The sequence below is a fragment of the Manacus candei genome, unplaced genomic scaffold (assembly GCF_025592945.1).
Source record: "Manacus candei isolate 608988 ecotype Guabito, Panama unplaced genomic scaffold, ASM2559294v1 h1tg000159l, whole genome shotgun sequence".
NCBI lineage: Eukaryota > Metazoa > Chordata > Aves > Passeriformes > Pipridae > Manacus > Manacus candei.
Window position 1 is genome coordinate 365,554 of NW_026138207.1, and position 144,179 is coordinate 509,732.

Here is a 144,179-nt window from a genome sequence, read left to right on the forward strand (position 1 = left end):
GAAGTAGGCTTTCAGGTAGACAAACGCAAACCTGCTCAGACCACAGGAAAGACTCTTTTGTCTGCAGTCATGGAGACATTTAAATGACTGATTCTTTTCCCAGAGAGTTGGGTGCTTTAATCACATTCCATTTGCACGGTATGTGTACCACAGTGTCCCCTCAAAATTACAGAGAAATGATCTGTTATACCAATTCATTGAAAGGTAAAATGTTTGTAATCCTTTCCATTAGTTTACTAAAGGTTTCTTGAGAGGAAATAAAAAACCAACAAACCAACAAAAAGGAAGGAATGGAAGGAAGGTTAGCAATTTAGGACCTAAATAATCATTGAACTATTGGTGTGGCTACACATGCTGAAGTTTGGCAAACCTACACACATAAAAGGCAGCAGGAAGTAACCAAATTGACACCTGGGACCCTTTTGGATCCTCAAAATTCTGAGCTTATAAAGGAATATAAGTACACTGAATATTTTTTGCAGATGAAATGTAAGAATAAACCCTCATCTAAAGTCATGACTACTGAGAAAACGATTTAAACTACTGTTCTCTGGATTTTTGTTTTTTATTTAGAAAGGCATTTGCTGTCTTTGGAAAGGATCATCTGTAACATCTGATACTTTTGAGGGAAAATGAAAATAGAGTTAACCTTTGGTGTAAGCACCTGTAAGGGAAAGGAATGGAAACATAAGGCAGTAACCTCTAAGATACAGGAACCTAGCTGTAGGTACCTAATGCATGTGAGGAAAAAGTGAAAAAATTGAGAACTATGAATTATCAAGAGCAAGGGAAAGGCTAAGATTATTCAAAAAGTACCTGTGACCAAAAGTTCACATTTTAAGTTAGAATAGTGGGAAAACTGAAAGAAAAAAGGAGCACAGGGCTGCAGACTTGCTTATGAATTATGTCCAAATTGGGCAAGAAACTATGTTTCATATCCACTATTGCAACCCAGTGGTCATCTCTACTTTCACTTGCAATTTCTGAAGTTAGGAGCTTTGATTCTCAATCTTGCTGTATGTAGAAAGAATGGTATTTTCTTTCCCTGAAGTACTGTGAATTATAATCAGTATCTGCAAGATAAATTCTAAGTAGGTTATACAGAGGTGGCAAAGCACACTAATAGTATGTTGACATTCTAAATATAAACATTGCAATTATATTGCTACAACTACAACTAGCGAATGCTTTGGATGCCAAGGAAGTAAGCTAATTTTAATCTTAAAACACTGCATCAAATGGAACTAATCCTGTGCTTAGCAACCTTACTGAATCATAGTATTTTTGAATATGTGTTGTTGTACAGGCCACCAAGTGTTGAAGCATGGCAGTAGGAGGCTCCTGAAAAAAAAAAAAAGTTTTAAGTTCCTGAATGGAAGTAATTTAATCATCAAGTAAAGTTTGTAGTTTGATAAATGGAAATATAAGTTGAAAGTAATTTACCTTCTGTAAAGTACTTTATGTCCTTTTTAACATCTGAGCAGTGAATGATTTCTTAGTTTTTAATTAAAAAAAAATGTTTCAGGAAGATTAAATATCAATTTTCTTGGATAGACTGAAGTTAAGGTACTTTCTCTTGGAAATAATGATCGCAATCAGTTTACACCTTTTTTCTCAATTGGCTAAAAAAACCAAAGTTACATTTTTATATACAGTGAGATTTCTTCAATGTATAAATGTTTATTTTTCAAATTGTTATCTTAAACAAATTTTCTGTTATTGTTAAGAGAGCTTTGTTGGCTTGCTCATCTTTTGACCAAACAGGAATTAAATTTATAGCTTAACAGAACATTTACAGTTTCCATTTAAGGAATCTTTAAAATACTCCATTCAAGGCCTGAATCATGGTAGTTCTCGCATACAATGTACAAAACACAGTCAAAGAATGGAATCACAGGTTGGAAAGGACCACAGTAGGTCATCTGGTCCAGCCTCCCTGCTTTAGCAGGGTCATCCTAATGCACATTGCACAGAATTGCATACAGGTGGTTCTTGAATATCTCCAGGGAGGGAGGCTCCACAACCTCCCTGAGTAATCTGTTCCAGTGCTTAGTCACCCTCACAGCACAAAAAGAAGCACAAAAAGAAATTAAGTGAAGTAGTCAAGCAAAATAGAAGTGCAAAACTTGCATTCCAGAGAGTTCACAAATGAAATTTGAAATTCTGTAGCAAAAGTGATGTCATCCTCCTTGACTGGTGACTCTTCACAGGCTGACAGGAAACAGAGATGACCTAACGTTTTTCCAAATTACTCATAACCCTTCATGTAAACAAGCTACAAGATAAAAATGCATGTTATATCCTCTAAGTATCATGACTACAAATGACACTGTAAGAATGTCTTAAAATTCATGATAGATGTGCATGAATTTGCAATTCTTAAAAATAACATATATTTGTATTCATTTTTTGCATACACACAATTATTTCCCCATATTATTGAACCTACTCCACATAGAAACTAATAGGCATTATATTCCCATGTTGTCACATTTAATAAAAAGGAGATGCCAAAAGCCAGCCGTGTGACTTGATTTACACATCAGCTATGCAGATATCCTGCTTACTGGAGCATAGGGTGGGAGTTATGAACGGGGTAAAACTGAGGCAGAATAAGGCGTGGAAAAAATTAGGATTTCCTTCCCAATTTTGACACCTACGCTTCGCAGTGACTTGGCTCACACACCAATTTTCCCTGTCTTCCAGCGTAATCGTCAACAGCTTCTTGGCCGCTGAGGAAGGAGCTAAATTCGGTACTCGGCGGCTGCTGCTGCTACATGCGGTGGGCGCCTCCTCGGCTCAGCCGAGCAGCTCAGCACACCCGCCAGCCATCCCCAGCCACAGGGATATCCCGCAGGATGGGGCGGGGGGCGGGTGTGGGCTGCGGTCGGTGCAGTATGAACACCTGCGAGAAAACGGAGAGTTAAACAAGGCGTGAGAAGCCCTATTAGAAGACGTGCGGGTGAGGGACACTCGCTGACACCCGAACAGCCGCGTTACTCAGCTCCCACGCGTGGGGAACGACCGGCCCTTCCCAGAGGTGTTACTGTGCAGCCGGGTGGCCCCAGAGGTCGCTTCGTAGGGGCTCCATCGTTCATTTTTAACTTTCTGCGGGAAGCGGACGGGATCCTCCCCTTCACTTGGGAGCAATGAGGGAGCGCGGGGGCACGCTCGCCTCCACCCCCTTCCCTCGCAGCCCCGCCGCGCCGCCCCTCGGGCGGGACGCAGGGGTGTGGAAGGACGAGCGGAGAGCACCGGCGCTGCCGCCTATCCAGGGGCCGCGCCCGCGGCGAGGGGCGATCACCGCTCTCCCGCTGTGCGCTGCGGCCGCGCTTCGCCGCGGCCCCTCCCCGCTCCACCAGCCCTCAGCGGGACGGAGCGGCAGCGGCAAACCCCGCCCCCCCGCCCCGCGTGTGGCGCGGCTCGCCTGGGCTCGGCTCGGCACAGCGCGGCGCGGCACAGCTGGGCGCACCCTCGCCATTGTCTGCGCGGCGGTCCCTGCTGCGGGCACCGGCGGGCGGCGCGGCGGCTGCGACCGCGATGCTGAAGGGCTCCGTGCCCCCTCAGAGGCGGCAGCGGGCTCCAGCCCCCGGGAGCAGCCACCCCTTCTGCTGAAGACAGAAACTTTGCGTGTCCGCCGCTCCCTCTCCTCCCCCTTCCTTTCGCCCTCCTCCATGCGCTGAGCGGCCGCGGGGCGCCCGCCCGGCCCCATGGACGCCTTCAGCGCCGCCAAGGCCAAAATGGGGGCGAAGAGCGGCGGCGAGGCGGCGGCGGGGGTGGCCGCGCCCCCGCCCGCCGCGCCGGCCCCCAGCCCCGCCGGTCCCGGCTCGCCCGCCGCGCTCGAGCCCGCCGCTTACAAGCTGGAGGACCTGGAGACCCTGGCCACCGTGGGTGAGTAGGAGAAGGGGTGGAACAAAGGAGCTGCTGAGGTGCCTGTTTGCGGCCGTGCCCGGAGGGAGGAGGTGCCCCAACAGCCGGCTGCCTCCTTTCCCAGCGCCTCTTTTTAGGCTTTTTTGTTTTTCCCCTGTGTGCCCCACTCCCCGGTCCGCGCCCTTCTCTGCCGCCCGCCCCCCGCCGGCCGCTGTCGGGCAGCTCGGGTGCCTGCGGTGGCTGTGGGCGGCCGAGGGGGACGCGCCGCAGCCTCCGCGCAGATCGGGAGCCGCGCTGCGGGTCTGCGGGAGGCTCTTGGCATTGTCTGCTCCAGGTACTGTGCCCGTGCCATCGGCTCCGGGATCGCGGCTTTGATCTGCAGCACAGCGAGCCTGTAGCCGGGTTTGGCCTGTCTAAGGCGGGGGCAGCCACTGCTGAAGCGGAAAGACCTTTTGGTGTAAAACCTGGTTTATCTGGTTTAACTTCATTTACCTACATCATGATAAAAAATTCATCATTTAAATGTAGTTGTCGGGCCAGTGAAGAGATCAAACAGGTTAACTGAATACGGCTGAGTGTATGTCAAACACCCAACACGCTGTTGCCTGGAATATTGATGCAAAGATGCTTTGCGTGTGTAGAATTTTGGTAGAAGGTAAGGTCGCATCTGACATGTACTACGCTTATTGAAAACTACATGTAGTCAGTGGCATTGTGGAGTAAATGCGTGTGTGTAATAAATTGGCATTTCAGACATCAGTGATGATGTTCATTGTGTTCGTATATCTGTGCATTGCATTTGAATGTACATTCGTGTACTTACAGGCGTTTTTCCTCCTGGTTTGAAAGCTTGCATGCTCAACCACATGGAAGTTTTGTTCACTTTTTTCTTTATAGGACTGTGAAATTATTTTGGGTAGATTTATTTCAGTAAGTACTGTAAATCTGAACTTCCCGTAAGCTCTCTTTAGCCAAAAACGTGCGATACAAACCCTTTCTTAGTGAAGTTGATGGTTTTAATAGGTCTTGAATAATGGAGTTGGAAAGGCCCAAGAGCGTAGTTATCGATGAAGAACATGTTATTTTCTCTTCAAGTGTGTTGTTTTTTGATATATTTTTCCCCTTTGAAACATGGACGGGCATTTTATTGAGAAGTTATTTGAGATTATTAAGAGACTTCTTGAAAGCTTTGTGATATGTTTTTTCTCCAGAAGTGGTTGATCTCGTTCCTTACATCATGACCAGTTGCTGGTGATACAACTGTCATCACAGATGATTAAGACTTCAAGTGAAACATGGATTGCAGAAAAATAGTAATTTTTAAAGAAAGCATAGTAGTCATGGAAATATTCCTGAGGCCAGTGAAGAAATGTGGAAACAGTGCACCTTTTTTAGAGTGTTCTTTAAGGTGTTTCTTCAAGGTTAAGGAAGGAAGCAGAAAGCTGTGATTCCACAAGGTATAAAGAGAAACTTTAAGTGAGACTGCTTGATATGAAGAAAGAGAGAAGAGAATAAAATGTGAAAGGAGCAATAGCTGCCTGTCAGGACACTGACAGAATACTCAGTCTCCCTTTTCTGTCTTCTCCAGCTTGATTGTTTTTTCTTTTCTTCTTTTCTCAAATAGCTCTGTCTGAGAAGATGACCATTCTTTGCATCTCTTTTGAACTGTGACATTGGTGGTTTTGCAGGGAGAAGGAAGACAAAATGCAAAACTGGAAGGGTATAAAAATGTGCACAAATAAATACATAAGGCCTCACCTTGTCAAAGAAACTGATCTGTCTTACTGTAAGTTGGTTTAAAAATGAATTTATGACATGCCTGTGCATCTCAGTAGAAGGCTGTGACAGGGACAGGATCTCACTCCTGACCAGGAAGCAATATTGCAGCCTCAAAGTGATACTGAAACTGAACACATTTGTACCTACCTCTGAGTGGCTGAGTTTATGAGATGCACTACAGAGACTAATGTCCCTGTAGTGCATCTGAGATCTGAGGTTGGGCTGCTCCGTGTGCACCTACTAACACGCTACATTGCATTCCTGAGTTAAATGGGCTGCAAGTTAAACCAGTGCAGAATAGTGCAGGGTAATATGTAGATGTGTAGTTTACCTTGAAAAACTCTTTTTTGCTTGGTTTATACCTTTTTGAATTTAGTTAAGTACACTGTAGGTTTATATCACAGGTACTGAAAGAGTATATCTATAATTCTTTTTAGCAGTGGTTTAAGTCAGTATTATCCTGTCTTCCATTTTGATCTCCCTGCACAAATAGATGAGATTAATGTCATCAGTTTCACTAAAGTAATTTAGAGTTGTCTGCAGTTTGACTGCTCTGATAAGAAAAATCATTTTCTTTCTGCTGATGTTCTCGAAAGCTGTGTGCTCTGAGATATTTGTGGAGGGGAGGAGGAGTGCTCAGAAATTACATAACAGGAAGTTCTGATATCTTCTTTGCTAGAATCGTTGTTGCTTATAGATATACCCAAACTTAGAAATAGTTAGGGCCTTGGAAACAGTCAACTTCAGAAAGAGTCAAAATAGGGCAGTGAGCTCCTTGCTCTTACAGCTGTTTATGAGTAGTATTTAAGGTAAAAAAATTATGTTGGTGTCTGTGAGGTTATGATCATCTATGACTTTAGGGAACTTCTCTTGGAGGACAGAATAAAGGCCATGTAAAAAAAAAAAGTTGAATGCAATATCTACTTTGGGTATAGTAACTACTGTTTTAAGTATCCTTCATAGTCTAAGAGGATTAAATGCTCTCTGTTAACCCGATCACCATAATGCAGGCTGAATTGCATGTGTTCTCTGTGATTTCTGCTGGGATACTGTGCCTGGTTTAGCAAAGAACTTGCTATGAAGGAAGGAAGAGCAAAAGGGAAGTACAATTTAGCATAATGATTCAGAGGACATTTATCTCCCCCAGATATCCCAGAGCTCAACCTTTGGTTTGGTGTTTGTGGGCCCTTTGTTAAAAGGCAGAGTCCAGAGTACGGGTATGCTTTTGGGGGAAGTGCCCTAATATTTAGTTGATAAAGGGAAGTTATGCGTTTGGGGAGGGTGTAGGACTGGGGTGCATAGTGGTTTCTGGCACTAGTGGAAGTTGAACAAGAAAAATATTTCTTTAAGGATACTATCTGAGGGGTTGAAGATGTGTTTTTGAACCTTTGAATTGTATGGAGTTTTTAACTAGTCTTATATGAAAGGTGAACACTCCTGCTCTGGAGCTATTGAAGGTGCCTGGTCATGCCCATCTTGTTTTGAATTAATTTTCCTTTCAAAGGAGATTGAAATACAGATGTTTGCTCAGCACACGCAGAAACTGTTGCTCAGGCCAGACTGAAATACTGTATGCATCTTAGTGAATTTACATACTCAGCTGTGCCAAGATTGATTTAGTTCTATACTGCACAGAAACAGAAATTAATATGCCATGACCACCATGTTCATTGAAATTTAACTGCTGAAAGTTCGTGGACCACTTCTGCTTATCTGAACTAATTTCAAACTTCTTGTAGGTCCGGTCAGTGGTAGAGGGAGACTATGAACAGTAGTGGCATAATTTCTGAATCACGCTTGGTTTTAGTGAGCATTTAGCATGAGCAACCTTCCTATTCCAGTAACCAGAACACCTGACACGTATCCTGAAATGGAGATATTAAATTTTTAATTATACCACAATGAAAAAGTAATTCAGGTAAACTAGAATAAGTAGTACAGGAAAACCAGAAGGTACTTCTTCACTTTTGTGTAGGTGAAGTTGGCAGAAGGAATGTTATGTTCCCAATTGAAATGTATGGTAATAGGAAAGGGAGAAAGAAGAGAACACCAGGAGGAGAAAGATGACGAACTTATTCTTGCCCTCTGTTCTGTGAGATCTGTTTCTTGCCCATTTTTCAAAGTGCAGTGAATTCCATAGTAGTCTTTATAAATGTAAATTTGGTTTTGTAAATCTACTCAATTGATTGAAATATTTTAATAACAGTATTTTCATGCAAAAAGATTCCTTTAAACTAGTGTTCCCATGACGTGCTTTACACTAAACAAATGCAGAATAAAAAGTTGGGCAAACCAGTATTTTCATTTCTATGAGCATGGGAAAATTTAAAAAAGTTCATGGGAAAGATGAGGTGCAGCGTATTTTCAAGTACTTAATTTCTCTATGTTCACACACAAAAGTTGCTAGTCAAATAAATTTCAAATGACATTGTGTCAGCAGGACAGTAGGTACAGAACTGTAGTCTAATGCCATAGGTTGACTCCTGTATAGGACACTGCAGTACTATTTTCCCAGTGTATTGTTTAGGTAAGAAATTCTGCTACAGAGTAGCCAGTTCTTTACACCAAAGAATGCTGGTGGCTTTTCCCCCCCCCCCCCGGGGGTGGGGCCAGGGGAATTTTAGATGGCAGTTCTCATATTACTCCAGTTTCTTACCAAGTGTTATTTTTTGTTTCACTATCGAGGTCTTCCCCTATTTTAAAATATTCTAAGGGATGTATGAGCATTTTTTTCCTCTTTTGTCACCTTTTCTTGATACTAAAATGATAAATAATAATCCATGATTTTACTTGGCAGTGTTTTTAAATACCACAAGTTTTGAAAGAAAACATGGTCTGAATGTTGTGACTGTAATGGTGACCTGAATTCACCATTACGTTTGTACATCTTTGAGGCTTTAGTCATAAAGCTAAATGACTTGGACTTTGTTTTCAGTCTCTATATTTCTTACTTCATTTTTCACTCCCACAAAATGACACTTGTCCCAAAATAAATCCTTGTTATTGTTATAGCTGGTGTTCTAGAGAGAAAATGACCAGGTGTGACTCAGCTTTCTTCTCTTGCTTTTCCTGTTATCCACTGCTGAGGTGAATTTCAGTAGCATAATGTTTATTGTGGATTAAGCAGCAACAGGTTCTTTCCCATAAGGTTCTTTTTCTCACTAGGCTAGAAAAAATGGATTGAAACAAGTATTTTCTTTTATCTTTCAGAGAGGTCAGGAAAGTGAGAGTGTATTGAAGAAGTCTGAACACGTGAAAATTGAAAGTTCACATTTCTGCTTTTCTATCTTCAGTATTTAAAATCAGTCTTGAGGTAAATGGTCAGTGTTTACCTGTCACTTGTTTCTTTTGTCTGAGTCTAATTTAGATATTTAACTAGTTGCAGAAAGAAATTCATTATTCTTTGTCTGATGTCGTGAATTTAACACAGAATTATAGAGTTAGGTATTATAGATGTTATAGAGTAGGCTTTGACACTCACATATACTTCTGGAGATAAGTAATTTGTTAAGTCCTATAAATAGCCCAGAGATGCCCAGAAGTGCCTTTTGCAATGCAAATAATCAAATAGTCTGGAACCCAACTAGTGCTAACATTTCAGGAATAAGAATCGTGAAAAACTCTCCCACAAAATGAGGCAACTAACACCATGCCTTTCTTTCCTCTGCCAAGTTTATGCTTAAATAAAAGTAATGTTCCAGGTGAAAATACTTTTGAGAAATTTCTCTGTCGAGTGTTGTGTGTCAGCCCAAACTGAAGAAGATATGAAACCTGAAGAGAAATACCAATTTGAACTAATTTTTTTTTTCTTTCAAAGGGAAGAAGCAGGAACTTAAAGTACTGGTGGTTGAGAGCATGGAGTCTCTTAGGGCTTGACTCACCTTTTTCTATATTTAAGTTCCTGAGTTTGCATGTCTGGACTGTTTGTAGTGGACAGGGAGAGCAACCTTTTGGAGATGGATACCTTGATATTTTGGCTTTTATATCATGAAAACTTAAGGAGGCAAATTCCTACCTAAAGTGTGTTTAATCCTAGTTTGGTCCACTTTTAAGGATGATATGCAGTATAATTAGAAAAAAGACAAATGTGGTGGAATTTGTTTGTTATGAGCGGCATAGATGTGTATACAGTGATGAAAAGTGAATTTTTGTGAAGTAAAAGATGGGAACTTGTGTTTACCTTTCAAGGTCTTGTCTGAGTGTAAGCTGTTCTTAACCAAATTTAGATTAAACAATATAATTCCCTTACTGTTGATACTTAGCAATGTAAAACATTTTCAAAATTAGCTTGTTCTACTCGAGTAGTTTAATATGTTATCTTTACTTGGGAGGGCACCCTTCCATCTCTGCAATGTTTTGGAGGGTTTTTTAGTAGCTTCAAAGAAGTTGGTCAGTAAAATTCTGGTGAGTACAGTGTGTTGGTGTGCACCTGGGAAATTCAGGTGTTAGGGAAGAGCAGTTCTCAAAATTAGGCTATTTCTGCTTTCCCATAAGATTATCTTTCAAATGAATGAACAAGTGTGTTTGTTTGGGTTTCTTTAAATGAAGAAGGGAGACATATAAGATACAACATTGTTTGTGAAGCTTGTTTACCTTGTTAGATGCACAGTTTGAACTTCACATTAGAGCAGTGGTTCAGTTTTTTATATGAAATACATTTTTTTTAATCCTTGTTTTAAATACTGAAGATGGATCAGTGATGGTGATCTGTAGGATTCGGTGGTGCAAACTTTCCACTTGGCAGCCCTTTTTCTTCTGCCCACTTTGTTTGCTCCCGTCCCAGTTTGGACTAGTTGCTAGCTGGTCTGTTATTTGGTTGGCAGTAACTTTTTGTAAATGTGTTGTTGTTTTTCTCCAGGGAATCAATTGGTCTGCTTCGATACATTTCATGTCAGACAAAGCTAGTTTGTGTGTGTTATTTATTTATGTATAACTGAAGCACATTAAATACAATGAGGGAAGTATCCTTTCTATGTGACTAAACTGTATGGTGTGCCACCAGTGGTAGGGGAATGTTAGACTTGTCTGTTGAGTTGATCTGGTAGTGGAACCATTCCTGCAGTATCTGATTTTCTAGTCTTGTGCCTCTCGTTTGTTGGAGATTGTTTATTTACTACCAAAGTAAAAGTAGATTGGTTATATAGTTCTGGTTTGCAGTGTATTTCATAGCCCTTATACCAACAAGCTGTGGTGTCTAAAATAGACTCATTTTTATGTGAAATCTTTTCTTCTGTTTCTTTTCTGGATATTCAGTTTGAATATCACCTTCAGATTTCCCTATTGGATTTTACATTTTATATGTAAATATGCATATATATTTAAATTTATACAAACTCATAAACCCTAAGTTTTACTGTTCCACAGCTTGATGTAGGAAGAGTGACAATATGTAAGTCTTCTGCTCATTTTCTGTCAACATATATGGACTTCTTTATGGCTATCACACTTATCAGACCTTTGTTCATGTAGTACCTACAGCATGCAGCAATTTTTTTTTTAAAGTTTTAAGCCAGGATTTTTTTACTTCCTTAAAGTATTGGTTCTGAGCTAATTTTTCAGGAAAGATCATGTACCTGATACTTCTTACTTTAATTGTAATATGCAGTTTGCATATTCAGGTGTAATGATTTATATTTTGTATTTATTGGAGTACTTGAGAAAAGGAACTCAGAAGAGCTATATAGTATAAACTGTTATTAGAAGTTGTACCCTTGGACATGCATTATTTTTTGTGTGTACACTTGACATTGTCTTATGCATGTTTGTTAAAAGCACTAAGCTATGAAAGCAGTACATTATTTTACCTGGAAAGTGAGATTTTAGAACCACTGACATTGTCTACTACAAGAGGAAAGCATATGAAGGTTCCAAGGTTTGGGATTTTTTTTTGTTTTGGTTTGGTTTGGTTGTTTTTCTTGTTAGTTTCTTCTTTACATAATTCTTACAAAGGAGGTAATGATTTGTTACCAAAAACACATAAAATGACCGTTTAAGGTGTCCACTATGCAGTATTTTTTATGAGTTTTGGTATGGTTCTTTGCTAAAATGCAATTTCTTACACAGTGTCCCAGACATTTGCCTAAGTGTTGTTCTGTTTGTGTTGGGGAATATAGGGAGACTGAGCAATCTGAAATATTTATGGTAATGGCACTGCCATTATTGTTGAAGGTGCAGAGTGCTTTCTGGATGGAAATGTCTAGTTATTACTGCTTTTTATGCCTCTCAGGTATTGCTCCAGTCAGTAAATTAAATACTCTGAAGTGATTTTGGTAGATGTTCAGAGAGCTATCCCTCCACAGACTCTTCAAAAACAGGCTAAACTGGGTGTAAGATTTTTACTTTGCTGCTCTACTCATAAGGGTGCACTGTAATAGCTGTATGGATGGCGAGTATAAAAATTAAGAAGCTGGTGGTTGTCTGTTTATAGTAAACTTCTGAGTGCTGTAATAGCAGACTCCTCTAAGCACCTGCCCCCAAACTGATGACAGACTTCCAGCCTCAGACCTCTTCCCCCCCCTCCAGCTTGACACTGACTTCCTACAGCTCTTGGGTGCAGGAGATGATAGCTTGTACAGTTTTAATTTGCATGGCCTGTCAAAAATAACTTCAGAGTATGCATTGTAAATTTCAGTTTGTTTTCAGGAAGATTAGTGGGTAACTCGTTGTCTGTCTCTGGAGAACAAACAATGAGGGCAGCTGCTGGTCAGTCTGTTTCTAAATTGGGATTCCTGTTCCCTCTTTCATTAAAACGTTTCACATTGCCTGTTTGTATGTTGAATTTGTGTTCTGAGGCCACTAACCTCTCCCTGACTTTTGTGACTTTCAGAGGCCTATAAAAACTTTGATAGTATGTCTTTGTTTAAGCCACCCAGCTGTCACACTCAAAAGTGGTGAATTTGGAATTTATGCTGAATCAGCAACATTATTCTTCCTCCTTTTTTAGTGACGGCATAGTTCAATTAATTTAAAATAAATTTATATTAGCAACAATATGTGTAGAAATTGCTCATTCATTAATATATTTGGAAATAATGTAATTTGGGTTATAATAAATTTAAGAACCTTTCTAAAATTTTCCCAGTATTACACCTTAATTCAAAATATTCTGTTTGAAAGCTTTCTACATCTCTTCTAGTATTTTTACAGTGAGTAGCAGTGGTTCTGTTAATGGAAAATTGTTCATGATTAAAATTGATTTCGATACTTTTTTTTTTTCTACTGCCAATGACAGCTGGGAAGAACGTGTGAGAAAGACAGTGTGTCCTACAAGACAGAACCATTAGAAAGAAAACAAAAGTAACTGAGAAGAGAATTGGAAAGAATCTGAAAAAAAGTAGTAACATCAAAGTTAATGCAAAATATTTTCAAAGACAGGAAAATATATTTCTTCTGGGGTAAAAAAAAATGGTGGGTTTTTAATTTTTTTTTTAATTTCAGTTTTGTACATTTCATCCTTCATCATTTTAAAAGTAGATACAAATTGGGGCACATCTGTTCCTGATGCTGTAAAGCCTATGACAGCTATCCAGTTTTAGAATTCATTAAAATAAACTATATTCTCTAAACTGTATTTCATCTGTCTTCAGGGCAGAAGTATGCCTTTTGTTTTTGCTACTGAAAACTTCACATGCTTCACCTCCTGTAAAAGTGTTAATGGATGATAAACTATTAACCAGCAGATACCAGTAGCTTTCAGTTACAACTGACTTGAGTTAGATATGAACCAATGAGCCAGCCCGGACAGATTCGTTTTGTGTTTATTTCTGATCCTTACATCTGTCTCTGCATTCTAATTTTAGCATCTTTGAACTTGTTTACTGTTTCTTTAAGCATAAATCCTAAATTATTTTGAAATGTTTGTTCTTTAAATTGAATACAATTTAAAATTATATTTCTGTTGATCTGTGTGCTGTGTTAGCTGTAATAGCAAGTGACCCTCATCAGTGATGTTTCAGTTTTGGAGAAAGAAAGTCTGCAAAAGGCATGTCAAGTACTCTCGGCATGTGAACTATAGCTCATGAATTCAATTAGCTGTAGTTTAATCTATCCTGTCAAAGTAGTGTTGGATTTGCCATTCATTACTCCCTTTACTGCAGACTGTGATCCTGTTTTTAAATATGTCAAAGTTCAGATAATTCAGAGATTGTATGGCGTGAGAGAATTGAAGGGAGTAGAAGTGAGAAGCAACTATGGCAGCAAACAACAAAATAAATAAACGTGAGTTTGGGTAAATGGGTGCATGCTTATACATGTATACTCATCTATCTACTTATATGGATATGTTATCTACATATAGGTACGTGTATGTTGCTAAGAAGGTTGATGTATGATGAAGACATACATAGGATAGAGTGAAATAAAATCTAGAAGAAAATGTTGATTCTGATGAAAAAAGAGAACTTGGTTTTATTTTCAAGTTTTGAGTATGTATAGAATCATAGAATGCTTTTGGTTAAAAGTGACCTTAAAGACCATCTCGTTCCACCTCTCTGCCGTGGGCAGGGACACTAGACCAGGTTACTCAAAGCCCCAACCAGCCTGGCGTTGAATACTTCAGGAACCAGGCATCCACAACTTCTCTGAGTAATCTAACCTAGCATCTGACCTAAACCTCTTTCAGTTTGAGGCTGTTCCCCCTTGTCTGTTGCTATCTGCCCACATTTGAAGTAGGTTTTTTTCTGTAAGCCCCCTTTAAGTACTGGAAAGCCACAATGAAGTGTGCCTGGAGCCTTGCCTTCTCCAGGTTGAGCAACCCCTGCTCTCTCAGCCTGTCTTCATATGAAAGGTGTTCTAGGCCTCTGATGAACTTTTTGTCCCTCCTTTGGACCCATTTTAACAGTTCCACATCTTTTTTATGTTGAAGACCCCACTGCTGGATGCAGCACTCCAGGTGGGGTCTCACCAGAGCACAGGTGCAGCAATCCAGGCAGGGTCTCACCTGCCTTGACCTGTTGGCTTTTGATGCAGCTCAGGATGCGATTGACCTTCTGGGCTGCAAGCATGCATTTATGGGTCATGTCCAGCTTTTTCATCCATGAAAATCCCCAAGAACTGGTGACTAGCTAACTACTTTCAGTGACTGGAAGGTGAGAATACTGTGGGCATAAAAAAGGCTCTGTGTGGCTGACTAGATTGTAATTGTGATATGATGAGTTGAAGATTTTGTTTCTATTAGTAAGGTTTGTCTGCTAGTCTTCGCTATTATTACTACTGTATAATATACTTGATACTCTTTATGACCATACAGAGCATTATGAGTTAAGAACTGAGAAATCGCCTGTGGAACAGAGCAATCAGTAAGTGCTTAATGCTGATAGTTGATTTCTGTCAGTATTTTAAATACGGTATATGTAAAAGTTAAACTACTGTGTCTAGAGTAGAAGTTTGTGAGAAAGGGTGTAATAAGGATAACACTAATTATGGACTAATCAAATTTAGATCTGTAGATTCTGATCTCCTGATGGTTTCAACTGTCACAGGTAACTGATGGGATTTTGGGGGAGTTTTGTGTTGTTTTATGTTTAAAACTTTATTTTCGATTTGAGACCTTCCTTAAATTAGCCAGTCCACTGAGAATGGAGAGCTGTCCATGTGCATTGAGTCAGTGTGTTGTCCAAACAGTTGTGCTGAAATGCACTTTTTAACATCTCAGTTGACTTCTCTTATGTACACATCTTAAGTGATTTGCCACTGTGCTACCCTGTGCTTAGTCACCACCAGGTTAATGTGTGAATCCAGTTAATTGTTAGTATGAGATTCTGCAATTTGAGGGGAGTCTTGAACACTGGGTCATTAGTAGGGATGAGATTTTGTCAGCCCAAACTCAATATATGTGAAGAGTTACATCGTCCTCTCTCAGTGGATTTAAAAACTGAACAAAATTTTTTTGACATATGAAAGAAAGATTGTCAGATGTTAGGGCAAGTTGTCAGGTCTTATGGAAAGATTTGTGTAGGGTACATGCTCATGTATGTACCTAGTTTTCCTCCCTGATTGATATGATATTGTTCAAATCCTACAGCATGAGGATGAGGTGATGTTTTATTTTAGTTTATTGAAACCACTCCTTGAATTGACAGATAATATTTAAGAAAGAACTACTCATAAACAATTGAGAAATAATAAATTTGAACACAAATGCCATCAGAAATGGCACTGGAGATCTGTATTTTGAAAGATTGTATGCAATTTAAAGTCACATATACTGTGCCTTTAATGAAAGGGACTTAGTGTTCTGCAGTGCAGGTTTTGATTTTCTTAGATTTAGGCCTTCTCACAGTACACATATTGTTTAAAATAACTAGCTATCAAATAGTGTAAAATGAGTGTGAAATCAGCTACCTGCATTTTGTCATGAATAGTCCAAGAAGTAACAAGCTTACCTTTTCTACAGTGTTTAGCTTGGAAATTTAGAGTGAACTCTGCAGCTTGCTAAGCTTTCCTTGGTCTGTGTGTGATTGGACATAAGTAGTGCACGATATTTTACTTTCTGTGGCATTGGTATTGAATTTTGAACCTTATCCTTCTCTTTGCTCTTCATGTGACTATATGGAGGATTGTCGGTTTCATAATGTGACTCATGAATAATTTCAGATCTGATTAATTCTTTATTATACGTATATATTTATTCTTTAAATATATTTGTTCAGGAGCAGCTACTAGTCATTTTAAATGAGATTTATTTCTATAATCTTGTATGTCAATCTTGCTTTTGCATGGGAAAAAAAGTATTGTGTAGGGAGTTCATCTACATCCTTGCCTGTTTGTGACATATTGCATCTTTCCATCTGTGTTTTCAGATGTATGAGATTTGCAAACTATGTTTAATACAAATTTTGTTAAAGAAATTGAACCTCAGATGACTTTATGCTTAAGGAAAAACAAAAAGATTGTATTGAAACGTCTACCGCAGAAATGCCATCAAGTATCTGTCAAAAAGTCTATCCTTACTGTTGCAAAATTAATGACATTGTTATGATAGATACTGCAGCCTCTGAAACTTACTTTAGTATTGACTGTAGTGACCTGTTCACCTCTTGATTTCTGTTTTCCTGTACATTTAGTTTCCTGAGAGTCACTTTGAAAATCAGAGTTGTTTCATGGAAGTTTGGGTGTAGTTTTTCATAAATTCTCAAATGTTCTTGTCTTGGTTCATTTTTGTTCATTTAAATAATGTCAATTATGTCCGACATTCTATTTAAAGTCTTTATTTGTTGACTTGGATGGGTTTCTTGGGCATGATATTCAGAGGTATAATAGTGGAGAAAGAGATTGGATCCCAGTTTTGAGATGGGAGGGAAAGTGTGTGCATAAAAACTGAGAAGGGCAGTTGAAACTGTTGGAAAATTGGTAGAGTGGCTTTTTTTTCCTATTAAGAAACTCTATAGTGACAGTAGAAAAAAACTAATGTGTTTTAGTTGCATACTAGGCTGAACTGAAGTTAGAACAGAATTTAAGTTTAGACTTACTTTTCTGCATTGTAGAGAAAAAGCAATGAGTGGTCCATACAATCCTGAGTAGCATGAAAAATTCAGACCGTGGTCCTTTTCTGATAGACAATTTAAGTGTTTACACAAGACAAAACTGTCAAATTACCATTGGCATGTCTTCAGTAAAATCAGGTATTAATACAAATAATATTTTTAGTCTTCTATTACTGATGTAATTCTTGGGCACTGTAGAGATTTTTTTCTAAAACGTTTAATGTTCGAGAATGGAATTTAGTGGAGACTGGGATTTTGAAACTTACTGTGTTTGTTCCAGTTCCATATCAGATATAACTTTATTTGAATATTGTAGACTTACTTGCACTTTCTTGCATAATAGTTCTTTATATGGAGAATATTATAATGTCCATACTAGTGCCAAACAATTGTGATTTCATCACCTTGTCTGGTACAGAGTTATACTAATTTTTGTAAGGTATACTATGTGAGAATTTGGAAAGGTAATGAACACGTGAAGTAAATTCTGTATACCTAATGCATCATTATTCTGTAGTCTCTCAGGAATATCAGTTGATGCTGCATTATAAATATAAACAAAGCCTTCCCTTTGAGGAATACTTTGTTCCAATCATGAATTCTCTGTGTATTGACCCGTAACGAAAAATAAATAAATTTGCAGTGCGTTTTCCAGGTTGAGATAGAATTTTGGGAGATTCTTACTGGCTTGTAGCTTGATTTTGTTTTGTAAAACTTTGTTTACAGAAGATAGAATACAGAGTTGTAGTTGCACAGTGCACTACTTGTAACTTAGAGATGCAAAGTTATTATTTGAGTCTTTCGTGAAGGTATTCATTTTGCTGTAGTTACAACACTTAAGTCCTTTGTACATATTATAATAAAATCTCTAGTACTCAGTACAACCCATTCAAAATGAAGATCAAACTAAATAGAAATTTTAGAAAAGGTCTTAATTATATCAGAAATATTTTTCTCTTTTTGCCAGCATAACAGCTGAAGTGTGAGTAACATAACAATAGTTTTAAGTACCTTCTAAGACTATTGTGCTGTATAAACTTGAATAACATGTAAAATTACAGACTATGGATAAATTCAAGCTTCCAAATTGGATATGGTTTGAGCTGTGATTATTTGTACAAACTGTGTCCTTTCTTGTGTGTAATGTTTAACTGTTATCAGGATTTAAAAAGAAAATACTAGATGAATGAGCTGGCATTTTAATAGCATATTTGTGACACTGTGTCAGTAAGTTATATTTAGATAACAGTGCTGAAGATTGTAAAGTCATATAGGTATCATTGGGCATAGTTTTCATGATGTAGGAAGAATTCAGTGAGTTGCTAACAATTCTTTTTTGAACCTCACAAATGTGTACTTCCTTAACAAATTAACACATTCTGTGTCAATAGTTTCCATGTCATGAAATCCTGCATGCACTTATCAGTCTGTATAACTTTGACGTTGGTTTCTTCTGTCTTAATATAGACCTATGCAGTGTAAATGACTATCAAACCTACATGTGTAGAATCAACAGAGGTGAATAGGTACTTCTGTGTTCATAAATTGGATTTGTAAAACCACTCTGAATATAGAAGTGCCTTTTTTCTCCTCTGTTGACTTGCAGGGGATTCCACCTATCTGGTCCAAAGGTAAGCTGTGTAATAAGTGAGGATGTTCCAATTCAAAGTGTCTAGGGAGACTGTTGGTCGTTTGCCTAAAAGATGGGAGAAATTCTGTCTCTCACCTTGTGTTTGGGGTACTGCCTTAACCTGCAACATTACTACTTTGACTTTTTTGTATTGTGAAAGACTTTCTTTAAGTTTCCATCATAAGTTGAAACAGGCCAAGAACAGTGGCAGCTTTTCAGAACATACATGGATTGTATCTTTTAATGTCCAACCATAAAGAGATGATATGGAGCTACGTGGTGCTTTGTGGTAGTCTTTTATCTTTGAAAGTAGAAAGAACTCCAGTATGACATTTTACAAAAATACCAGTCCTAAGATTTTAAGATATATTGTGAACAGTGAACTTTCTGATGCTTTGAGGTCTTTAACTACTACTCAGTGGTCAGGCTTTGTCTTCATTGGAATGTCCAGAGGTTTGTTGTTTGGTGGTTGGTTTTTTTTTTTTTCCTATAACCTGAATTAGCTCTAGGTCAGTTTAAAATTTTAAAATGGAGGTCAAAAGTATGATTGGAAAAAAGAATGGAAAAGTAGGTATTGAGTACTACTGAGCTTTAGTTTCATTTTGCTTTCTGAATATTAGTGTATCTGGTTTTGAACCCGGCCTTTCAAGCTGAGTCTCAATTTTGGTGGTACACGTGTATGTAAATATGCAAGTATGTTTCTGGACCAGGGCCTTCTGTGTTGAATTATGTGGTAACACACAAAATAGCAGGGAATAGGTAATCTTGGAATATCTTTCTATTAGTTGCCTATTTAGCTATTTCCTGAAATGCATGAGAGAACTAAAATGTGCTGAGTGGATTTAAATTAAATCTAAGTCTTAGATCTGTCTTCATCCAGGAGCTCTTCAGCATAATCTACTCTTCAGTCTTATACTTTATCTGTTCACCACTTAATATGGTATTTCTACAATGCTTTTAATCTGTTCGAAAAGTATTTAAAAAGACAGTTTTTATGCACTGTGTGAAGTGTCTCTTTCAATTTGTTTCTCCTTTAACACTGCTTTAGATGAAGATGGAAGTGAAATGTAATTGAAAGGGATGTATTATAAGAGGTACTAGTCCCTCAAAGGCTTCTGTCCAGCACTGGTGAAGGAGGAAATTGGTCAAGTACCAACAATGTGGCTTTTATTACATTTAGTCAGCAATAATAAACCTTTGTACTTCAACAAGATTTTTTTTGTTTGCTTTTTAAAGGACACAGGGATATTAAGCCTCATGCTTTCTTTGCATTAATATGGGACTGATTTGCAGCAAGTAGTTCTTTCTGAAAAGCTGAGTTTTAGGACAGGCAAAAAGATGCTGATTATGGAAAAATCCAACAAGTGTGTAGAGACATTTCTGGGTTGAAAAGAAAGGTTGCTAATCAGGTCTTGGATACCTACTAAGTACCCCCATTTAGGCTTACCTAGTTCAGAGGAGGCTGCTGGTAAAGTTTTGATCCATGCTGCTACATGGATCTGATTTTTATCAGACTCCATGTAGCATTAACTTCTATGGAACTAAGTTCCATAATCCTTCACAGATTATTGCATTTGTGTTTTTTTTCTTAATCATCAAAATTTTATTTCTATTTATTTTTCTCAGATGAAAACGTGAGTTTTGGGCACAGACATGTTTTGTAGTTGTTTGGCTGGCCAGCTTTATTTTAAGGTTTTCTGTTTTCTGTGTGTATAATTGTGAGTTTTGTGCATATAATAGTTTCATGGCAACATATGTTCAGCTGTAGCAACTGACAGCAAAAGCTGCTGGAACAATATTTCAAGTACCTGAACCGTAGTGTGTTTTCTATAGAGGTGCTGTTTCAAATTTTTAAGACCAAAATGACTGTTTCTTTTAGTTGAAGTTACCTAAAAAGGGTTTCAGTCTGCTCTTGACTGTGACATGGCAATTTATTTAGTTTTGAGGGGTTTATTTTGTTTTGGAGGGGTTTTTTTGGTGAAAAATCAACTAAATATCTCCATGCTGAATTTGAGTAAAGCAACAAGCCAAAACAGTTCTGTAAATGCTTCCAGTAAAGAGGGAAACTGAAGGTGAAGATAAAAGTGCTGATAAATGGAGAGAGAAAGCCTTACTGTTTGTTCTCTTGGGTAAAAACTTGATTGTGGGAATGAAACTTAGCAACTGATCTGTTTTTTGTTTGGTTGGTTTTATTCCGATGTAAGATGTCCCTGCATATGTTCTACTTTTTCTTCTTACCTTCATTGAGAGGGGAAAAAAAAATCACTGGGAAACACTTCTATCGCATGAACTGAATAGAATAAGTGAAAAATTATGTATTAATGATTTACTGGAATTGATTATTTATATACTACTAGAGGTAAACTGCAAGGTGTTCATCCTCATAGAAAATTAGTCAGTCCCTTTTGGCTTAGACTGCTTCTGGGACATCAAATTCAAAATATTGAGAGTAGTACTAATCCCAGCTCAAGAAGCAGGAGCTATATATATGCAACTCACACCCATTCACAGACACAAAATCAAACAGTATCTGAAGAGAGATCAGGATTCATCACTTTGGGTTGTATTGAAAAATGTTTCTGTCGTAGCATTTTTATTACATTTTTTAAACAATCAAAAGGAGTCTTGGATTTTTATGATTTTTTAATGATTTTTATTTGGGATTTTTATGATACCTAGAGTACTACTTTATTCATCTTGTTGGTTTTCCTTCTCTTTGCCTGAGTCTGGTTTACTTTGTGACACATTTTGTTTGTGGTAAGTAGAAGTGTAACACCCTTGAATAAAAATAGTTACTTTTAGCCTAAATGTCCATCAATTTGTCTGAAGTTTCATTTTAAGGAAGCTGTTTCATAGTGGTTTTAAACACTTAAAAATAATTAAAGCAATTATAAAAGATTAACTTAGAGCACAAATTGATTTAGAAAGAATACTGAATTAATCTAAACTTGATGGGAATTTTGAACACCAGTTAATGGAGAGAAGTTGGCTAGATGTGGGGTTTGCATGTCTGGCTTTTGTTGTTTGAGGAATTATTTAGAAAGAAACCAACAGGTTAAAAATCCTTCTCTTTAATATTTGCATTCCACTCAGTTAATGTGTTTATTTTAACCTCTCCCTACCTGAAAGAAGCAATTCTCTGAATAGGATTTGAATGAAATAACCTTTTAAAGTCCAGAGATGGTCTATCTTGCTAGTATAATTTCCAATTTACAGATTCTTTTCCAACTATTAAAACCTGACACTTTTTGATAATGCTTTGATTACCTGAAATTCTCATCAGTTGAAAGAGAGAATTTAATACTTTCTAGTGTTCTAACTTGGCATGTGTTGCTAGTCAGACAGGTACTTGATTCTTAGCTTAACTATGTTTGTCTTTTAAAACATAATAGACTAAGAGTTTTTAAAATCAGGTCAAGACAGACTGATAAACTTAATTTCTGGCAGGTGTTTGGTATCATTTAAAATATGCAATTTCAATAGGCTTTAATTTAGTTCAGCAAATAGTGTGAAGCTTAGTTTCTAGGTGAAAAGGAATTTCATCTTTAAAGGTTTCTGTTTGAACTGTTTTTATAAAAAAACAGTTTTGCAGTTGTGGCCTATCTATACGTCAAGTGCAATATTTAAATAGGTAAAAGTAGAAGTAATAATGACTTTGCAATGTCCTATTTGGAAAAGCTTTTCATCTGCTCATTTATTCATCTTCTTTCTATCAGTGTCTCAGGAGTCATAGGTAGAGGAAGGCATGGGAAGAGTTGCAAAGGTACCATTCAAGTAGGGAAATACAAGTTTTATGAGAATTGTTCTGAAGATTGTAGATGTTAAAGTTTTGTGAAGGGACATGCATGTAAATTCAGTGTTCTAAGAGCTGTTTAGAAATTGAATGGATTTAAGGTTACCATCACCAGCAGCATTTATTTATTGGTCCCTGGTATTTCAAAATAAGTAAATAAAGAATAGAGAGAGGAGAAATTTCCAAGGATTCTACTTGTTTTGTTTAAAGACACCTTGATATTTAAAGTATTTTTACAGAGAGACAATAATTTGTGAGCCAAAAAATAGATAAATCTGGGATTATAAAGGAACTTGCATTATCAATGTTCAGTTGATTGGCACATTTTGGAAATCAGAAACCTGTTTCTGAACTATGTGAAAAACAGGAAACTTGACTGATGGCTATTAATTAGCCTAGTGTTTCCTGTGTCCTTAGTTCATTAGGATTGTAGTTCAGAAAGATTTAAATGGGTGGGTCAACAATGAGAGTTGTTGACACAATTCCTTGGTATTCTCTGGCATATTAAATTTTGTGCAAAGTTGAAAAGAGCCTATAACGAATTGCAGGTTGTTAAATGCAGTTTTAATGGTGTGTTGTTATAGACTCCTTGTATACCGAGTAAGAAGGAACATGAAAATATGCTAAGTCTTTGGAATCTTTGGAAATTTCTTACAGCAGCCCCTTTGAGTCAGAAGCTAGGCTGTACTTTGAACATGTATTGCTAGTTTCTTTTTGACTTCAGCTGAGCTGGTATAAAGAATTAATGATACTGAACTTCCAATTTAAAAATGGTTTGACAAGGGATGAGTCTATAATCTAAAACAGAAGTAAGGGAAAACCACTGATATGCCACTGGCAAAACCATATTTGGGACAGGTAGTCTGAACAGTGATGATCTTGCCTGGAATGTGGTGGTCATAGTTCTTGCTGTGTTCTTGTTATCTCACATGCTTGCTAAGTAGAAAGGCGTTTTCTCTATCCAAGGGGTACTTGGTGTAAACTGAATCATTGCACAATGCATGAATGAAAAGCATCATAGAAGCAAGCTGCTCTGGCAGAGCTGCACAGGGTGAACACTACACATGCATCTCTATTTTCTGTGCTTTTAATCAGACTGTCTCTTGTTTCGCTGCATATCATTGAAGGATATGCAAAAGCTTTACAAAAATTGTGGGTTGGCATTTCCTTCTTATATTCAGGAGTATGAGATGAGCAATTCTAGACAGAAAAAAGGCCTCCTATAGAACCTCTTTTAAATTTCATTATTTCTCTGACATGTTTTTCAGTTGTAGATATGAACCCTCTAGAGTGATGCAGAGCTATAAAAGCAGTGGTCTAAGAGTTACAGTGAGCAATCTACAGCTGACTTGCAGAACAGCAAAGACACTGAATTTGGCATTTTCAGTTGACTCTGGTTTATGGGTTGAAACATTAATAAAAATGTGAACTTGGCTACTATGATGTCCAAAATCATCATCCTCATTTTGAGTTGTCCTTTGATGTGCCATCTGCATCATTTGTTGTAGAAGCCCACAGTTACTTGTGCCTTGTGGTTTCCCCATATCTTTCTCCCAAGTGTTAGTCTTCTGATTACCGGTCTGTTAGGGCAGGCTCATTTCCTTTGCTGTGCCACTTCCTTGTCAGGAATTAGTAACAGCCTCCATTTCCCAGGCTAGGCTGTTCAAGTTCCATCCCAAAATGAGACAAAGTTTAAATGAAAGATGAATTTGACACTCAGTAGTGAATTTGTAATGTGATACAATTTGCTTAGTTCATCTCTGATAGTCAACAGAATTAAGTCTGTTGTGCTTGTGGCTATCAATAAAGACTAATATGTGTCACAGTAGGAAATGTTTCTTCTAACTGTAAATAAAAGTGAATGCATCTGATGGTTTTTGTAGGCATCTGTTGAAGTCAGGACCAAACCCTTTGGGACTCAGAAAGCAGCCCTCAGGGTGGTAGATCTCACATGACCTAGTTTATTCTTCATTAAAACAGATGGTATCTATCTAAGCAAGGCAAACTTGGTTTTAAGAAAGAGCTGGGGATTAAAAGGATGGGAAGCTGGAACAGCCGGGCCTAATTAATGGGAGCAAATAAAGAGGCAAACTGAGCATTAAATTAGTCACCTACATCAATAGCAAAATAGTCACTACATGACTACTCACCACTTGTTTTAGCTAAACAAAAGTTGCAGGATTGGTTTTCCTAGCATCAAAAGTATCTAAAATTGCATCAGAAATGTTCCCACATTCTTTATTCTTTTCTACCAGGCTTCAAAGAGAGTAAAATCCTGGAAACTGGCTGTGGTATTTTGGCATGGCATTAGGGAATCCAGCTTTTGTAAGACTGAAAATGCCTTTCTTGCATTTGATATTTAGGCCAAGCTGGTCCTCAGCAGGTTTTGGCCCTTTGTGTGTGTTTAACATGAGAAGGTTACCTAATGGAGAAGATTGCTGGCATTCCTTCAAGCTCTACAACCACATAAAATATGCAATGGGATCAAAAAAATTTGTTGTTTCTGTTGTAAACAGATTGTACTGGATTAGTGGTTAGCATTTTGCATATTTTTATTCTGTTTGCCCATTTAGTCCTGAAAATCCTGAATTATGTTGTAAATAGCACAGGCACTCTTCGCTTTCTTTTGTGGGCAGAAACCTTCACCTGCCATATGCCTTATCAGGGAGAAGGGGCCTGCACAAATAAACTAAACTGCACAAATCTACCTTCGACCTTCTAGTAATAGCTGAAGTATAATTTTCTGAGGTGCTTTTTTTGCTCTAAAACTCTAATAATATGTGCTATAAAGACAGGTGGGGATATGCATGTGTGTATGTAGCCATTGCTCTTCCTTCAGCAGGATAGTACTTGGTAATTCTCAGAACTCATCCAGAATGGTACAAGGTCCCTGAAGTTCCCTTGGTTTGAACCAAGTATGAAATAAATGTCAGTAGAATAAAGTACAGGTTTTTATATACTGAATTTCCTTTCGTTCATAGCGTGCAAGTATAAAATATTTCTATTTTAAGGTAATCCTAAGGAATGTTTACTTATCTGTCACAAAAGGTTGAATTCATTTAGTTCATTCAACTAAGCTCTGAGGTAATCAGGGAAAAAGGTTGAACAGTCCTTTCACAGGGATTAACAGAAACTTCTGTGAGTTTAGTGTCTGTTTGGTGGAGGGCAAAAGGCAGTGGTGCTTTGATGGAAGACTGGTAACCCTGCCTTTCTTTGCTTCCAAAAACTTTCCCTCAAATTTATGGAGTTGGGCCTTTGTATTACACACTGCCACTTCACTGCTTCAGTTTTTTAGTTTTTTTATTGTGAATCTGAGGAACAGAATTTACATCTAGTCACAAGAAGACCTGTTTATATAAAAGAGTTAGGTTTTCTTGACTATGCTAAACAACCATAACATCATCTTGTCTCAGCCTTCCACTTTGACTGTCATCCTGTTCCTTCCCCCAACCCCCCTAGTTACAAGGAAGAAAATTTAAAAAATGTTTGCAGAAATGGCTCAAAGTATGAACAGGGGACCCAGACCAAAAGTTTGAAGTGAGGTATTTAAATTATAGTCGGTTTTGTATGCAAACTTTATCTGGTTATTTGAAGACTGGCTGAGCATAAAAAAAAAAAAGGTTAACAATTAGTCCCATGGAAGGGTGGTGAGTGTGTGTCTGGGTACTGCCAGCTAATGCAGGCCTAGTGGCTGCATTAGCTATAAATGCAGGTGATGGCTAGAAAATTCATATTATGAGAGATGTCTGAAAACAAATATTAGATGTCTTCTTAGTCTATACAGTCTTGTTGATTTCCATCGTTGCTTGAAATTGGGTTAAAGATGTTTGAAAAAAGACTGCCTGCGATCAGTTCAGAAATAAAACTGGTTAGGGAAGTTCTGTGTTCTCTCCTGTCTGTGTGGTCTTCTGGTTTTCCCGGAGGCGCTCTAGATTAGGTGCTTGCCACTGTTCTGGAATAGCTTGCCAAGCTTTGCTGTTCCTGGCAAAGACGTTTTTAAGGAGGCCATGTTTTCAAACTTAGGAGTGTTGCTAAATAAGTCCCTGACAGGTTCTTTGAAAATGGATGGAACTTGTGATTTTTTATTTCTGCGCAGCAGTTTGTACAGTTAGACCAATAGCGTAAGGAAAAGTAAAGCATTCTAAAAGAAAAGTTTCTAGGACAAGTAGAACAAGTCATGAAACATGCAATCACTAGAGACCTAGGAGCAATTAGGTATGTATTCACTTCTGACTTTCCTGTTGCATATGTCTGTGGAAGCACTTTGTTCATACAGGTATCAAAATGCCTGTAAAACCCACATTTGCTGATGGGGTTAGTACTGTTAATTTCCCTGAGTCCACATTTGGAAGTTGCAAAAGCGAAGGGTGATTTTTAGTTTCAGTTTGCAGTATGACTAGTTATCCCTCACAGTGTTTTTACTTAGAATTAAAATTTCAACTCCTAATTTTGAAATAACTTGTTACTTTTTTTATTCTGTTTATTCAACATAGATGTAAATAATCAGTGTTTAAAGCAGCTTGAACAGATGTCTCTGCTTGGAAGCTTTTGGTCCTTAATTTTTTTGTATGGGAGTTTTTTTACTGCAAAAGCTCATCCCTGAGCAAATAAAGTTGTTTACAGGTATAGTCATGTAATGTGACTACATTGTTAAAGGATTTAATTGCATGATAAATTTTCCAGGGTAACCTGATGGCTTACTTTGTTATAACAGCAGGCTTTTTCTGAGACCTCTGTACAGTTTTCATGGTTAAAGAACTGTAACTTGGGACAGGTGGGAACGTAAAACTTCTTTGATAGAATCTTTTGTGCTTGGACAATGGTAATCATTGATGTGTTTGTGTAGTGAGAAGTTTTATCTCAAAAGGTGGCTTTGAAAACTGTATTGTTAGGGGAGCTGCGAGTTCCATAAAACTGGACTGCTGGAGTTGGTAGTTTCTAGTTTGTAAAATGAGTACTTTGTTTTGTTTTGAAGTAAATGCAATGGTCTTAAACAATATTACAGATGACTGGAAAGAAAAACTGTTAAATAAAATGTAAATGTTTTAGGTGAGAATAGACATACAGAAAACAAACATTTTAAAAATAAATTCTCAAGTTTCTTGAATTTACCAGAGGCAAAAATTCCCTTTTCTTTTCTCCTCAAATAGTGCAGTTTTAGAAGTTCATTTGTTGATCTCTTTCCCCTTTCCTTTCACATACATACTCATCTCCTTGCACATGTTACACATCTTAGAAAATTAAAATTGTCTGGTAGTATAGATTGATGGTAACTGATTAACACAATCTGAAATCAATTGACATACTAATTAATAATCCTGTAATGCATCTGTGGGTTGCCTTTCTAGGGTATCTGCAGGGAAAGGGAAGATTGTGAGCTCAAGTACAGGATTTTGACTTTTTTTGGAGAGAGTGACCTTTTACAAGTTAGGCACTTGGTTTGAATGCCAAGTGTCCTTTATAGCAGCACATATTTCTGTCAGAATGGGATTAAAAGTATCTGGTGTAGTTCTGTAATGGAATCTACATGGCATTGTTTAATGAGCTGAAAAATAATAAGCAACCATCCAACGAGCCGAAATGTCTGTTCAAACGTGTAACACTGTGCTGCACTACAAATAGTAATGTGGCTAAATGTACTAGTTTTAACTTTCATTTCAAACTAAAAGAAATAGTTCAGTTATGTATGATTGTCGTGAGCTCAGTGCACTGAAAAGGAACTTTAATGACTACTGTATGATGATGATGATTGAATAGACAAATGCTAATAGGTTATTTAAAAGTCAATATGTTTTTTATTTTCCTTTTATATTTTTATTAGTGAATTGAAAAAGGAATGCATTAACTGCAAAAAAAGGGTGCCAGAGAGCTACTGTTTCCAAGTGATAAAATGCTGCAGCACTATAAGCAGATTTTTTTTTTAATTTCTTTGTAGAAAGGTCAGCAACTTTTAAGTATTTTTTTTCCATCACTTCCTTATCCTACTGAATCACTTCACCTCTCTGTGAGTGTTTAAGGGAATAATTCCCTACCCTGAATAATTGGAGACTGGAGCTGTTCTCAGTCACCAAACCTTGGGAGATGAATCTTTTAAATTTTTTTTGTTGTCATCATGATTCTGTATTTTGTATTCTTTGCGTTATGAGTTCTTATGTTTTAAGCCTTGATTGATTTTGAACTACCTAGTTTTAATAATTAATAAATGGAAATAATGAAATTGAAGAGAATGTTTCCCAGCTTTTCTTCTGCATTTGGCAACAGTTTGCTTCTTCCATTTAAATTGGTTACATTTGAAACTTACATATTACATACTTATTTTTTGTGTGCATCTCCATTACCCTTTCTCAGGACCATTTTTCTTCTTTGCGAGAAATGCTTCCAGTATCTATCCAAAGAGTTGCAGTATCACAATACCATTATTTTTTATCAAATCACTATTGACAAAATCAAGAAATCCCAAGAAAAAGAATTCTGCGAAAACAGGTAGAATATGTGGAAATATGAGGAAAACCAAAACAAACTAACCTGGAGTTGAGTTCCTGTAGATTTTGATTTAGCAAGTTATCACTGGTTTTTTTTCTCCTTTTACAATAAATTTATGTTTCTACTTCAACTTTTCAGGCACGGGTACCTTTGGACGTGTTCATCTGGTGAAGGAAAAAATGGGCAAACGTTACTTTGCACTGAAAGTAATGAGCATTCCTGATGTCATTCGACTGAAGCAAGAGCAACATGTGCACAACGAAAAGTCTGTCTTAAAAGAAGTCAACCACCCCTTTTTGATCAGATTGTAAGTTCTTGTGTTTTTTTAATTCATTTAACTCATGCATTAAGTGCAGTTAAAATATTCCAGGGTCTCATTGCAACTTCTTACGTAAATTAACCAATGCTGAGCATTTAATTTCTGTTACATAATCCAGACTAAAATAGACTTTGGACTAAAATATTTATTATAGAAGAATGAAGAATTTAAAATCAAGATGCATAATTTAAACATTTAAACAATAATTTATGATAAGAATTTTTCTGTCTCTTATTTTCATTCTGCAGAAGAGAAATCTTCTTAAGTGAGGGGAAAATGCTAATGAAGAATTGTTAGGATTTGCTCATCAAAATGACTTCTAGAATGATCCTTGATGTTAGAAATGTGATAAAAGTATTTTTACATGTATGTCTTGTAGGTATCTAGCTAAAGATATTATTAAATTTAAATATCTGCTTTTTAAAAACTTATGTGAACTCTTGGAAACTTTATTTTTAAGGAGTTTAAATAACTGCATCACTTCTTGGACTTTGATATTCCCATATTTAAGGTTGTTAAGTGATGGAACCTATTCAGAAACATGTTTTAAACACAATTCATAAAGAACACTTTTTTTTTTCCATGGAATTATGGTAATTCTAATGATCCCAATAATCCCATTGTTAAAGATAGAAGTTATCATACTTTTCTGTTCACAGCACCACAGCATTTCTTGTGTATCTGAGTCCAGATCTGTTAATTGGATAACTAAAACTCTGGGTAATTGCAGAGTTAATTTCCATTTATATTTTCTCATGCATGGATACAGGGCTATTGACCAAGATTTGTTTTGCATTTACCTGCCTTAATCAGTTTTACATAAAAGTAGACAAAATTAACCTTAGTTAGTCTCTAGCTGCCAGGAGTGCAGTCTCCTCCCAGGGCTCAGAAAGTATCAGAGAGAAAGAAGAAGGAACAGCATTATAGTCATCCAGAAGATGGAATGAACCCTACAGGAGGAGGCTTTTTCTCTGGTGTGTTGTTGCTTTTTCCAGCATCATGATGCAATTAGTTTCCAGCTAGTGTTCAGAAATCCTGTGTATGGCACAGTATCAGTAAGATGAGTTCTATGGTGTGTGTGTGGAGTTTGAGATGCTTGGAGGAAAGCAAGATGAAGAGGCTGAGTGCATCTGGTTAGACTGGCTGGAATACGGACGGAACAGGGGGAACAGGATTTTATGTGTATGTCTATGTACATAAGTAAATTCTTTAAAGAAAACCCTACCAAACCCAGCAAAAAAACCCAGCTAAATAGGTCTGAGTGTCAGGAAGAGTGAGAATAGAGAAACCTGTGTGACATGTCAGAGATAGGGATGCAGGGATTCATGTCCATACTGAAGTGATCAAAAATCCAAACTGATAAGTTTTCTTGAATTTCATTCATACCTTATTTCCAAAATACCAGATTTTTAAAGTTACCAAAGGACACAATTCAAATGGAAGTTTACTTGTGTGCAAGGCAAACATTTTTGACGTCTTCTAGAGCTCTACCTTTTCTGTTGAAATGTCCAATGAGACGTTGCATCAGCTGTGCTCATGTAATTGTCCATGTGATGCCTTTGTCCCTTGGCAAAGGAGACTCAAAGCAACCTAGCTGAAATGAGGTAGTTAAAATTTAAGTCACAATAATATTTGTGTGCTTTAGGTTAAACAAGTTTTCATGGGTGATTATCACTGACTGTATGACAAATAACACTTTCTATAGCTTTTTATGTGGGTAACAGTTTTTTTCAGCTGCCCAATAGATGTGGATTTTTCTATGAATTCTTTAAAGTGTTTTACTAAGTGTTTAACAAAAAGGGAAAAAAATTGATATAGTTCTGCTTCAGTGCCTTTAAACTGTGTTATCTGCCTTCCGGGTTTTATATTTTCAGTTAACTTCACCATCTTAAACATGGATGGTATTTTCCTCAAGGAATCTGTGTCAGTGAAGCACAATACTTCAGCATTTTATGATGGAAAATAATAAGTAATGCTGCACATAATTGATTTTCGGTGTTCGTCCTTCCTATGTCTTCCTTTATATAAAGAGTTTATATAACTTTTTTTCATTTTCCTGTTGCTTGTGAGAAATGTCTTGTCTGCATTTAGGGAGGTCCAGTTTTTCTGTAGACATTGTTATTTATCTACATATTTTTTTAAACAATTTTTTGTAAATGCTTGTTTGGTGCTCTTGCAATCTTTACTGCATGTTTGAGTGATATCTCATACCTCTGTGTGCAACACTTCATAGTGAGCTGTAATGTTGACATGTATTTTTTGATTTTTTTTCAAGAGAACAAGATTTAATAAAAGTCCACTATGTCTTGTAGACCTATAAGCTAAAACACGTTGTTTGTAAGAGTTCACAATGGCATTGAAAGTTCATGTAGTAAAGCTGAATTGTAGAGTTAACATCACCATGCATATTATTCTGATCACAGCTTCTGAGATTTTTTTTCTTCTTTTTTGTATTGGAATTACCATTTAAAGCAATTTAAAGCAGGTATCGAAGTTCTTAATTTTGCTCTTTCTCATGTATATCAAATAACATATCCATTTTTTCTGTGGAAACTACTGTAAAGCTACTTTGTTTTAATGGTCTAGATCTTCCACTTTTTCCCCTCTGTATTCTTTGTCAGATTTTGCTCTTTCTTTCCACGTACATATTCTTTTAAATATGTGGTTTGCTTTGTTTTGCCCACTCCTGTTCTTCTTTCATTGTTTATTATTTATTAACTACCTAAAGTTCATCTCCAGAGTGTTTTTACAAACAGTCAATAAAGATACTGTGGACATCATCAATAGTCAATTCATTATGTTGATGGCTGTCATAGGGAAGAAGTTCCATAAAAGCAAAGACAAGCCTGGACTCTGCTTTCTTCATCACTTTGAAGGAATGGAGGAGCTGTTAGTGATGTCTGGTAGTCCATCTCATTTTCTTGGTTGCCTCAGTGCTGGTATTAAAAAATAAAACCTTGCTGAGTAAAAGTCATTCAGGTGTTTGGGACCTCAGCTTACTCTCCCTGTCTTTGCTGAGGCTCTCTGCCTTGATTAAGTGCCAGATGATACTGCAGAAGTACTTGTGATACTGCAGAGGCAGTTACTAGAAGCTAAAGTAGCCTCACTTCTTGTATCAATAAAGTAGGTAGGGATACAATGTTCTCTATCTTTTATTAAAAAATTGGAGCTATCTCTTTTTATTGAATGATGGTGTTCTTCAAGGTGTTGTTACAGATAATTTCTTCTTAACAGTTGAGTTACATTTGGGTGTGTGGTATGTGAGTTGTTTAGTGTGGATAGAAAGAAAACCAGCTTAGTTTAGGGAAATGTGGGAAGGAAGATTACTGTATTCTGTAATGAAGCATTTTAAAGCCGCATGGAATTATTTTCTTTCTTCTTTACCTGTTCTTTACTGTTCTTTACTGCATACTAATAATGACTGTACCACAATAATAGTTCTTAAATTGAAGGTGGCAGTCGCAGTCTGAGGAATGGAAGGTACTTATCATTGGGTTAATTCTGAGGTACTGAAATGAATCCTGTTTTGGTGTCATTTTTGCTTTCCTATTGCTTTTTGTTAAAAGATACCATAGAAGAGCAAGGATTGTGATCTGATTGTTTAGCTGGGGTTGTGTATTTCCAGGGAAGAAGAGATAGAAGGACAATTCTGTGATGTCTTATTTTGAACCTATTGTCATGAAAGTCTTTACAAAAGCAGATTCTGCTCACCCCCATCACTTTGACAGTGTTTCATTACATAAAATGTAAGGTGTGTAAGAAATGTCTGGTCTTTACATCAAGTCAGTTATTTAATGCTTAGCAGATACCTATTTTGTACAATGCAACAGAGTCTATCAGTTAATTTACTTCCTTGGCTTGTGCTGTACTCATCCTCAACTATCTGTTTTATGTTGCAGGTTAAATCAGCTACCTTGAATGTCTGTTACATAATCTTGCTGGATTCTTGGGGCTTTAATATTTGCAGACTAGACATCAGAAATTAGTTACATACATTTTACGGAAATTTTCTTCTAAAGCAAATTGGAGACATAATTTCTTTATTCAGTAAAATGATGCTTTTATTACAGATTTTGGACCAACCACGATGAACGTTTTTTATATATGTTAATGGAATATGTACCAGGAGGAGAACTTTTTAGTTACCTGCGCAACATGGGGCGTTTCAACAACAGCACAGGACTGTTTTACTCTGCGGAAATTATTTGTGCAATAGAATACCTGCACTCCAAAGAAATAGTTTATAGAGACTTAAAACCTGAAAATATATTACTGGACAAAGAAGGACATATCAAGCTTACTGACTTTGGATTTGCTAAAAAGCTGGTGGATAGGTAAGTGGGGTTTTCTTATGGTAATTACATTTTGCTTGCTAAACAGTTATGAACAAAAAGGTTTGATTTCAGCACTTCATCTGACACCCCATGTGATTCATACATGTCAAGTCATTTAATATGAAGGAAGTGATCATCTTGAAATGGCTACATGGAAACCCGTATTACCCCTTAAGTATAACTAGGAGCAATATCACACATAAGCAACAGTAGAAAAATATTTTTAGATGAGTGATTTTGTATATTGAAGTTTTCAGCAGTCATCTTTTATAAAGGGAGTTCAGTAAAGTAATATGAGCAAATATTAAAATCTGTACATTAATCCTCCATACATATTGAATGGCTAAATGTTTTGTAACTCGTGTTTCCTTCTGCTTTCCTTTTAGAGACTTTTGAAGTGTGAGAATAACATTTTAAAACTGCATACTGTGTTAACCTGTTGCTAAAATGAAACTGAAAAAATCTAGACAAAACCAATGAAACCAGCTTTAGCAGAATTGGTTTATTTAACTGTTAACTTTTACATTACTCTAAGCTTTAATAGTATATATAAACTTTTTGATAATGCAGAGGGTTTTTTCTCTCTGTTTGAACTACTCTTCCAAGATGACATGCATGTTCTTAAAAGGAAGCAAGAGCTTTGAGATTCAAGAAAACGGAGGAAAATCTAGCCTGTCATATCAGAAAAGCAACGTGACAAAGTTTGATATTATGCCCTTGAGCCATCTCTTGAGGGGAACAGTATTATATTGTTCTAGTTGAGGCAGCTAGTTAGGTGTTATATAGGTGCTTATTCTCTTCACTCATCTGTGTACCTGTTTGATGCTGCTTTTGCAACAGATGGTTCGGTGGGTGAGGATAATTCTACAACATCAATTTGAAAGGCGAGTGGATCTGAGGGAGCTACTTAATGGATCCCTTACAAAGTAAAAGTCAGATAAGAAATCAAGTCATGTTATGGAGGTCATAATATCTGCTTCCCCACGGGTTACATGCACACAGTGCTGGGTTGCCTTGGCACAGAAAAATGGTAGACAACTAATAACTAATAAACTGGTTCTATTCACCTTTAAGGTCTACAAGTATGTTTGAAAACCGTAGAATTTTAATATCAACACATTTGATTGAATTCAGTTTCCATTGGGCAAGCAAATAGGCATCCAAATGCTGACCTTTTCTTTTAATACTTTGTTTTTAGATCAAAATAACTTCTTGCAGAAAGAGGTAATGCTACTTACACGTAAGAAAGTGGGACAATCTCTTTATAAGACATTTTCATGCAAATTCTTATGACTTTCTCTTGACATGTAGATACTGCCACTTAGTGGTTATTCTTGATTTGGATTTCTGTGGCTTTAAGGCACAACAGAAGTAACCCATAGTTAAATAAGGTGATAGTTCACATCAGAATATATTTTTCAACTTGGAAGATAAATCTCTATGAGTGGACTGGTTCAAATGCATTTTAGGACATCAAAACAAGTTATCACTACTGGTTTTAATTGGTTTTTTTGTTTCCCATGTTTCCTGGAGGGGAATTGAAATCGATTAGCTTGTGTTAAATTGAATGATAGAAGACTTATAGTAGTTTTATATTCCTAGCTGATTTACCTGTAAATGTACGACAGGTAATACAAATACAGAACATAACATTGGAAGGAGCAAGAACATTATCAGTTAGAGCAAAGACTTGCACCTGTGCAAGTCTGGTTTAGTTTTTTGTGTTATTGGTTTTATTGGAACTACACGATAGTTCCAGCAGTACACTCACTAGTATATTAGCTAAAGTCATTTTTACGAAGCTGGTTTTGTCACTGTAAAAATACACAATTGTCACCATTAATCCACAAATGCACTCCAGTAAGTTCTTTTGTTTACGGCATAGGCTATTTAATGAAAATTATGGGATACGTTTTGTCATTTTTATGTTGGCAAACATCTGTACATATGAATCTTACATGTCCATGTACACGTGTGTAGATGTGTATATACACAGTGTATATGAATTGCGAAAATAAGACAAGAAGCATTTATGTTTCTCAAACATTGTGAGGTAACCTGCCACTCAGGATCAGCAGATATATTCCTAGAGAGAAGAAGACACGTATGGAAATTAGAGCATCATCTCCAGGAGACCTTTGATACAATTACACATTCTTGACACATAATACTTCACATGAAAGATTCTGTAGCTGCCTAATTGAGGTTTTGCTGTACACATTTTCCTTCCTTCCCATTACGCTATGTGAAAACACAAAGTGTTCACCATGTCCATCTCCAATTAAGCTGCTCTTTAGAAGAAGTGTCTGGCTCATAGCTCATGTTCCCACTCTGGGAAGCAACCTACATGTTAATCTTCTTATTAGTACAATTTCTGAAGGGCTAGATTCTTAATATTTTCTTTATATAGACAGAGGAAGGAGAGGAGGTTTCTTTTCTCCTTCTGTTCCGTGTTGGTATGTCCTGTTTATCCTTGTTCCTCCTTTTGCAGTCATAGTGTACGTTTAAAAATTCTAAATTTTTCTCCAAAACAGTGTGTCTTTGCCTCAGCTGCTGTTTATTTCTTCTCTTTTCCACTTTGATGTTGCTTAACTGAAGACTTAATAACCTTTTCAGTTTCTTGTAAGTACATTTATACTTTAAAAAAGGGGCAATGTCAAGAAGAGCGATGGGGAGGGGATTTTTATAAATTATTGTTACGTGAAGGTTCTAGAAAGGATTTGCTTTGAACTTTACAGCCATTACATTTGTAGACCTTTCTTTTTCTGAAAAGTATATACCATGTTTTGTGTGTAGTATTTTCATTACAAATTTTTTCTAATCTGGTCTTTTTTTTGTATATACTTTTGGGGTTTTTTTTTAATTCCTGTGTTCTTTCAGAGAAGCTCAGAACTAATCTGCATGGAATTTTATATTTTTTATGCTCAGATTTCACTCAGAAAGTTATAAAAGTTTTAGGTAAAGTTAAAACTTTTTTTTTTTGAATGTTAATTTTAATTTCTTCAGTTTATATTCCTAAAAAAAAAATTACCTGTGAAAGTCTTTTAGAAACTTGAAGTGATTAATCCTAAATATATTCAGGATAGTTCTGCACTGTTGCTTAAGCTGAATGTGCCTCATGTTTTTTCTACAGAGTGGATATTGCAGAGAAAAAAACTAAGTAAGACACACAGTAAGTCTGGTTTATGAAGTGTATTGTTTGTCACTGTAGAAACAAGCAAGAATATCTTGCAGAACAAATTTTTGTGGGCTGGAAACAAAGCAATCTTTATTAATAGTATTACAAACAAATAGCTAGAATACCAAAAAGAACATTTTTGGTAATCTCTGGCTCATATGCTAGAAGCCTGACAATTACTACAGAGATGCATACTGAATGGTGTAGAATGCTAAAATACATTAACTTCTTCAAATAGTACTCTTAATAAGTCCCACAAATATTATTTTATAGCTTACCTTTGTAACCACAGTAGATTCTTTGTTTTATTTCCACATTTTAAAATTCAATGTTCAACCTTATCAACTATTGCTTACCTGCATTTCAGCTTTTTTCCTGAAAATGCAGAGCAGTGGATATTTTCTAGCAGTTTCAAGGGAACAGTCTATTCTTATTTTTCTGCATTGTAATTTATCTTCAAAAGGATGATCTGGAGTTTCAGATGAGTATAAAATAGTAATAATAAAAAAATAATTTAGGCATGTTATCTATTTGTAGCTCTTACTTGATGTGTTTTCCAAAATATTAAGTAGTTTGTTTCTTGACCAACAAAAGGGGAAACACAAGTCTTACACATCTTACAGCAAAATACATAGTTTGGAAAAGAACACGAGCTTCTTCCCTGGTTTTGTTTAGTCAATGAGAATAAATTTCTTGTTGGTAATAAATTTTATTTCCTAGTGCAGCTAGGAGACTTGAAGTTATGTTAGCCTTTGCTTAATTCGCAGTTTTCCTCTTGCTTCCATAAAAAGATCTTGTTAATAACCTGTATGGTAACTGAGTCATTTTAATTACATTGTCCTCAGCAAATTGTGTAGGTCCTGGAAGTCATGGTCAAATGATTTATTTTTTTCTTGTATGTAAATGACCTTGATAAGGGATGAAAACCTTCTTCTTCCCAAGTACAATAAAACTGTCAGCTGCTTCACTTGCAGAGCTGGCTAAATCAGTGTGATTAACAATGCATACAATGCTGTTTTGCATATAGCTTTTTAAATTTGGGAGAGAATTTTTGTTTTAAAAGACAACTTTGCTGTTTTTTCTGAATTCCGTAGTGCTGATCCATGCAACTGCTAGATGGCAGTAGTGTCAAGCAGTGCTGAAAGTAAGAGATTTCTTCAGTATGCTTGATCTGGAAAATGAGAGTTTAAACTTTTTTAGATAAATTTATGATAAAAATTAAAAATGCATTGTTTACACTAGTGAAGGTAGTTTCAAGAGCCATGAAGCGCATTGGATGCACAGCGTGTCTTACGCAGTCTGACAGTTTAGCTGGAGTAATTTAGCTTTCACCACAGGAAAATCAAGCTTGAAGAAATTCAAGTCATAATTTTTCATTTAAAGCCTTGGCTGACTGTACAGCTCCTCTTCCTTTATCTTAAATATTTTTATGAATATAAGCTAAGGCTTAAAAAAAAACAACAAACAAAAGGAAAACAAGGGAAAAACACCTCGCAAAAGCTCTCTTTAAAATAATTCATAGAGTCGTAGAATATGCCGAGTTGGGAGGAACCCATCAGAATCATTGAGTCCAACTCCTGGCCCTGTGCAGGACGCCCCAAGAGTAACACCATGCACCTTACAATGTTGTCCAAATGCTTCTGGAACTCTGAGGCTTGGTGCTGTAACCTCTTCCCTGAGGAGCCTGTTCCAGTGCTCAGCCACTCTCAGGGTGTAAAACCTTTCCCTGATATCTAACCTAAACCTCCCCTGACTCAGTTTCATGTGGTTTCTTCAAGTCCTGTCACTGATCACCAAAGTGAAGAGACAGGAACTTACCCCTCTGCTTTCCCTCATGAGGACCACAATGAGGTCTCCCTTCAGTCTCATCTTCTCCAGGCTGAATAAACTAAGTGACCTCATCTGTTCCTCATAAAGCTTCCCCTCCAGACCCTTCACCATCGTAGTTGCCCTCCTTTGGATGCTCTCTAATAGCTTAATGTCTTTTCTATATTGAGGTACCCAGATCTGCACACAGTATTCAAGGTGATGCTGTACCAGTGCAGAGTAGGATGGGACAATTACCTCCCTGCAGTCTCAGAAAAGTTGTTGAATTAGTATTACTTCTAAAAGTGATTGCTACTCATCTTAATGCATTTGTTCAGGAGCATGTTACCAGTTTGCTTGGAAAAGATTCTTCCTACTCTCACAAATATTCAATAAGAGGTTTTCTTGGTGCAAGGTAGAAATCATGTGCAGTGACCATTTGTGACTTTATTCTTTGTCATATCTAGCTAGAACTGTTTTTAAAATGTGATACACTTTTTTCTTTCTTATTCTGTGCTGTTATTTCATTTTATCTGAATTGGTGAGCACTTTTTCATCTTTTGACTTGGTATTGAGTAAGTGCAATTTATTCAGAATGAAAGCACATTTTTTCTCAAATGTATACTTAAATCAGGGGAGTGAAGCCAGGCAAATTCTACTTGGGCATTTTTACAAAGAAGAGCAATATATTTCTGGAAGAATTGGTTTCAGAATATTCTTTTCAAATTGTAATTTGATCTTTGTAAACATACCTGCTTAATTTCAATTTATTTCATGTCTTTACAGAACTCAAAATGTACATTTCAATTAGTTAGCAGTATAACACTGTTTTATCCTTACCTTATCAAAGAAAACTGTGACTAAAAATGACATGAAAATATATCAAAAATAGTGCTGCTTACATATCTCACATTTGCATAACTACACCTTGTAAATATTTTAAATAACTAAAAATACAAAGTGTTTTAATGGATATTGTGGAAGTGATAACAGGTTTCATTTCAATACTATTTGAAAAACTTTACTTAGATTGTAAAATGAATCTATCTTGTATGTGTGACTATTTACTGATTTAAACTACTACTTTTTTAACTCCCTTCTTCCCTTTGTTTTTATAAACAAAACTTCTTCCTTCTTCTGGAAAAGGCCAATAAGCTTGTCTTCTGCTGTGCCTGTCAGTAGTAGTCCATGAACTCCCAAAGTCTGCAGCTCACAGGGTGAAAACCACTGTTAGTACTTTCAAAGAAACATGCAGGCTAATAGATAGAGTACCATACCATCAGTCAGCCAACTCAGTCCACAGACATTTTCTGCAGCCAAGAAGTTTATTCATTTCCATGTATCTCTGTTACAGAAGTGGAGAGCATCATCAAAGCAGTCTGTTTAGATCTTGTAGAGGCCTTTCTTATTTCTGTTACTATATACAGTAAATACATAGGTATATGTGTGTGTTTGTTTTTTCCTATTACTGTGTTTCAGTTTAACTTCAGTCTGGTTTTGTTGTTTGTTTTGTGGGGTTTTTTTCTTCTTTTACTTCCAGAACGTGGACTCTCTGTGGCACTCCTGAGTACCTTGCACCAGAAGTTATACAAAGTAAAGGCCATGGAAGAGCTGTGGATTGGTGGGCCTTAGGAATTCTTATATTTGAGATGTTGTCAGGGTAAGTGATAATTACTATATCACAGCAATATTATGTTATACAGTAATACAGGATTCTTTACAAGTTCTGTTTACAATATTTGGATTAGCAAATTTGGGCTAAATTTATTATTGATATACTAGTTGAATTTTTACCTCTGAAGCAAGGAATTGGGAAGCTGTACAAAACAACAGATATTACTGTTCTTACAAGAATGCTTTAGGTTTTTGAATTTGTTGGTTTTGTTTGTTGTTTTGGTTTGGGGGTTTTTTTTGTTTTACTTAAGACTTTTATAACAGCTGCTCTTTTCCCCATCTGTTTTGGAAATTCAGGCTTTGTCAAAGTTTAGATTTTTTTTCATAAAATCCTTTAAAGGCTAAAGAAGAGGATTACTTCTGTAATTAATTTCTAGCATAGCGATATAGTACTTGCAGTGGGAGCTTTAGTCTGTAAAAATGCATAATGGCAAGTAGGAAGTATTAATACTTTGTATTACTACTGAGCACTGATGTTTTAATTTATTTTTTTTTTTAAACCAAAGGAAGAACAGGGAAAAGCTTTAAAGGTGTATTTAAAATCTATTTGTTCAAATGCTACATTTGATGTTTTGGAATTTGTTTGCTAAGCAATGTTTCCTAAAGATACAAATTTAAACTAAATTAACTGGCATTACTATAATTAACCGTTTATGACTTTCTAGTATTAGTTATATAAAAGTAATTGCCTTAGTTTGCTCTGATTTCAAAAAAGAAATACTGGTTTTAGTACAATAAATAACTGATTTAGGGAGAATGTGAAATTCTGCTTATGTACTAAACAAGGCCATCTGCATGTTTTTCCTTGGCTTTTTTTTGTCGTGGCTGCATTGCGTGAAGGTACTTGCAGAAAAGAGAGAGATTTTGAAAGCAATTGGCTTTGCCATGGTGTAGAACAAATCCAGGCGAAAGCAAGGCCTTCATAGTTTCTGAAGAAACATAGTATATTTCATCAGTTTGGTTTCTTAGACCTTCTTTTTGGTACCTGACTGAGTGTGCTCTATGCCTTCTCAGTCTCCACATGTGTGTCAGGGTGCCTCTGTGGCCTTTCATTGTAGATCTGCAACCCTACAGAGTGATCGGAACAAAATGTCCTTGCTTGGATTTATTCATCCTTTTCTCTAGTTAGCACTGTCGCTCTCACTCAGAGTAACTTTGGTGACTCTTCCAGTGTTTGGACAAGCTCATCAGATTGCCTGATCAAGCAGATTCCCTGGTGGATGGATAATTACTTCAGAGCTCTAATTCATTGTGTGTATTACTGTGAAGAAGTCCACCCAATAGCATTAAAACTTTATCCCAGGACAGTATTGCTGCCTGCTGCTTGCTTTCTTAATATCCTGGAGGCTTGCATATGCATTGACTTTGAATCTCAAGGCAATTTGTAGACAGAAAAGCATAAAAATGTGTAATAGTTCTTACTGACCCAGGCAGCTTTTGCTGACTGGTCTGATACAAAGTCGTCATTTATGTAGGCTAATCTGTGCAGAGACCAGGCTTCACCTTTCTTCTATCGCTCCCTGTAAGGTGAGCAGCCCAAGCTGGTCAAGAGGAATCCTTCTCAGAGGGATGAAAGCAATTCCCAGCAGTCTTGTTGGGAATTGCTAATCTTAGTCCTAGACAGCAGGAAACTGTAGGTGAAAGCGTCTGGTACTGTAACATGAGCACAGGTGCTGCAGTCACCCAGCTGTAGTCTGAGTGATTTACCTTCCTGCCACAGGCTTCACTGGGACCACTCACTGGTCTATGTGGTCTCAATGTAAGTGGATATCAGACCTTTTTTCTTTGTGTCCCTTACAGAGATGTTGATGGGATTCTTTCTACTAGAGCAATAAGAGAAGCAAAGTTTCTGTTTTACTAAGTTAACATGCTACCTACAGGTGATAATCGAGCAAGATCTCATTTCTGGACTGGAGGGTGCTGAAGTATGACTGCTATATATTCTACTGAAATATGACTGGCATATCTTCTTCATGAAAAAAGGGAGCAGCTGCAGTCATTTCTATGTAGGGCCTTCTGTGTCATGACACCATCTGGCTCAAGGGATGAAATCTGGATTCTGGGGGAGTGGGAGGGGTGGCTTAATTTGAACACTTTGGCTTTAGAGACCTTTAACCAATAGACGTAAATTACACTTTTCTAAAAAGCAGTTGAGGCCTTACATAGGCTGATTGACAGAGCAGCTGTCAGCTGCGTGCGAGTTTTTCATGGCCTTTGCTACAGTATTTGTGTAGACGTGCTCTTCATAATTGAATGCTGTTTTGAATAGGGACTCCATCCAAAACTAAAAAATAAAAAACAGCTTTCAGTCATTATCAAAACTGGGATAAGGTTTGGTTTGGAGTTTTTGGGGGGGGGAGTTTTGATTGTTTGTTTTGGTTTTTGTTTGGTTTGGGTTCTTTTTTTGTTTGGTTTGGTTTTTTGGGGGGCAGTTGTTGTTTGGGTTTTTGGTTTTTTGAGGTGGGGAATGTAACTTTATACTACTTAGGTCTGTGTTGTTTTTTTTTTTTTAGGAGGGATAGAGGGAGGCAGAGATTATGGCTTGTATGTGTTCCCTTTAGGTGGGCAGGTTGTCACATAGGGCGGATGCTTTTAGTGTTTTATCAACTTTTAACTGTTGTTGACAGTAGTCTTTTTAAATGCTTTTCCTCACCAACTGAAGATGTGGCTTGATAATTATGCTATCGAGGCTTTTAAAGCATAAACAGTCCTAGGTAACTTTATCCTTTGAAACCCAAAGAAGTTTTAAGAAATACAGAAATTTTTTTAAGGTGAACAAAACCTGACTTCAAGACTAAATTATTGTCTGCAAGTAAATTAACTTAAGACATTTGGTAGTTATTTCCTGAAGTTAGTCTCTCTGAAACCCAAAAGCAATTGAAAAGAATTGGTAGATGTGTATGTAAGGAAATCATCTTTCTAAAAACAAACAAACAAACCCACACTTTCCTGTTCTGTGGTGTCTTATTTCCCTGTCTTAATATCTCTCGAGGCCCATGGAATTCTAGTTCTGCACATACTAGATTTAAGGCAAGGTCCCATATAGGTTTAAGATAGTAGGATATAGGAAAGGGAAAAAACAGGGAGAACCAAAGTTGAGAAGAAATCTTTACAGAACACAGAGTAGAGTTAATCTAAACAAACTGTCAATACAAAAAGCTGGAAGATCTGTTTGAGTAAAAGAGTTGTGTTACAATTTACCATAGAGGAAAATATATTTGTTATTTAACATTAAATATGTTAAATCATAATTGTACTGTCATCAGATACGTAGCTGAGTTTTGCCTATTAATGAGGGCTTTGTGGGTTTTTTTGCATTGGTGGTCATACGTGATGTGCTGTTCTGTCATTTTAGGTGGTAATGGTTCTTGTCTGCAGATTCATATTCTCAGACTTGGGTGTTTTCACCTGAGGTTTTACAACTTCTGTTCTTCAGACTATCTGTTATCTTTGAGACTAATGTCAGTGCTATTGTTGTGCATAAGTTAGCAAAAGGAATGGTTTGAAGCTGTTGTCCCATTTACAGAGATATTACTGTTTATAATATAGCTTGTTTTCAGTTGATGGAAAAAAGGCAGCTGTTTGTTTTTGTGTTATGGTGTGAAGACAGTCTGAAGCTCTGGGGGTTTTTTGATGATTTATTAGGTAGCTTCCAGCACAATACTTGTGTTGTTTTGTCTAAAAACTGTGCTGTGTTGAAGACAGACATTTACAAGAACCATCAAAATCAAGTTATTTGGTTTGTCCATAAGAAAACTATGTAATCTTTGAAAGCAGTTCTCATTTTGTATATAGTTCAAATACACTTTAAGCAGCATTGCCATAAACTTATTATATAGCCAAGTGTGATTTAAATTTCTCTTAAGAGCTCTAGACATTCTAATTATGAATTTTCAAAGTGGGAAAGCCAAGAGCAATTTAAACATGTAAATATGTAAAAAAATCACACTTTTTATTCTTCTTGATTTCATACCTCAGTGTACAGTAATGTGTTTACTGCAGCTGACACTTTTGTAATACATATTCACAAAGTTTCATTGTGATAGCTTTATGCATTTATAGATGCTAATATGTAATAACAAATAGAAAATTGAGTGTACTGTTTGTCAACTTGCTGTGGAGAATGTGAAGAACATTAATATTACCTGACTAAAAAAAAACTTTGTGCGGGAAAATTTTGTGCATGTTAAATACTTATAGTGTTTTCCTTGTTCTTTAGTGTCAAAGCAGAAATTTTTGATAACCAAAGTACTCTTCGTGAGATTCTTCTATTTTCCAGTTACTTGGAAAGTAGATTTTCATAATGAAACTACTCTGGCCTTCTGAACACCACCAAGAAATGTTCTTTAGTCTTTCCTTAACCATATAGTTTTGTTGTGCATTTCAGTGCTTTGAACTATTACTTGTTTTTTTACCATGTGCCTACAGACACGTTTACTTAACTATTCTGATGGAATTTGATTTTACCCATGGCCAAATTTTACAGTATTTCAAAGGAAATGCTAATCCACTTGACCATCAGCTGAAAAATGAAGAAATTAGTACTGCTGAAAACAGAATAGAAATGATGTATAGTACTTCTTGAGGAATAAGCTAGTTCAAGTACCATAAAATTAAAGAAAGAGCATGAAATGAAGATGCTTTGGTTTTATCCTTGTTTGTGCTCTCAGTGATTTCTAAAGTCACCAACATTGTATTTGTGTGTGTATACACACAGTTAAGTTGTCTTAGAAAGTAATTATAAAATGTTAGGGTCATGTGAAAATGTTTTAAACATTGAACTGTAATAGTATTTGGATGTTGTGAATATGGTTGACACTCAAAATAATTTTTTTTTATTTTTATTCTGTAGGCATTTTGAGACAGAAACATAGTAAGAGAGATGCTTCAGTCATTTACGGAAGGCAAAGCAGGACTGAGATTAGTGAATAGTAGTTCTTTATTCCATTCCCTTAGAAGGTTTCCTGTGGTAACTTTTAAAAACATGACTGACACTTGGAAATTTCTTGGCACTTGGACTCAGCTGCCTATACTGGCTGTACTGATGCACCCTGATGTACTCTGAGGCTCTCGCAGTACTCAGGGTAATATATTGTGCTGGTAAAGGAAGCACAAGAGAAAACTCTTAAGTTCTTACTGTAGCTGTACAACAAGAAGCAGTCTCTGTTAGCTCATAAATTCATTAAGAACTTTGTAGAAAATATAAGTGTAGAATTTTAACTGCATCTTGATTTACTGATCATCGTAGGAAGGTTATGAAATAAGTACTTAATCTGTCCCACACAGAAAGACAGCTACATTTTGAGAGTTCTGAACAGTGTACCTGCAGTTACAGGACAAGGTCAAAAATGGTAATTCTCTTTTGGTAACTATACCCATGGGTTTTACAGATAAAGGCAAAGTATTTTTTACTTCTAATACTGAAAATTTGTTTGATGAATTATATTTTTACTGTATTAATGTAACACTTTTATATTTTTCTATTCTGTTGTAATACTTAAATTTTAATTCTACATTCAGCGTGTTGTGTACAGAAATGTTTGCAGTTTTTCAATGAGAGCCTTAAGTTATTCTTCAAGTTAGGATTTGGTTCATGGTGCCCTACCAAAAAGAATAACGTAGTCAGCTATTTCCGAGGGGAATTGCTATAACCTAATACTGCTTATAAGATTTTTAGAACTTCTTTTTCTAACCTCTAAAAATTTTCTGTATTAAAATAGGTTTCCTCCATTTTTTGATGACAATCCATTTGGTATATATCAGAAGATTCTTGCTGGCAAAATAGATTTCCCAAGGCATTTGGATTTATATGTAAAGTAAGTCCGTGACTCCAACACTATATTTTACTTTCTAAACATCTCCCGAGCACTGTTTCTGAAGGATCTTCTAAGAAGACAAGATACAAGATTCTGATTTTCTGAAACACCATGTTGGAAAATATTTTATGTTGCATTTACACTTGCAGTCCAAATAAACTTATATATCTGGTAGACTTCAAGCTGATGATATGGTTGTAAGATAGTATCTGACTCTCTTACTTTTCTGCATATTCTAGGATATTAAATGCTTTTTCACCTTGTACAAGGCACATTGGTAGCAGGTCCCTGAAAAAAGTAAAGAGGAGAAAGAGAATGAGATAATGTAATACAAGTAAAAATTAGGAGAGCAGGAAGCAAACACTGAATTGTTGTTTTGTATACATACGTACCACTTAAATCTCTCTCAGTATAACTACTTGAGTGAACTCTGGTACTTCAGAAGTTCTAGTGTAAAATCAACTTAAATTTGTGATAGCAGGGGCCTAGTTCAATATGCAGTATTATATATGCATGTGTGGGTTTTATAGTATTTTGCAGTCATTAAAGGTATATTGCAGGTGTAATGGGTTTTCCTAATTAAAAATTCTATAACTGACTCTTCCGTAAGGAGAGGTCTTGTCTGTGAAGAACTGTGAAGGTGACTGTAAAAGGAGTTGGTCACATGATTTAATCTAGTCCAAACATTGATTGTCTGGAATGATCATGAGAGTTTTAAAAATTGCTTTCAACATGGACTTTTTTATTCTTTTATCTGGCAATTGAATATTTTTCCAGTTGAATTTTAAAATTGTATTCCTGCCAAATACAACAGCTTTTCAAACAATCCAGCACATTCACTCTCAGTTCATATATTCTTTATGCATAGGCTTTTGTGATTTCAAGGATAGGTGACTCAATACTCTTTTGATTTTTGGGTAGTAGGTGTTACAGATAGGGATAGAGAGAGGCAGACGTATCATTAATATGTTTGCGTTCTTTTCTGTAAATAAGGCTGTTGACACTTTTTTAAATTTTTTGTAAACTTAAAAATTAGAAATAGCCATGCTCTGTAGATCCCCAGCATTTTGTACAGTATGTCATCTCTCAGGTCTATTCGAGATTGTAGAAATGAGGATGGTTAAACTTTTGTTCTTTGCTGCCATTGTACTTTATGCAAAAAATAGCAAAATCTTAGAGATAAAAAGTAACTGCTTGCAGAAATACAAAGCTATATTTTTTCCTCAACTCATAAGTAATAAAGGTAATTCAATAGATTATGATATGATACTTTTGATTTATGTTGTAGTTGTTTGGTGCTTAATATTCAAAGTATTTTGCTATTAAAATGGAAGAGTTTTATGTCTCTATACTATTAAAATGTTGATTTAACTTTCTGAAAAACTGTTCAATGAATCTCAGGGGATAATTTTTATTTTCAGTGAAATGAAGCTTACAGATGTTGCTAGCTTTAAGCAGATGACTAGCTCTTTCATGGTTTCTCTGGATATTTAGCATAAAGTTAAAGGTGCAGCGTTATCTGCTTTATATATATTAGGACTGTGTTCTGACTAAGAGGTTTGAGATCCATTTTGAGATTTGGAATGCCCAGCAAAATAGAAAAATACAAAGAAAGAAATAGTGCTACTTGGCAAGGGACAGAGGAGGGAGAAAGTTTCTTTCCTTTGTTTCTTGAAAGAGCAAGAATTCTGCAAGTTCCTTTTGAAACAGGTTATTCTTTTTTATCATTTCCTCTAAAATGTTCTCAAATATGAGGAAATGAATGGGTCAAAGGGAAATAGGTCTGTATTTGTGTGACAGTCAAATATAAATAACTTTTGTTTAACAGAGAACGTATTTTCTTTACTTCAGAGACCTTATTAAGAAGCTGCTTGTGGTTGACAGAACAAGACGACTAGGAAATATGAAGGTCAGTGTAAAATGTTAGGTGTAACACGGAACACAGCACGAGGTCGAAAGAATTCTGTAGGAAAGATGTAGAACAGCTCTTCTGTAGCTTTTGTTATTATAAGCATGAAAGTTACAGTTTCCCATGTTACTTTGGTTATGCAATCCCAAATGCAAAGTTTAGTCTGTGTATTCCTGTTTTTCTGAAGATCATACTCCTATATGGGTTAATGCTATCCTTCATAATAGTTTCCCTCCCTACTCACCACTACCACCCCCCTTCATTAATTTGAAAACTTAGATTAGACCAGGAATTTGGGATTAAGTCCTGTAGTACACAGGGCCAGCTCATTTGGTTCTTTCTTTAGAGTTGTTAATCCTGGAAGGAGCACTAATCATATTTGAAGCTTAAAAATTATTTTCAAGAGTATAAGGGTTGTTGTAATATCATAATGTTTGGTCATTGTCTTGGTGGGGCTGATTAAGCACAGCCAAATAGTCTTCCACCAGGAAGAATTAGGCATCCTAATCTGAAGAGACTTCTGAAAGTAATAACTTACTAGAGACTCTACTCACATGTCCTGGGTAGCATTTCAGAAATAGACCTGTATTTGTGGTATGTCAAGGAGAAACACAAAGCAGTCCTGAATTCTCTTGAGCTGTCCTTGTGTAGTACAGTATGATGTCAAGATGATGAGAGCTGTATGACAAACTTATTTGATTCTACAGCTGTGATTGGTAGTTCAGTGAGAAGTCAGCGGCATGTGAATTAGCTCAAGTACTTTAACAGGCTAGCCAGAACACAACACAAACTCAGTATAGGTTATTTTACCCTTCTGGCAAAGTAAATTAATCCTTTTTTGTTGACTTGCTCTTGTTCTTACAGTGTGGCAGATACCGAAATTAGCTTGGGTAGTCTTTTATTTCTTTAGGGGCAGCTAACATCTTTATTTCTTTGGGCAAGGGAGGTTAGTGGTTTACTTTTTGCCCAAAGCACATTGAATGGTGCACATAGGTGAAGAAATTAGAAGATGCACAGTCATACAGGTGTCTTTAAAATATTTTTGGTATAAGTGTAAATGCTGTAACCAGCTGTCCGGGGTTTTCTTTTGGAGTCTTTTATGGCACGAAGTCAGACTGGCAGGAAAAGCCAGGAAATAATGTTTTTCTTATCCTTCAGAATGGTTTGCAGTGTTTTTCAGGGGTGGAAGCAGGAGGATTTCATAAGCTGAAAATTCAAAACTGATTGATCAGTGAAAATTTTTATATCTTTTGACAGTTTTGAAGGAAAACAAAAACAAAAGCAAACCTTGATTTATTCAAACATAGGTTTTAGAAAATGTGTTTGGCTGGCTTTTGTGTTGGTTTTGGTCGTTTTTAGTCTGTGGTTGCTTAGGTTTGTTTTGGGGTTTTTCCCTGCAATTGACTAAAATGTCAAAATCAAAACCAGTTCTAATGAAAAGCAGGCTTTGGGGTGGGAGCAGTAGGTCAGACTTGTATCTGATCCTTTTCCATGATTGTAATTGGTTTAAAATAAGGTAAATTCCACTGGACCCTTTCTGGTGAAGCATTGAGACAGATCTGCTTTTGAGGGAACTAGGTGATATACTGTTCTTCTTGATGCCTCATAGGATATGAGGCAATGGATAGTCTCATTCCACATAAATCTGAAAATGTGTGATATGCTTCATTTTGTGGAGTTTTATGTGGTATGATCTTGAGTGCTATGCTGTGATCAGGCCTGAAACAGAGAACCAGCTGTTTTCCCCCAGTGCTTAATCCCTTGAGAATGAGTCTGTGCTTGAAACAAGTTTCATCATGAAAAAGGAAAAAGACATTTTTGTTCCTTATGTACATAATCAAAACAGGCACCTTTAACTGTATATCTAAAATAAAAACAAATGTTCTAATATATTTACTTCTGTAACAGTACTGAGAATCTCTTGCTGTCGGCACTAAACTTCTGTAATATTTGAGAAAACTTTGTGCTTCCCAGACGTTATTTTATTTAAGACACCAACAACTCTCAGTTATTTTTTTATTAGTGTAAGAATTAGAAAGTATATCTGAATAAATATGTCAGGAAATACAAAAGTGAATAGAACTGTAGTGAATGGTTTTGAGGGTACTTTAAAGCCTGTTCTTGATCTGCATTGTGTCAGAAGAATGCAAAAAACCCCCAAAACATAATAAAACAAAAAAAAACTAAACAAGCAACAAAAAGAAAACCAACAAATAACAAAAACAAAAAAACCCAAGCCAAACAAACAACAGCAACAACAAACAAACAAAAAAACCAAACATTTGGGTCTTATTGCTGGAACTCAGGATCTACTAGGGAATTAACACTATGAATTTATACTGTAGAATTTTTAATGATTATCACCCGAAAAAAGAAAAAAGGAAAGACTGTTAGTCTGCTTTGATACCGCAGGTCTTATGCTGAAATACATAGTTTGGAATACATATAACTAACAAATTAGTTATTTTGATTTTTTTTTTTCTTTAAAGAATGGCGCCGATGATGTGAAGAGGCATCGATGGTTCAGGTCTATAGATTGGGACGCTGTACCTCAAAGGAGACTAAAGGTATATTCCACGAAATACTGTGTAGGACATCACAAGGAGAACTCATTGTTCATTTAAGCTGATCTGTTGAAGGTTTGTTGGCTGTTGCATCTGTGTGTTTGTGTGTGTATGACTAAATGTCTATATGCACACTTCAGTAATTAAATGCATATTTGCCCTTTTACAATGCAGAATTAATTGTATGACTGTCTGTTTGCATTTTTGTCTACTTACAAAATGTCTAAAAAAAAAGCCTGCTTTCCTTATGTTGATTAATTAATACAACATTTAGGTTTCAGTTTTAGGGGTTTATAAATATTTACTTGTATGTGGCTTTTATTTAGGGGAGTGGAGGGGATTGGTAGTCTGTTGGTTTGATTATTCTTTTTCTTTTTTTCCTTGCCCTTACATTTATGGAAGTATTTTACTCTGGGCTTTAAATTTTTGTGCCAAGTTCAATTCAGGTAAATACTTTAACAAAATGTAAAGCATATGGGAGTAGGAGGAATAGGGAAGGTGAAAGAGAAGGATTTATGAATGTAATTCTAACACACTTTTTAACAGCACTGAATTCTAGTATTGTATGAGGGCAGATGTTTGCTAAAGCTATCAACATTACAAAATGCTTTTTCAAGTCCTTTGGAACTAAAACTGCCTTCTTTCTTCCCTTTCCCAGAGTTCTAACTCATATGATTTCTTACAGCAGTGATTTTCTGTAACAGAGGTTGCCATATGCAGTCAATCAAGTACCAATTAAATGTTTGTTTTTCTTTTTTTTGCATTAGTTTCTTACACCTAATTTCTAGCTAGTTATCTTAAATTGAGTTCTTGCAAAAAACTAGAAGAGAAGACTAAAATGTTGTTGATGCATTCTTGTAAACAACATCCTAATACAAAGCTGTAGATGACTTTTTTCTTTACCGGAAATAAGTTCATACATTTTTAAGTTTGTGGATTTGTTTTATTTTTAATCATTACTACACACGTTTTTATGTAATGTATTGTAATGAAGTCACATTTTGCAAGTTATTTACTGTAAATTCTGTTCATGAAAATCTGCAAAAAACCACAATCTGCATGATAACCTGTTTTATAAGTATTTAAATTCTGAAGTTTTTGAAAACCTTCTCTATTGCCAAATCAATAACAAATAAATTAAACAAATTAAAACCTGATTGTTAGATGTACAGTCAAACGTCTCAGGTCCAAACCTCCTTTGTGTGGCATTTTTATTTTAAAAAAATTAATTTTTTTTTTAAATTAAAAAAATTTAAAAAGTCATTGTCACACTTGTGAATCTAAAACTTGTTTCTTAATCTTTGTGATGATTACATTAAGTTCTTAGAAGACAAGTCACTGCTTAACTAAACTTCAGAGCAGGGATGTGAATTGGGTCAGAATTTTGCTTGGTGATTTCTGGAGGCAGCTTTATTCTTCAGAATTTGTTTTTACAATCTCACTGTATTTCATACTGATGAAGAGATTGAAAATATGAAATAATGCACACAATGCTCCCTTTTCCCTGTAAAAAGTGTGAATTTCTCTAGTGTACAAATGACTCATTGATTCATCATCCTAATAAGGTCTTAAGTATCAGTATTATATAAATAATACTAATGACTGAAAGAGAGAAAATAATTTCATTAATCATCCTTTCTCTCTTTCTTTTCTTTTGTTGTCTCTTTTTGTGTGTCACTTCACAAAACTATTTTTTCCTGCCAAAATGCCTACAGGGAGGTGGGGGTATGGACATTGCCCACAGTGGAGCAGACAGTTCTCTGGAACAGAACAGATTCTACACATTTTTTAAGCATCTGGGGAGTGTAGTGAGACTGCTGGGTGCAAAAGTAGGACGCTGCTTTTGGCTGAAGGTTAGAAGTATCACCTCTTGGGGGCCCTTGGTTTCCCATTTAAAAGCTACTGATGATATTGATTTGAAAAGCCCAGAAAATCAGATAAGGTCTCACAGGCAGTGGAAGGCAAACCTTCATCTTTTTGAGGAGATGCAGAGTAACATTTTGCTATACTTTATAGTTCTGTCTGTGGTATAACTTGTATTAGCCAGTTCATGGATCATCTGTAAGATTTTCTCATTCTAAAGTGTTCTGTTGGACTCACATGATAGTTCAGCTCTCAGTTGCTGAGAAGGGGTTAGAGAGATGAATGTCCCTTGAGAAACAGAAAAGGGGTTTGTCTTACATTAACCTCTGCCATTAATGAAATATTTCAGAAAGGAGGTTTATCTCATAGCCTGTGGGCAGAAGGGTAAAGTAATATGAATGCTAAATATAAAACAAGGAAAAACTACAGGTACTGTGAAGTTGGTGGGCAGTACTAGAAATTGAAAGGATCCTCTGAGGAGAGAAAGAGAAAACAGATAATTCTCATAGCACCTTCAGGTTCCATAAAAAAGATCCATTTGAATTAAGTTGCTTTTACAGCCATCCTTGTGAAATGACTTACGGTGCAGCAATTTCTTTATCTGTTTGAATTTATTGCTAGGTTAGGAAAAAGCACTACCTACTAGGTAGTGTGAGAAATAGAGAAGTTAGTCATTTCAGCCACCTTAAAACTGATCAATCTATTCAAAACCAAAGAGAAGAGGAGGCTTTTCTCCTTCAATTAGAAAGCCATCTCCCACACTGCTATGATGACTTTTTCTTAGTTGAAAGGAACCTAATATGATTACATTCCTTTCTGTTCATAGGCCACAGATGATGGGAAGAGTGAGGAAGAAGAGTGGCAGATTATGCTATGATGGCATGTACCTGGAAGCCTAGTTGTAGTAATGTTTTGCAGTAGTTATCTTCAGTCTGCAAAGCAACTAGAGAGGTGGTGTTAATAACATAGGTCTCTATATTTTAAGTGTGTTTTAACCACATTATTTAACTGCAAAATAGACAAGGTGTGGGAGTGTGTATGTGTTTCTGCAGGCTTCTCTCTCTCATGCCGTTCATTATTAGGTGAACTGTAAATCTGTGAACTGCAAATCTGTACCCCGTTTGTTTAATTGGACTTTTACAGAATTTTTGCTTTAATATGATGGGGAAAGATCACTGAGGAAACTACTGACATTTTTGTTGTGCTTTTTCTGACTAGCCTCCTATAGTACCCAAAGTGTCCAATGATGGAGATACTTCCAATTTTGAAGCTTATCCTGAAGATGACTGGAATAAGACACCTCCAGTACCTCCTAAAGATCTAGAAATTTTCAAGAACTTCTGAAAGCAACATCTACAATGGATGAGGTATGTCCAAATGTCAGGAGCCATCTTGAAAACATTGCAGACTGAGAACCATATTCAGAAATTACATCTTCTCATTCATAATGCCTTATGGAATGATAAAGATCATTTATCTCACAGGCTTTGGTTTTCTACAGTGATGAAGAATTATTTGCATAGAGATATTTAAGTCCTGTCCTTAAATCTTTTAAAATAATGTGTTAAGAAGAAATATCTAGATTTATTTGACAGATAAGGTAATGCGATTGTTCTTAATTGCAAGGTTTTTCTATTAAGAATTTTCAGATTAATTCTGTACCCTGGATTCTGTCTTTTAACTGTGATAGTTTGATACTTGTTATTCAGTTCACATACTCCACCTTGTGTTTTGTGTTCCTTTTTTTGTCTTAGAAGCTGGAAGAAAATTGAAGTCCTAAGAGCAAGTCTGAAGAATGATGGAGTTCATATGTAAATGAAAATTTTCGTTGTAGCTAAGAATGATACTGAATTCACATGTGTGTATTAGTATATAGTAAATACCTAAAGAGGTGGAGGCTGGCAAGAATGATTTTTTGCTGTAAACATTTAACATTAGTTTAGTTAATTGTAATAATGATAGTCTGCTCTGAAGTAGACTCACTAAAATAGTATTTTTAGGATTTATTTTTTTTAACTTATGGTTAAGTTTCCTACTATTCTCAGATCTTTTTTGCATAGTTAACTCATAGACTTAATTTTATAAGTTTATACTAAACTTGTGTAATTAAAAGCACAAATTAGTATATATGTATATAATGAATACAAAACAACTAAAGCACAGGAATTGTGCAAAGATGTAAATTTTTGTACTTTGCAGAGTCTATGATTTTTATTTTTCAAATAATGTTTTTCAAGAAGTTCTTTAGGAATAAAAATCTTAAAAAGGATAAATGAGTTTTTCATCATCTTATATACATTTTATAATTCTTTGTAAAAAATAAAAATAATTACGTTTTAAAAAAGATTTGTACCTAAAATTTCCAATGCCTCACACTTGCAACCAGAGTACTTGAAAGCAGAAAGACAAGGGCATGTTTTATTGTTGTTTAAGGTGCATCTTAATGGCTAATTCAAGAAGTTCTGTTAAAATTACGTCTCTTTGCAAACCGGGATTTTGAATGATTTTACACTGTCTGAAATGAGATTCCTCACATGAAGACTCACTGTAAACATCCAGTTCAGTGCATACTGAAAAAGGGCTCTAGCTAGCTCTTACAGGAGTTGTTCTGTCTCAAGCTTGCTGTCTTCTCCAAGCATGAGCCGTAACAGACTTTTCATTAGTGAAATAGTTGTTGTTGAATGCTGGGTGCTTCAGAATATCAGAGGGAAGACTGAATATATAGTAAAGCCTGATTTTTCTGCTCCTGCTTTTTAAAAAATGTCCCGAAGTCTCTGCTGCCAGGAATTTCGTATGTATAGGGTTCAAACCCTAGATGTAAGGAGTCTTTTTTCATCCTGCTCTAACATCTTTCTAGCAGCTTGAGTACACTGTATTTTGGAAGTATTTGCAATATTGCTTCATTTTAAGTAGCAGCAAATATCATCATGTGCGTATGGATCTGTGTATATGAATGCACATGAACGTGAAGGTAGATTGTATACAAGTTAGAATTTTTTTTAATTTTTTTTTGAGGTTACATATTGTGATGCTTGTGTTAATATAGAGGAATTGATTTTGAAGTGCTTCAGTTGCAAAAAGTTATTACATTGACTTTACATTGTTTCCAGAGCCATGTGTACATACTCCTGTAACTACTGACCTCGTCAAATGCTTTCTAGGACAAAACTGCTTTCAAATTTTTTTTAATTCAAATCCTGAATTAAAAACTACAACCAAACTGTTTTTTAAGCATTATTTGAAGTGATCAGTTATTTTTTTCTACAGTCTTGGACTTAATGAACTATTACCAACCCATTTAATTTATTTGCACAAGTGAGCCTGTTTTATTTTAAGTCTTTGCTGGGACTTCATGGCCCACTAATGTAGTTCTGTCTGAGAGTTCATGCAGTTAGACACTGCACTAAGATCTCTGGATTTATGGATTTTTTTTTTTTTTTTAAGAAGACTGGAACACTTTTTTTTTTCTATTCATGTAGGGTATTCTCTGAAGTTCATTTTACTTTGATTACTTCTGTTAACACGTGTTTTTGCATATAGACTGTTGCGTAAGGACTGTTGTCTTGCAAAAGAGCCCTTAGGCCTTTGGTATTCCACGTCAGTGAACAAGAATGTTAAACATTAAAAAACCAACCTTTATTTTTGAGTTATATATATATATTTTTAATTGCCCAGTTTGAGGTTTTAAGTGATTAACTTCCATTGTAAACTCAATTGCCTTGTAACCAAATTATATAAATGCTTCATGATTTCAATGAAGAACATGCTGTAAATTTTCCTGTAAATTAGCTTGATCAATGAATATGTGTGCTACTGAGCTTTAACTAGTGTGATCTTCCCTGTAGAAAGTCATTGTCAATGGGTCAAATATAGGTACTAAACTATGTTTAAATGGATGAACAGGGATTTTGCAGTTTTGAAAGCAATTAAGCTATGGCTGTTTCTCAGCCCATCTGCTTGCCATTCAGAAGAGTTGTGATGCAGTGCTTCCTATGCTATAGAATTGTTTTTCAGCTTTCAATGACTGTAGCATGATTCCTTTTTGTACTGTACTGTGTACAGACTTTCTATGTTTTGCACTTTTCTATGGCAAACTTTGACTGCTCTATAAATACTCTGTTGTGTAGTATGTAGTGATAGTGGTAGCAGGCATTTGTGTGCTGCATAATCAGTTTGAACTGCTAGACTTGCGAGGTTAACTTGAACTAACGTTGTATGTTGCTGGTTGCTTGTTGTAGCTCACATGTATAAGTACTGTTCAAAGTTACAAAGTCAGCCCTCATTGCACAATGAAAATCACTGTGATCTGTACATAAACCCTAGTAAAACTTTATTGCTGTTAATTTATGTAATATCTGTCAAATCTGGATTCATTTAATAAACCTTTATATCTTTTTAAATGTTTTAATCTAGTTTGCTTCCATTTGTGTTGGGAGGAGGTTGAGGTTCTTCATCCAAGAAAATTATGAAGGGGAGAGGAGACGGAGTAGAAAAACAACTGTTCCTTGTTTCTAGGAGTTAAGTCTTTCCAGAACAAGACAGGAGTGCTGGAACATACTTCAGATGGTGTGGAAGAAGCACCAAAAAGTATATTTTCAAAATCATTTCAGGTAGCACATCAATAATGAAAAGTGTTAAGTCAGACTTCTCATTTAACTTTGATTATATGACCCTAATTGCTTTGACATTTTCATAGCTTAATGACCTGAACACTGTCCAGAACACTCATTTCAATTTGTTTCTTTAAACATCAAAATATTCTTACAATGTTAAGCACACCTAACTAAACCTTTATTTCATCTTCCATTAAGAACTTGAAAAGTCCATTTTCAACAAAATTTGTTTAGCTGTTGATGTTAAATTACTTTTCGTGGGTCAAATGTGTTTTATTTCTTGCCCACTAGATATCTTAATCTCGCAGAGATAATTACATAGTCACAGAGCCAACTGGATGCAGTTTGTACTAGTTAAACGTTCATTTTTGTAACACAGTTTTTCTTTCTGCCTTGCTTCATTCTAAATTTTGTGCATTGATGTTTTTCCTCTTGTAATAAACCACTATGTTATGTGCTTCAAGAAACTGCTAATGGAAAGTGAAGGAACACTGCAATGAGCCCTGGAAAGCTTTTGGTCATATCTTTGACATGAATCAAAAGAACTGCTCAGTTAAAACATACAAAATTTTTGAATAGTACCAAGAATCCAGGATGTTTGTAAAAAATTTGGTTTAGCATCTTGTTCTTACCCAACCATGTGGTAGAGTTTTTGTTCATTTGTTCTGAGTACTGTATCTTTTTTGCCTGCATGTGTAACTCTGTCTTACCCAGTAAAGGCCATTAAAATAAGCTTTTTCACTTGTGCAGGGCCGATAAGTCTTGCTAATGGTTGAAAGCCACTGGCACTGTTACAATGGGATCCTGCCCTGCACTTCGTGAATTCCTACATAATGCACATATCAAGCTCTTGTGCAAACTCCTGCTAGCTGCTACAGTCTCAGCTTCAGAATTAAGACTGCTTTTCACAGAGAAAGTAAAAGGATCTTCTGCTGTCCTCAGTATCAGACTAGCTTTCCATTCTGTCTTCCACACACGCTTTCCATCTACCCTTCAAAATCTACCACACATGAATATATGTCAAGCATCGTATTTATCCTTGAAACCAGGAATATTGTAAACTTATAGCAAGCTGATTTGTAGGAATTTATTTCTATGTATCCAAATATTTTCCTGGTTTTGTGCAGTAATATTCCTAACTATTATTTTGTGACAATTGCAGCAGTATGTAGGGCTAATATACAAGCTTTGACTTAAGGCAGTTTTATCTGATTTGCTGCATTTGTTTCAATGCCAATAAGAATGGGGGCAGTTGAGAGTTGAACACGTCTTACTGTGTCTGTAATTCAGGCCACTGAAGTCTCTGAGAGACATCCCAAAACTGATATGTAACCCAAAACACCAAAAATGCAGGCCTGCCTTCTAGTAGATGAAGCTCTGAGGTTCTATGCAGGTGCTGTCTCTACTGCATTGGTTTTTACTTAATCAGAGTATGTATCATAAATACCTTGAAAAGTGTAATGTGTGTCATCTTAAACAACTAACTAACTAGAGATTATTATTTTGTGGTTTTTTATTCTTGCCTCCAGCATATTGTCCCTATTCTGGACTCTGGTAATAAAGAAGGCAAATGAATGGGATAAAACTATTTTGGGAAAACAAATAAGCTTGAATTGCACTTTAATTCAAGAAATAACTTGATATGCCTCACCAGTGCATACTTGCACATGTACTTGTTCTACCACTAACCACAGAAAAAATCGTGCCAGTTCTAGGTTTATGCTGACTGTCAAGCTGTAATTGTGTTCTTCTCAATATTGTATACTAAAAGACAGTTGTAAGACCCAGAGTTTATTTCAACTTTAGTCAGTAATTGGTTTAGTTTAGAGAGTCCTTAATACTAAAATCTCTTGGTTGGAGAAGGAGGGTGCTTTACAGTCATCTTCTTAATTTTCCATCCTGTCCAAGTGTAAGCTGTGCAGAGGAGGTGGTTGTGCTTTGAGTACTGTTGCAGTTCACTTGAAGAAAACAGCAGCTTGCTCAAGCCTACAGTGTGTCAGGCTTACTTCAGAGCCTGAACTTAAGTCTTCTCACCCTGAAGGCCCAAGTCTCTTTTCTTTCAGAAGCTTTGTGAGAGTGTGACTGAGCAGCTTAGGAAATATTAGGACTGAGCCTTAGGAAAACTCTGAGCTTTACAATGGCAGCTTTCTCTGAGTCCACATTTCTTCAGAAGTTAATAACATTAGCTCATTTTTTGATTTAGGATACAAAACTAAAAGATTCTGAGCTGCTTGGTGCTTCTGAAGTTTGGTGAACAAATGCCAGAAATATGGAGTGTTTCAAATTGTGTGTATAATATCTAGTAGCTTCTTTGGCCTGATTTTAATTTCTCTGTTACAAAGAAATTGTAATTGAATTTAGGACCCTCTTCTAATCAAGGTGCTTGTAAAACCATTTAACTGAAGTAGGGCTGCTGGGCTGTGTTAATACCGTAAATAAAACATTCACAGATGGCATGTCTTTCATTTGTACTGATAAACAGTTTCCTTTGATGCATGCTAGCTATAAATGGCTTAACATTCTGCTCTTAGTTTTTTGTCAAGCCCATTTTAATAAGAGGTTTTGCAAACAAAATAAGCACAGGTAAGTATTATTATTATTATTATTTACCTAAAAAGTAGGTAAATTATTTTGTGTTTGTATGAATAAAGCTGATCTGGGAGTTGATATTGAAATGCATTATCAAGGAACAGCATTTTATTCTGGATTAATAACTTTGTGTTTTGAATGTAATCAGATTTAGGATTTTCCTTACTAGCCTGTGACTTGCAGCAGCACTGCAGTCCTTTGCCATGACACTTGCTCCTTCTAGCACTGCTGTCACCACTGTAGCAGCAGTGAGTCCGCTACCCCAGCTGATCAGGGAGAAAATGTGTCCCTGCTGTGACCTGAACTTTGGATCAAAAGTGCTACTTCTACTAGTTTATCTGAAAAGGAATTTTCAATAGCTGAGTGTAGCTGAAGTCCTTCTATTCTCTGCAGGTATTTGCCACCAAGGAGCAAGACTACCACAATATGCTGTAAAATAACATTCAAATGGCGCATTTTTAATCCATTTTAAAATATTTACATAAAGCTCCTGTGACTCATGTAATCCCCAGCAAAATATTGGTGATGCAAGAAGGAAAGTGTGGTGGTGGATCACTTAGGCAAGTGTTGCTAGGGACTGGACTGAATCTGTTCTTTAATATCACTGTCTGGCCATTGAATAAAGGGAGTTGGTTTTTTTTTATTATTTTATAAATAAATTTTCTAGGCAGGCTATCAGAACGTGAGTGACCATTACTCTTGAGTCAGTTTTTCTTGCTGACCCTTGGTTTTGAGGTAACTTCTGGATTGTGAAAATATCTGAAGTCTGTTTGGAAACTAGATTCTGTCAGTAATTTGCTATTTTAATATTTTTTTCTATACAGCTGATGATTATTTACATGCAAAATATAGCAAGTTTAAAATTAATATGTTAATTTGTTTAAAATTTTAATTATTTAATACACTGAACTGGTAATCAAATAAAGGAAATCTCTGCATTCAGTTCAAAAACAATGAAAGCTTTGGATGTAAAATATTTTCAGGTTGGAAGTAGAGTATTATTTTCTGAATAAGCAGGTATCATGAAGGTAAGCTGATTTCAGTTCTTCAGCTGGGTATTAACACTGGAAGCTGTTGAATGAGGAATGAAAAGAGGAAGATTTCTTTCCATTTCTCTCTTCCGCCCACATGTCAATAATTCTCATGGCTTCGCTTTGCTAACGAAGATTTGGGATGTCAGTAATTATGTAGTAGAAAAAGTGTAGCTACAGCTGTAGCTCAGAGTGAAGGTGAGATATCTACAGGGCATTTCTCAAAACTGCCTAGGTTGCGTTGAATACCTCACAGCTTTCCCTCCATTTTGTATCAAACTTTTCTTGGATGCTTTCATTAAAAAATTGATGAGGTGGGACATGTTAGGAGTCATCTTCTGAAAACAGATTGTTGATTGTTGCCATTAACTTATACTCTAAATGCCTTTTGTATCACTTTGAAGTGTAAGTCTTTGATAGAAGTATAAAATCTGGCCTATTACCCTTAAAAGAAGTGTTCACCTGGATGGAAAAGAAGTTAACCGTATCTTTTTTGTATTCTTTTTGGTCACAGTGTTTATATGAAATATTAAATGGTTTGAAGTTTGACGTGTGACATGTTACATTTCTTAAGCAAAGGAGGCTTTTCAGCTTTAAAAGAAAGCTTTTTTACTGGTTTTGTTCTGTATGTGTGACACGTGGATGTCAAAGGAAGTTGCCAGTACAAAACAGTTTTCAGCTTCTGGGTTTTATGCAGAGGAAAAAAACCTTTTCATAGGTAATGCTTACCGAAGGATGGGATTCCTGGAGTGAAATAGCCTTCATTAAAAAGACAGATCAGCCAAGGAAGTAAACTTCCATTGGGCTTCCTGTGACAGACAAGATTTACAAAAGATTTTTCAGATTTCCAAATACAAAATACCATTCAATGATCAAACAATGAAGTGATTATTTCTGTCATTGTAATTAAAAAAGAAAACCAAATCGGCTTTCTTAACATGCCAGTGCCAAAATCATGAACAGTACTAAAACTTACTTAGCTTTGTTATGAGCCTTTGTGCTGGATTTTTTTTCTGTTTTCAAACTGTCAGCAGTAGTAGTAGTTAATACAATAAAAAATGCAACTGAGTCATTTACCTTGTAATGTCTAAGTTTCTAGTGTATTCTGTACACTAAGTGGAGAGTTCATCCTACTTGAAATAATTCATTCCATAACTTTTTTCTCTCTAAATCTCTTTAATTGATCTGAGATTGGCATAACTTCAAGCAATGAAAAAGAGAAAAGCTTCAATAAGAGTATAGAAGCAGTCAATGGCTTTAAGAACATATGTTGTCCAAAAGTGTGGGGGTTTTGTTGTTTGGGTGGGTTTTTTTTCTCTGCATAGGACCATATAGCATATGATGTATTGGAAGGAAAAATACAAGCTACCTTGAAAACCAGGTTTGAGTTACAGTATAGTTTCATATGTTGCCAAAAAAGTTGTTGCATTTACTGGCTTTTTTTAGCTAGTTCCCTTTAAAGACATCCATAGCTGCATTTTCCTGTATTGTTTTGAAAGTGCTTGCTTAATGTTCAAACTTGTTTCCCTGTTGCCCCAAGGGTGACATTAGTGGAGTTCACTCCTGTTTCTCCTGTTGAAAGAATCTCTGATCCTGTTTCTTCTCAAGGTGTTATGGGAGATAGCAGCAATAAATTACAGATTGAAACAATGCATTATTGTAAGACTCATGAAAGACTATGAATGAGAAATAGACAAACAAAAGAGAAAAAAATCCTATCATGCTAGAGTCTTTCAAAGGGGTTCCAGTAATATGATTAAATTAAACTCTTTAAAACAGTGTCTTAAGATACAAAGTTTAAGAATCAGTTTCTCCTATTAATTGCATTTGTTCCATCTACCCAATTTATCTCCTTTTGCATGTTTTGAATAGTGGGAAGTCAGTAGGGGTTATGTAACTGGCTGGAAAAAGAGGGTCTCTGGGTAAGGTGAAAAAATTATTTTCTACAAAATGCTCTAACAGAGATGTAACACTGCAGAACAAATGTTTACCTGTGGCAACAAGGGGGAAAAATATATGCATTGCATTTGTTGCCTGGGGGTCACCATAGTGCATTTAGGCAGTGTGCCTTTCTTTGCTTGGGGTTTTAATTTTTTTCAAATTGGAAGAGGAGCTGTGTGAAATAAAAATCTTCAATGCTTATTTCTGTTGATACTGTATCCTTTTCTATAAGAATAAAACCAAAACCAACTAAAAAAAAAAAAAATTCCACCACCCATAAAGTGGTTGATTTAATGCAGATGCAGCTTCTAGGGATGGAGAGAGTACTTGAAACTAAAGAACAGCAGTATCTCAGGAATGAGAGAAGTGTTTATATCCTTGGTTTTGAAAGTTTTCTGTCAGAATCTCGTACGCAGTGCCTTATATTACACCAGAGTGACTCACGACTTCATTGATCAGATTAGGTAGACTAATTTGAAGTGGGGGAAGGAAATATCTAGGAATAAGTTTTGACTTTCACTTGACGATTTCACAGAAGCACAGGGTCATTGAGGTTGGAAGGGATCTCCAGCTGTCATCTGGCCCAGCTCTCCTGCTCACACAAACCAACAAAAGAGGATTTTGCATTCGTCTCAAATGACATTTTTAGAATTGTCCTCAAAAGCTGAGAAAATAAAATGTACACTGCTCTTCGTTTTGTTTTTGTATTTCACTGAAAAATAGAGCATTTATTTTTCTATTAAACCTTTTTCATTTTAAAGTTTTCCAAACAACCATTAATAATAATAAATAATTTCTTATTTATTATTAATATAATTCATCGTTCTCATAATTTTAACTTCAACAGAGTTGAAAGGCTGAGGAATTTGCTCATGAAATGGACTATGATGTCAGCTGCTGCACACTGATTGCTCGTGACAAGCAAGTCTTGTTTGAAGGTGGTGCTGGATTTGCTGTCTCTATAGACAGCTTTGGATTTTCATTTGGAAGAAAACTGATTTTGTGTGTCAACCAGCTCATGGTAGAAAGAATGTTACCTCAGTGACTTCCATGCATAGAACCACAGTTTCCAGTAGTTCATAAATCTTTTTACCTCAGAGTTGCCATTCATCTTCGATTCTCTCAAGTCTAGAAAGTTAGTGAGGCCTTTCTGTGGATTGTGGAGGGGGGTTGAAGTCAGTGCAGAACCCCTATCTTTGCAAGCTGAAAGACAAAGGACTGCTGTGCTTACACTTTGCTGGATATGCACTGAATCCAAGGAGCACTGGATACTGCACAAAACGTACCTCTTCAGATAAAGAATTTTCACCAGAAACTAACTTACACCCGCTTCTTTCAATGGTGATTTGACAAGCGGACAAATAATGAAGTCTTGTAACGTTGTGCTTGCATTTCCACCAGACATAGTCTGGATGGTTAATAAATGCTGAGGACCTCCTCTACGGGTCGCTGGAGGGTGGAAAGAGAATGTGTCACAATAAAAAGCTCGTACAGGAACCATGAGCCCCAGCATGATCATGTTGGGCTTGCCAGCCAACACTTTCATCACAGACAGATGGGAACAAAGCACAGCAAGACCTCTCAGAAAAGATGTTGCCTTGGTCAGGGAAGGCGTTCAAGGCAAAGGCTGGAGCAGCTCTCCCCTGTTCCTGGGGACTGGCTGCCAAGAGTTGTGCAATAGGCCTAAAGACACAAACCTGCCTGCACCCCTGTAGCTTTATTCAGGCACCCCAAATATATAAGCTCATGTAGGATGCCTCATGTCAACAAAGATTTCCCTCCATCTTCTTTCTTCTTCCACTACAAACTGTGGGAACTGGCCTGGAATATGTATAATTGAAAACAGAGGGAGACTGATGCCATTTCCAAGTCATGCCTTTCTTGTGATATATTCCTCATTTAGTTAGCAATCAGTTTATGTACATACAGTAATAACACCATATATTTTTTTTTTAATCCCCCTCTTTTGAAATACAATATAATAATTTTTAAAAAAATCATTCCAAAGTCAAGAAACATTTTACCACTGTTAATTAACAGAGCCTGAGTTATTATTTGTCCTTTTGTTGAAAGCAGGATAGAAGAAGAATTGTTCTCCCTCTACATAAAAAAGAGAAAAAATAAAAAAAAATTTAAAAAGGAATAAAATAACCACAGAAATAGTTTTAGACTATACTCCGGAGTCATGTTTATTTTTAAACAATAGTAAATCATTCAGTTGTTTCAACCAGGCTTAGTTCCAAGCAGTTCTAAATTTGGTGTTAGAAGAATTGATCTTGAAATGATGTGTAGGAAAACAAAACGCTCTTCCTCTCTCGTTTCCTGTTTGAATTGATGAGAATTTAGGCTCTTCTTTAGTTAATTTGGCATGTGTTGGTCCCCGATGAACTAGCTGCCTTTTAGTGAAGGATCACAGAATGACCTCACATGCAAAGTGTGAATTTATAATCCAGTGTGTGTTGTAAAAACGTTATTTTTTTCTTTAAAAATGAGCCACAGCACAACTGAAAGTATTTCAATGGTTTTGTGCTATTGAATACAGCAGTGATTCCACTTTTGGCTCTCTGTGTTTTGAATATGTTAAGCATTGCCATCTAATACCACTGATCACAAATGTTGGAAGTATAACACATAGCAATAAAAGCACAGCAAAGTACAGATAGATAACAGGGACATCAGTTGTCACACACTAAGTGCTCTGATTCCTCCCAATGGTCCTGATTCAAAAACAAGTGATATTATAACTGAGTCAGGAGATGGAGCCTCTTCCCCAAGAATTTAAGCAAGTGGCCAAGGAGCTTCAAGATGCAGACAAAAGGAGATTCCATAGATATCTTGAGGGGCTGTATCTCTGCTCACTTGGGGCATCAAGTGATGTGATTCAACACATGATTTCAAAGAAAAGAAAAAGCTTTACTAATGCACTAAAATATTTTTGGATCCAGGTCCCATATGTAGTCATTAAAAAAGTGTGATTCAACAGGCGAAAAATGTGTCAGGTTCACCTACAACAAGAGCGCCATGATCCAGTAAAGAGCTTCTGCAGAGCTTTTTCAGTCTGATCTTTCCGCAGTGTCCTATAGATAATGTCTGAGTAGTGAGAAAAATTCTTGGAAGGCCTGCAGTACGTTGGATTTTTGCGTGTGGTCAGACATCACTGAAGGGAGCCTGGCACCCCGACTCACCTATTTCAGCCTGAGTCAAGGCTTAGTACCTTCTCGGTGGTTATCCAGCTTAGTCACTGTAAATGACCTTCCGGAGTCAAATTAGTATTTAAATTAATACAATTAGTACTTTAAATTCTTTGATACTTTTATTTGATGAGCGTGGTGGAAGTGTCAAAGCATCCTGCTGTGCAACGTGCAGATCCAAACACCCACACGGCTGTTCTGCCTCTCGACAGACTGTTTCTATAATGGTCGCATAAATACGGGAGCCAAAATAAGGAGAGGTCTTTTTCCACTGTATTTTAGTAAGATGAGAGTCTATAAGCACAGTCCAAGGGGGAGAAAGGAAAAAGAGACTTGTGGGGTAGACCCTGTGGTCTGGGGTTTGCACCAAGAAGTTAAGTAGCAGCCAGAGAGTGAAAGCAGAGCACTGACAGCTAGTGGAGGGAAGAGGTGAGACTTGAAAGAGCAACAGGGCAGGAAAGGGAAGCTGTCACAAAGCCAAAATTAATTAAAAAAGAATGAGACTGAAAGGAGAGAATGGAGAGATTCTGAGGAGCCTAGGAGTAAGCTTGTTCTTACGGCATAGGTCTGTCTGCAGAAAAATTCTCTTCTCCCAAGAGGAGCTGGGGAGTGAGAACAGTCCTGTCTCACCTCACCCAGCTTTGCAGCGCTGCAGTCCTGTTCACTGAACAGGCAGGGCTCCTGCTGCTAGTGACTGCTGCTATCATGTAGCAAAGCTGATTGCCCTGCTGGGAACACCTGGCTTCTTTGGCTCTGAAGGCTGTAAATGTGCAGTTGTTTGTTCTATCCTTGCAGTCCTCTCTCTCTTTTTTGCTTTTAGTGAATACTGTCCTGTTATATTGTGGGTAAGTTAAATAAGCTTACCTGTTACTGTAGTTATATGTGAAATAGCATAAATTTTAAAATGGAGCAGTGGAGATGAACTTCCTCTCCTTTCTTGAGCAGATAAGCAGACACAGAGACAAGGTGTCTCAGTCTGATTGAGTGAAAACCTCAACTCCTCTCTTACAGATTGGCACAGGTAACTGTGAAAGCACAATCTCCCAGTTGAGTCATCTTTTGTAAAATAGTGATTACTTAAAAAATAGAAAAAAGAAAACAGAAGTTCAGAGGCCACCGTTTGCTTTCTTAGCTCTGACCATGTTTTTTTCTTGGAGTTAGGTGATGTTATAATGGCAAGGATCAAATATGAATGGGGGAGAAAGAGAGTCAAAGCTCAGGGTTTTGCAGACTGGTAGGGAATCTTGTGTTCCATCCCTGCACCAGAGATTATTGCTGAGCAAGGTCAACCACTCTAACTGGGAAGCACACATCCCTGCTTTCTCAGCACCCTACCTACTTTTGTAGTAGTCATAGTTTGTAGTTATGCACTTGGGAACTTTCTTTCTAGTCCTGAGCCTGTAGGATGGAAGACCTTGGAAATATTGTGGGTCCCTTTCTTTGCTTATTAAATTTCTTTTGTTCATTTCTTTCCTGAGGAAATTGAAAGGATAAGGAATAAATAATGAAAAACAGATTACTTATGTAATCATATAACAATGAAGAAAATAAACAAAATGCAAACAGCTCAAATAATTAAAGCTGTGTCCACCTAAGATCCCACCAATTTTGTGCTCAGGGAAGGTGATCTTGCCTGCCTCTGTGCCCTTCCACACTTAACAGTTTCGAAGGGGAAGGACTATTCACAAGCAGGATACCAGCACAAAACCCGTTTCCTTGCTCTCCATGTATTTTTAATGCTGTTCCAAAGTAGGAGCAAACAGCTGTGAGGAGAGCTTGAATCATTTGCTCTAGGTCATATGTTGAAGAGTTCCTGTGCCCTTTCATGGTTGTGAACACAGTGATGATCTCTTAACACTAACATGCAATACAGTTTCAGTACAGCTGCAAGTCCTGGAGTGCTGCAAGTGATATAAATGAGGCTGGCCAGAGCTCCTTCTATCACAATGCATTCTCCAGCCCTGGGGTTTGTACTTGTATTGTGTTACAAAGCTTTGGCCAAACTCCTTTCTTCCCCAAGGAAACTCAGCACAGCTCCCTCACCCATCACAAAGTCCAAATCAGAATCACATTTCTGGACAATGAGCCAGACTCCTGGCCCCAGGCCCAGCTGCTAGGTCTGGCTAGGGAAGCATATAACAGCCTTGAAATCTGCCCTGAACACTCTGTGTAGCAAGACAGAGAGGAAAATGGCTTTTGCCCATCCTGAAAGCTCACCGCAGTAAGGGGAAATGGATGTGCCAGAGCTGGCTGGAGCTCTTGCTGGTTCTTAGGTTAAAGGAAACACAGCTCTCCTCCCACACCTCGAATATCTATCTGCTACATTGATTTTGTCTGATTTTCCCCTAGCATGAGAAATTTAGGGGGTGGAAACTGAGATCATTTTCTGATAAAGCAGAAACATCTGTTAACCGTGAGCTCTATCATGTCTGCCTCCAGCCACCAAGAAACCTCCATTTCTGCTCCACGTTATCACTCGGCAATACTTTGATCAGCAGGAACAGTCTAGGGAAGTTCTTTATGGAGAACAGAGATGTGCTGGTGTGAATCAGAAGGGTGGCTGCACTCGCTCAGCTGTGAGGTCCCTTGAAATGCACATCTTCTCTTTCCCTTGATCAATGAATTAACTGTACATGGTCAGTTCTGCTCAGAGAGGGAAGGAAATTCTGGTAAATCAATAGTCAGGAAGTGGATGCAGAGGATGCAGATGGCAAACCAGTATCTTCTTGGAGTTATTTTTGATGATGATATTGGAAGGGTTTTTTTTGGTGTGTACAGTGATTTCAGCTGTCACTGCATGGAAGTTTTGCATTGTGAAAGAGAACATTTGAGTAAACAAAACACTTGTTTTCTTAAGTTCGGAATTGTCTGTGCAATCCTATACATATAGGGATTAAAACTGAGAGTAAGTTACATTAAGCTAATAGCAAAAAGAAGAATCTTAATTTAGGGTATCTGTGACAGTCCCACCAGGTGGCCCTCTCTCAAACTTCAAGGGTGGACTCTCCCAAGACCCAAGGCAATCGATACTCTGGCTTACTTTGTCTGTGAGAATGACAAACAGGCTTAAAGCTTGCTTTGATAATTATTTTTTTTCTATATCTGTTCCTGAATCTTACCTCTAAATGACCAGACCTGGTATTCATTTTTCTGAAGCCCAGGGCCTGGGACATTGATACTCCCCTAAGGATCTCTAATCAGAAATGTTTGTAATTGATATCTTTTTGTATACATTTGGTTATTGAGAAAGTAGAGCAGAGAGACATCTACTAAATTATTTTGATTAAGTCCTGGATACTGTGCTCTAAATAGAAAATCAAACATTTTGCAGATATCTAACAAATCATCAATGTTGTAAGTAGGATTTTCTACCTAATATTGTTATGGGTATGTCATTATTACTCTTTGAAGGTTCTTTAAATACATCTCAACAGCAATGCTAACAGCTGTGGGTTCAGGAATGAAGAATGCAGTTACTGTTCAGGAGATCTGACTGAATTTGGAAGCTCTTCCAATTTACTGTAATTATGTCTCTACAAGAGGTGATGTTAAACATGTTAAGGGTCAGTGAGAGAGAATTTAATTATATCATGCTAAAAGTTCTTTTGCTTTCTGTGCATAAAGTATTAAGTGTTAAAACCCTTGGACTGATTAGTAGAAATATGAAGATTAATGTCTTATCATACTGTAAAGAGAAGGAAATGTGGGCATTGTTAGGGAAAAAATGAACTCTGATAAACTAGACAACTATAATCCTTTTTTGAGGACTAGGATAACAGAATATGACATTTGGCTTTCTTAATGAAAAAAACCTTATGAAATAAAACAAAACTCAGATGTTTGATCGCTTCAGAGTGACATCATATAGGCACTCACTGCCTCCACATATTCTCACTGTATGCTTTCCATGCAGAGCTCATGGAGAGAGGTGGCTGGAAACAGCTGCTTTGCCTCAAATATTCCAGATAGCAGCTTCTCAAAACAATCTGCTGGTGAGCAGGGAACTTGTTGTGACTAAGTAATTTTTAGTGGATGTTTCATCAATTTGTCTCATTTTCAAAGCTCTGCTTCCTTGAGGGTTTCCTATTGCAAGGGTCACGAAAGACAGCTAATGTTAATGTTGTTTGCTTTGTGGATTGTTGTTATTCTGTCCCTAATGCACGATTTTACAACGTGTCTATGTGTTTGTCAGTTTCTTGCTGTGTTCAGTGCAGATGAGTTTACTTGGATGTGAGTCATGCAAATAATAACAGTGCCTCCACCCACCCAGAAATCTCAGTGTCCTGGATATTGCAAATGACAACCATAAGGGAAAACTGATGTGCAGAATGAAATTACTTGCTGAGGGTCACTTAATTAAATGGTCAAATTCAGCCTGCCAATCAAGACTCCTGACCTCCAAAGCCTGTTTCTTCTCTAACCGATCCTTTGGTAATACTGTATGAGGCAGGAGCACAGCAGAAAAAACAGGCACTGTGTAGCTTCTGTTTATGTCCATCCATGTCAAAATGAAAAGAAAGAAATATGATGGAGTGGAGTTAACAGAGACTTCAGGACAACTGAAGTAACTCTTCTAAGACAGCCTTCTAAGAACATGCTTTGCAGCAGTAACAGTATTTCAGATTGTATGGAAACAAAGACAAATTCATTGCACTTACAGGCCGTCTGAAAACATAACTCAGAAGATTGAAGTGAACACACACTGACCTTTTTTCTCACTTACAGAAGAACAAATACAAGCTTGTAGTATTTCCCAACTTTCTTTAGACTATGCATTTGAGTAGAAGTATTATCGAGAAAAATGTTTGAGTTTAATGCATATACTATTGGCTTTTTTTCAATAACAGTGAAGTTACATAGCTTCATAATTCTTTAGACCATTTTCTGAATTTTTTTTAATATCCACCTGCAATTGTTTTTTGGATATAGTGATTAGTAAGTATTCCATCAACTCTCCATAGCTTTGTATTTAAAATATTTTCTACAAACCACATGATGAAAATGTTTATCATTTGGATGAAATAATGAAAATGACCTTATTTGATTTCCTCATGTAGTGCTGCCAAAGTCTGTAACAATAATGATGATAAATATAAACTTAGAATATCTTAGCCAAGATTTTGTAATGAACATGCATCAAAGACATTATGTTCAACTGTATAATTGCTTTGGAGGGACTCTGAGATAGAGCAGCTGGTTGGAAACAGAAATAATTCAAGTTGACTCCTTTGGGTGTGCGTTTACACAGTGAAATACTCTTGATTTCTATATTAAAATTGTGCAAGAGGCCAAAGACACCCCTAGAGTCCATATATGAGGGTGTAAAACTGCAACATAGCATGAAATAGAGCCACAAGCATATTTTTTCAAAAATACAGATCTCTATTTCTAAAACCAGAATACCCTCCAAAAATACCAATGGCAACAATAACTGTAGCCATTTCCATGTTTATCTCCTAGAAAACACTATTAAGTCATGGAAAACAATACGCCCATTAATATATCCACATAAACCTCTGCTCTTTTCTGGTATTTGTGTGTCAGACATTTAAACCCATCTTAGCTGCTCCATTTGAGACTGTCTGCAGAGGAAGAAAACAGGAGCTGTAGGAAGCAACCCACCACTGACCTATTGGGTTTCACTGAAACTGCTGTGTGGGATTAGGCAGAGAGATTGCAAATAAAAGGAGAATGGAAAACTCTATGCATCTTTTTATCCTGAGGCAATGTCTGACAGTTAATTCAAGCCTTCTTAGTTCCATATATGCACTGTCGTATCAGCTGAGAAGCAGGATTCTGCTGCCAAGCTGGAGCTGCAGAATGGCCTGGCTGTTGAGAGGACATGTGAATTGCTGGTGTTCCCAGCTGACTTGATAACAGCAGCCCTGATGCCTTCTGCTATTGCCTTGGTTTCACAATAAATGCATAGTTGGTGGGTGGGTGTTTCCAGTCAGTGGTGTCTACAAGCTGTGTTTAGCAATAGTCATGTAGCTGTAAAACTAACAAAGCCAGACTTTCCCGACAGATCTCTTTCCCTTACACTGAAAGGAAGAAAGGCAAAATATATTGCTTGCAGTTTCCACACCCTGGACATAATTTTAAAGACTTTCTTTGTTAATATCACACATCTCTAGTTTCCTTGTACCCCCTCTCCACTCGGAAAATAATAGATGCATAACAAAAACTTTAGACAAAGCCACAGATGATGGCTGAAAATAAATATTACAGTCCTGTAAGATGCTCTTTGGCCTTTGTCAGTACGATGGCCTCATATCCCTTGTTTGGTTTTCCCATCTTCTCGGTGACTACCAGCTGAGCTACAGTTTCCAGTAGCCCATGATATATATTAAAAAGATTTTTCTCCTGATCATAGCAGAGATGGAATGAAGCCTCAAACTGGGGACTCTGGATCTGCTGGTGTGATTGGACCTGTTTCCAGATCCAGGGATGCTAGGTGCAGAAAGAAAAGATTTGTTTGGTTTGCACATCTCTCTGCCAGGCGGGCGTGTTCCCCGCAGCACATTTTCTAGTGTTAAGTCTAATTTTAAATGTGGTTTCCTCTACTTCCTTACACTAGCCTTTCCTACTTAGAGTTGATCTCATTGTCAGGCAGTTTTTCCATATGTTCAAGTGTTTGCTTTCTCAATTCCATCCTATTACCTCTAATAAACTCCCTCATACCATGTTTAATAACTTCTTCTCTTACTACCTCCAACTATATGCAGACAATTATATTTCCCTGTAGTCAGAACTTAATCAGCTTGCACATGCTGAACACATTAGGAACTTCCAGGGTTTTATGTGCAGAATAGCTGGCCCCATGTCACCAGGATTTTCTGAAACAGGCCAGTCCCTCCCTCACACATGCTAGTGACCTGGGAGCATCAGTCCTGGGATCTGCTGAAGGGTACTCCACTGGCAGAATGGCCAGGAAACATCTGTCCAGGTAGGAAGGGAATCAGGAAGGAAGAGAGAAAGAGAATGAGAAAAAGAAAAAAAGAAGGAGAAAGAGAAGGAGAAAGAGCAAGAAAGAGAAAGAGGGGCTTAATTTCCTTTTAGCACCTAGAGGAGAGCTGGGCATGGGTGGGAGGAAAGAAATTTTATTACATACTTTGTCTCTTCCTGCTTCCCGGTGCCTAATCTTTATTTACCATTGGTTATATATTTTAGCCTTCTAAAACCTCTAAGATATGTGTATTCAGCTTCAGTTGAAGTGAGGGGCCCTGGTCAAGTGCAATTTGACCCGGTGGACAGTCCTGTGGGACCAAGGGGTGCTTCCTCCCAGCTGTAGAGGAGAAACAGGCAATAGGGAAGGAAACATTGAGAGGGAAGAGGATGTTTGGATAAGGTCACTGTTAATCCACCAAATAAAAACAATAAAGACCCCTCATGTTAAATTTAGATATAGACAATGTTTTACTATGTTATTCATCTGGAGAGATTAGGATAGCAGATCTTATTCATCCCATTACGTACAGATTTCCCCAGCCAACTTGCACCTCCTTACAATGAAGGAATTTACATCAGCATCATGTGCTCATCAGATGCACAAAACTTTCCTTCAGCTGCCACCTTATCTTGTAGGCATGTAACTTCCACTGCCAAAACAGCATAGGCACATTTAGTCCACCACTGTCCTGGCAGGACATAGTAATCAGTATGTTTTTGCTAATGTTGGCCAAGGGTTTGGTTTTACAGATATATTCTGAGTATCTAGACTAAATAAGACTGCCCAAAGTAATGGGTCCTGGCTTTTCCAGTATTTCAGTAGAGAGAAAATTCATCCAATTTTTGCAGGATCTAGTTCAATTTCTTCTCTTCTTGTCAAATGGGAAAAGACATCACCTCCTCTGCTGTAGATGTACCAATGCTCACTAATTTATGCTACTTATACTATGTATAAAATTCTTTAATACTCAAGCAAATGGGGAACGTAACCCAGCTTATCTACTTTTATGGATGAAAGCTGGTCCATAAGGGTATCCTTCTTTATAACTTATGTAAATGCTGAATGACTAAACCATTAGATATAAGAGATGCTAGTTGTTTCATTTTGTATAAAAGGAGTTATTTCAAGCAGCTAGTTAAAAAACAACATCAACAAAATCAAACAACAAAAAATCAACAAAACAAAACAAAAAGAAAAGGAGGGGGATCCTAGAGATAGCTGGGACAGGTGCCCTATTCATTGGGACAAACATTACTTGCTTGGGACAACATCATATGCCAATAACATGGGACAACTCCTTAGCGTTGGCATTTACTTCTGGATAGCTCAATTAGCTCAACACAGGGCTGTATGGATCTCCTACTTAGGTGTTTCTGCTTTTCCTAGGAGTGCTCTTTGCTGGGAGTATGGATTGGACTTTGCAACCTGGTATAAAAAGTAAATCAATAACTACTCTCCTGCCTCCCAGTTGAGTGTCCTAATCAGTGTGCTGTATATTCACACCTTCACTATATCTCTCTGTGCTTCCTCTTAGAGTGAGCTTTAAGTGACTTTCACACACAACTTCATTGGGGTATTAGAGGAATGCTCCCACTCCAACTTCATGGGAACTCCGGGTCTGTATCTCTCCAAGTGGAAGGAGCCTTTCAGTGCTCCAGCACCAAGGGAATAATTCTGTACAGGAGTGTACTCAACAGAAGTTTGCTTTCTTTATATCTTCCATGGGCCATTCTTAATGAAAAAACTGTGCTTGGACTCACCTCTAGCAGAGGCTTCTGTTTTTTAAGGAGGTTTTCCTCATAGTAAAAGGCACTTAAGCACCAGAACGCAGGACTGAAGACTCCTCCTACTTGAGTGTTTTCTTGTAAATACTTGCTTACTCACTGGGTTGTTTTTTAAAAAAAATTATATTTTAATCTACCTAATTTTTCCCTTGCACACTGGAGGGAGGCATCAGTACTTTGCTACCTGTTCCACCAGGAAGCAAAGCACCGAAGTCTGTCTGACCTGCACATAGATATTGGGCATTTCTACCTCTGTTGGTTCACCACAGAGAAACCAGTTTGTTGGGGGTTTTTAATACATACCAAATCTAAATTAATATCAGGCTACAAGCTGTCCATGAGACAGCAGCATGGGGCCAAGAAGGCCAATGGTATCCTGAGATGCATTAGGAAGATAATTGCCAGCAGGTCAAGGGAAGTGAACCTGCCCCTCTACTTAGCCCTGGTAAGACCACATCTGGAGTGCTGTGTCCAGTTCTGGGCTCCTCAGTACAAGAGAGACATGGAGAACCTGGAGCAGGTCCAACGGAGGGCAACAAAGGTAATTGAGGGACTGGATCATCTCACGAGTAAAGGCTGAAGGAGCTGGGCCTCAAGAAGAAACAATGAGAGGGGACCTCAGCAATGTCTAGAAGTATCTGAAGGAAGGGTGTCAAGAGGATTGAGCCAGGCTCTTCTCAGTGGTGCCAAGCAATAGGACAAGAGTCAATGGGCAGAAACCGATGCCCAGGAAGTTCCATCTGAATATGAGGAAGAACTTTGCAGTGTAGGTGACTGAGCACTGGAACAGGTTGCCCAGAGAGGTTGTGGAGTCTCCCTCACTGTACATATTCAAAAGTCATCTGCACACAATCCTGAGTTATGTGTTCTGTAGGAGGACCCTGCTTGAACAGGAACTAAATGTCCTTTCTGACCTTATACCTTCTGTGATTCTCTGTGTGTAGTATAAATAATCTCTATCCCTATTTTTCTTTTCCTGTGTCAAAAAATCAAAGAAGCTTAGGCAAATTACACCTTTTTAAAAATAAATAGACATTAGAAGTATACAGATGTTTGTTTTATAGCTCACTATAAACCAGTTGCTTTGTATTTTAGAATATTATGTTTCCTGGATAGGAACCATGCCCTCCTTTTGGTTTCTAGCACACTGGAAGTTGGTAGCTTGTTTCTAGGTAGTAATTCTGGTAAAGGGATAAATTAAGAAACATAATCAAGAAATAGGTGAAAAGGGCTATCTAGATGTCTTTATCTTAAAAACACTTCCATTCATGACATCTTCCTGGAGCTCATTGTTTTTCTAGCATAACACTGAGCAAAATGAAAATAATTTATAACCACTTGCATTGTCTTGAAGCCCAGAATGTGACTTAGAAAAACAATTTGGGATCCCAATGAAAATGGCTCATTACTGAAGAAGTTGAAGTAACACCAGATTTAATCCATCATCTCTTTGTCTGCCAGTAAAATTGTGCCTTTCATGCACTTACTGCTCTGCTTTTCCAATTCTGCATGTTAATACCTACAGAATTAATCTTTTAAAAGATTAAAGAAATATTGTGCTGGCATTAATCAGAGAGATTTTGTCCTATCCGAGAAAATAATGACAACCATCCCCATTTCAGGAGCACTACACACAAAAGCCTTACAATAGGATTGAAATCCTCTGAGGGTGGAGGAAATGTCTGGAAGTTGTTCAATGCAGCCTGGACTTCTATTTTTTTTTCATTTGAAATGAAGGCTGAACTGTTCAGTCATGAATGAGAACAATAGTGGCTTTTAAAGGAATGCAGTCAGGAAGGTTGGCTTTTATTGGCAGTTTGTGCAAGGTCTGTGCTTCCAGAGTGCTGTCAGATGCAAGTCTGGAGTGACTGAAGAGCTGGACCAGCTCTTTTGTGTTGTGTAAACTCAGATTTGGTCTTGCAGCACACAGACCGTGATAGTGGCACCAGCCCAGTAATAATTGAAGACAGATAGGAAAGGGAAGAGAGTCTCCTCTGGAAAGGGCACTGCAAAAATTGAATTATAAAACAGAATGTGCAGATTCCACTTGTCTGGGTGGAAAAGCCCACTGTTTCTCTGTTGTTACAGTAAGGTTTTAATTAGAGTAATTCTGGTTATAAATTTTACAGCTGCATCTGGATGGTACTTGCGTAAATGACTAAAGGTATAGCTTTCCCAGATTACAGAGGAAAAATTTCATATAGGATTTTATCTTGATTTGAAGCTTCCATGAAACCAAGAATTAAAAAGAAATCTTCAGCAATCATTTACTTTTGGTGACCAAAAATAGGGTTAAATCTGTTCAATCATTTAATGTCTCTTTTAATGGAAAGTTAGAAATGTGAATGAAGGAATAAATAGTTCCAAGCATGGGGAATCAAAAGTCATTGGGCAGGTCAAAGCACATTCAGATGGGTTACAGTAATATCCTGAAGAAGGAAGCCTGGCAGGCACAACTGTTAGCATTTTATTATTATTTATATTACTATCACCCCCAAGGAGACCCCATTGCACTAGAGTTGCTCAGGCCTGTCACACAGCTTTTGGCTTGCTCTCCACCAACCTCTTTTTCAAAACCATGTTCTGCAAGAAGGACACTGTAAAAAAATATGAAATACAAATTAAGCATATTGTTACCAGACTCTTGCATGTCAGTTTTTTAAAAAAATAGAACTGATCACTATGATGAATATATGGTGAAACGGAATAAAGCTAGTTAATATTGACAAATCCAACCTATTCAAAGGCATTGGTTTTGAACAGAAGGAATGTTAAGATGATCTGAGTACATTACAAGGTATCATGAATTTCCTTTCTCATCTTGACTTTTTTTTCTGGGACCTAAACTCCGCATTCAGTAAGTTATCCTTTCCAAGAAATAATGATGTTCTCCCAAAGCATACTTTGATGTTTTAGGGCTTTTCACCTAGTCAGTACAGAAGTGGTATTTATGAGGACATATTCCAGATACACTGCCACATTTCCACCACATGTGTGTGCACTGAACTATCTTTCTCTTCTAACATGACAGCTTTATCTCAGAACAAGTTTCTGAAACTCCCTCTTACCTTGTAAATTCCTTAGATGCAGTTGTATGATGTTTAGTTTTATGTAAAGAACCAGACATATATTGCGGGATTTAAGAATTCCTTTTATCTCGTTGTGTTGAACACATTAAATAACGTGAAGAAATCAAAGGAAACCTGTCCTTTATCATAATATTTCCAGAATCCCAGCATATGCAGGAATATACTTGTCAGAGGTAAAAAAAAATCTGTTTGTGGTTATAGTACATTTGGTAAACAGAATAGCCTATGAAATAATTTTCTTGGTTCTTAAGTTGTAAATTTCAATAAAATTAAATCCTTTTATTAATCATGTTTATTTTCCTGGCAGTACAGCTACAAATCCTGGCTAGATCCTACTCTGCTAAGTTTCATGTTAAGCTAGCCTCACTTCAGAAGGTCCACAGCCTACACTCATGGAGCACAGATGAGAAAAACACACAAAGGGAGAACATAAATATGGAAAATGTAGTGGAGAAAACAAACAGAATACCAGAGGAGGCCAATTCTCCATGACCATTAGCTTTAAGTCCTCGCTTATCATTATCTGTTATTGGTAGACTCAATCACAGGTTACAAACCAGTAATTAATTTTAACAATTTTATAATTTGATTCCTGATGTTTGTCTGATATTGGCTGAAGGGAGCCTGTAATGCATAAAGGCTCCAAAATCTGGTTCAGGATTTAGGGAATAAGTTGCAAGGGGCACATACTTCACAGTATGAGGAATTGTATCATTGCCTTCACTAGATTGTGTGCATCTATGGTCCAGTTGCCAAATGAGATTATTTAACTCATTCCATTCTTAAGCTATGTGAGAGAAGCAAGCAGTACAGGTGCCTTCAACTGCAAGCAAATAGAGGGAAGGGTTTCTTACCTAGGTACTTGCATAATGCTCAGAAAAGCTGGGCTCTGGCCCTGACTGAGAGCTAAATTTCTATTTTCATCAAATATATGACATTTCCCTTCCCTTTTCCGGCCTTTACCTTTTTTTAAAGAGATCTGTCCTTAACCTATGTCAGGTACCAGATCTAAATCAAAGATCAAATGTGAAAAGGAAAAATGTCACAAAAATCAGAGAAGGAAAAAGTGTCAGAAAGTGTGACTGAAGTCTCCCAACTCCAGGATATACATTTTATGAGAATTATACTTGAGTGAGGCTATTAGCATGCTGCATAGGCTTGGTCTCCTGATTCTGGGGATCTTTTGGAGATGTTGATGTACCTTCCTGCAGAAATCAGGCTCTTGGGAAATGGTGCACAGCTGTATCTTTTTCCAGAATAGACCTAAGATACCTCCCTATACCTGAGAACTGAGAACTGTGCTTCTAATATATTGGTTAAGAAATGAAAACTGTATTTGTTATTAAATGAACATTTTGACTCTTAATTGAGCATGGAAGCTGTAGACATCTCAATAATTTTGCTTGTTATTACAGAAACCAAAGAGAAAATCTTTTTTCATGTGAAAAATATAAATAAATTCAAACAACCTGAATTGTAACCTCTGCCACTAAAGTTAGGAATGTTATGGAATGCATTAAAAATGAAAACCTTTATCCAACAGAGATGAATATTTTATATGAACATTAAAATAGGTGTGGTTTTACTACATTCCACTGCCTTAATAATTCAATAGACCCCCAAGCATAATGGAGTAGGGTAAGTCAGCATGATGCCTGCTTTATATTACCAAAATAGCTACCAAGAATAGTAATGAATGTGATCACAGTGGATGCACTATAAAGTATATTCTAATGAATTTTCCCCTTTGAGTAGCTGTTTGGCAGATGAACATGGCTACACAAAGGGGAGAACTGGGGAAATGAGAGTATAACAGAGTCTGTTGTTAGGATATTGTTGCTAACAATAACTTCTTGCCTGTTTTATATGAAGCCTTCCAGAAAGCAATATTTTAATAGAATGCCCTGTACTACTTCACCTTCTGATGTCCCTTCATTGAAACTTGGAAATGAGAAAAAGACCAAACAAGGGCTTCAAAAGAATAACAAATGGGGTGAAAACCTTTACAGTCTTCAAAATCCAGCAATTTTCATACAGTTGCCTCTGAGGATCAGTGTTGATTTTCTGAGAGGGTTCCCTGGGTATTTGCTGTAATGGCTTCCACCCAGGATCTCTGAACTGTCATGCTGAAATAATTCTCCTTTATTTATGACCATCTTTCTGGAAAAGGACTTTTTATTTTCTACTTGTCTTAGCCTTGGAAAAATTATTCTTTGTGAATTGTTACAGATACATAAATAAGGGATGGGAAAGGCTGCTATATTTAAAACAAAAAGTAAGTGAAGACTACTTCGCATTTGCACAAGAGCTGATCTGCATTTGATGACTAAGTTCTCTGCTCTTGCAAATGTGCTGAACTTCAGTGAAGACACTGAAGTGCTCCCAGGTAAACTCACTCAAACTACATTTGGTAGGGCTCAGGGTAGATGTTCATAGAAACACAGAAACACTAGTGTTTTTCTTTCCAAAGCTGTATCTCAGTTTCAGATATTCTTACTATGTGTGTGGTTAGGGACCAGCAGCACCTCTACTGATATTTGATTAAATAAAATTGTACTGATTTTTTTATTCTTTGGGGGAAACTGAAGGTTTGTATTCCAGGTTAAAAGAGTAGCTAGACAGACTTTATGACAGCTTTGCCATTTGGTACAGCCTGTGTTTAAAATTATTTTTAGTGAGAGTGATACTCAATGAACATAATATCTTGTTTTACAATCTTCTTAGGATGTTTATGCACTGAGTTTCTTCAGTAGAAATATTTTTTTTTAATTCAGACTATTATTACAGGAGGCAGAAATGGTTTTCTGATTTTAACTGGGATTTTTATTTTCTCTTTTATTGTTTTTGAAAGGATCAATATCTCAAAAAGTACATGGTAGAAAAGATAAATTACACGGATGTTGGAGTTTTTGCGTAATTTATTGCTAGGATTAGGGAAGTAGACCAAAATAAAATGAGAACAGAGCTTACCAATTTTTTTTCAAGCCCAGGACCACCATAGCAGTGTGAGAAAACAGGTATGATTCAAAGGCCACACTTTGGAGAGAAAATAAATAGAAGGCTAGGTTAAAGCATACAAGTGATATCACTGGGTTTCTTACTAATTCTTCACAGGCATAATTCCAAAGACCTAAAAGTCAGAGAAGAAGATATGAGACAGAGCCATTGGTTGGCATTCATCCCAGGAACTGAGCTCTATATAATTGGATTTCAGCAGTCTTCCTTCCCTAAAAATTGAGGCTATAAAAACAAAACGCCTCTTCTCATCCTAGAACTGTTTTGTACATTTTAGCAGTCTAAAAGTTATCTGTTTTCATCTATTTTGGGTAGAGCTATGTGCAGTATTACAGACATATCAGCTAAAATTTTTAAGACATGTTTAAAACTTATAGGAATTATTTTATTAAAAAGATCTTTAGACATAAATATTTTATTGAGAATGTGGAAGCAAACTTTCTACAGCTGTATATTTCTAAACCTTCTTGGTTTCCACACAACTTGGTTGTTTACTTGTGTTAGTGTTTGAACAAATAAATCTTTCATTGCCAAATCACAGTTTTAACCTCTTTTAATATGGTGTCATCTTCTCCTGTCTAATACGTCGACTGTCTTTTTTCTGTTTTCCTGTACTGTGCAAATACCTGACTACTATACGTTGTTTTTTGACAAATACAGTCAGTGCAGTGAAAGCAGAGGATGTACTGCTTCTTGAAAAGGTGTTTTTAAACATCCTGAAACTTCTGGACAAACTCAAGGCAGCTGGTTTGATCTTATACTGGACAATATAAATTTTCCTGGAAGACTTAGGCTCACTGGTGAATTATCTGCCTGGAAAAGATATCACTCTTCATTCTTATAAAAATTAAGCAGTCTTTCTTTTTATAGTTATGAATATTTTCATATGAAATAGTTCACTAAATATGAAGAAATGGCACCACCCACTTAGGTATTTACTTCAAGTTTTGCCAAGTAGGTTGAACTTTAAACTATGGGAACTATCTGTATACACAGCTTATAGAGGAAAATCATGTGCTCACACCAAACTCTCTCATAAAAATACAGAGAACTCTTTTCTTAGTGAGAATGCCCTGTTTCAACAGTTCTTTTTGTGACTGTGCACTTCCAGGGAGCTGTCTGGGAAGTAAGACATAAACTGACTGTCTTATCGTACCACCAGTGCTGACACCAAAGTCTTTTTAGATGCACCACATCTTTTTAGCAATTTTCCTGTTTCTTTTATAATTTTATAGTTAGTTTTCCCACTTTTTTTTCCCTATAAAATCTTTCTTCTTCTTCTAATATTTTTACTGAAAAGCAAAATATAGAAATGGAAGAGGTTTTTAAACATATATTCACATAACTGAATCTACAGATGTGAAATGTGAACTAAAAGTGGAAGACATTTTATTAAAGTGATATTTTTGTCTTTTTACTTGGCTTAGATTTGAGGGTAGGATTCTTGGGTTCTCCTGTAGCAAGTGAAGACACCACTAACATCCAAAACATAGCAAAGGGCTGAATGAATTAGACAGCTTTGCATTTAAAGACAAATTTCTGGAAAGATTTCCATATGAATTTGACATCTACATGAAAACAGAGGTAAAACAAAATTTCAGAAAAAAACCCCACTTTCAGAAATTGAGGATCTGTACTTATGTTTGCAACTCAGGCCCATTTCTATGACCAAGGCAATGATGTGAACTGAATTCTTGAAAAAAAAAATAAAGGGTAATTTGATTTTAGGACTGTAAACATGTTTCAAGTTTTAATTTTGGGGGGAAAAAAGGAGGTAAGATTACGGAATTATGAGTGAATTTTTTTTCCCCAGGGATAAACTATAGAGTTTATTTCTTTATTGAAAAAAAAAACAAACACAAAAAGCAGAAGGGGGGTGGGAAGGATAAAAAGTCTTAGAGCAGAGAATGGTTTTTTTCAGGCAAATGCTGTCCCTTTACTAAATTTCTGAATAGAAACTTCATAGGCATAAACAGGAAAGGTAGAGAAACTGAGACATTCTTCCGTATTTTGCAAAAGAATGAAATAGAAGAAAAGGAAAGGAGAATATGAGAAACCAGCAGTCACACTGTCTTTTCCAATACTCTTTCAGTCTCAGGACAAAGCCCAGATCTGCTGAAATTGTTCATTAAACATCCTTTGCAGCATTGATTGTTTCAGATCCCCATCTGTAACCAACAGGGTTACCTTTTCAGCTCAAACTGTATCTGGTGTGAATGTGAGGCAATTACAGTAAACCTCTAATAAGCATGAATTTAAGGTCTCTTCCCTCTGTTTTAATGATGTATTGGCTTACTGATTTGTTTTCTAGTCTGGATTCAGATTTGGATTCAGTGTCTGGATTGGATTCAGTGTCTGGATTGAGGAATATTGCAGCAGCAGCAGTTGTTCATTATGTTTTATTTCTCATTCCTCCTTTTTATTTGTGATCACTCCTTGTCCCTTCTTCTCCCTGTAGTAGGTACAGTAGCAGCTGTAAGTGCAGGGTTAATTGTTTCAAAGGAACAAATAGATTACTTAACTCCATTAGAAAAACACACACACAAGTCTTGCCTTATTTATGGACTTTCTGGTTGTTGTTTCTATTTTCTATTTCAGGAGCCTTAAGTTAGTTTTGCCTCAGACTCTGGAAGTGAATAATAATTAATTATTTCATTATTTTTATTCAGAGTCTTCCTGGAAAGAAGTAAAGTGCATTTACTTCTAACAAACTCAATTTTCTCAGAAGTCTGTTATGTGATGATGTTTTGGAATGGGGGGGACCCAGCAGAGGTCTGCCCTGTTGGCAGAGATATGACAGAACTGTATTTTGTAAGATGATCTTTTGCATAAAACCTTAAGCTGTTCCAGCTGGCTTTTTTGACTGTGTCTATATGGAAAGGCAAGGGAGCGGCTCTGGGAATAGTTGTGCCATTTCCAAGCCTTGTGTGTGCTACTGTCAAACTCCTGGCCATGCCTCCGTCTCAGTTTCCCTTCTACTTTTAACTTCTGCCAATGATTGTTTCAGATCACTCCAGTGCCCCCACAGGTTACATGAATAATATAGTGATCTTTTGGAGCACTGGAATATTTAACTGAGGGAGCTCGAGAGTTAAGATATGAGTACATGGTAAGAGTAAAGTAGGAGCAGCTTGAGGAGGCAGACTGATCTCAGTATCACTCAAAGCTCTCTCCAGCACTGCCTATTATTCTTTCATGATACATCTGGATATATTGAAGACTGGCTTCTGCAAGAAGGACAAAGCGTATTTTAAAGATAGTCTGTCAGTTCGTAAAGTGGTGATCTTGGTGAACCTGGGTTAAATTTAACAAAAAAACCTGTGAGCAGACCCTAGGAATTCCAGTTCCCTACAGATAAGGTATCTGTCAGGAAAAAACAGAACTGCATATTGTACAAACTCAGGATTTATGCTAGATTAGGCCTAGGAAGTGCTTAGGTGAGATTTAACCTAGAAGAAAGCTTAGAAAGATGGTGTCACTTCTTCAGAACTGACTTCTGTATTCAAACATCATCTGTGTTGTTATAGGACCATATTATCTATTTGGCACATTACACCTTACAGAATGTACAAAGAAAATTGACTAAACAGGAATAACGAGATTACCTTTGAGAAATATTTTGTGGTGTTTTTGAGAAGACAAAAGTGATCTTCATTGTTCTCCTTTTCATCCTCCCACAGAGTGACAGAAAGAAGTCATCACTACTCTCTGGAGGTGTTGTGCAGCACCAGTTGTGGAATATCAATGCACAAGGCTCATAAAATCATTTGTAGCTTGCAGGCTCTAATATCTCAGGAGAGAATTTCGTTTTGTTTTGTTTTTTTAAGAAACTGTACACTGCTAAGAGCTAGGGAAGAGAATAAGAAAAGGACCTATGACCCCTAAAGGCCAGAAAAAGTATTTTGAGAAGAAATAAACATTTTTTTTTCTGTTGTTCTCAAGACTACTGCTCAAAATATCAAATGTAAATGAAAAATGAAGTTGTTTTGGTTGCATAATGATGAACACAGAGTTAAAACAGAGATAAATTTTGAGCAGTTAAGTCACGTAGTGAAACGTATTTTTTTCTTTCGTCGTATATGAATCCCCAACTGTGTGAATTTTTTATAGCAGAGGAAGATGTTGACTTAATGTAATTTTATATATATAAAAAATTATATATATTTTCATTTTCATTCATATGTATATGCCTGTCTAAAAATATAACCTAAGTCTCTTCTTCTCAAATTGGATTTTGCTGAACTCAAATTAAATAATGACAAATCAGTTTCTCTTGAAGTAAAATTCTGAAATTCCAGTTTCATTCTAAGCCTGCTGAATTTGAATTTGCATCAGCACAATCTTCCCAAGCCAACACTGGTATCTCTGCAGAAGTATTTACTACGAAATATGTTTTTGGGGGGATGACTGTTTATGAAGTGCAATCTTTAGCCGAAATGTATAGCGATGCTCAGGAATTGCTTGCCATTAAAGTTGCTTATCTGTGGTAGCTACCATTGTGACCTTGGCCAGCACATGGTTTTCAGAACTGATGAAGCTCATGATGTGTAACAGTAGTCCATTTTAATACTTCAGTAATTGTGAAGGTGATGTGTGCAGCAGAGAATGGGCTCCATGGGATTTTCCTTGTACTCCAACTTGTGGGGAACAATAGTAATTAAAATTTTCTTCTTAGCACCCTTTGTATTACAAATCATTTGACACTAACTGTGATTTGGTGCTAGCTGAGTGGGTCATGGGCTACTGCTATTTGGGGCAATGCCCTCCTCTTAAAAGTAGTGGAAATGGTGTTGTCCCAGAAAGTTGCCTGACACCAGCTCTCTTAATGTGCCTGATAAAAATTTATATGTATAAACTGTACTCTAGTACAGCATAGGTGCTAATGATACTTGGAGAAAATGACAAAGCAATAGCTAATAGAGAATCCCTCCAGAGATATTTCAAATAAACATGGTGGACTGATGTTTATATGATTCTATATGAATGCCCACCTGGAATAGTCATTGCCCCGCTCAGTAGGAAGTTCACTGTGCTCCCTTCATGATTAAGTGATGCCTGACACCATCTGCTTGATCGTTTTACGTCACAGTACCATGATGTGGAAAACAGGGAAGAAACAGGCTTTGTGCTTTTATTTACTAGTGTTATGGAAGACTTAACAGTATTTTCAATGAAAAAACCTAACCCAAAGCTTCTCCTCTAGAATAGATATAAACTACTCAATGTATATGCTTGTTTAAAATATATTTACCTTTTTCCCCTGCTTTTAACCAACTGAGTTTGTATTTTCTAGATGTAGGGCAAGCAATAGTTACAGACAGCAGGTTCTGGAAGTAGCAAAGCCTGGTCATGCGTTTGGCCTCAGAAGTTGGGTAAATTGGTCAAAACCCAAAGCTTTTTGATAAGTACTTTCTAAATTTTATATTTTTAAACTCAAATAAGACTGGAAACTAAATTTGCATAGAAGTCTTCAGTGTTTCAGGATTTATAGGTCTGTGTTATTGGATACTTAAATTTGGACATTTGCAAATACAGATTTCAAGCAGGTACACCCAGACATGTCAGACCAAGATACTTTTTCTGAGCAACCTTACTAGAAATGATTGCATTTCCATTCCAGGATACCAGAAATGTTTTTCACATTTCCTAGATAGTGTAAGAGATTTTTTGAGTTATATGGCTCAGCATGCACTAGAAATCTATTCTATCAGTAAGTTTCTGAATATGAACTTTTCCTGAGTGTCAGTTTCCATCTTTTATTTGGAAGATAGGAAGTTGTAATGCAATAACTGGTGTTAACTTCATTTGAGGTATGTCCAAAACCTGCCTTCTTGTGTTTCTTTAAAAAAATTCAGGGTAGCTACACCAGGGGCTGTGGCAACAACACTATTTTTTTGAAAGTGTTACATAATTTACTGACTTTCCTTCTGATGTGGGATAAGGTGACACAGTGTATATATTCATCTGGTACAAGGGTGTATTAATCTGAAGGATGTTTATATCCAGAAAAGGCATATATTTAAGAATAACTGGTGAATTTCTCTGTTGTAACAGAGAACTGATGATCATTGTGGAGTGTTCAGGGCTTAGGAGTTTGACAGTGAGTTTCTTTGGGAAGATGACTTTATGGAGAAAATGATAGAGAATATGGACATATATTAGGGCTGATTCTATGAGGATATTAACCTGCAATGATAACTGATGGTATATATGCCAAACAAATCTCAGATAGGAAGAGATTTCATCTTATAAGTAATGTAACTTACAGGCAGATGTAAACATTCTCAAAAAAAATCAAGAACTGTTCACCCACTTCTGCAAGTAGAAGGTGGGAAGGAGAGCAGGGAATGTCAGGAGAGATATGACAGCAGACCTCCTCTGTGCGAGGCCAAACACTCAGACCAGCAGCAAACACAGCAGATGCCTGGCAGGACATTGCCATGGCCACCCATGAAATTAAATTTTTAGTTATTTTCATGCTGTCACTCTAAAGTTGGGGTAATGGTTATTGGAACTAGCAAGATAGCCAAAGATGATCTTAGCTGCCTAATATTCAGTAAGAAAGCTTTTTGAAGAGATAGCACAGCATACACCAACCAATTCTAGATACAATTAAAAAACCACCAGTATTTTAGAAAAATTATTATTTTTTCTGAATATATTAAGTGTCTACTTACTTAGAAAATACTGTAACTCTGCCAGTTCAAAACATATCACATTATTTTCAGAGCATTACTTGGTTTTCATCAGGCTGCAGGAAGCAATAAAGAATGTTTATTAAAGCCCAGGAAACGTTTTCAATTTGTTATATGAAAATAATAATGTTCAACAAAAGGATCCATTTTGGATAAAAATGTTCCCATAGTTCAGCCAACTCTATTTCTTTCACTGTTTTAATGCCCAGCATTATAATGATCATACAGCTCAGTTATGTTGTTTATTATCTTCTTGGGAACCTCTCAAGAACTTTTAAACCAAAAATACTTGTCAGTCATCATAAAACAAACAAACAAAAAATGAGAGATCTTGTAATATAATCTGCAAGATCTACTGTTACAGATCTGTAATCTGGTCTTTTTATGAGAATCTCAGACACATGAAGGATTTAGCACTATAGGGGATAAGAGGAAATGAGGGTGGATTTCTGCAGAGCAAAGTTATCGCCAGATCAAAGCACAGTTTAAATCCTCATGGTTATCTCCAACAAGAGAGTTCACTGCCCAACATAATGTTGCAGAGGGCACTGCTAGGCACTCTGCTATTACAGTAGAGAGTTGTCTCCCTATGACTGGGCCCCAGTCTCATCTCAGCCGTGTCATGCCTTGTAGCTCTAAAAGTTATTCTATGATTTATTTTTTTTTTTTAGTCCAGAGTGCAAAAAAATGTGAAAGACCTGTGTTGTAGACAGAGAGGTGCAACCAATATGATAGCATGATTGAAAGAGAGCATTCATCATTTATAGTGCTGAGAACCAGAAGGGATGAGAAAGATAGTTTTTGTTGCCTCTGCTCTTGAGACAAAAATCTCCATCTGAGAAAATGGGCTAAAACATTTCCAGTAGTGCTTATTCAGACAGAACAGCATAAAATACTACTTAAGGTGGCAGAGGAGCTAAAGGAGAATGTTGTATAGTTCATTATTCTCAAATTTAAAAAGAATGAATAATCTACAGCCAGGAACAACTTCATTTCATATCAATTACTTGGTTTTCATTAGCTATATATATCAATTTTTCAACATACCTGAGTGTCCTCTTCATGCAAGTAATAGGTTTGTGGGCATTTACTAATATGTCCACAGATTAACTGCCTCAATAGTCTGCTCCTGTAGCGTTCAAGTCCTGTTTGCTTGTGAATGATGAAAATTACTGGATAATAATCAAATTAACTGAGCACTCACTAACGTACTGTTCATTTTATCCCTAAAAAGTTCTCTCTAGCTGGCCAAATGAACCCTTCCCTAGGAGAACCCAATCCCCTCTGTTGATGTCCATGGGTTCCCCAAGAGTCTGGCTCCACTATAAGGATTCTTCTGTAGAAATCTTAAATGGGCCAAAATAAATGTCATCTTAGTAGAGTAAGATTTTATCCAAATTTTAGGGGAGCATTTTTATTCCAATAATACTAAAAATGCTAATGATGCTGTGTTTTCTAACATCATTTTTGTCATCCAAGGTAATTTTCAGCAACTATCAGATTCATCAGAAAAGACAAGGAACACTCTGCACTCCCACAGAAGATAGTCTGGATTTTCAGTGACTCATGGGATCTGAGAGAACAGTCTGAATGCTTTCAGGCTGAGGGGGAAGGCAACCCTACCTGCATCTTTGACTTCCCAGAATTACTAAGGAGTTTACTTTTGTTAAGACTGTACAATTGCATTAAGTAGTAAAAGGAGGAAATTGTAAGTAAAGAGCTAGTTCCCACTGCCTGTTGCATCAAGGCCACCTTGGAAAGTGTGCTTTGTGAAAAACACTCCTTTCCCTTCAGGGAAGCAAGGTAAAAACATATCTTATTTATATGTCCTGACTCAATATATGATACTCTTTTACTACTCAGCACCACAGGACACAGGTGACTGTGGGGTTGCTTTGAATGGAATTCGAAAAGACCTTTAAGGTGTGTAATATTAAAGGATGTAAAGCTCCCACAAGCTTTATGCACCTCTAGAATGAGATGAAACCAAAACAAAAATTTTGAAGACTTATACTTTGGACTGGGAGGAACATCACCAGCAATATATCCTATGCAACAACTCTTTATATTGCAATAAGCTCAGATGAAGAAATATCATATGGCTATTTACAGTGTAGATATTCTGGAGCTAAGACTTTTTGGAGACAAACCAAATATTCTACTTTTTACAAGGATATTTACATTAAGTGATTGGATTCAAGCCTATCTTTGATTTATATGTATCTTACTATACATATGTATTTCTATTATTGGCAGGTTTCCTTCCAGAAGATTAACAACATCTGGCACTTACATGCAGTTGCAAATATACAGAGATAATAAATATGTCATTTAGACCAAAAAAATAGATTTGAAATAGACAATCCCAAGAAATATTTTTTTAAAGTATGGCAGCTGTCATATTTTGGTCTGAAGAAAGGGGCCACTAGGGGCCACCATACACCTCAGAAAAATTTCCCAGGGGAAAATCTTAAAACACATTCCACTTGTATGTAAGTGAATGTGACTTCATATTTCTCATGAAATTTATTTGCAAAATTTGTGAATAAATGGTTTTCTTGTAATTAGGTTTTCCTTTCTATCTCATTTATTTCCATTGGCATAGTTGTGCACATGTGCACTAAGTGACAACCTCACTTCATGAAAGACGGTTTTTTCCGAATTACTTCTGGATAAAATGCAATGTGTTCAGCATTAGTTTTTAGAATTATGAAAATATAAAAGTAGTCTGCTTTGTCTTTCCAAATAGGTGCATTTTGAGAGAAGGCCATTTGACTTCAACAAGGAATCTTTCCTGCTGAAGCTGTACTTGAAGTTACACAAATACTTTCACTGGAGTTGGTTTTTCACGAGAGGTCTAGGATTTTCGAGTAAAATATTCTGTTCAGTCACTAAGCTAACTACTTTAATAGATACAATGTCAGAAGGAATCACAGTAAAAATAACATTTAGAAAAGTTATCTTGTTTATTTGGCAGAAGTTCCATACATAATTTCCACCTCCACCTCTCCCCTTTTCCACATATTAATCCCAGTTGAATAGTAATTGACAATACAGAGCATCCTGTAAGATTGAGTCATTTGTTAGTGCTAGAAACAGCAGAACCCTGAAATTTTGAGTGGAAAGAGTTTGTTTTAGCCAGTACACCATTTAGAATTATAATATCTATATATATGTATATATAAAGATAGTTGCATACTTGGGCAGATGTTCAATCCATATGTATATTGATGCTATGATTCCACTGGGCCCAAAAACCTATCTGTATAGATTAAGATTCCTGATTACCTTCACATTTTTTATTGGTTTCATGTGTGAAATTTAAAGGTATAATAGCAAATTTCTAATATAAGCCACAAGAATTCAGATACCAGATTTTTTTTTTTCTTTTTCCTTTTTCCATTTGGGATATCCTGTGCAGATTTTGCATTCACAAAATTCTTACATTTAGAATAATTTCTTAGGTAAAGTGGAAGGATTAAAAATACCAATTTATATGAATTATTATTTCTTAAGTAAGATCATGGGGCATTTACTGGAGTCACAGTGTGACTCCTATTAAAAAGAGCTTGAATCTTTCACTTTTACATTTCTTCCCTTTTTTCTATGCAAAAAAATAATTCTTTAGCTGAAAGCTGCCTTTCTTTCTTCTGGTTATTTCTTTATCTCTGTGTTCGACCAACTGCTTTGCAGAACAGAACAATCTTTGGCTGCCTTTGCCTTTCTGGAGAATCCTGGAGACAAAGAGGAGTTTATTTAGGGACTAATATGTACTGTTACGCTATGATTCGTACTTGCAGTATATAACAGTTTTAAACTGCTACTCCTTTGATAGTGTGAGATGGTCAAAGAGGGTATTAAATTTTCCATATTTATTGTTTTTGTCCTCATTTAAGAAAAATTTAAAGCATGAAGTTAATGATGTGTCCTCACCTTGAATATTGTGTGCAGTTTTGGTCACTTCAATATAAGAAAGATATTAAGCTGTTAGAGAGTGTCCAAAGGAGGGCAATGAAGATGGTGAAGGGCCTTGAGGGGAAGCCGTGTGAGGAGTAGTGAGGTCAGTTGGTCTGTTCAACCTGGAGAAAAGGAGACTGAGGAGAGACCTCATTGCAGTTACAACTTCCTCGTGAGGGGAAGAAGAGAGTCAGGCACTGATCTCTTCTCTGTGGTGACCAGAGGCAGGACCAGAGGGAATGGCCTGAAGTTGTGTCAGGGGAGGTTTAGGTTGGATATTAGGATGAGGTTCTTCACCCAGAGTGTGGTTGGGCACTGGAACAGGCTCCCCAGGGAAGTGATCACAGCGCCAAGTCTAACATAGTTCAAGAAGTATTTGGACAATATTTGGGTACAGGCTGTGATTCTTGGGGCTGTCCTGTGCAGGGTCAGGAGCTGGACTCGGTGATCCTTGCAGGTCCCTTCCAACTCGGCATATTTTGTGATTCTGTTATTCTGTGACAAATTTAAACTCATACTGAAGCTCTTAGTCACTAAGACCTTGTTAAGTCACTGAGGATCTCTATAATGCAGCATCTTCACATTCATGATCTGTAAAATTTAAGGGTCAAATATAATACAAATATAATACAAACAGCCTGCCTCTAAGAAGAATGGGTGATTTATGAGATGCAAGGGATAGAGATCAAATGCTGTTCCTGCATGTTCTTTATTTTCTGAAAAGTCAGAACCTCAATGTAAGATGATAGCCTAAGAGTAAGAAGTATTAAACTGTTGCCAAGTGTATTACTCCAGGACAATTGTAGACCGGTGAATTCTGGCATAATGTACTGTTCAAGACATAAATCATAAGGGGAGGGATAGAAAAGCATTTATGACTTATTATAGAGTGAACCCTGCTCTTCAGTGGGATAGTACCATGTATCACAAATGGTGTCCTGGATTTTCAAAGGATTCTCTGGATATTAGACATCAACTTCTTGAAAGCATTCAGCAGAATTTGAAGGCTGTACTCCCCTAAGACCTAAATGTTGCTTGCATATTGGAAAGTGAAGATACATGAGAGAAAAGATATGGGGAAAGGAAAGAAAATAAGTGAAGTTTACTCACTATCATATATAAAACTTCTCGAACTCCACCTTCCATCTCTTGTTTGTTTTGTCTCAGCTACCTGCAACCTTTTTTTTGAGAAGGTCTGTCCCCCAGATATAATTTTTTAGTGAATTTTTATTTTTTCTTCACATGAATGTATAACTTCCACTAGTCAGCAGAAATTCTTTTTTTGTGTTTCTGCCCCCCTGCTTACCAGAAACTGCTCAGCTCATTTACTTCCCTGTTATATTCCTTTTTCCCAGACTGACCCTTTAACTTACCTGTCTGCTTTTACCTCCTTCAGTTCTTCTGGACCACCATTATGTGTTTCTACTAGTTTACCTCTTTCTGATTCCAACGTGCACAGATTTGTTGTAGAGTATCAGTGCAAAATTTTACATCTTTGCCCCCAGTAACCAACTCTTCAGCACAGTGTTTCACTGCACACCAACTTCCCCTGACCTCTGCTATTCCTGAGGGGCAAGATGACCCCCCCCCCCCCAGCCCACATAAAGCAAACTGGAACTCCCTTTTACACAATCTTAGCAAAACATTTATCTTTTGTGTTTCCCAGAGGAAGTGAATGAGCTATAATAATGAAGGGAAGGGAGAAGCTGCCAGTTGTTTCCACCTCTGGATATTTTGGTTGGAAGGAGGGGGGTTGCTGTATTATTAGGAAAGGATGCTGTGCTATTCTGAGATCTCAAAACAGGAGGAGGGTAAACAATTTAATTTTTTATTTCCGTATTTACAGATATGGGAGACAATCTGTCTCATTTGTCCTCTGGACTCAAAAACTGGTTATCAAAAATCCACATTCTTTTGGGGATTTAAGTTTGTACTTTGGACTGGAAAAAACCACACACTGAGCTTTCTGAGGTTCGATCACCTGCTTTGCTTGTGACCACATCTCAAACATGTCTGAACGGCCTCTGCACTGTGGGGGGCTTGTTGCTGTCACTTCTCCCTGCTCACAGGTTGCCTGCAGTGTGCCAAGATGTCTTTTCACTACTGGCACATCCCTGGCCCTGGCCAGGACCCTGACCCTACAGCCATAAAGGGGTTGTAGAGTGCCAAGTTCTTCTGCAGAGCCCTGCTCTATTCAGCTGCTCAGGAGGTTTCTGTATTTTTCCATTGATGAGCCCAGGGACCCAATAATGAGCTGCGAAGCTGTTTCTAGGCCCACGTGGGTGGACACTGAACAAGGTTCACAGCAGGAGAAAACTGTGAAGTGAGGCTGTGTGTGATACAGGTATGGGCTAACAAGGTATCTTACTGTTAAGACACAGAGTTTCATTTCTGTTACATTCACATATGTGAGCATCACTTCCCAATTTTAGATAGGGATGAGGTCCTGCAAGGTAACTGTTTTGCTTTACATTCTGTAGAGTAGATGAATCTGAGATGTAGATCGGCTCCTTCCTCCCATCTGGTGAGGTAAAAAGTTCAACATTTTTCTCCCTTTTTCCATTCAGCCCTGCACAGATCAAAATTTGATTTATCAGTTACATACCATTGCGGCCAGCCTTCTGGCCAGGTTTGTTCAATTGCTGTCAGAGTGGCATGTTGTTACCTTCACCTCCCACACTGTGAGTGGAGCATGAGCTGAGACCCTGCTGCTGTAGGCAGCTGAGACCCATCAGGTACTGCTGCCATGTCCAAGCAACCTGTAATAGGACCTCTCCCAGGAGGGAAAGGTACTGTAGGATAACTTGATTCAGGAGAACAAGGTTGCTTCGGTGCTGCATTACAAAAGAAATAAATTGTGGGTCTCTTTTAAATGTCTACCGGTCTCTGAGAAAGAAGTTATCAGACAGACGAAGAAAAAAGACTAAATATCCGAATGCAAAAAGCATGAAGGTAAGACGTTGAGATAGAGTAACGAGGTAATGATTTTCTTTTATTTTCCTTTTTTCTTCTTTTCTTTTTTCTTTTTTTCTTTATTTTCACCTTCCCTTCCCAAACCTTCCCTTCCCTTTTTCCCTATCCTACTCATCTTCATGGTTTTTCTTGATTTTAGACTCCTTTCTAGAAAAAGCCATCTACAAGTGTATGGGACCAGCAGAGGTTATGGTCATCATGGCTATGATGATTGCTTACAGCATCTGCTTTATGCTGATATATAAGTTCACACCAGAAAGAGCCACCAACCATAGCACTAAAATATTGTATATTTAGGTAACATTGAATAAATAAGACCACAAAGGACAGAATGAAATAATGGTGCACCCTCAAATAACAAATCTGCTCACCCTGTCTTAGCTCTTGACACGTGAAATTGAAAATGAAGGTTGCATCTTTGAAGAGTGTTGAAGTAATGAAATTCTGCCGTTGAACACCATCTTCTTAACAAGGTGTTAAGATGGTATGATCTTATCATGTGGGGAGAGAATTTTAATTCCTATGCATTTAAGCTGCCAAACAAGATTAATTATGTCAAGCTACATACATTCTTTAGTGCTGAAGGATTACATACATTTATATCAGACTGTTTATACCAGGTTGGTTTTAATACAACAGAGTGCCATGAAACTTACCTCCTCAATCAAATAAGTTGTTTGTGCTAAAGATGGCTAGAGATGAAATAAAAAGATGCTCCCAATGGTTTTTTTTTTTTGGTCTGGAGATGATTTTTTTTATCAATAAATTTTGCATGTTACAGTGTTTGTTTTCACTGAGTCAGGTTACACTGTCTGTTAATATATCGAACAGCACCAGTTATCAGCATTATGCAGGGGGTGGGTGGGGGGATGACTGAAAAATTGCACATATATGAATGCAAACTACTCAAGTAAGACCACAGTCCATCTTCAACAGTCTGGAAGCAAGTAAATGCCCGTAGTGCCCAGGGAAAGAAGTAGACCCTGAGATTCTTCATTCCATCCATGCACAAAAAACATCGTACATGCATATAACTGGCAAGGACTGCAGTAATCCTAGACTTCTTGCCCTGGTTCTGACACTTCCATGGTTATGTACTTAATATGTGGTATGTTCTTCATAAAACAATTCTGCCATTGTCAAGCTTCTTTGCGCAGACAATGAAGAAATTTAATGGACTATGTGTACTATGCATGAAAATTCAGTCTCTAGGGATTACTTTTTTTTGCCAGAACCTGATCTATTTCCAGAACATTTGAGGACTTTTCACAATTTGAACATATCTAACTATGAGTGTGGGATAATCATGGCCAGGCTTTGCAAACGAAGATTTGGGAAGGCTCTATCCACATTTGTTATAGACACGCTGGTGGCTTATGAGGCCAATACGTGACAGACATATCCGATTGCAAAAGGCACAGCAGAAAGACTCTTTAGATGGTGTATTCTGCAAGACACGGTTCTTTCTGCGTTGCCTTTTCTCCTCAAGAGTGATCCTGCGTGTGTTCTCAAAGGAGACAGCTGCGTTATAGATGGTGTGTCTCCAGGCCTCCCGATTTGAGGCCAGAGTAGACCAGTTATGTTGATCAATATGGCCAAGGCTGAGATGTTGTTTCAGGGAGTCCTTGTATCTTTTCTTCGGGGCTCCTCTCTTGTGGCAGCCAGTGGCAAGTTCACCATAAAGCAGGATCTTAGGGAGGTGATCTTCGTCCTGGAGACGTGCCCTGCCCAACGCATCTGTGTTCTCAGTAACATGACCTCAATACTTGTGACTGCTGCTTGTTCTAGAACAGATGTATTGGTCACATAATCTGACCAGTGGATGTTTAGGATTGTACAGAGGCAGCGTTGATGGAAGCGTTCTAGGAGACGCAGGTGGTGGCAGTAGATGATCCATGATTTGGAGCCATATAAGAGAGTAGACAGCACTATGGCTCTGTAAACACTGATCTTGGTACTTTTCTTCAAGTGTTTATTACGCCACACTCTTTTATGGAGTTTTCCAAAAGCCTTTGCTAACCTGTTGTCTATCTCCCCGTCGATCTTACCATCTGAGGAGATAAGGCTACCAAGGTAATTAAACTGCTGGACTGATTTGAGCTCAGATTGGCCAATGGTGATGTGGGGATGATGGGGGACTTCCTGAGGTGCAGGTTGATGGAGAACCTCTGTCTTCTTTAAGCTGACTTCCAGCCCAAAGAGCTCAGCAGCATAAACAGAGAGAGGAAAAAACCAAACCTATAACTGTTAAAGTTTCCACTAACAGGATTGAAAGTTGGGAGAAATTGTGCCCGGGATTGCAAAAAAGCATTTCACAGAATATTGGATATCCAGAATTACCTAGTTGTTTTTTACATGTAGCAGATTTGTGGCACATGCAGGACAGTATCTTTGTATGCATAGCAAATATAAATGTACTTACCTTAACAGAAGGAACACATCAGATACAATAGATATCATAAGCCTTGTTTCACATTTAAGATTTCAAGGATTATTGCTTTTTTCCGTTGTTGATATAACTTTACTGACTTTCAAAAGTTCTGAGATAGTACATGCAACTGTGTAAAAAGAGCACTGGAAATATAAAGTGATATAGAAAACAAAGGAACACTGCATTAACTCCTGTTTTCAGGCTACACATTGGATACCTGAGCTACTGCTCTTACTTCATTTGATGCATAAATGTCTTTATGGGCAAACTTTCAAATCAATGCAATTTACTTCTTACTAATTCTTACTATTTGGCTTCTGTAATTGTTCTCATAACAAAATAATGTGAAGTCCTCATACCTTCACTTTTTATTTAGGAAAAAATCATTATTCCTGTTTTACATATGGATGGACAAAGAGAAAGAAGTCCAAATGCCAGATCAGTTGCATAACTAAGCAAAGTACTGTTTTCATTGCAGTTGTGCAACCCCACTGATTTGAGAAGATCAAATAAAAATTCTAATCAACATGTAATGCCCTTATCTGAGGATTCAAATTCTTAAGAAGACTTTTTTGTGATCCCCGCTATTTAAATTTTAAGCACTAAAGGCTGAGACAGTAATGCAAGAAAAAACATGATCTTCAGCCACCTAGCACAAACACAAAAGTCACCCAAAATTATCTTCCTTTAAGCATCTTCCTTTTTGGTCCAAAAATTGCCTTATAGGTGTATTTCTGCAGCTGTAGTTACTCAGAACTGTCCCAGCCTGAGCATCCAGCTTTCCACTTTCCCTCCACTTCATACTGGGATCAGTGCCTGTGCAGTGCTTGGCAGTTCCAGCACACAGTGAAAAAGGGAAGCCCTGGAACTTAGTCCCTGACTTCGGTACTATTTAATTTGCTTTTTTTCTGTTTCCAACTCATGTCTGTATTCTGTCTGTGTTCCCAGAACCATTCACACATTTTTTCATTGAATAGACATTGGAATAAAACAAAGAATTTTTTCCCGTTTTCTCACACCTGGACATAGATTCCAGAAGTTAGGTCTTCTTTCCTGGAAGAAGAAAAATGTGCATTTGTGACTACTTTAGATAAGAAGGGGATTGAATTCTGGTCTACCATTCTCTAAAAAGTGCTCTCACCAAGGGCTTTTAAGGGGGGAGGGCATAAATTCCTATTGCATTATCATCAGTATCTTAGAAAAGGAACCACTGACTTTTTCAAATGGTGTTTTTAGGTGTAGACACCTATATTTAAATTCTGATTAGGCAGTATAGTCTCTCCCAGTCCCCAAGTCACACACTCAAACACTGGAGAAGGATGTGATTTTTAGTTCCATCTTCTGCACAGCATTTATCAAGAGGTTTCGGTAGTCCCGTGTCCACTTTTGTTTCATGGAGCTGCTTCTGTGAATCTTATCCCTTACAAATCCTGAAGGTTTGATTCTGGGCTGTGAGTTCAGAACAGTGACAAACCACCAGCCAATGTCAGGCTGGTAGTAATGGGTAAGCCCTTAAGTCTAAAGTATGTAGGAAAAAGGTGGGCAACCTGATCTGGCTAGGCAGATAGAGAGAGTGTGACTCAGGCAAGAAGGGACATGGAGAACTGAAACTCTCCAGCATTGTTTCAGATCTCTGAAAAAAGATCCTGGTGGGAACTAAAATATTCACATGAACAGTTAGATTTAATTTCATGAAAGTGAGCCATAAAAAGTAGGTGTTTGATCTTGGCTGTTACTCCATGATAATAGAAAAATAGGGTTGGAAAAGCTATGCAGATGTTGGGTGGTAGTTCTAATATTTTCCCCTTGTCTCTCAGAAGAATCTATTAATATCAATTCATTGAAACAATACAACTTCCTCACACATTTTATTCTTTTTATCTTCTATTATGTCTAGAAATTTCTTCCTAGTAGCTAACCTGAATCTCTTTGTAGCTGATATTTGTGTCTCGCTTTTGCCCATGAACCCAGAACACAGATTTTTTTCCTTACTTCTTTACAGAGTAATGTAAACCAGTTTTTAGTGTCTTGGGGACTATTATGATGTCCTCACTCACTTTTCTGTTCTTTAGTCAAAGCAAGACTTACTCTAAATCAGATTTTCTAACTCTCAGATCAGCTCTTTTGTCTTCCTCATGTGTTCTGTCTAAAAATGGACACATTATTCTAGTTAAGACTGTAGCAATTATGAACTGACTGAAGAATTACTTAATATTTCTTATTTTTGTTCATATAGCTCAGTATGCTGTATGCCTTTCCTACTACAGCGTGATACAATTGACTCATGTTAGCTTCACATTTATATCAAGATTCTTTCTCAAAGAAATGCTAACAGCTTGTTTTACAGCTGTGTTTCTGTTGTTGATATTCCTTCATGAGTGTAAAATCTTGTCTTTGTTCTTATTGTGTCCCATTTTTTCAGACTTTTTCTCCAGTCTGCCAAAATCAATTCTTAACCCTGTCTTCTGGTTATTTTGTCATTCCACACTCAGTCTTTAAATCCGTAAATTTTACAAGCTTTTCTTCTCTATCATCTGGATACCCAAAGAAATATAGAGAGAACTAGATCCAGAAACACACCATTACATGTGATACAGCCTATTTTGCTGTACTTGAAGGTACTGATATTTATTACTAATAAAACTACAAACTTGAATTATAGTTTTAAATCTAAGAGTGAGGAGGCTTAAAGTATATTACATGCCCAGGAAAAAAATTAAATCTCTAGCAGGTCAGACTTCATTTGAAATTGCAGAAATAAGGGAGAGTTCTATTAGGAATTCTTGTCTGACGTTAAATTAACTGGGGCATTTTGCCAGATTTAATTACCACAGATCAGATAGTAATTGGAATTAAAGATCAAAAACTACAGATAGGACTTTTGGAAGATGCAGAATTAAGCATATGTAGAGCTTATGTCAGTCTGCATTAATGTGCAGAAATCACCTACCTAGGATAGGCAGAAATTACAGGAAAGAAAGAAGATATGTGTACAATAGGCAGATTGAGTAGAGGCACAGGCAGCTGGAAAACAGATTCTATAAAGTAGAAATGCTCAAATCATACAGCAAGAAGTCCCAAAAGCAAAGTGCACAAAAGATGGGAACAAGCAGGGTCAAAAGAAGTCTGGGATTTAGAAAATGTTGCAAGAAGCATGAGATACATAACAACTTTAGGAAAATTCATGAGCCAGAGCAAGAGAAGCAGAAGCAGGAAAACACAGAGTAAAGAGGTGAGTGGAACGTGAGAGTGCTGAACACAATGAATTAAAACCGCATAAAAACCCTAAGTGACTTTCATCTCATCTTCTGTAGTTGAAAGCTTAGTTATAAGCTAATCATCTAGGATGCCTCTGCAATCAGTGGTAAGAAATATATCTGCATAAAAATGTGGTTAAATAACACTGCAGCCTGGGATAAGGAAAAGCAAGGGATAGGGCACTGTGGAGCCCTAGTAAAATCATATATAAAATGGAGACGGTGAATAAGGAGCAATTCTTGTTAACAGTTGTCAATATTAGAATTTGGAAACCAGAAAGAGGTGAGAAATATAACTGTTTTCACCACTTAAATTCAGGAGCAGCAGAAGTAGAAAATAATTCATAAATGGTCTGCTATAGTGTCTAGAGGGAAGCTGCAAATGATGGTCAGAATTGACTGACTGTGCCTACAGAGGTAACTGCAAGCCAGGAGGACAAGATTCACACAGTAACTATCACACATGCTTGTTCACACTTCTTGACTATTCAGTATTTATTCCAGTTGGAAATGCCATACACTATAAGATGGAGCTTTGTTCAAACCCAGTGAGGTTGTGCTGGTGCCTGGAGATTCAAGGGAACAACAGTAGGTGAAACGAGCTTACAAGTTTTTTGGGATATCAGTAGGAGTGAGCAGCCTCCCCGAACTTATTCCAGTCGCTTTTTTGTAATTACACAATTTTCAGTTATGAAGGAAGTTATAGGTTTTATGTAACCCCCTTAACACTTTCACAGCCGTGGCCATTTACATAAATAAACAATACTCCTTATTTTGGCACATCCTTTGATTTTCAGTTGACAGACACCTCAATCTAGATAGAAATTGAGTTAGAGAGTAGAACTACTGAACCAGCACCTTATGTCTGTTGATTAGGTCAGTTGGTTAAAGCATGGTGCTAATAACACTAAGGTTGCAGGTTTGATCCCTGTATGGGCCATTCACTTAAGAGCTGGATCTTGTGGGTTCTGTCCAACTCAGGATATTCTGTGAAGCCTGTGTGAGTTAAGGGTAATGTCTGCATTAGTGTAAAAGCAGCCTGGAGTGTCAGCTAACAGGCCAGTAAAGTTCTTGTTCACCAAGACTATTACTGATGACACAGAAATTATCAAATTTCATTGCTTGAGCTACCTTTCCACTTAAATACCACTATACCTCAGTTTTTTATCATACATGAAGGAATTTGCCTCTGTGTAGGTGAAGTTAGGCTGCTTATTTTTAAAAGCGGGAAATATTTGTTCAGTTCCAATGTATTATTTTGGTGATTTTCTTTCTAAAATGCCAAATGAGTCAAAATAAATAGAAGAAAATCAGTGGGATATTCTACTAGGCTAATAAAGTGCAATTGACTTGGAAAGAGTTGGCAGTCTGTTACTTGTCATGTCTTAGTAGAGGAGGTGTAGATGGGCTGAAGCAGAGAAAACACAGATCTTTCCATTGCTCATTGGATGAAGCCAGTATAGTTCACATAATGTCTTCACAGAGGTGAAAGCAATAATAATTTTTGAATCATACATGAAAACATGTAAGACTTTAAAGCAGTTGTAGTTCATATATACAGGTTTTATGCATATACATGGTCTGGAACTTTTAATACTGAGGTGTTGAGCCAACACAGGGTGATCAGTGCAATTATTAATGCTGTTCTGTCTAAGAAGGTTTCTGTTATTTATTTGGAAGTTTAACAACAGAAACACATTCAAGACACTCTAATATTGGAAAATAAAAAAGCAGTTAACTTTATGTGTATTTTTATATATTTTTTTAATAAGAGATACTGTGGACTCTGCTGAACAGAGTGACATAAAAGATGTTAAAGAAGTTAAATTGTATGAAATTTAGCAGTGAATGAAGAGTGAAAATTGGATGCAAATTAATCATGCCTTAAAATTTCCTGTGATTATGAGAAGATGCATTTTGTTCAAAGGTGTCACATAGCCAAAATCTGTTTTACTGTTGCATGGTAGGTCACATTTGCCTCTGAAAACCATTATCCAATGGGAATATATGCAGCACTCTTGGTTTTTACTGTTATTACATATCCAGATTAGTTTAACATTCTGGAAAACAATCACAAGCTAAATGAGTAAAATGTACTGTTTACTGACCTATGTTGCTATTCTATTAATCTTGGCTACCATTTCACATCAGGATCACAACATTGGCCAACAAAACCAGTGTTTAATTATCTGTTCTGTGAGAGAACCCAATTTCACTAGATATCTATTGTCTAACAATGAATTCAAGTGGCAACCATTTGTTAAATATTAATGAGTGCCACACAATTTACTCATCTTGATTATTATAGCTTCCACTCAGCTGTGATGAAAAAATATGGGTTTTTTTCTTGTTGGGATAGGGCTTGTAAAGTGTGTTGTGCATTTGTGATATTACACTAGAGATTGAAATGGAAAATATTCATCCACTCAGGCAACTTTACTTGCTGAAGCAGTTTTATAATCACAGTAATGTGATAGAAAAGGCTTTGATATAATTACACTGTTCTGTAACTGCTGTGCTTCTTTACCAGGGTAATAAACAGACTGCAAAGACAGTCTTCTTCAGAGGAAAGCCGAGGAAAGTAACCAGGTCACTAGAACTAAGAACAATAAATTAAATACTGTGTTGGACCTACATGACTTGAAGGCACACGCAAGTTCTTGTTGAAGCATTGTGGCATTACAAAGGGTTGTTACACTTAATGGCAGTAGCTCTTTTGTCAGAAAATGTAACTGACTTTAAAATTACAACCTTTACTTTGGTTAAATAAGGTCAATGCTGATCAGAGAAAAATGTCTACAAAATCAACTGAAGAGAAGTGACCTTGTTTCCTTAGAAACTGGAATAAACCAATTGAAACTTTATAGAACTTGTTAGGAAAAGATTGCATAATAAATAGATACTTGTTTGCTGTAATTTATCTCTGAAAACATCTGGTCTTTCTTGTTAAATGTGATTAGTGGTACTTGAATCAAATTCAAGTACTTCATCAAATTATCATTGTTTATGTTGGTGGTGACAATACTAACAAGTTATGACTGATTTTCTTCACTAGTATTTATCTTCAATATTTAGTGTTTGTCATCCTTGATTAAAGAAGGCATCAGTGAATCAAGATGGTTGAATTAAGTCTTGCATATGTATGTACTGTGGTTATGCCACATGGGTGCTGTTTGAGGACTCAAAATTCATCCTTCTGGACCATTAATAACATTTGTTGTTGAAGCTTCTCTGGCCATTCAGCCACAAACAGGCATAGAAGTGGTTTGCAATCTGCTGAGGAGTAGTCACTACCTCCTGTAAAAATATCTGTGAAATAATTTTCAATTTCATAATGTTCCAGCATAAAAGCTTTAAAATGAGAGAAAATGACATCATGTAAGGACTGCACATATTTTGCTTGTAAGCCTTCATAGAAATGAGAGATGACTTCTCCATCTGCATTTTCTTCAAAGCTGACTTGGAGGTAATTTCCACTCATCTTTCACTTCCAAATGCTGTCTATATGTATACTACTGCTTTTCCTCAAAATAGAAGTGTAGTAATAGAAAGCCTATCATAAAACTAACAAACCATTCCTTTTCAGGGTGGCTCATCATCATCCTGTGTTTGTGTATATGAATTTATTTTTTCTTTTTGTCAGTCTCAACCCAATAAAATAGGAGTCGGAAGAGTTTAATCAAATTGTCTGTGGCTTGCAAGTGACTATCAATATCAGCTATGGGGCTACCAGACAATACACTGGAAATGGGATAAGCACACCAGCTTAAGGGTTCTCCCAAACTTTATTCTGGCATCACAGCGACCAGCTATCTCAGAAGCATCAGAAACTCTACGGGAAAGGCCACATATCAGGCTAAGCTTGCACACTTGGCTTTTATTAGATCAGTGAAAGCTACACAGAAACCAAAGCTTGGCTCGCGATAGTAGAGTGCGAGTCGATTTGCACTGTGCCCAAAGGATGTTGACAAGCAATAAGCAGTCAGACTGCACTGATGTTTTTCTCCACACGACTTTAAATAACAACTACACCATTCAGTTTCTGAGGTAATCTTGGTATCCAGAGTCTTGCAGGAAAGAAACACCGTCTCTCAGTCAGGATCTGCCATTTATTTTGCAGATTTCTAAAAACTGGCATATCTGCCAGATTCCCAGGCCAGGCATCTTTCACAGCTGATCAGCTAAGGCAACGTGAGCTACTTGGTTTTCACCAATCCCGTCTATGTCTGAAGGCTAAGAAACGACCAGACTTCTCAAGAAGGCTGTAGGACAACAACCATGTTAGTCCTGAAGAGATTTTAAAATTTTTAGGTGTAGCACTACCTTACGCTTTTGAGATTCATGACGATATATATTTGTCTTTGGATTTGATGAGGCCCAGTCTGCCCCATGTACCAGATTGAACCACTACTGAAACATTCATATGGTGTTCATCAGCTTCAGCCTGAAAATCACTAGTGCTGACTTTTCTCTTAACATTTCCTGAGCTAAACTTGTTGCAAATCTTGTTATAAACCAGTTTACCTGCAGCTGAGGCCCAATCGATGCACACTGAGTGCTTGGTTGGTTTTTTTCCTGTGAAGTTGACCGTATACATCAAGTAAGAAACAGTCCTAGACATGAAGTACATAGCAAAATATATAAACACTGTAAGAAAAAAAAAAAAAGAAAAATGTGTAAATAGTGAGAAAGTTAAAAAAATAAGATGTTTTGATCCATATTTTTTCAAATAAAAGTAAAGGGAAAAGGCAGACTGTTAACCACAGTGCACAAAAATAAGCTTTCAATTTTTGTCAAAAAACACTGAATTTACTTGTATTTAGTAATTTATTTTTTTTTCATGAGATGATTACTGTGAGTTTGGGTTTTATTTACTATTCATGGGCAGTTAATGCTTTTCTAGTAGCTCTCTGCCAAACAGCAAGTTGCCCTTTTAATCCTCTCCCATTCCGCAGTGAGCCACGCAGGTATTCTACTTTCCACTGAAATGAGGGCATCACAGATTTCATATGGTGTTGTTCAGGACTTTATCTTAATTAGCATTGCTGAGAAGTATGGCCAAAGGCCTGGGTTGTGCTTCATTTTTTTCCCTGTTATTTTCCTCTTATTTTTAAATATAATTCCAGCTTGTGTAAGTGATGGAGAAATTACCTCATTCACTTTAGGAGGAATATTGAAACATGACTAATCTTTACACAACTCAAGTAATACTATATTTACTGTTCTGCAAAACTAAATTCTCTAGATAATATTTTTGAATTATAAATTACTGGCAGATACATTGTTATGTCAAATGAATCATTACTAAGAATCTAAGTCATTACTAATCATCTAAGAATACTGAAATTGAACTTAAAAAATTCTAAGGTAAAATTATAAATTACAATATTGTCAAAGATAATTTTGGTTCATAACAGTCATTTTTACTTGTATTCTATTTTTATCCTTTCACCTTCACAGTGTAGCAAGAAATGTCACAAAAAGGGAAAATACTTTCAAGGAATATTTTTCCATTAACAGCAAGATATTCTGGATTAGATCCTATGGCAAAACTTTTTATCTTGTGAAATGTTCAGTAAAGAGCAAAAACACATGGTAGCTTCCGGGGATTCATGGAACAAATTCAGAGTTCTATGGTTCTCATTGGTTCAGGGTTAAAAAGCACTGTTTGTGTTCATTAAACACAATGACTTCATCATTGAAAATAAAATTAATAGTATTCTTTGGAAGCAATAAATATCAGAATTATGGTTTCACAATGAAAATATCCAGTATTTCACAGAAAAAAACCCCAGGTATTAAAACATATAGTTTTGTTTAAATTGTTTTCTGTAGGGTAAAACAAGAAAAGCAAAAAACATGGTTACTGTTTATATACATTCATATTTTGGCTGCTTCTGTTTACCTACTTATTCATAGGTAACTGGTATTCAGTGTAATAATTTTGCCATTCACTTCTTCAGGCTTTACATCAAGTTATTAGGTAAGTTGGGTATTTGGTTTCTTAGATGTCACTTTAAAACTTTAACCTGAACCTCATCACCTGAAATCTGCATAGCCAGTTGAGATGCAACTCGCTACATGTATATTATGACACAAATCTATGCCAAAGCAACCCCTGCACTGTTAGGCAATTTCCAGGCACTGTATTTCAGTGTTGACTTGGTTACTGTGTGTTGACTCATGTCAAAATTCCTCAACACCTTATATGGTCAAATAATACTGCCTGTGAATCATTAAACAGTAAGTCTTGCCATACTTTGCTGAAGTCATGGAGCAATGAAAAAAAAAATCATTCTTCCTTCATTCTTCCCTCATCTTCCCTCACTATTCCTTCATCTCCCACTAGGTGGTGAAAAAAGATACTCAGAGGTGCAGCTTTTCATTGAAAGAAAGAAATAAACGTATTATCTTTGGTGAAATTACACTGGAACAAAGAGAGACTTTGAGATCTTTATATAACCTTACATTATGTGATTGCTCATAACTAAATCCCAGTCTTCTAAGTCTGTACCTCAATTGCCATAGCCCCAGGATGCAAAACAGTCTTTCCTGTTCTGCACCCTGGGATACTGACACTCATAGACAGGTAAATGGCCAGGACTGAATGGGATAGAGATAAAAGTATTTGTGGTCCAATTTACAGAAGTGATTTGGGCTACATCCCTAATTGGGATGTAGGCAGTCATCTGAAGTGAATGAAAGATCATGGAACCTGAATACATCCACTATCTGTGGGCAACGTATTTTGGTTCCAGATAATCTATGCCTTATGTCCATGATGGCTAGCCACGGTCTATCAAGACTGATCATATCAGGTCTAATGTCTTTCTTATGTGGCTTCACTGCCACTGCATACCAAAAGCAGTATTGCCAACGCAGTGCAGCCCTGAAACAAATCTACTGAGCTTTGCCAAGCCGCTATCAGCAAAAACCTGACTGCACTGTAGTGTGGGTACAGTACAAAAAGAGCTGAGCTTAGGCCTGGTGAACCAAACTCAGATCCAGAGCAGTGGTATTACTTAGACTGTCCCACTTCATCTTGGTTTAGAAAGAGCAGTCAACAGGAGGCACAAACCTAACTCACACAGGTACAATGAAGTGCCATGTTCCACAGATCCCATCAGTCCAGATCCCTCAGTCCAGATTCTGACCACATGCTGGCAACTATGTGTCAGAAGGTAATCTTGGTGTGCACTGTCCCTCAGTGTTCTCCTGGTTTGTTGGTGTAGTTCTCATTCTGAAGAAAAACACCCTGTTCCTGAAAGCCATGCTCTAGGTGCTCATGGGTGCAATACACAGGACTGTGCAAGCAAACCCTCTGTGAATCTGGTAAAGGGCAACTTGGCTCTGCACAGTCTGCAATTTGCCACATGTATCTGAACTACTGAGATAAGGAAATTAAATTTAAAACTGGGGGGATAGTTCATCCTGCGGGTAAGGGGTCATATTGATTTTTTTTCATGAGGGACAGACATGTTGTGAGCGATTCCTTCCAAAGTAGTAAGAAGAAATTCAATTTATCACATGGAATTAGGCATTTTCAAATCCAGCTTTTAAGCAGAAATAGGAGCACACTTAAAACTCAGATCCATTTTTTCCACTTAGGAAGAGGTGAAAGTGCTCCAGCTCAGAACCACCCTACCTCTTCCTTATGATTTCTGAATATTAGAATAATTTATCAAACTCGGTGGAGAAAGAAGTTTGGGTCTGTTTTTCTTCATTTGGCTTGTGAGTGTTTTTCAGATGGGGATCAAAACAAACTGTTTCCTGCCCCTGTGGAAAATACATTTATACTCAAGATATGCAAAACAGGATATGAAAAAATTCTGGAGAAAAAGTACAGCATTGCTGATACACGCGGTTCTGGTATAAATCATTCCTCAGCTCTGGGATTCATGCTGGAAACTACTCAGATAGATGATTTGATGCTTCAGAACTCCAAAGGAATAAATAGTAATGAGAACAAAAAGACACTGATTTACAGTGAAAATGAAGTCATATATTTACACTGAAGGAGTCTAGTCCTCATCAGGATCTGTAATTGCAATGTATAATCTACTTTGGGTTTATATCTAGTAAATGACAGAATTATGATACAGTTATTCCATCAGAGCTTTCCAGTTGGTCATGTACTGAAACTTCCTAGTTCATCAGCAACAACACTGACTTAGTTTTTAATTTTATTTAGCTGTTGTTTGCTTCCTTTTACTGTTTCTTTGCCTTTATTTTGAAGTTTATTCATGGGTGGTCATTTTGTTAAAGTTACTTAAAAGAACAGCATTTTTGACCACATCAAATCTAAATAAGTGGCATAAGTGTATAAAAATAAAGCATTCTTCGAGTAGGACGTAAACTACTTCTGACACAAGCATCTATGTGATCTTGATCTACTTTTTAATACAAATTTCATGTGACCACTCCATAGTTCCTGGTTTGTTTTTGCCTATAGCTCTGTGATATAGGCAAGAGCTGTGTAAAAGCAACAATAAAACTAGCTTTTCACTTTCTCGTAAATAAATCTTTTCATGCCAGACAGAATTTGGAGAATGTACTCGTCCCTAAGTGACTAATATTGTCAATTGGATTTCCCACTGATGAACTGATGATGTTTATAATCAGTGAAAGCTACATCTCTCACCCACTGTGTGTACACCATAACATCAGTACAGATGCTGTCACTTCTGACTGTGCCTTTTCAGTACAGTAGACATCTTCTTAAAGTTTAATCTAATGTGTAAAACTAATTTTCCTATCTTACAACTGAGAAGGACTAATCCCAAAGAAATAGTTAGGTCCTAAGAGTTACAGTGTCATGATTAATGTTTTAACTGCTTGGTCCTGGAATTGTACCTGAAAATTAGTTAAGTATTTAGGTTCCATGAATTAAACCTGAGATGTGATTAGGCGAAGCTGAAGGCTCTTTTCCTGCTGAGGGCTAGTCAAGACAGACTGTTGAAGGCTGAATGGTCCTGAACTACTGTTACTGCAGGCAAGCCTTCTGGTATGGTACAACTTGGAAACACCTACTGAGAGTGGATGATTTCATGTTATGCTTGAATTATTAAATCAGGCTGATATCCTTTTTACATCTAACTGTGCAGTAGAGAATGGATGTGCTAAATAAGTCTGCATGGAACTTTGTTAATCACCTTCATTTCCTGTTTTTACTTCATCTATTCCAGACTCAGTTTTGAACCTCTCAGAAAAATCCCCCTAAACAAAACATTCAGGAAGACTCAGGTCTCAAATTCAGCAACTTATTTTCTGTCAAGTTATAAGTTGAATACGGGCTAAAATGCTTGGAGCCATTCGTATTTTGATCAGAATAAAAGCTTCAACTAGAGTGCCTGAAGTCCTGTTTTAGGGTCCAGCATTCTTATTGAAATCAATCCTTTAGAACTAGATCTTAGCAAGAATCAACGTCTTTCATTCTGAAAGAATGTAGAATAGTGATAATTAAACATAACATGAATATATTACAGCAATGAAACTTATAAAACATAAGAAACAAAATCTATTAATCAAATAACTTATAGATGCTTTCCCAGCCATATAGTACCACTTTGTGGGCTTCTAAAATCTAAAGTGCCTAATGATTTCAAATATTGCAAGACAAATTTGAGAATCTTGAGTAACTTTTAACAAAGAAACTGTCAGCATCAAGAGTTGCCAAAGGCAGCTGTTTCAGATATTTGGATTGTAGGACAGAAGAGATGCTTTTATGGATGCCTCAGTGTTTTGTCCTCTCTTTGTACGGATTTGTGTTTGGGTGGTAAAGGAAATCTTCCTCAGATTTTTCTATTTTCTTTTCTTTCACAAGATGTTAGACACATTTTCTGCAATGATCTTTGATGTCATTGATACAAGCACCTTAAAACATACTAAGAGACCAGCAAGTAGCCACAGAGTTAATTTACCCATTGAAATTACTTCAGCTCTGACACAAACTCTTCTCCCCTTTAACATATGAAATCCCATCCAAGTCTTTGTAGAGCAACAAGGTTACTAAATCCAGTATGTTGGACTAAGAGGGAATCTTGTACATGAAGAATGACCTTGCAAACACAAAGAAAGATCCCACACAGTAGATTGTGGAACTGCGTAACTCCATTATCCCTTTATCCTGAGCACATGATAGCAGCTGTCAGTCAGCTGTAAAGCACCTTGCACCTGAGCAAGAGAGGGCTTTCAAAATTTTTTTTTCTCTCAGTTTCATCGGTTAGCATTTAGGAAAGCTGAGCTGACACTAGACTAAATGACTTTTGCAGATCACAATTTTGAAGTATATATTCCCATTCCTCTCCACAGAACACACTCAGATCCAGTGTATTTTCTTTTCTTAGGTTTGCCTTTATCAATAATTCACATTTTAATAAAACCAAAGAAACTCCTTTATTTTTCAGTTTAATTTCTAGTTTGTTTTTCAAACCTGTTTGCTGTTACCTTTCTTTGACTTGTACTCTCCTTGTATTAATTAGTGAGGTGACTAAATCCTTTCATCATCTGTAAAGCAAAAGGAGAAACTGAATCATGCAGCTTGGCTTCTTGAATATAAGAAGGGAAATAGGTAGACAGAAGGAGAGAGAGGTAGACAGATATATAGAAGGAAGGAAGGAGGGAAGGAGGGAAGGAAGGAAGGAAGAAAGGAAGGAAGGAAGGAAAACAAATTATGGTTGTCATTACAAAGGCAGTATACAGATACAATATACTGTATAATTTCATTTTTTTAAATACTTTCTTTATATTCATCCATAGAACTTGCTCTTGACACAAGTAGCAAATATATCTTCATAAGAACAATGTTAAAGTTTGTCTTCAGTGTTATTAAACAGAAGTCTTACACCAGTTTTCAGCATTCTGGCAGTGATTACAGTCAGTGAGTCAGTACCAGAATAAGACATACTGCAGAACACTTACAGACATTGGGCAGTATTTTCTCCTGTTCTTAAGATATATTTTATCTGTATGTCAGGTACGAAAACATGAGGATTATTATTTTAGTCCCTGTCCTTAGATTCCCTTTCTTTTAAAGACTAAAAGAAAATAATTATCTTGTATAAGCATTCATATTCCAAACTTAAAAGGCAAAATGAAACCCAGTGTCCCATTAGTGTTACATTTAAAATTATTTATGCTCTGTTTAGGGTTATTAATTTGAGTTTGTAATCATGATTGGTGATCAAATAGAAAAACATCTGTTGTTTTAAAACCTTAATTCCCTTTCTGTTTATCATATTCGTCTTCACACCTTTCCATTTCTGACTCCTGATTCCAGTTTATTCTCCTCAAGCAGAGTCATCCTGGTACTCTTCCACCCTCCTATCCCGTCTCTCTGCTCTAACATTTTCCCTTCAACAGCCTCAGTCTCCCCAGCTCAGCTTAGCTCTTCAGAAGGCTCATGGACTTCTCACAGAGGCTCAATAGTTGTTGAGTGAAGACTCAACCCAGAAATGTCCAGTGTGGATGACAATGGATGAAAGCCTTAGTTCATGAAGCATAGTACGTACAATAGAGACAGCCTCAACAGGGTGGTCTCTCCATCACCACAACATTTTCTAAATCCTCAAAAGAACTTGATCCTTATTTTGAGAAAAATATAATAACCATATAATTTGAAATTGGCAACTAGAAAATGGGTAATTTTAAAAAGCTCTAATACAACTCACAGCTGGAATTCTCAGAATCACTTTCTGTTTTTCAGGTGTTCATATGTTTCCTTAATGGTTTCAGTCTGCTACAGAAAATGTCAGAAAAAGCTACAATGTGCTTTAAACTGGCATTATAGCCAAAATTCTCATCTATGTGAGAAAGAAAATGTTCTTTTATAACGCAAGTAGCAGAGATTTGATTTCAGCGAGGAACAACTAGAGTACCATTTTTTGACATAAAATGCAGTTATTGGCAATGAGCTGAGATTGAATTACTGATTAGTTTTTGCTGAATTACAATATTTTTTAAAATTTATTTATCAAAACTTCATTCTCAGTTTTTCAAAGCAAATCTTTCCTTCTGGAATACGTATTGAATATTAGGCCTAAATTCACAATACTTTTCTATACTTGGTGAACATTTAAAAGTATTATAAAGTGCCAGAAACAGAGAATATTTGCTCACTCATTATTTACTCAGGGACATTTTTTTTCTTCTTTTCTTCTTCTTTTCTTCTTTTCTTCTTTTCTTCTTTTCTTCTTTTCTTCTTTTCTTCTTTTCTTCTTTTCTTCTTTTCTTCTTTTCTTCTTTTCTTCTTTTCTTCTTTTCTTCTTTTCTTCCTTCCTTCCTAAAAGTAATATAAATCAAAATACTAGGAATTTGTCATTACTATATTCCTACAAATGGTTTAGCTGTTCAGTTGATGTCAATTAATATGGAGTTTGAGGTAAATAATTTTTAAAAATCTGAAACAGACAGCCCTAGGAAAACCAGCATGCCTATGCATCTGACATAGCTGTAAAAGAAAGTCCTCTTGTCTAGCATAATTTGTTTAATAAATCTTTTTCTGTGGTAATATATATCTGAAATTAAACTAGTAGATGTTCTGCCCCTTGTGATGTGGTCATGTAAATGAAAAGGTCAGTGTTTTGGGGATAATGTCAGATCTACCCCTGAGTTATTATACTGAGTGCAGATTTGCCAAAATCTTGCAAGAACAAGTGCTGGTCATCACATGAGTCTCTTGAGCAGATTGCATATTGGGCACTCCTTTGCTTTCTTCTAAACCTGATATTCCATTTCCTTTGTCTAAAAAACCTTAAATAGGAGCTTGACTTTTCTCAGCTTTTTACAGCATTGATGGGAAAGCTGCAGAGAGAGAGCTGAGATCTATCATGATAATGTTTTATGATATATTGACATTCTTCTATAACTGCAGGCTAACTTTTGTTTGCATTTCTTAGAAATTTAACATTATACCAACAGCCTTCACTCATTTGTCATATCGTTATTCCTTTCCCATTTGCTTTGGTTATAGACCTAAAATTAAATCAGTATGGACCTCCCATACATTTTTTTCTTTAACTTAATTGCCACATTCTTCTTTCACTGTCTCATGGTCATAATCTTTTTCAATATTTCTTATAATGCTCAATCTTCCTACTCGTAGGATACTATTCTGGTCTTAACAGAAAGATGAGGAGGTAACTGTCCCAAATAACTAAAATATGGGGGTCAAGATATCTTGTCACATACATAAAACTGATGGTTTTGTCTTTGACTTGAATTCAAAAATGCCGAAGAGTACCTCTTGCATCTCAGATGCTTGTCTCTTTCACTGAGCTGTTTGCTGTTCTGAGAAGGACTTCAAAGAGTTTTCAAGAAAAAAAACCTCAGAGATCCTTGGGCTCATTGAAATGTAGACTACGAGGATATTTTCAACTCCTCAAAGCTTTCACTACAAAAGAAAATATTTTAACATCTAGTTCAAATTAGTAACTCCTACTTTCAGGACTTATTTTTGCAGCAATCTTGGTTTTGTTCCCTTTTTTCCCCCACTGTTAATTATGAGTCTTCTGGTCTATATGTAAAAGGAAAAAATTCAGGAGCAGCTGTGTGAAGTCCTTTCCAGAAACATCTGGCTTACAAGCCAGGAGGAATAGGTGCTAAAAATGGTTGTCTTACTCATTTGAGTCCAAGTATACTCCCTTGGTATGTTTTAATGTTAAAGTTTCATTTAGCAAAGTCAAACGATATGTTTGGTCCAGCTATAACAGAAATTCTTGAATTTAAAAGTCACTAGTGAAGCATTAGGCAGTTTAGAAGCAAGGTGCAATCACGAAAGCCAGAGCCATCATCTGTTCTGGGCAGACAAGTTCACCCTTTTATCTCTGTTGTCACTGTCATTGGGACAAGGAAGCCTATTTTTGCTTCCTTTTGTGAGAACGATTTAATTATTTTTATTCCATGAGGGGAAGAGATCTTCCTGGGTTTTCTGGGAATCCCAACAGAGTAGAAGTACTAGTGGTAACAGCTATGTGAAATGTAGGCAGAGAAAGTTTGCACTAGTGGCTGGTGTGAATAGAGATTTTCGTAACTATTTGGGGATGTGTTTTTACTGTCTCACAGCAAAGACACTGAAAATTCTTTGTATATTTGTTATATATCAGGGATGATCAGTAAGTCCTATGGTGTACAGACCATCCCATTTTTTATTCTTCTGTAAGTTGCATATGAAATGTTCACAACAGCCTTCATGAAACATCTAACCCATCAGATGCAAAGCTAACAGTTTCCTGATGACCTTTCAACACGAACTGACCAAGACAGAGTGAAGTCAGTATCTGTTGGCTACTCAAACAGTGTATCAGTTTGTCTGGCTTTCTTACCAAGTCCAAGCTGTCCTCTCCCCCCTCCCGCTCTTTCAGTCGAGGAAAAAAAACAAACTACAGAAAAACCGAAAGAAGCCCAAACGAAACAGGATTATATCAAAAATATGTGTTTACATATATTTACAATTATATATACAATTTGAATATATTGTACACACAATAGGGAGGTCCCGAGGGGAAAAAAGGGAAAAGGGAGGGGGGAACAGGGATAAAAAGAACCCCAAAACAAATATCCTCCAAATATTCACCATTAATAGAGAGATAGCTAATAAATAAATTAAAAAAAAAAAATCTAATTAAATACTTCCCTGAACGAGACAGCAGAGCTGTGTGAAGCATCAGCCAACTCCCCATGCCTCCCAGAGGGACCGGAGATAACAGCAGGTCCAAGCAGGCAGGCCCTGACCTGTACAAGCAAAGACTGTCCACAGAGAGACCTGTCATCTTCAGCCACTGGAAGAGAGAAGAGAGTGAGCTCTCTTATCTGGGCCTTATTTATCTGTTGTGTTATGCTAAAGGATGATATAAAATGCTTCCTTAGATTTCTGACCGCTGTTGCTTAGGAAGGCCTAAAAAAATCCAAAAGCCAACCCACTACAAACAGCAACTGGGAAAAAAAAGAAACAAACCACAACACTCAAGTATAATCAGTTTTCATGGTCTGCATTCAGGAATATTTTATTACCTTAAAATACTGCTTTTGTTGCCAAAATTGGAAACTAATTACTGTAAAAAATTTTAGGATGAGCAGAGGTAATGTTTCTTCTTGGGGAAGATTTTCTTCCAGATATATTATTTTATTTTTTTTTTACTTAAATAAACAAAGATTGCATTGATTTAATGGCATCGATTTAATATACTTGGAGAGCAGAAGATGAAAGAAAAATTAATATTGTACCTAAGCATTATCAAAAGTGCCTTATGGCTTGAATACTGTGCACAGACATAACACCCTTAACTATAGTTTTATTACTTTTATTATATCAGGATTTGGCAGTTTGGGGAAAATTTGTATTTTTTTCCATTAACTTCTCAAGTGAAACAGATTCCACTTTCCTCAGAAGACAGACCAATAAAACACAGCCTTTGTTCTAAGAAAATGAGCGCAGGAAAATTTAATATTGGAGTACAAATTATTAGACCGTTGCAAAATAACATTTCCTTGAACCAAAGAATGGCTACCTGTATTTAGTTTTGCAGAAATAACTGAATCTCATCAGGTAGTATTTATGAACAAAATACAGTTGAGAAGGTAATCATTAAGTGATTATTTATTGTGATCTTCACCCCTGAAAAAAACCTTCATGTTTCTGAGCTACCTTTGGGTTTTCCAGATCCTGATCTATAAATACAGTTTGCCTGTGCTTTGATTTCAGTTCACCACGAGGCCTCAGTGCAATTAGGAGCTCATACCTAATGTCTCAGATCATGAAGGAATGAAATATGCTAGACTGATACAATTTAGGAGTTCTGAGGTGTTTCCATTGTCCTGTAAAACACTGCAGTGTTTGAAGAGTTCAATTCTAGTGTTTCATCCCAACTCCACCCCAAGAATAGTGGACTGTCTGTGGTCTCTTGCCTGTGCCCTTGAAATGGGAGAAACTTATTTTAAGCGTCCTCATTGTCATCCAAAACTCCTTTGCATTTATACTCAGTGAGTAGCACAGAGCACAATACCTGAACTACTCCATTCCTGATAGAATTACACAGGTAAAATCAGTGGTCTAATCTGCCACATAAGGAAAAAATAAGTAAGTCTGCAACTCACAGCCACGTGGGTCCAGAATCTTCCTTTTATGTTAGTTTTTCAACGTTTCTGTAAATTGTTACAGTACATTGTCAAATTAGTTACAGAGTGCTGAGATTTCTTTTCTTTGCCACCCATCTCTTCTTGAAATCATTTCATCATGTGCACTTCATTAATCACTTCACAATGCAGGTCTTCCTCCAGCATTGGCCCACTCTGTCATAATATCTCTTTTGAGAAGTTTCTGATGCCTTCCTTTAATTACTACAGTGACTTTTTTCCCCTTCTCAAAAAATTCTTTGGTTCAGTTGCAAAGTTCTTACTCCAGAAAAGACATATTCATAATTTGAAAGAGAAATGCTGTTACAGAACAATCCCATATTCTTTCAATTATGCCATTAAAAAGCAGTCAAGAAAATAGACTTTTGCACAGGATATTTTTGGGGATGTAAATAGCCCTGAGACTGGGAAGAGACAAAACTGAAGCCTCCATTCTAGATACTTACAGCCTTCTCCATGTACCAAATATTAGCCTTGAATTAGTATTGAAAGATGGTTGAAAATAGAAAATAAGACCCACTTTTTGCCATTTTATCTTCACCATGTTGAAAGATGAAGTAATTTCCTATGGCTACATATTATCAACTTACTGGAGAACTGGTTTCCATCAAGGTTATACATCTGTTTGATTTTTGGGGAAAGTTGTGACTTTCAGGAGATGAGACAAGTTATGGCAGATGCAGCAGGAGATCCAGAAGAGACAGAAACATCATAGTTAATAATGCTTTTATGACATTAAAATCTTATGTACATCTTCCAGCCCACATTTATTTAGTATGCAATTCCAAATGGATATTTTTAACATCCCATTTTGGCATAGTGGGGGACAGTAAATCTGTCAATATAAAACAAGCACAAATTAAGGCAATTTTCCTGTAGACAACTTATCGTTTATACTTCTAGTGGATGTATATCCCTTCATCTTAAGAGGCACCATTATTTTTCCCGTCTTTTTATTTTAGTAAAAATCAGGGAAAAAATTACTGTCTACCAGTGTGGCACACATCTAGCACTATCAATGATTTCTTACAGTGATTTTTAAGATTAAAAAGATTTTTTTCATTGCTTGTGTCATGGTTTAAGCCCAGTGGACAGCTTACCCAGCTGCTTGCTCACTTCCCCCTGCTGGGATGGAGGAGGGAATCAAAAGGCCAAAATTAGAAAACTCACAGATTAAGACTGTTAAATAGGTAAAGCAAAAGCCACATGCACAAGCAAAGCAGAACAAGGAATTCATTCACTTCTTCCATCAGCAGACAGGTGTTCAGCCACCCCCAGGAAAGCTGGACTCCATTGAGTGCAATGGTGACTTGGGAAGACAAACACCATCACTACAAACATCCTCCCTTTCCTCCTTCTTCACACAGCTTTATATGCTGAGCATGGCACCAAATGGTGTGGGATATCCCTTGGGTCAGTTGAGATCAGCTGTCCTGGCTGTGCACCCTCCTTCTCCATTCCCAGCTTGCTCACTGATGGGATGGGGTGAGAAGCAGAAAAGACTTTGACTCTGTGCAAGCACAGCTCAGCAGTAAGGAAAATTTCCCTCTCTTATCAACACTGTTTTGACCACAAATCCAAAACAATACACCATATGAGCTACTATGAAGAAAATTAACTATATTCCAGAGAAACCCAGGGCATCTTGTTATGATCTCTAGGTTCATTGTCTGTCTCCAATGCTCCCTGTTAGGCAAAGTATTTCTTCTTAGTGAAACACTTCCTTCTGAAACAACAGAAATCCCAACCCAATAGTTCCTGTCCTTTAGTCTTGGCTTTTTATTTTTTTGTGGACATAGAAAAGATTGAACTCAAATGAAAGGACATGGCAGGATTAAGAGCATTATTCACATTATATCAGCAATAATGCAGGTTCGTGTTCTACAGTGAGAGATTTATCATATAGGTTTACTTAAAGATGGAAGAGAGACATGCAGAAGACAGATATATGAATGCATGGAAGACAAAAACATTCTAAACTTTTCATTTCCACATTTATCCTCTCTCTTTCTGTGAAAGCAGACAATGCTTACAATGCCTGCCTTTTTTTCTTTTTTTTCTCCCTCTAGTTAAAAGTTAATTAAAGTCAAGTTTCAATTAGATGTGCAAAGTAGCTTGCAATCAGCAATTCCAACAACCAGTCTGCCTAGTGAATTTTTGTTGAGTTGAAGTATTATGATTTGAAAAATAATTCATTTATTGTCTTAGCATTGGTAGTCAATATATGTGACTGGTCTGTTTCTCAGCTGTGACATTCCCTTTTACTGTGTGATACAAGGTACTGGGTACTTTTGATGGTCTTTTCTATGTAAATATAAGAATTAAATCAACATTGTTTCTCAAGAAATTTTAATGAAATAAAACCTTTTGAAGGCAAAGTATTGAAAGTGATTCTGTTTTATAATTCTGGGATTGCAAATTACTCTAAGATACCATTTAAAAAATACACAGAATTTCTAAAGATGACAAGAGAGGCAAAAAGATAAAAACTCTAGAAAACTGACCCAGAGGCTTTAAAGGAATAAAACTTTACTTGAATAATATGGAGGTTATATATTAAGTTCTCCCATATGGGAAAGATCTGGCTTAGCTAGTCTTTAGGAGTAAAGACTATCTGCAGCCTCATTCACTACCTTATCTTTCCCAAACATAACAGAATCTTGGCATCTTTCACAACATGGAAGCAGTAGGAAAATGCAACCAGGAGATCTGAGCTAGACCTGTTGTTCCATTCTGTGAGTCCAGTTTTCAACTGCTTCACATAGTTCAATATTGTAGTCAATCTCTCTTTTATGTAATTATAGATTTATGGTTTGTATTTACAGGCTTATGAAGAGGAGTGATAAAAGACCTTTAAGCTGATTGCACACCATGCAGAGACTGAAAGTATTTCTCAATGATTATATTGACTGACTTTATGACCCCTCTTTGCTGCCAAAGCTCATAAAGAAGCACATAATGTGAAGTGGAATGCATCACTGCACAGGTGCAAATGACTACATAAGATGCAAAGAAAGCAGAATCAAGCCAGTTGTACCTAATAAACACTTTCAGCCCAGGAACTATTGTAGACTCTCATGCAAATACTTAACATGTGGTTCTGCTCTGAAAAGAGACTATAAAATGCACTGTGGGTTTTTATTGTATTTTGGTGATACCATATTACATTTTCTCAACTTACAAGTAAAAAATATTTTTTCTAATAGATGTGTTAGCAAACTCCATGTAAACATTCAAATTTAATTTTCTTTTCCTCAAATGCACTGCAAGAGTAAAGGTTATCCAGACAGATTCAGCTTTACCTCATGGATACCTCTTCAACCTTTTTTTGCTTCTTACAGTCCCAAAACATGTTGCAGTTTCTGACAATTGAATAAAAAGGTTTCAAAAAACACACCTGAAAATTTGTACACTATGGTCACATATTGAATTTCTGATGAACCAGAATGATTACAAAATCCAGTCTAAGCTCTTATTCATGTCGAATTATTCATTTTTTTTTCTTCAGAGTTTTGCCCAAATCTGCAGAAATAAAAGCCAAACACTTTTATTGTTCATTTAAGGTATTTTTTCTTATCCAAAATGCACCTTTTCACTTTCAGTAGTAGTGTGGGCAAAATAAAACTTAGTTTAATAGTTAAAAACTTATAATGAAGGCCACTTAAGCTCAATTATTCCCCAGAGGGGCAAAACTCCCATTGTTTAAAATATTAGGAAATCGGGACATAGGATATTGTCTGAGTCTGGAGACAGTATGAATAAAACATGTTCATGCTAATGATGGTGCAGTGGTAGGGAGGCAGACTAGGTAATCTCACAGGTCATTTCTCCACTTATGCTTTTCACTGGCATTCTCTGCAGTATTGAAAATTTAATTAATTTCCTCATACTGGGGCCATCACAGTGTGGGAACTGAAAAGAGAGGGATGTAATGGCCTAATGCACACATTTGTTTTGGTTCCTCTTAGTTTTGTGCTATAAAGTGCAATCCACTCCATTAACCATCTACAATTCTGAAAATAGAGCAGCAATCTAGTATGGGTAAATTTCAGACAACCAAGAAATTTCTGAGCTGTCTCTACATACAGAGTATGGTTTCTGTATAGAAGGCACAGGGATCTGTCTGTGTCTGATTTGAACAGCATCAGTTATAACCTAGATTCTAGTATAATTTCTAGGGGTTTTTTTGTTTATGCTTTGGGGAGAAGAAACTGTCACAGGTGTTTGACATCACATTAGGCAAATGCCTCACAGGGCCCCATGGGCCCAGGAGCTCTCTGGGGGCTGTGGGATCCCCCCAGGACAGAGGGGCAGGGCCTGGCATGCTGGCCCCCCAGCCAGGAGCAGCATCCTGGGGCACTGGGGCAGCCCCAGCCCCAGGCATCGGGCACCTCTCTGAGGGTGGAAATAGCAAGAGCCTGTCTTTATTCATTATTGAAGTAAGAACTCCAAATTCTCTTATTGGAATTTACATCCATTTGAGTAAGAGAGGATAAGGATACCATATTTATGATTTGTGGTCATGTCCTCATTCAGACACTACGTTATTAACTCAGAAATAATGGTATGAAAACAAAAATGGGTCTTAATTACTGACTGCAGCAGTAAGCATTGCAATACCTAGATCCCAAATAGGCAAAGTAAATCATGTTACCAGATACACAGCCTCTGTGTATAGGACAAGTACATGTGAGTTGGGTCTCAGTGTGTTTTGTATCAATTTGGATGCTGTAGGGAAATTGCACCCACATCTCCCTCTGGTGATGAGGAAATCCTTATGCAAAGAGGATTCCTTCAACTATGATCTTCTCTGGGGCTCACTGGTCTTTTCCTCTCTTCCTCTCTCATAATCAGCTAGTTCTGTAATTTTCTTGAGTGTAACAGAACAGATATAAGGTCTTCCTTGAACTGAGGAGATAAAGACTTTCCCAATGTCCCACTGCCACAGTACACACAGTCCTCAGGGGGTAGGTGTGAAAGATGCTGAACTACACAAGGAGGAACCCAAGGAAAGTCTATTTCTTTGTCCATTAGCTACTTAACACCAAATGCTCAAATGATCTTCAGAGCAGGGGAATAAATTTTCTCAATTTTCTTCTTACCAGTGAGTTCCCAGTTAATTTATTTAAAGATTTATTCTTTCTCAGGCTCTCTATCTAACCTTATAAAACTCCCATTTCTTTCTGATTTCTCAAGAGTGGAATGATGTGCTCCAAGGGCAGAAGAGAGAAATTAACCCTGGTATCTCTGTGTGGTCTGACTATTCACCTCTGAGCAGGTCAGGGTGCTTCAATGGATGGCTGCCTCATGAGAGGGAGCTGGGATCCCAAGATGCATACAAGGGTGACAGAGCTGTGGTCTCCCCAGTAGGGGTCCATTCAGCAGCACCCAGTGAGGGGGCAGGGATGGGACAGGAATGGAGACCATGGCCAGCCCAGAGCCCCGCACCTGTCAAGACCACAGTGATGAGTCAGATGTGGAGTCCAGCAGGTGGAGTAAGTGGTGGAGAGCAGGTACAAGGTTGGGCACAGACTGTGGCACAGCTCAGGCAAGGACCAAGGTGGAGTATCTGGTCACAAGTGCAATTCCCAAGATAACTGGGAACTGTGAAGTTGCCCCAGTGAACTCCTGGCTTGTTCTGTTCTGGATCTGTCCCAACAGTGTGTCTCCTGGTTACCCAGCTAGGCTGCAGCAGCACTGGCTGGAGCAGGGGCAGCCTGCCTCCAAGGAGCAGGGAAGGATGGCAGAGCCACAGGCTGTACTCAGAGCCTGGCAGCATGGAAGCAGGGTGCCCTCCTTCCCACATATTCTTTGACGAGATGCATCCATTGCGACACTTAGTGTACTGTGGAAGTAGGAACATGGCTTATGGATGCAAGAGTACCCTTTGGACTGCAATACTATTGTCTGGTATCCTTACTTGGGAGTAAGAGAGAGATGTCATCTAGCTTGGCACTACAAAGCCTGAAGAACTGCTGAGTAGCCCAGAAAACAAAACTCTTGGTGCTTGAACAACATAAAGCAAAGACCAGCAGTCCCTGCAAACTGCACGTGCTTTAGGGGCTTGTTAGAAGCTGAGCCGGGATTTTCAGGACTACAAATCTTTATGTCAGTGCTGGTTTCAAGCACCTGTCTAGGGCTGTATGCTTTGTATGCTCATGGGGAAATGTAGACATTGTCTTGACAATGACACAAAACTGTTGCATTTTCTCCACTTTTTTCCATCAGGAAATGACAGGCAAGCATACTTCCAGTTCCAGTATTGGACTGAAAGATGGGGATTGTTGTTTTAGGCTCTCAGCAATGAACCATGAAAAATACGATGATTTGGACATCTATCCAAGGCATATATCTTGGAAATGACAAACATCTGTCAAAATATACAAATAAAACACAAACCTGTTGTATGAGAATTGTGTCTATGAGACATAACCCACTATTTCTAACTGAACTCACACACTATATCGAGGCTGCATGTTTCTTTTTTTTTTTCACATAAAAAAGGAGTTACGTTTATTAACACAGGTGAAGTCTGTAACCACATTTGTTTTGAATAGAAAATTAGGATGTTATTAGGTCTTGATAATATGTCAGGGCTGGCATAACTTTCTTCTCTGTCTTTTTAATGTTTGTTTTAAACTAAATATAGAACACAGTGAGTTTGGCTGAGATTTATACTGCGGGAACTGACTGTCCTCTGGTCTCCCTTTTAGCTATTTCTTAGCATCTTAAGAGTTTATTTGGAAGTGCTGTCCTTGGAAAGTAATAGCATAATAAAGAAACTTTACTTCCATGTTGGCCAATGTCCATAAGTTTTTACTCCTCTGTTTTGACACAAAAAACCAATTGATTCACTTAAGGCAATATTGTATCTGAAAGAGAAACTGGAGCATAAGTCTGTAATTCAGTTGCATATTGCTCCTACACACATCTATTCATCAGACTCTGAACGTATCCAGGAAATTCTGAGATTTTTCTGTCCTTGAAAAAGTTCTCTATAGTATTAGAAGCCCATTGCAGACTACATTAATGCACTGGGAACATCCAGGCAACCTGATTCTTGGGCAAGTTCATATTGTCATGAGTTGAGACGGTAGCCTAAAATGTCCCTGGTTTCTGAAAAAGCCTTGATATTTCTTTATGAAGGTAAAAACTAAATTGTTTCTATAAATCGTAATCCTAAATTGTATTGAGTCCTGAGAGGTGGGCCAATCACATTTGTCTTAAGCAGATACTATAAGAAAACTCTTAAGCTCTGTTTCTGGCATATTGCACCATAGGAATAATTTTTAGTCTGTCCACTCTTACATGTTTCATCAGATGTCACACTTCATTGTATTTAATCATCACAACATCAGTTCTTGTTTGTCCCTCATCTCTTTCTGCTTGCTTTTGAGGTTTTCTTCTTCTTCTTCCTTTTTTTTTTTTTTTGGAAGTGACATAAACTGAGACTTATAACAGCATTTTGCTTTTGAGTCCAAAGTATAAACCAAAGCACAGAGTACCACCCTGTACTTACCTTGGTTCTTGTACTCTGCTCTAAGTATCTGCTACTGACAGGACTGTCATACTTTGCTGTGATCCAGCATGACATTTCTTACAGATGGGATGTATAATTTTTATCTTGGTTTATTTAATGAGGGTTAAATAAGCAGAATAGATGTTGTTGGTCCTGGTTAACTTTCCTGATAACAGTCTCAAATACTATTTCCTAAATTATTTTCTAATGTCAAATACAGCCTTGTTACTCATTTTCTTATTTTTGTACCTGGATCGAAATAAAAGACATTTTATTTTACAATTATTTGTATTATCAAAAAAAAAATAATTGCAGAAGGTAAGCTCATGTGGTGGCTTTTTACATTAGTCAGAAGCACAATGCTTCAGTGTGCTGCAGTGCTGGCAAGTGTATTGTGCTTTTAAGCAGTGCAGAGGACACAGCCTTTTTTCTCACTAGTGAGGAACAAGAGGTTTTAAGTATCAGACATTGCCTACAGAAAATAATATCAATTACACAAAATTTTTTCTACAGCATGATAGTCCTTCTGCAAAAATATGTCAGGAGGTAGGTCTTCCAGATTTTTCTGTAGCAGCAGTTAAAAACTCTCATCATAAAATGCTTTTTGTGCTATATCCTTCAGATGCTGAATGACTCCTTACCCAGAGAAGAAGATACTCTCTGCCCCACAAGGCCTGTTGGTTCGAAGAGAAATTGGGATGGGAAGCAGAGAAGAATTATTTATCCAACAGCAGGCTTCAAGACAAAGCAGATTAAATCTTGCAAGGAGATGCCATTTTTTTCCCCCAGTTGTTTTCATGCCATTTTCTTCTGTGTTCATAGCTGTACATAAAAGGGAAGGAGAAGCTCGTCCCCATGGCTATAATCACTGGCCCACTGCTGAGAGATGATTAAAGGGTAAGCCAAGCTGACTCTGCAAACGCACAAGGGAAATGCAGAAAATTGGTAGCTGTGTGTATCAGCCTTATCACAGCTGTTTATATTTCCTCACCTCTCCTTCAGCCTTTAGTTGTTGTTTAATCAAGTGTGGCTTCAAAATAGAAAACAACAAGGAGAGTGTGAAAGGAAGTGGGTAGACACATGAGGGGATATTGCTCTAAACAGTGTTGTTTAATCTCTATCTTTATCCTGAGATAATACATGTTAAATTACAGTTTACATTTTTAAAAGAAATATACTTTATGTCAACACCATTGACATGAAGTAAGTGAAACAAATCTTTTATTCTTTTCTATGCGAAACTTCTGTAATTTTTCAGAGCAAGAATGAAATGTTGTATGTTTCATTTGTTGTTCATTAGAACATATTCTGACTTGCAATGAATGGTAACAGGTACTTAGTTTCCACAAGTAACTTTGATGTTGATTTTATGTAACGCAAATGTCCAAAATGTAACAGAATCAGCTGAGAAAAAAGAATTATCACCTGTTTTAGATAAGATCAAAATCTCTTGTTTGTGAGGCTCACAGGAAAGAATAACTTCAATATTAGGGGGATCTACATCCTAAATATGCAAAAGTGTAGACAGGACAGAAGGATAAGGAAAAGAGAAAAGAGAAATTAAGTAAACTAAGCGGCTTTCCCGAGATTGAGTCAATGATGGAGCACGTGAACCCAGAATTCTGAATCCAAGGTTAATACTTCTCTTCACTACCCTGCTATGCACATTTCATCTGTGTACCAAATTCATGGTTTATTACTTAGAAAATAATCTTTCCTGAGTAGATCAACTGTATTTTCACTCATTTACAGAAGTCAATCTCTGAGCACAGTGTGTAACATGAAAAATTTTCTCACTGCATAACTTGCAAGAATACAGTCTTTTGGATTCTGGGGTAAGCATTACATGTGTCATCCAGCTACTGGCTGGAACTATACAGTTGGTTTACATGGCCTTCTAGGGGGATGCAGCATTAGGCTGTTGACAAAGCTGCCTACATATAGATATCTAGTGCTGTTTAACATTATTTACAGTGTCTGCAGTATTCACCTAGGTGCAGGCAACTGAGTATCTACTCAAAAAGTGGATGTATAATCCTTTGCACTCAACAGTGACCTCAATAGAAAAGAGTCTCGAGATCTATTCAATACACCAGAAGGTGAACACATGTTTGGTCAGCTGAGTAGTTGTTAATACAATTCATTAAGGGCAGGATTCAGTTATCTAAATACAGATGCCTGATGCCTTTTTGGAAACACTAGACTTCAGAGATATTTGCTCAGGAAAAACAGTTTTGTCCGCAGGCAATTCCTGCCTTTCTGAAGAAGAATGTTGAGAACAGGTGGGTCATCCAAGGACATCTGAAACGGCACCAGAGACCTGTGAAAGTGCAACTGAATTAAGCTCTAGATCTCCACTGACTATAGTAAAGATCAGATACCTAGATCATACTCACATCCTAACAGTTAGACAACCCAGTCTCTCCTCTCTAATACTTGCTTTCTGTGTTCTGCGTGCTGTCGAAATTAGCTTTGTCTTTTACCATGACCAAACTGTCCTTCAACTGCTGATTTTCTCTCTGCTTATTACTAACAAACAGAGATGAACTTATTCAGGATAAACTACTATATATCATAACTTTGCCATGATGTTCTACCAAAATTCAAAGTGTTTTCTCTCCCTTGGAACATGCGAGGGACAAAGCGTTTACAAAATCTGCTGGATACTCGTAGAAACAGTTCCCCTTTGCCCAAGCATGCATTTAATTACAACCAGGAATTGTCTGTAAACCTCTCTTTTAAAGGAAGGTTTACCTAAGACAGTATGTCTTAAAAACCTTTTTTTCAGGTCAATGCTGTGGAATAAATAAACTCCTAAACAAACACTATTTGTAGCAGGAAGAATGAAGTCAGTAACTTACTTTTGTTGTCACTGTCTCCCTCCATTTTTTTTAGCAGAAAAATCTGGGAAAATAGTACAGAGCTGCAAGAGCAAAGTGTACGCACAAAAATTATTTTTCCTTGATGTTTGAAATTTTTTGCTTATTAAAGAGCCCAGATCAATAGAAACTGAACTTGAGATTTTCTTAATTTCTTCCCAGACACTGGACTCGATCAAACAGGTATGGCGACTCTAGTTCAGACATGGCACCTCATTGCAAGGACCTCTATTGAGACCACATCATACACTTTGAATACCAGCACCTGCTTCTATAAATTTTTTTTGTTGTAAGGCAGGATATGTACTCCTGCTCCTTTTAACCACTGGGTGCCACCTAGTCTGAGTCTGTGATGCAAAAAGATTCTTTGATATGAACAGAAATACTCAGTAATGTGGTAGGTCTGTGACTCCAGCAAAACAACAAGGCAGAGCTTCCAACAGGTTATGAGAAAATGTTATCCAGACTTTAACCAACACTAAGATACCTAAACCTTTTGTGTATTACAAATGCCTCAAAAGTGTATTTCTTCAAGTTTATATTTCGCTTTGACCTCCTAGTGTATTATCCTCGAATCCACAACACAAATGCCTGCAACTATAATGAAATCCTGGAAAACAGAGGAAGTGGTGTTTCCCGGAATGACTTCACAATGGTGAAGTTTTTAGATAAGATAAGTGTGCACAATAAACTCTGAAATTAGACCTCTTGAATTACTTGGTTTAAATTTCCTGTTCAAGGGACAGCTTTTGTACGAAAAACAAGATATAAACCCTGCTACGATCTTCTTTCTGATTTCCCCCCAATTCCCCTCTATTTCTTTCCTCTCTGCTGGATACTCCTTAGAGAAATATTGAAGAGTTAGAGGTTTGTGGTGACAGGCTAAACACTAAGCTGGAACTTATTTACAATATACTTTACTCTCCAAAAAATGTGGATTTAGGCAACTCAAGAATATCCATAAGTTTGAATGAAGTTTTCAGAATACATTCAGCAGAACAATGCTGGGCAAAAAGGGCCTAAGCTCATAGAATAGATGTACATCTCTTCCTTTTCTTTCCTTCTCATCACGAATGTATTGATAGGGAACCATCTGATAAGGGTTATTTAGAATTATGCTACTAGTATTTGGATCTAGAATACTGTATGCAGTGTTCACAGATTGTGTAGTTCAAGGAAGTGGAAGTCTTCTGGGACAAGTTCTGTGTTGCTTGCTGATCATTTTCTACTTCATAGAAAATGTTTAAATATTTATGGCGGGGTTTTTTCCCCAGCATAAATGCTACTAGGACACTATTTGAGGAAGAGTTATGTTGTACTCTTGACCTATGTGGTAGATATTTTATGACTACTTAGAACAGCAGAATTTGTATCATTGATGACATAGTAAGTTGTACAGCAACTGTTCATTCATGCTGGGGAGCCAAAAGTGACATGAAGACTTAGGAAATCCCCTCCATTTCCAAAAGAAACATTTCCTTCTAGCAGCAGAAATGATATGAAGACCTGTGGAGTGATTTCTTGCAAAACATAACATTGCAGAGAAGCATTCATCATTTAAAATCCTGACTGACTTCCAAAAATTCTCATTTTAAATATTTAGATTTAACTAGATTAGCCTAGATTTAACCAGAGAATAAATGCATATGTTGTCAGCCAGGACAAAGCTTTCAGTTAGACATCTGTCATAAGAACTCTGGATATCAGTTACTGTTTGATCCTTCTAAAGATATGTTGCCAAACACTCATTATTGCTAAAATGTCAGCAACATTTTTGCCAAGTGTGGGGGAAGTGAAGAATGTAGCCTTTAGACTATAGTAATTTGTCTTCCCCAAAACAGTTGCAAATGAATCAAAATTAATATTTTATTACAAACTGGAAAGCGATGACACTCTCCAACTTATCTTACATTCAAAGGGAATTTATAGCTATTCATTACACATAGTCTTGTGTAATCTGCTCTGAATGAGAGAGAAAACATTCCATTAAATTAGAATTGCTATTAAAGGACTAGAATAACTTGCTTCATATTGTTTATCTATAATTTACTTGATCATGACTTTCTCTCTCTCCAAAACAGTAATTAACTAGTGTTTGTGTGAAAAGAAAGGGAAAAAAAGAAATTAACATTAAAATTAAAGGGAATAATCAGATTATAGAAAATACTTAGCTGTCCAAACCCTTTTTAATTTGACAGTTTAGATATGTTAATAGCCTTAAAATTCTTATTTTTAGGAAAGAAATTATGTCAATATTCTGAGTAAAATGAAACAAAAGAAAATAATAAAAAATCCCCTATCAGAAATCTCTACTGATCTCATACTTCTCTGCATCTGGTCTGGTAGGAGTTAGTAAGAAATTAGAGTACGTAGTCTCACAGACAGAAGCAATTAAACAGTATGCAGTACATGAGGGCTTTTTTTTCAGAGAGTGCATGATGTAGTCTCTCTGCTGGCTTTAAGGTTCACTGAATTGACCTAGTCGTTAGTCTCGAGTAAACATTAGTCATTACGAGAAGTAGTGGAAAAATACTACCATTTTATCTTCAGTTCTCCTATTAAACTTGCATTAAATATATAGACTGAAGTATAAAGTTGAGTATTTCATAATTATTTTTCTATTCTTTGTTTTAAAAGTGATACCATGGAGTACCATAAGCAAATGAAATTACTACCTGTGAAATAAAGTTTCTGCCATACTTTAAGAGACATCTTATCACAAGTGAAGCAAACTTATTGATAATATAACCACAGATTTATTTATGATTGATTATGTATTTGCATATATATGTGTAAGTTCATAATAATATTGGTTTCAAGCACATTACACACATCTCAGAAGGGGGTCAAACCATCCCAGAGGAGAGACCAAACTGATCCCAGAGGGGATGCTTAACCATCACAGAAATGGAAGGACAGACTGAAACGATCCCAGAGCTGGGTCCAGAGTGGTCCACCAGAGTAACAGAGAGTCTCACTTCAGAGATGACCCATGACACGAAGTCTAGAGTCAGCCAGAACTGTCCCTGGTGAGGGTCTAAGATCTCACAGGAAGTTCATGTGGAGAGTTTGGGAAACTGTGTGCAGCATAGGAAGTTCTCAAAGAGAGAAGTTCCATTTTGGATAAAAATTAAGCCATTTTTATATCATAGAGATATAAGAGGACATAAGACACTTTGAAGAGCCAATAGCTGCTATTGATTTCTACTTTTCACTTGAGTTGGCCAATAGACAATGATGTTTTCTGTTCTTTCAGAACACTTTTTACTTTTCCAGACTACTTTTCCAGACTACTTTTCTGTTCTTGCTGTTAGAACAGCCCATGGCAGTTATGAATTCTTACTTTCTTAGGACATTTTCCCTTATTTCCAGACTATTTTTCACCTTTTTTGGATTATAAATTGCAACAACTTCTGTTTTCTCACTTATTTATGGTGTCTCAAGATGTCACCAGTTTCTAGATACCCAGATGCCCTTCAAAGATGCCAGCTGCAATACTCAGGGATGCTTTTGGTTCATGGGTCTAGTTCCCAGGCTCTCAGCTCCCAGGCTGGCAGGTATTTTCTCTGTCGGTATTTCAGCAGGTATCTTCAGTTTGGTAATTTTCCACTTCTAGTCAGGTCACCTCTCTAGGTCTTCACATCACCATCTCATTCAGAGTGGGAAGGGGAAGTAAAGCTCATCCAGTTGGAACTTCTGTATTTGACAGATAAGTCTTGTCCACAATATCCAAGTTTCATTTTCAGTGTGATATGGGCAGCACAACAATGTTATAAAACACATAAGTTTGTGTTTTATGACACCTTACTTGCTAAAGCAAAACTAATTTTGGAGTCTCCTTTCAGGCTCCCACCTGACTAGCTGAATATATACTGTGGGTATGCACAGTCCATGTTGAGATATACAAGATATTAACAGTCTCCAATGTACTGTTTTATATTTAAAGCAAAGCTTATATATTCTAATATGCCTATTAAAGCTTCTATGTACAGCTAACAACAGCAACATCAGTTAGGAAATATTTGTATGTCTAGTCTTTTCTGCTCTTTGTTCAGCTGGACACTGAAAGAAGTTTAACACTTAGGGGAACTTGCTTCCAGCTTCATTCCCCACGCAGAGCCTAGGAAGGTCTGTTCCATTTTGGGGTCAGGTTTCTAATATTTAAAAAATCTGCAGGAGACTGAAGATAATAGAGTGGGATTTCCTGTTCCAGTTGCAATAGATCCCTTGTTTGAAGCATAAGTTCTCCTGGTCCGTAACTCAGAATACATATATTCTGGTTTTAGATAAAAGGTTAATTATCCACCCATAAAAAAAAAATCAATGGTTTTAATACAATGCTGTGAATGTCAATAAAGTCAAGTACCAGGTTTAAAACTTTCAGTGAAACTTTTAGACTTTTAAATATTTTGAATTCCAGAGGAAATATTAATTTCATCTGAATTGAATTTACTTTGCAAGGACAGCACCTCTTGTTCTCTGCTACCTGCTGTTTGATTGCATGTCCACTGAAAACTTTCAGTTTTCATTTTCATTTTAGTATACAGGCATCATTTTTCATTAAGTATGAAACAGACTGTTCCAAGTTTTTGTGAAATGGCAAACTGTTCTACCAACTGGTTTCTATATCTTTGCATAAAAAGTAATTGGTACAAGAGTAGCCAGTGTTCTATCTCACTACATATTTTGGGTTTGACATCTAGTTGTCAAAACCCAGGAGTACTGTTTCCGATATTGAAAAAGTGATTTCACCTGTTACCATCAATTCTAGCAGAGAAAAAGTAGAAGTAAACATAGCAAATAAAGATGAATTACCACACAGACACTCTACAGAAAAAATGCAAAATGTTTGGAGCTTTTCCCAGTGCTGGTCTCACAGCTGTGGTTAACCTACAAGACTGCAGCAGCAGCTGTAATGCCCTCTTCAGTGGGCTCTGACAACTCCCATTTAGTGAGTCCCTCTGTGCTTATTATCTTACATTTGTCTGCACCAGTAGCTCAGCTTTGCTGAGGGACTCCTAACATAACCTCCAATCTCATGGAAGATGTGAGCCCAGATTTGGTTTAGGACAAAATTTTCCTTCAGTCTTCATCTTCCTTGGCAAGCAGTGTGACTATGTGAATATAGGTTCTTCCTCACAAGCCATGTTTTCAGCAAACAGGAGTGTGCCAAAAGAAAGTGGGGGTTTACATTTTGTGGAGGACAGATGTGGAGGAGGGGACTAGGCACTGAAGCTTACAGTCTCATAGGTACCCTGCTTCATAAGTCCAGGAGGACTCAGGAAATTCAGACACACCAACTCTAGGACTCATTCAGAATAAACAAGTTACTGCCCTAATCAGTTTTACAGTTGAAACGATATATTCTTTTCCCAGGTGCCATGTGATCCAAACCCTGTATGTAGGCAGCCAGTGTCCAGCTTGGGAATTCGTAAAATCACAGAATCACAGAATCTGCTGACTTGGAAGGGGCCCACAAGGATCATTGAGTCCAACTCTTAACCCTGCCCAGGACCATCCCCGAGAGTCACATCATGTGCCTGAGAACATTGTCCAAATGCTTCTTGAACTCTGCCAGGCCTGGTGCTGTGACCACTTCCCTGGGGAGCCTGTTCCAGAGCCCCACCCTCTAGGCAAAGAACTTTTTTCTAATATCTAACCCAAACCTCCCTTATCATAACTTTAGGCCATTCCCTCGGCTCCTGTCACCGATCACCACCTGACTGAAGAGTAGAGCTTAATTTATCTCAACTTAAAGAAGATGTAAAAAATGTGGCAGATGAATCACTCTACAAATGTTCACTTCTAGGTGACTATGTCAGATTTAGTTGTCTTCAACACAGACATAAACAATGAGAATTAATTATTATTATGGAACTCACCTTGAGAGTCCCTTTTCCATTTCCTGGACCTGGGTCAAAATCAAGGATGTTAATGATTTTTTTTAAAGTTAGTCAAATACAAAATCTATTGTTTCAATGAAATACTCTGAACAATTGGCAAAAGGTTGGAATAATCTGTCTAACTTTATCCTTTAAATTCAAATTACGATGAATGGCAAGGAGCAGACGTAGGAGTCTGGGAGATGACCACTGCATTCTGAACATAGCATATTCAGCAATCCTTCTAAAGCCATCTGTGGTTTGAGATGTAATTACACAGAAGAAAAGTTAGATAACTGCAGTAATATGCATTTCTTGGAAGAAACTTTCCACTATATGCAGTCCTTTTCTGAAATATCCTTTCCTGAATCATCCTTTTCATCCATGAAAGTTCCAAAACTCAGCACAGTGCTTAGTCTTTTCAAAGACAATGAGTAGCTCCAGCAAAAGCAAATGAGTATTGACCAAATACACTGATTAGCTTTAATGTTTAAAGGCTTGAGACCTACATCACAGGTTTTTTTCCCCATTCTTAAATTGTAGTTCTAGACAATTAATCTTGGATGTTTTCTCTCATATAACCTTAAAATCTTGCTTGTTGACTATTCTTAGTTAAAGCAGCACTGAAATTTCTCTGTTCACTAGATCTTTGCTTGGCTCACAACTGAAAATGAATATGGTCATCTTGGCATGAACTGTTCACATCTCAGTGAACATCCACCTGGGCTTGATAGGCAGTTTGACCTTATGAGAAAGCTGGGGTTGCTATGGGCCAAAACACTGGTAGACCTCTGTGAAGTTTTTGCACAGTGTATAGTCACATTTTTCTGGACTTGAGCCAGTACTAATAACTGTCTGTACTTTCAGAAACACCACATTTATGCCCTACTTGTTAATTTTACAGAGATAATGCCTCAAAGGGAATTTTCTTTGTCTCGTCTTGGTTCAGAGTTAGTTTTCACATTCCAACTCTTCTCTAGTCATTAATTTCAATTTCTAAGTGGGAATTTGGTTAATTTAATCTTCTACTTCAATCTCATATTCCCTTTTTCTTAAAAGATAAACAAACAAACCAAACCAAAAACCCAACAAAACCCAACAAAACCTGTTGCATTTCTATTTGGGAATGTAGGAGCAGCCCTGGGAAACCAAGGTGCAAGTCTTTCATGTGAATCAAGAAAAGCAGACAATTAATCCCACTATTCCTGCATAATAGGCAAGCAATAAGTTTGTAACTCTGATGCAAGATAGTGGAAAGAAAATCTCAACATGCTAACTTTCATTCTTAATCTCACTCACACATATACATACCTATAGAGCCACACACATGCATGTGTTTTTTTCTTGAGTGCAATTTCCATCCTGATGTGATTATTCTCTACTGATTGTCTCTGGCAGAACCTTCTACGTAGTGAAAAGCTATTAGTTGTTAATGGTTATAGTAAAATGCCTTAATAATAATTTCAGTCCTCTACCTAAATTGTAATAACATTATTTAAATACAATCAGCTGTGCATTTCACAACGAACATTCAGTGTTTTTCTCAGCTTCAAAGCTTTTAAGCTAAGCAGAATTAATACTTTTATTACTATTATAGTTGTTCCAATGGAATATGTAAATCAGGGAAATTCATAACATACTGTTTTCACACACTCAGAACTCCCTGAAATACTTACAATGCACCCCAAAGCTTCAATACTATGTTTCTGTCCCAATATGATTTTCTTGGAAATAGATGAAGGTTGAGGATCTCCCCATATTATTTCCATTTCTTCTCCCGAAACAAATGTGATTTAAAAACAGGCAATTCCATGAAGAGCAGAATTAATGAAGCCTGATTTCCTGTTGATTTCTCCTTTTGTCTCCTGGGATTTGCCTAAAAGAAATATGGGCTGAACAGCCAATCCTGTCTCCATTTATTTTAGATGCACTCCAAAAGAAAAGAAAAAAAACCAAAACAACAAACAAAACCCCCCCAAAACAACAATGAAAAAAACAAACAAAACCAAAACAAAACAAATAAAAAAAAAACCACAAAAAAAACCCAAAAAACCAAACCAAAAACAAACAAACAAACAAAAACAAAGAAAAAAACCCCAAACAAACAAACAAAAAAACCCACCACCCACATCATGTGTCATGGTTTAATCCTAGCTGGCAACTAAGTACCATTCCTGTCATGCCCACACTTACCAATACATCCCAGTTAACTCCATCACTTTTCCTGTCTTTTGATATACATATACCCACAGATATAATTCCCTTAGTCTATGGCCATTCCTGTAAAAGTCCATTGAGTTCACTTTATTTAATTAACCGGCTATTCTTATCCAAGATCAAATCCCCTTGAGGTATGCACTGGACTTCCCAATCCTCCCACATTACCCACCATGTGCACTGAGGTCCCCAAGAAAAGCAGTCTCAGGAATGGGTTTGCCTTTGCCTGGGGCAGGAATAACCCATGCTGTTTTCCCCAGTATACTTTTTTTATGTGCACTACAGGAACTTTATCCTCTTCTGCAGTAAATAAAAGTAGTGATTGGGTGGGGCCAGTCTGATCAGCACATCCTCAACACATTGACTAACCAGGTGGCTTTTACTGAATTTGCACCCCATAATGTGCCACGACCCGCGGGGAGAGGAAAGGGATCGGGCACTGCAGGAAGGGTTCAGGACACAGTAGAAGTCTCGTGGAGCAATGCCAAACTTTATTGGGGAAACAGTAACTTATAAAGGGTAGGTTTAGGGGTGGAGCTTGGGCTAGGGAGGAGCGTAGGATTGACAACTTAGGGGTGAAGATGATTGGGCAATTGGGTAAGGAGGGGAGGAGTTTGAGTGTAACTAGGGGAACGGGCCAATGACAGCAACCTCTGCACTGCACCAAACACTAACCAATGGCAGGCAGAGGAGCGGGAAAACAGGGAAAAAGGCGGGAAAACTGTGAGGGGAGGAAGAAGACAATATGGAGGATGATTTTTCAAAAACAACAACTGGGGTACACACAACCATATAACAGCATAACAACAAACGGGGGAAAACTGGGGATAACAAGGAAACTGTCCAGTCCGACATAGTGTCAAATCCGGTAAATGAAAGTCCTTTTTGGTAAGGTTATGTCTTTATTCTGTGCAAGGTGTCTTATTCAGGGCTGTAGATCTTGCGCCATGTTTGGAACTCCTCCCATTCGGCTCTGTGTTCCCCAACAATAATGTTGTAACTCTTTCTTGAATATCTTGTTAAATTATATAAAAAACATTCTCAATTGCTTCATCTGTAATGCATCATGGAAGTGAGTAAAAAGGAAGCAAGCTATTCTAAACACCCATAGTGTTCTGTGTGGTATCATGTCAACTTTAAAAAAAGAGATGTCTAATCTTTAGACTTCAGGCAAGTCTTGGATGTTTGGCACTTGTTTTTTATTTTCTCTGGTAGATTTCTATGATGGAGATATATTGACCTGCCAGTTACCAGTCTATCTACTCAGAAGAAATAAATGCTGAAAGAAATTGCCTTTTTCTGTGAGAAAAATGGTGGCTTTTACATATGTTTTACCAGATAGTCAACAGATGAAATCTGTAAATCACTACAGCTAAAATTAACTTCCATCTGAAATTAACTTTCATTCACTTACTGACAAATGGAAGGATAGAGTAATCTACTAGAGCAAAAATGGTCTCAACGTGCCACTTCCATAAACACACAAAATACTTAGAAGTGATTTATGTATAAATATCAAGAATAATGACATCAGTAGCAGTTGATTTAGTAGGTCAGCCTTTAAAAATTTTAATTAGTCTCAGACAAATTTTATCAAACCTTATATAAAGAAAATATATTGGAGATTAATGGTCTATGAGCCAAGGTAATTTAGTATTGCCAAAATGACTCTAATAATTCTGAGCAGAGAAATATCAACACCATGAGAAAAACATTGACCAATGAAGAGGATTGGAATACATGAATTGTACCATTTGGATGCAGAAAGAAAAAATGCTGAAAAAATTAAAAGTATCATTATATATGCATCTCCTGGCCAGTAAATGTGAGCAATTATTTTGGTGGGCTGACCTGCAGGACCTCACTAAGGTGACAAAGGTCATCTGACACCCACAGTATTATTGTGGGATACCACAGTACTACTGTGGTCAAAGAATGACCTCAGTATAGGAGAACTGGTGTGTACAAACAAAAGGCACGGTGGATTTCTTATCAAGATCATTTTGAGACTTAACAGTGTTGCTGCAGTCAGCATTAGAGAAGGGGGCAACAGTGTTTTAAGGGTTAGAACCCTCAGTGATGTATTTCCCAATTTCTCTTAATAAGGTCTATAGTTTCTCCTCTTATTTTATACTGGTGTTTATTCAGTGTTCCAAGGTGGGTAGAAATAATCCCCTCTGCAAGAAAATGATAGAGCTTTGCAAAAAGACTGAGAGCATACCAATGGCAGATCTACACAGTGGTCAGACCAATAATGAGGTAGCTTCAGTGTTATGGCCATGCCATGAAGGTTGAGGACACTAAAAGCCATTCAGCCCTTCCATCAGCAAAGTATGGTGCACCATATGCTGATGGAGGACAGCTGAATATCTGCTAGCCTAGTCACAGCAGTAGCCCAAGTTCCTGATCACAATCAGAGTCTAGGGCAGTCACCACCGACTTTGCTATACATGTGCTTCAGAGTGAGTTCATGCATCTTCCTCACTGTGAACCCTATGAAAAGTGAAATTGTCTCAATCCCCTCACGTGAGGTTCACCGCATTTACATCACTTCAGATCAGGTATGTGTCCATTTTTCTGCCCTGCAGACAGAACCAAAGGATCTCCAGCTGCACGTTTTTATGGGGGACGGTGTTGTCATGATGCTCCTTCTCCACATCACAGAGAGTGGGGTTGTACCAACTACTGCCTGTGTCATCTGTGATCTTTGCCTCCCAGCATGACTTGGTGAGTCAGGCAGGCTGCCAGGAGGACACAACCAAATGGCCTCTGATCAAGGAGCAAGTTCCATTACAGCTATACACTGTTTTTGCTGAGCAACACTGACATCCCTTCAATATGTTATCTATCTGCCTCTGCTGCTATCCAGATGTTGGGAACAGACTGGAATGATTACCCCAGTGGTCTGATCTGTAGGGCACCAGTGTGACTAAAACTGACACGTGTCCATAGTATAAATAGAAAATAAACCACCAAAAAAACTATATAAGAGGTCCCAGACAATTTACATCAGAATTCTCCTTGGCTTTGTTTTAGTAAACCTTATTAAAAAAACAGGTACTTTTATGTGTATATAGATATAGATCATCATCGTGGCTAGGCTTCATGAACAAAGATTTGGGAAGGGCTCTACCCACGTTTGTTACAAGCACGTTGGTGGCTAAAAAGGCAAGTACAAGATAGACATGTCTGGTTGAAAAAGGCACAACAGAAAGACTCCTTAGGTGGTATATTCTGCAAGACACGATTCTTTCTGCATTGTCTTTTCTCCTCAAGAGTGATCCTGTGTGCTTTCTCAAATGCATCAGCAGCGTTATAGATGGTGTGTCTCCAGGTCTTCCGATTTGAGGTCAGAGTAGACCAGTTATGATAATCAATATGGCCAAGGCTGAGATGTTGTTTCAGGAAGTCCTTGTATCTTCTCCTCGGGGCTCCTCTCATGCGGCAGCCAGTGGCAAGTTCACCATAAAGCAAGATCTTAGGGAGGCGGTGGTCCTTCATCCTGGAGATGTGCCCTGCCCAACACAGCTGTGTTCTCAGTAACATGGCCTCTATACTTGTGACTGCTGCTTGTTCTAGAACAGATGTATTGGTCACATAATCTGAGCAGTGGATGTTTAGGATTGTATGGAGGCAGCGTTGATGGAAGTGTTCTAGGAGTCACAGGTGGTGGCGGTAGATGACCCATGACTCGGAACCATAAAAGAGAGTAGACAGCACTAAGGTTTTTGGTCCTGTGAGCAGAAAACGTCTATGGCAGATTTTGGAACGCTTAGGTTGTCCCCCCAAGTTCCTTAAAATGATCATCTCACTCCATGAGGATCAGCATGGCCAAGTCAGATATGGCAATGCACTTTCTGAGCCCTTTCTAATAACCAGTGGTGTGAAACAAGGCTGTGTTCTCGCACCAACCCTATTCACAATCTTTTTCAGCATGATGCTCCAAAGGGCCACAGCAGACCTCGATGATCAGGACAGTATCTACACTTGATATTGTACTGATGGAAGCCTTTTCAACCTAAGGCAACTGAAGGTCCATACTAAGACCAGATATAGATATAGATATAGACATAGATATAGATATAGATGATATAGATATGTAGGAGGTCTCCCTGGAAAATGGCATCTACGTAAATTAGCATTGAAACCTAAGTTGTGAAAAACCAAATCCTAATCAATAGGACATCAAATAAAAATTTCAACAGATAGTCAAGCAACAGGAAACAAGATAGCAGAATATGAATCAGATTGTAAATATAGTTAGGATGGCAACTTTGAAACTCTTCAGTGTCTTGAAAAATGGTAATGAAAGGAAAGAGACAGTTATAGACCTGGAAAGCTCTCATTAAAAAGATATGGAAAATAGGAAAGGATCTGGGGGCTTCTCAGGGGTGGTTGGTTGTTTTTCTTAATTAGTCCATGCTGATATTTTAAAAGTAGAAACAATTAGATCCACTGAAGACTATAATGAAAGAAACAAAAACATTTAATCTGAGACCAAAAAAAAGAATTTGAGTTTTTAAAAAATGTTTTTTTCTCTGTACCTTTAGAAAGTATTTTCCTGCCTATGCCTTACTTCAAGAGAGTAAGGTGAGTAATTTTGTGCTTCAGAAATTTACCAGCTGTGTCAGTGACAACTGGCAAAAACGGGTCTACACATTGTCTCCCTTTACAAAATGGTGTAATGTGATTTGAGCTGGCTCAGAATTTACAGATTATTGGTGTATTTGTGGAGGGTATTAATTTTTTATTGCAGTAGTTTGAGAGAGAGTTTCAAAGAGAAGTACAAGTTCAAAGCTGGATTGAAGGGTAAGCTTTCCATTTTGGAAATATTTGAAGGGAAAGTGTAATATTGGCCTTTGTCTTGTATAATTTTACTATTTTTCTAATATTAGAAGAAGCAAACGATTATTTAAAGGAGAACAAAAACCAGTATTTGATCATGAAAATGCCAAATGCAAACTAGGAAAACTAAAAAATGCAAACCTTGGAAATTGCATATACAAAATCAAGCCACAAACAAGACGTTTACTTCGTAACATAAAGATGAAACCATTTTTTTTACTACAATCGTAAACAACATAACAAATAATATGCTTTTGGGCTCAAAAAGAAGAAACAAAAGCTATGCCAGTACAGTTACAAATGCAGTATTTGGTACAGCATTTTTGCTACAAAGTATTTGGTACCCATTTGACAGTGAACAAATGAAACTGAAAATATGAAGTGGTATAGGAGAAAGAATAGAGCTGAATTAGTCAATAATATAATTCTGACGGTTCGTTTCTTTCACCATGGCTTTTAGTTTCTCTCTCTTATATTTCCTAAGATTTCCCTATTGTTCCTGCTTATTTTGCTTCACTGTGGTTTTTTTCTTCTTCAGGGCCATCTGACCTCATTAAATACTGTCTCATAAATCACAGAGGGTGAATCATCTCTGATCTAGTTATTGTTGGCAATCTTTCAGAAAGCAAAGTCATCTGTCCTTATTTTCAAAAATGGCATCAATGCACTCAGCTACATAAATCTCCCCTTCCCTCCCTGCAAAGAAAACAAATATTGACAAGAATAAGAAATAAGGAATGAATTCTGTTCAAAATTGAGATTGAATTCAAATAGGAAATAGCAATTTTTTTTTGTTGTTAAAGGAGCACTTATTTACTGCATATCTTATGCATAAAATACTGGTTTGATGTCTGCAAAAAGTAATAAAGTGTCTTTATCTCACAATTAAACCAATACTGATCTGAGATTACAGCTCTAGGTGTCCTACAGATCCTTGTGCAGAGCCTGTGCTCACCTGTCTTACCAGTCTTGATTCAACACACATTTTTAGCTTAAGGAAAATAGGAAATCATACCTTACTTGACCCGAGCAGGATAACAGCTGCTGTCATGGGTAAAGATTGCTTGGCTTAAACCCTAACCAGACATAATGATGAAATCTGACCCAGCAAATGCTCTGGGGTGGTATTGTTTGCCAAAACTTGAACAAAGGTGAGACAATACATACAGACAGTGGTGTGAAGTGTTGGAGTGTTTATATGAGCATGGGATTGTCTAGACACTTTAAAGCAATGGTAAAATCATCTCTAATTGCATCAAATTAAAGCTGAAGGGAGAGGGTGAAAAGTGATGGGAGGGCTTAGCTGCAAAACAGAGGTTAGGTTTAGCAAGACTGAGTTGCTGAGACACCCCTGTGTAATGTCTTAGCAAAAAGTCAACAGTCTACTCAGCTGCTACTAAATAAGACACCTCTTGTGACCTTGAATGAAAATTTTAAACTTCTTTTTCCTTGTAGTAAAACCATTCCATATACAATTACCAAGTTATTGGAGAGTCATCCTGCCCAGATGGCTTTTAAAACAGGTGTGACAGCGTGCACTGTAATTTGTGGGGAAAAGGTCAGACAAGATTACAGACAAGTCTACTGTCTGCCTTCACCAGCACACAGGCTCATGATGCCCTAGGGAGTGGAAACAAACCCTACTAGTGTACATAAAGCAACCACAACCTAAAAAAAAATTAAGAAAAGGATTTTTTTGTTTCATAGGTTTTGCTTTTGCTTTAAGAAAGGGTAAAAGCCATACTGGCAAAAGGACCTTCTACGGGTATGACTCCTAGGCCTTCTTCCAGCATAGCTCAATCAGTAAAATATATCATTTAACCAACACACTGATGTGAGCCAGTAAAACATCTAAGTCTAGACCTCTACTTAGCATTCAATTCCAAATCCAATCTGGGGAGATGCTACGTGTTCATACTACAATCCTAATTGGCCATAACTAAGTGATAATAATTATAAACATAATGAATCCAGACAGCATAAAATCCAGGCTTATTGCTTTGCATTCTGATACTATCTCAGTACAGCCAAGAAAAGTGCCTGGGATACATCTTCTTTGTGAAAGCTACTTATAAATTATTTAAAAAAATGAACTGGAAGACGAAGGGTACTGGAATATCCCCAAAGCCAAAACCCAGAACCTGGTCAGCCTTTCTTGACCTATCATTCAGGAAACTCATGATAAAATGATTATGAACCACATGTGGAAAAGGTGAATTGTGGGATGCATAGAAAGCAGATAATAGTTAGTTTTTTCATCACGCCTCTCTGCAGAGCAGGGATTTCTGTCAGCAGCTGAGAGTTTTGCCCTTCGAGCATGTTTAACCTCATAGAGTGAAAATCTTTCCATGGTGTTTGAGCCTTAGAGATTTTAAATTATTGTGCTCCTCCAGATGTGACATTCCCTTCTCCACACCCAACAAAGGCAGCTGGTGAAAGGAGCGAGTCGCTCTTCGCTATCATAAATTCCATAGAGAAGGTCTAGGGAAAAGGGAAATTCCATGAGGTTACTCAGTCAAACTTTATGCAATTTTTACTCTCCCTGTGGAATGACAGGGGATAAAGCATGGAGCCAAAAAGAAAACCAAAACAGCTCAACATTAAACAGAAGAAAAAGAATGAAGAATTTTAGGGGATTTTTGGGTTTTTTTTCCCCAATGATTTATAAAACAAGGTCAGCTTTCTCAAAAAAAAAAAAAGGAACATTATTAAGAGAGTATCTCCTAAAAATGAGAAATTGTTAATGGCATTCAAAGCCAGAAATTTAACAAGGTCATTTAATTCCATCTTAGAGAGAGGGAGCAACAAACATATGCTATAGAAATTACCTGCACCACAGGAAATTAAGTAAAATTTTAAAAACAGGATACATTTATTAAGCAAAATATAATATTAAGAGAGGAAATTTGAGCTATTGCTCTAAACAATTTGCAGAAGGATTTAGGCAAGGATTTGGAAGGAAAGTAACCTAATCTGACATGTTAATTAGAGGACAAATGTTAAGACAAAAACTCCAACTATTTGTTCTTTTTTTTTTCTCAAAATGTCTTATTATCTTTCATCGAAAGAATTGCAATTGACTTTAAATAATTTTAAAAACATGTATTATTGACTCAGAACTAGCCCAGAATTAATTCTTTCACAATTACTGGGCTTCATCTAGCAAATATTGTGCACAGTTTCTAAACTCAAGATGCTCAGTTGCTAAATATAATATGTCATACTTAGACACCAGTGATATACTAGAAAAAACAAATTCTCTCCATTAAAAGCTGATCGTGATCACAGTTTTAACTGCAGTTTAGATGTTAAAATGAGAAAAAGAGAAATTTTGGAATCTACTTTAATGTCTGTGTATGAAAAATACTGATACTGGGGAGATTTTCAGATTTTTTGAGAAAGGCTTAATACAATTGATAGTTGGAGGCTGAAGCTAGTCAAACAGTGCTAGAATTTAGGATTCATCATACTGGCTAGCCATGTAGTGCAGGTGTAAAATTTTCATTGCAGTTTTGAAACCTGGTAGGTGTATTGAGGTGGTGTCATGGTTTGAGATAGCTCCAAAATCCAATTCCCTAGCTCCATCCCCCCTCCCACATCTCAACCTAATGTGAGATGGGTTTTTCCAGACAAAACACACCAGACTCAAAGTGGGGGAAAGGGAATATATTACAATGACTGTACAAATAAATACCATATCACATTATACACATGATCACAACTATCTCTACCATAACATATGTATTTACAGTGGATCAGATCTCTTCTCCCCTCCAAATAAAAGTCCAGGAGGGAAAGAAGGACAGATCCCTTCCAGTCCTGAACAGCAGCATCTTCTGAGGCAGCAGTCTGTCTGTCTTCTCCACATGCAGCAGCTGATAGCTGGATTTCTGCCAGCACTCACGAGGGAGGTATTCAAGTCTCTCTCGGCCCCATCGCCTCCAACCGAGGGGTCTTCCATGGGCTTCGTAACCCCAGACAAGGTCGTATCACCACGTCATATCACGAAGACACAGGGGGGTCTTCGTGACGGTCTGGTATCTCTTGCAGGGCCTCTGTGCCCTGCCTTCAGGCTGCCACCGTGGCAGCAGTGCAAGGGGGGGAAGCCAAGGTCAACTCCCCCCGCATTCCTCTGGCCGTCCCGGTCCAGCTCCAGGACGCTCTGAGCTTCTCAGCTCCTCTCTCTCTCTGGTGCTGCATGTCTAAAACTCTTCTCCTAAATAGGAGTCCATGTCCCTCTTCTCCAAGAGGGGTCTCAAGGGAGTTTTAGGGGATCTGGTACAGTCTTACCCCCAGAACTCTGTCTCTCAGACTGCTGGCTCTCTTTCTCCTCGGCTCTCTTTCCAGGAGTCTTCTCTCTGCGGTGTTGCATGTTGTTTCTGCTGCTCCTTCAGTTCAGGTGTTATCTGCTCTGGCTCTCTGCCACCGTTTCTCTGGTCAGAGCCGGCTGCTGCTCTGCGCCCATGGAGAAAACATCTCCCGGCATAACTACAGGCACCTAGCCCAGCTTTATGCTGCTCCAGGTCCCTGCAGCCCCCCCCAGCCAGGGGCTGGGGGGCCCCAGAGGGCCCAAGGGGCTCAGAGCCCCTTCCTCGTGGCTCTACAACATGGCCACCTCTCCAACAACAACCAAAACTACAACTCATCTCTTCCGGTGAGATTGTGGGATGTTGACATTTTTGCAGGAGCG

At 37.2% G+C, this 144,179-nt stretch overlaps 1 protein-coding gene across 1 annotated transcript; it reads left to right on the forward strand.

Annotated features, from left to right (window-relative positions):
* The first annotated feature begins 3,705 nt into the window (after positions 1 to 3,705).
* On the forward strand, positions 3,706 to 56,901 carry PRKX (protein kinase cAMP-dependent X-linked catalytic subunit). The gene is made up of 9 exons (XM_051772853.1): positions 3,706 to 3,891; positions 29,177 to 29,345; positions 33,428 to 33,691; positions 40,216 to 40,335; positions 46,070 to 46,165; positions 48,017 to 48,074; positions 50,564 to 50,641; positions 53,720 to 53,868; positions 54,256 to 56,901. Exons 1-8 carry the CDS (start codon positions 3,711 to 3,713, stop codon positions 53,843 to 53,845), a joined length of 1,092 nt encoding a protein of 363 aa, XP_051628813.1. The 5' UTR covers positions 3,706 to 3,710; the 3' UTR covers positions 53,846 to 53,868; positions 54,256 to 56,901.
* Positions 56,902 to 144,179: the final 87,278 nt, after the last annotated feature.

Bases quoted from the DNA above. Each gene is read 5' to 3' on its own strand.
- PRKX (XM_051772853.1), top strand. From the start codon at position 3,711: ATGGACGCCTTCAGCGCCGCCAAGGCCAAAATGGGGGCGAAGAGCGGC. The intron at 29,346-33,427 runs GTAAGTTCTTGT...CTTTTATTACAG, and splicing joins CACCCCTTTTTGATCAGATT to ATTTTGGACCAACCACGATG. The intron at 33,692-40,215 runs GTAAGTGGGGTT...TTTTACTTCCAG, and splicing joins GCTAAAAAGCTGGTGGATAG to AACGTGGACTCTCTGTGGCA.